General features: G+C 40.9%; 3 protein-coding genes across 11 annotated transcripts in view; 1 reads left to right on the top strand and 2 right to left on the bottom strand.

The window, feature by feature from the left end:
* LOC118470502 (uncharacterized) overlaps positions 1–7,780 on the bottom strand; it is a 9,281-nt gene extending 1,501 nt beyond the window's left edge. Inside the window, exons 1-2 of the mRNA XM_035949615.2 lie at positions 7,705–7,780; positions 2,790–5,320 (exon numbers count right to left, since the gene is read on the bottom strand). Coding sequence (XP_035805508.2) covers positions 2,790–5,271 — 2,482 coding nt within the window. The 5' untranslated portion in view covers positions 5,272–5,320; positions 7,705–7,780. The remainder of the gene's footprint in view (positions 1–2,789; positions 5,321–7,704) is intronic.
* A 1,872-nt stretch (positions 7,781–9,652) lies between these two features.
* On the bottom strand, positions 9,653–30,362 carry LOC111570610 (paralemmin-2-like). 7 transcript variants are annotated; one of them, XM_055005477.1, is made up of 6 exons: positions 30,207–30,362; positions 19,417–19,518; positions 14,433–14,511; positions 13,270–13,294; positions 12,058–12,138; positions 9,653–11,344 (listed from the first exon to the last, which is right to left on the bottom strand). In XM_055005477.1, the coding sequence occupies exons 5-6, from the start codon at positions 12,101–12,103 to the stop codon at positions 10,485–10,487; spliced, it is 906 nt and encodes a 301-aa protein (XP_054861452.1). In that variant the 5' UTR covers positions 12,104–12,138; positions 13,270–13,294; positions 14,433–14,511; positions 19,417–19,518; positions 30,207–30,362; the 3' UTR covers positions 9,653–10,484. The 7 variants fall into 7 exon arrangements, with proteins under 7 accessions (XP_054861452.1, XP_035805503.2, XP_054861453.1 ...); XM_035949610.2 differs by having other exon boundaries at positions 19,440–19,518; XM_055005478.1 differs by lacking the exon at positions 30,207–30,362 and adding an exon at positions 30,036–30,192.
* Positions 30,363–51,820: 21,458 nt separating this feature from the next.
* Positions 51,821–114,753, top strand: plppr2a (phospholipid phosphatase related 2a). Of its 3 annotated transcripts, none has more exons than XM_023296069.3 (8): positions 51,821–52,264; positions 60,442–60,569; positions 80,439–80,627; positions 102,540–102,660; positions 103,203–103,453; positions 103,893–104,069; positions 109,057–109,184; positions 110,191–114,753. In XM_023296069.3, the coding sequence occupies exons 2-8, from the start codon at positions 60,501–60,503 to the stop codon at positions 110,297–110,299; spliced, it is 1,044 nt and encodes a 347-aa protein (XP_023151837.1). In that variant the 5' UTR covers positions 51,821–52,264; positions 60,442–60,500; the 3' UTR covers positions 110,300–114,753. The 3 variants fall into 3 exon arrangements, with proteins under 3 accessions (XP_023151837.1, XP_023151838.1, XP_023151840.1); XM_023296070.3 differs by having other exon boundaries at positions 109,057–109,200; positions 109,914–114,753; XM_023296072.3 differs by having other exon boundaries at positions 51,822–52,264; positions 109,057–109,200.
* The last annotated feature ends 29,426 nt before the right edge of the window (positions 114,754–144,179 follow it).

The raw sequence follows: 144,179 nt of genomic DNA, 5'->3' as shown, positions 1-144,179 counted from the left end.
TTATGCTTGAATGTAAGCTGCAAACACATAGCCACACAACTAACTTTAGTTATTTTGTCAGGCTACAGGATAAGTTTATAAAAGCCCAATTTATGTTTATCTCACAGTCACACCCAAACTCATTAACTGGAACTGTATATATTTCTATTTGATTATAATGATCAAGCAAATTTGAAGCAAGCTTGTAAAATTTTGCAAGAAATTTAAAAAAGATAATTAGGCTTGTTTCCATTAACTGTTTTGTAGGAAACTAACTGGGCTGTGTTGTGTTGTGAGAAGGTGCTGGTACATGCTTGGCTATAATAAACGCAGCAGAAGAAGCTGGAGACAAAACCAGTTTGCCAGCCGCTAAAAAACCTTGAAATAAAACAAGAAAACTTGTCTTGAGGAATTGTTTTCATTAGGTAAAGCTGTACTTTTTCTTTCATGTTAGCTGGTGTTGACGTTCATGTGTCATGCTCTCCGAATGCAAAGATAATGAAAGAAGCACAAACAGCTAATAAATCATGCTTTCCTAAAAGTGCACTAGCTCCTTTTCAAAAAAGTGAAAAAAACACGTCAAATGAGTGTAAAATGTTGCAAAAGTTTTATTTTTTTTATTAAGTTTGCCATTTTCATTGACTTCTCTGATGTGATTCTAGAAAATGTGAATAAATGTGCATCATGAAAACACGGCTTAAGATAGATTACTTTTACCATCCTTTACAATAGTTGGCTTTCCACTATACTAACAACCCCCTAATCTGTTGTTTCAGCCTGTCTGTTTCTATGGATTTGTAGGATCTGACAGCTTTGCCAATGACATTAACTCCAAGTGAACCAAAACAGCTCTGGTGGAGGTCATTTTTAATCCCATGAAAACAGCCCTTAAAGAGGCTCTACAGGGCCAAATTCTACAGGTTCAAGCCAATTCAAAGTTATTGCAGTAAAAATCAGCTACATGTTAGAATGGTAGTAACAGTATGATCTTACATTTACAAGGTTGTATGACTTGACTGCATTCCATTACTTTTAATGGATCATCAACTATTAAGAATGCTGATGTTTAGATAGGGACATGTGACTTTCATGTCCGTATTTTCTGTATCTGTACGTAGCCACCATGTTACTCACTTTATAATGAGACAGCTTGAAACTTTGAAGCTAACATTAGTTTAATTAGCAAGCTGATAAATTCTTCTAACAACAGTTTTCTTCTTAGTGAACTATGTTAGTGCACTGAATTGTCAATTGTCACTTTAAATTAATGAAATGTAGTATGTCTACATCTAGTATATTAAGAGGGGTTTGATTTGATATGAGTTAAAATCTCTCCTCTATCTGTTTCTGAATGTTTACCGAATATATGACACTCATGTTTAGATAGTCTGTGTCAAAATTGTGCGAACATGTCCTCTTCAAAGACATCACAGTGTATCTTGGTTGTATTTTCTCCTAAATTCTCATGTCACAGCTGGTTAGGATAACACACTACAGCTTATGTGACCTTCAGAATGAGTCACTTCTTTCACTTTGGACACATTATATTACTGTCACTTGTAGCTTCAACAGCTTCACCTTAAATCAACCCACTCATCATCATCCAGCCACTGAGACTAAAAAATACTAACATGGTGCTACTAAGCAAGTCACTCACTGGCTCACTGCACTGATTTGTTGGTTCTCCAGGGTTTCATGCATGGGCCTTGAAGCAACATCAGCAGACGTAAAAAAAAAAAAAAAAAAAAACCTGCACACAAGCTGCTCATTATATTCTTTTCAATGAGACATATCAACCGTCTGAAGTCATTTGCGTTTACGCAACTCTGTGACCAAACCAGAAGTGCCCCTGGCTCTGGCTGGACTGCAGATAGAAGCCTTCATGTTGTCACTCAGCCCACTGGCATCTGCTGACTCAGATCAGGCCGCCGCTACAATGATGCGCCCTTAACCGTCGGTGACAGGGATGACACTAAGTTGTCGATAAGACTCCTCGGATAACACTATGTGATGCTAATGTAGAGAGGCATTCATTAGAGCGCTCAGACGGAGTGTCAGAAGGCTGGGATGTGGAATGAATAAAGATCTAAGTGACTCTTATTTACACCTTCACTTTGAGAGGCTTTTAGTCAAGCTAATATTTACACTATGTGTCATGGCAGCCTTTTATAAATGCCTGAGAAACCTTTTAGTGTTTTCTACCTGCTTTTTCATAACATTTCCAGCAATGTTTAGCTGAATGATCAATTTAGGTTTCACTGAAATGTTCTGACTTTGGAAATTATTTAACTGAAGTACACGTAAACCTTAATGTTTAATGTTTAGCTGCACATAGAATACACACTAGTGGTGGAAGACGCACTCAGATCTTCTACTGAAGTAAAAGTACCGGTTCAACAATAAATAATACTCCATTGCAAGTGCAAGCTATGCATTCATCACATATTTAGGTGTTTAAGGGAGCAAATGTGCTTCTAAATGTGATGCAACAACATAAAAAGTAAAACTTGCCATGTAAAATGTGGCCCCGGTGAGGACAGCTAGTATGTGCAAAATATATCTGTTGCACAGACACAATACTGAGTTGTTTAGAGCTGTTTAATCTTTTACAATGCAAAATAACTGGCAGCTATAGCTCAATAGTAGTGCAGCCACATTTATATTTGCCTCTACAATAATAATAACAATATATTTTATTTCCATAGCACCTTTGAAAACTGAAATGTAGTAGAGTGGAAGTAAGAAGGTGCATATTATAGAATTTCTTAATTAAAGTACTACTAATGCTCACTGTATCCGTGCAGACTAACCTGGTACGTCTGTTTGAGTGCGACGTGACTTGTCCTCATCTTCACTATTCCGTCTGTTCTCTCCATACAAAGTGCATCTCTGTCTGCGCAGCTCCTCCTCTCTTTGTTTGGCCTCTCGGATGTCCTTCTCCACCTCTGGCTGCAGAGCCAGGGCTGGGCGCAACTTGAAGAAAGGGTTTTGTCTGAGGATTGGGGATTCTGGCCCTGCGTTCCCCTTCCTTGGTATGCCCCTGGTCTCCACTGCTAACGTGGAGCCATCAGTTCTTATAGAGTCCATGCTTCTGTGCAGACGCAGGTGTTTGTCCTGTTTTGAATAAGGGGATAAGCGTGTTTTATCTCGAGAACCTCCAGTTGGGCTCTTTGACCTGAAGTTTTCGGGACTTTTTTCTCTCTCAGGGGTTGTAGATTTGCACAGCCTGAGGGAATGTGCTCTGGAAACGGGGCAACTTTTCAGGGAGAACATCTCGAGGCTACGTGTGCGCTCCAGCACTGAAGGATAAACGGGACCTTGAATCACTGTGTTAGGGGGCTTCCGGAGCCTTGTTGGACCCTCCATGTTGTCTTGCTGGAAAGTTTCAAACAGCAGTTTAGTCTCCTTTAAGTGGCGGACTTCCCCTTTGCTGTACCCCCCTGGAATCTTTCCCTGGTTGACCAGCACCAGTTCTCTCTGAACCTCCTGACTTATCTCCTTCTGCATCTTCTGCTCAGAGAATTGCCAATCACTGCGATGGCTGGCCTCAGCTTTGGGAAGAAGTGACTCAAGAGAGATATTTGTTTTGAAGGGAATCTCCAGCACATCAGGATTATCTGTAAGATTGAAAACCCCCCCTGCTCTCTGCAAGTTCTTCTTCTCCTGGGCTGCCTCGTGGAGCTGCTTCTCCATAGAGGTCTCGGCAGCTGAGAATCGGTGTCCAGTGGACAAAAATGGAATTTCAGTAGATGTTTCATGGGAGATGATAGAAGGCAAATCTGCAGGTACACATCTGTCACTCTGTTCATCACCAGAATCTCCAGAATCTATTGCAGCAATCCTATTGTGCTCAGACTCTTCTGGCATATCAGATGAAGACATCCTTGCTTTTGTTTGAATGTCTTTACTCTCAGTCTTTTCCTTCTCCATCAGGGTTGTCTTTGATTCCATTACAGTGTGAAATCGACTTTCTTCCTTCATTTCTTCATCTGTCAGTTTCCTTTCTCTCAATTCAGTCCCAGATGCACCCTTTTCCTCACCTCTCATATCTTTGAAAGGCTTCTGAGAGGTTTGAGGATTCTCTGACATATGTACATCGTGTCGCAGCTGAACCATTTGCAGACGCTGAAGCAGTTGCTCACCTTGTTGGATATCAGTGGCTATTCTCTTGCCTCCATCTTCATGCTCTCTGCTAGTCACCGTTTCTGCAGAATCTTTGGAGATAGGAGGTTGGGGCATTTGCATTTCTGTGCCACTTTCTCTCCTCACCCAGTTATACTTCGTGAGGTTATAGTCCAAAGATCTGCTGTCAACATGCTCTTCATTATCACTGGTCTCGCCTGCTGGTAAAGGAGCTGCCTGAGGCTGACTGGTTGCTGCGTCCGTCTTGCTTCGGTTGTGTTTGTTGACCTCTGCTGCCTCGGAGCATTCAAAATCACAATCATTCACATTAGGATCAGACAGTGTTGGGGTATTTGGCTCATCACTTTCACTGTCCAGCTTCTCTCTTGACAGTTTTGAGTCTGTCTCATCAAGACCACAAATGTCCTCGTATTTTGTTTTGTCTCCGTCTTTGTCTGAGCAGGTCTCCTTTTCAGAGTTTTCCTCATGGCTTGAAGAAATTTCATTTGGATATTGGTCTTTCTCTGCATTGCTTTCTCCCCAGTTTTCCTGTCCTTCCCTCAAAATCACAATGTCCTCAGGCTCCTCATTTGATTCTTCATTGTCTGTGTCATCCTGATAGTGTCTTTTGGCGGCATCGTGGCATGTTTCCATCAGACAACCCCTGCTGTCCATGGATGTTTGGTCTTGATAGCTTGGTGGTGTGGAGTCCTTGTCATTGGACAGTAATACCTTTTCCATAGAAGCCTGCAGCACACTTGCTATCACTTCATCCACCTCGTTCTGTGCTGCCATTAAGTGCTTCTGCCCGTGATACCAGTCTAAGCTGCTGGGATTAGCCTCAGCCTCTGTGGCGTCAGCTGCCCCTGAGACGGACACACCAGAGTTATCGGCTGTTGCACCTGTGCCTCCATCTGCTGGTGGCAAAGGAGCCATGCAGGATGGAGGAGAAGGTGGGATGAAGACATCATCTGCACCTTCATCATCCATCACACTGTAGTACCTCGCTGTAGTACCAGGGATGGTTTCATCTTGGGGCGTCTCACCAGAGGCTACTGATGGACTCTCTGTTTGGTTGGAAACATGGTTACAGTCCATTTTCATCCACAGACCACCATCATCCTGGTTCGACAGACTTCCAGAGCTTGGTCTGGAATCTCTTGTTTCCATGGAGACCAGCCTTTGAAGCACTGGTTTCTTCTTTATTAACCTTTTATTCCTTTTAAATTTAATAAGAGACATATGAGAAAGTGTTACCGAGGTTGATATTAAACTTCATTATCAATGTCTTTGCTAGTTTTATTATTAGAATCTTCTAAAAACTGTAAAAAAAAAATTAAAAAAAATAGACTGAAAAATGAAGGTAATGAAGTGGTACGTGATAGTTTTGAAATTACCAAAACAGGACTAGGTTTTTCAAACAAAGATTACAGTGTGCTTGTTTTTTTTTCCCTCTCACAATCTTTAGATCAGTATCAACAGGACAAAAACAAGCTCATGAACTTTTAACAACCCCTGTGTTCATCCCACTTTCTGTACATTGTGTACTACTTTTCGATGCTAGAATAGTATCTGGCTCTAGGTTTGCTCTATGGTGGAGATCTGTCCATATTTCGACAGACATTCTGTTCATTTATATTTTGACAGAAACCCTGTCATAGTACATCTTGAAGTTATCGTTCTTGACCACTTGTAGTGTAATGAAGCAATTGTTACACTTTCCTGCCAAAGTTTCACAAAATTCCACTGACAAGCAGCAAAAAAGGAAACTGCAGGTTAATATGGTTGTAAACGATGCAGGCATCAAAAAGAAAAATTGGTTTTGCAAGTAATTAACTGGAAGGAAATGCTGTTTTGAAGCCTCAATTTTGGAATTTGGCCTTCACCATCTTCTTTTAAAAATGGACATGATAAGGGAGGGGTGGATCTGATTGAGAGCTCAATTACTCGATGCACAGTAGCAAACGATCAATGAAAACGTAGCCAAAACATACATTTGTTCATCCTCCATTTTACTGTAAATTAGATCCAAAATTAACACCTTGTGGTGTTAAAGGAGACTTGTGACTGAGACCATTAACCTATTCGGAAAACGTTCAGTGACATAGCAAGTTAAATGAGAAACAGGGTTATTTTCTCATACACTTCTACACAGTCTGACTTCTTTTTGCAACCAGAGGAGTCGCCCCCTGCTGGTCACCAGAAAGAATGCAGGTTTTAGTCACTCCTGCATTGGCTTCACTTTCCGAACCCAAGAGATTATGTTCATCTTTTATACCCAATCTATGCCTGTTCCTAATGAATTCTTGGTTAAATTTGCACAAACCAGCCGACATACAGTAAAACTAGAGCATTCAGGTGACTGGAATTCTGCAACCCTGGGACAGACTTTTGCTAATCCAGCCTAATTACAGAGCTGTCATCAGGATATAAAGTATGCACAACTTCCTGTTGTCTTTGATGTTTGGCAATTCATTTCTATTAAGATTTGTTAAGATCTTAAAGCCCTCTGCCTGCAGTGAGCACTATAAAAAATAACTAAGATGTATGTTATAAAAGCACCAAACCAAGCGGGAGCTACATCATTTTTTATTTATTATTTTAGCAAGGCATACAGCCACTGTGTTGTTTTGTTGACTTTTCTCTCCCACTGTGACCTAGCGCAGTCAGTTCTGCTGACAAAGGGAAAGAGTAATCGGCTTTCCTCTGTCTGTTTTGGTACATGCAGTGTGTACATTATCTGCCACCACAGCCGGCCACAGAGACTCTCCACGTAGCCAGTTTGCAGTTTGCCTGTTGAGAATTATGTATTTCCATCATTCTGTCTCGCATAAAAGCCTTAACTCATCACGGTAATGTGTATCCATGAGCTACAGTGACTTGTACTGCAAGAGGTCTGTAATGAACACTGTCAGAACATTTCCACTTTAACTGAACTTGGATTGCGCGATTACACTGGTGCATTATAAAGCATAATACACCGTGCTTTTTCACGAAATATGTTTTCAAGATATGTTCTCCGTAATGGAAATACTGTCCTGGTGCAATCTGCTTCCCTGAACTGCAGGTTTAAATCTATGAGTCTATATTTACACCTGCATTCAGGGGCTTAATGCCAGCCTCACTGCAGCAAAGGATTATCAACAGCAGCAGCTCCACACTGTATATAAAGCTCAAGCAACAGGACATATAAACGTGCCCTAATGAGCTTAACTTGTTTATTCCACCCTCCTTCCAAGGAACATTTTACTCTGGGTTATTATGAAAAAAATATTTTTAAAGTACTAAAATCTTACAGACTTAAACTCAATGCACAATATACAGATACTTTACTTAACTGAAAATCTGTTTTGTGATTCTATTATCCAGAATGTGGAAATATTAATGATTGTACCACCAGTACTGTACACACACTATATCAGTCTGACTAACATTTAGGATACAGGGTATGCTCTAATGAGTATGACTGTCTCAAGGCCTTTTTCCTGCTATTATCAGACAAAGCTCTGCTATTAAAACTTTGCACCAAATTGGAGAAATAAAAGCTTCAGAAAAGTACAACAGCTGATGCATCATTTAGAAGTTTTGAAGGAATAGACCCACCTGATTGTAGCGCTGCAGTCATCATCTGTGCGTGACAGCACTAACCTCGATGGAAATATGAACGATCCAGCTGATCCACTTATCACCTGTCCCTTCTTGTCCTCTGTGTCACGTGAGCAAACAAAATCCTCTTCTTTGAGCAGCACTTCAAATGCCCCACAGAGTTGAGTGGCAGAGTGACGATGTGGAATGTGGTAAAAAGCTGAATATCAATCTCAGATTGCAACACGTGGAAAGTAAATTTTTGCGTGACTTGGGTTTGTGAAATTGTAATTCCACTTCAAATTTAATTGTGTGATCTTGGAGACATTAGAAACAATAACCACAATGATTATAATTAATCCCATAACTTTGTATATATTTCTGTTACCACTCATTGAAATTAATCAATTTTTACCCAAACTGCATTGACAGTCAGAAATAAAATCTCCACCAACCTATTTATTGTTATTGTGCCGCATTCCTTGGTGGAGTTATGTGACGATTGGCATTGGTTGGTCTGTCTGTCTGTCTGTCAGCAACATTACTCAGAAATGAACTAACTGATTTGGATGAAATTTTCAGGAGAAGTCAGAAATGACACAAGGACCAATTGATTAGATTTTGTCAGTGATGCGACGTATAGTCTGGATCCACAGATTTGTTAAAGATTTCTGTATATTGCGAGATAGCGGCACGGTGTCACTGTAACCGTGACAACAAGTGAACACTACGTCAGCTGCCTGCTGACGATCACATGATTGTGATCCTGCTACAAATCGACCGCTTCAGACTTATCGGGACTTATCTGTAATGATACAAGGAACAATTAATTACATCGTGAGGGTGTTTCTGACTCCCATCAATTCCCGCCGCCCGCTACAAATTTAGGTCACGCGATTCGGTATCCGTACATAACGTACACATGCATAACACACACCTGTGCTCAGCGTACGGTCATGTTGTTTGTGGGTACATCTATATTAAATGGCCACATTCTATGGTGCCGTGATTTCTGATCATCAATAACTAATAAACAAATGCTGCATTTCTGACAATGCCATATGGGGGAATGAACAGCCTTGGCAGAGTACTGTGCTCTCTGAGTACTTTTCTAGTTTTAAACATGTTTTTGTTAATGTATGATCTATATATAAACCTGTAACTACAAAACATTGTGTTTTCCTTCACTTAGAATGAGGCCTTGATGTCTACAGTGCTTTCTAATTAATACAGTAGCCCAGAATAGACAAATTAACTCTCGCTCTAGTGAGGAGCTTTCTAGTTTTTACATCTAAGTGACAGTCACAATGGGTTTTCCTATACATCTAGAAAGGGAGGCATATTCACCTTATTGCAATCTGTAACTCACCACTAGATGTCACTAAATTCTACACCTAGGCCCTTTAATGGGTTTTTGAACTGTTTCCCACAATGCAACAAGTGTTATTTTCATGTACAGTATGTATCTAAAGCGGTCAAGAGTATTGTTTGACAAGGAGGACTGTTATTCACTATCTTGCCACACATTACATGATACAATCAATGCAGCCTCCTTATCTACATGTGAAGTATTAAGCTCACACCAGCAGACAGTTAACACAAAAAGTGTAAACAGGGTGAAACAGCTAGCCTGCCTCTGTCAGGAGGTTTAAAAAAAAAAGCATCTGCCAGCTGGTGTGTGCAACATCTTGTTTATTTAATCAGTACAAAAACCAAGGGATGAAATTTTTATGTTGTAGTGTCACAAGAGATTTATGTACCAAGCTAAGTCCAACCTAGCCAGCTGCTGGCTGTAGCTTCATGTTAAGTGCTCAGATATTTGAGTGGTATCAACACAGGCCTATAAGATCAGACAATAAAATATACCAGTGATAAACACTTCATATATGACAATAATTAATTTCAGTATTGTATCTGATAGTTTCTCTTCAATGCATTGGAATAAACCGCCATGAAAGCACATAAAAACAGCTTTTTCTCATCTTTATTAAAAATAGCCCATTAAATTTCTCAATAATTCTCAATATTTGACAGAAATAAAACATTTTATATGTATTGTTTTTAGCTATGTTGCCCAGCCTTATATCAATGTTGTTATGTAACTCTGAAGAAAACAAATACAAGAAAGCAAATAAGGGTATTTCCAAAAATGTCTATTAGTTTAAGAATTTTGACACTATAATATAACTAAGCCAGGGTTAAGAAACTCGACAGGAAAAGTTTAGGTTAAATTGTAGACAGACTCCTCCTCAGTAAATTAAGACCCCGCTGCTCTTTAAAACATTGTTGTCCTCAATTGTAAGTGCAGCAAGTGTAAACTTTCAAATGAACATAAAGATGAATCCCATCATAACTGTTAAATTATTTGTGCTGAAAGCTGACATGTAAGCTGTTTTTTTTTTTTTTTTTTTGTTGCTATTTGTCTTTTTGCTTTTGCGTTCCCACTGCTAAACTTGCAGTCTCAAGGCAGAAAACCAGAGGAGTCATTTGAGATGCCTGCAGAGGTGTGTGTTGAAATTCTCCTCTTCGTCCACCAGGGGGAAGTAGTGGCTTTTCATAGTCTGTCAGAGCTGCTGTCAGTTCCAGCTGCTGTGAAAGACCCACAACAGAGGAAATGTCTGTTTCTTTGGTTGAGTGAAGTGGTGGGAGCTCATCCCCACTGTAAGACCTCAGCAGGTGGCAGTAGTATGCTCTAAAACACTCATAAAGGCAGCAATATAATCTAATAGAAGACACTGGTGTACAAATATAACAAGTGCTGCAATTAAAGCTGCGAGTGTCTTTCTTTTGTTACTTCCTTACATGACAGAACAACACTGACAGGTCTTGCGTTTGGGTGTATCGTCTCCCTCTGTCTTACTAGGAGAAGGTGAAATATCCAGCTTGGCATCACCCTCCTCTGCCTGGACTTTAACTCCAGCTCCATTTTCATCGAGTGGAATGTCTTGAAGCACTTCATCTTCCTTCCCGGCATCTTGCTCTTCTACCTGGTCTAATGGTGATTGAAGTGGAGCAGACGTTTCAGGTCCAATGACATGTTCCTCTCCGTCCTCAGTGATGATTACTCGTTCCACAGTGATCTCGCCTTCCTGGTCCTCTTGGCCAGTTGTAGCATCGGTGTATCCCAGGAACATGAGTGTGACCGGGCCTTTCTCCAGCCTTTCATCTTCTATGTGATCTACTCTTTCTGCATTGGTTTGAACCACCATCAAGGTTTCCTCATCTGTGTTTCCCTCCTCTAGGGTGCACTTCTCTATCGTCAGCTCAGCTTCCTCGTGGTCGCTTATGGAGCTGTCTGACTGCTCGTTATCCCCGTCGTCCTCCTCTGACATGTCAGCGAAAGACGGGGCTTTTTCCTCTGCATCGCTGTTGTCTTCTACAGCGTCTGACCTGATCTCTTCTGCGTTTGGCACGACCGTGACCTCCTCTAGTAGCACTTTCATTCCAACGCCATCGATGACGTTCAAGATCTGACCGAGCTCTTCGGGCGAGGGTTGACCTGCCGGCCCGCCGATAGCGTGGATGCTTTTCCTGCCGTCATCGAAGACGGTAATGGCCTTTGGAACGCCAGCCGGTGCAGACACAGGGGACACTGACCTGACGACAGTGGCACCTGTCTTGGGGTCTCGCTCTACCTGCACTGCCAACATTCCCAGAACTGCAAGAGACAAAGAAAGTTGAGTTTAAGTTAATAAGATAAAATGCTAGAGGCGATACATCTCTCAGGGCCACATTAAAGATATGTATAATTAAATTCTCCACAATTTAAGCCATTTCTGGCCAGATGAGGTTCTTATTTTTGTCTAATGAAACTTGCCCTTAAATGTGTCATGGGCCTGGAGGTAATTAGGAGGTGAGAGGTACAAAGGTTAAGGCCAGGTCAGAAAGAGATCCTTATGTAACTAATATGAGCCGACACAACAGAAATTATAGGGGCACAGTGAAAAATGCAAAAAATGCAGCACACTTTTTTTTTCTCCACACAGCCCTCCAGTGGGCATAAAAAATTAACAAACAGAAATAACAAGTGGGCTAAATATAACATTGTTCTCAGGCCATTCACTGCATTCCCATCGTTAAATTGTACCCTCTGGGCTGAACTTGGACAGAGCAGCATTAAAATAAAGGGGGCATCATTTGCAGCAGAAGAGCAGACAGACTAAAACAAATAACTGAGGGTAGACTCTTGCATAAATTTCTGTTTTATCAACATGTAGAATTCTCATTTTCAGCTGTAAACATTTTGATCCAAGTGAGACCAAGGGGACCGAATGTTTCAGTACATGCTACAGACGAAACACACAAAACGCTAAATTCTGACCTTCTGCAAATTTATGACTGACCACAACAAAGTCCATGCTTGTGCCTCACCTGATCGGCCATCTTCCCCACTTTCATGAAACATCCTTTGTGCCATTTATAACGAGTGGTGATCCACAGTTTCTTTGTTCACTAAAGAGAAATGAGAATATAAGGATTAGTTGTTTTTTTCTCAGTGTGAACTACAATTAGTAAACTAAAATGCAAGTTCTTTTATTTTGACATATGTGTGGGCCTGCTAGTGTTGAGTCTGTCACATTACTAATTGAAGTTCTATTTGATCAGCAGCAGTTAACAGGCTGGGGGAGGAGTGTCTTGCAAAGCTGTTTGTTAGAGTTCTGTTGATGGGTGGTCTGCTAATTATAGCAATGGCAGCAGTTTTTACAAGAACTGCCCCCTAATTGACCATTTTTTTTTATGATTTGGAATGTGCACAGTTGTTCTGGTTGTCCTTAAAATAGCCCTGCAGTGGAAAATGACCCATTTACCTCACTGACAATGTGGTTGAAGATATGTTTACAAAATCATCACACTGCTCTGACTGCTAATAGCCTCTAGGTGTCTCTGTAGACAAAGAGCTTGTACAGGGTGCTTGGTGGGAAATCGAATCAAAGAAGTAGTTGTTTGAGTTTTATGTTTTTTCCATTCACGAATCAAAAGCAAACCCACTCTTCTGATGCTTTGAATGTGATATGAATGAATGAGTGGTTGGGAATGTAGCTCAAGGTGAAAGAACAGTTCAAAACCTTGCCATTCTTAGAACTGAATCTACAGTAAAGAAAATCTGGAGTTAGCTCCTCTCTATTTCCTGGAATATCCCACGATGATGCACTGCACACACTGAAGTTAGCAATCTATCAGATGTCTACTGTCTTATATTAGAGCTGGCTGTCTGCTTAGACTCTCACACCCTTTTCGCTCTTATTTCCATCCCAACATTTCTGTAACTTTATCCGCAAAGTGAAGATCGGCTAAAAGGAGTTGGGATAAATCTTTGTGATAATGGTGTTGTTGGACAGCAGAACGTGTCACATGCAGGAGGAACGTAAGTAATGTTGTTACAGAGTAGATCTGCTTCTCAGCCATGACTCCATTCTGTCACACTGATTTAAATTCTTCTTCTTCAGGCAAAGACTGAGTTATGGTAAATTATCATCTGCCAAGAAAGAATAGATTCAAGGCAGGGATAGTGATGAGAGTGACAAAGTGGAGATGGGAGCTGATGGTGAGCTAATGACGGCTACAGTGCAGCTGACTCCTTACCTTGTACGTCCTTGTCAGTGGCAGCCTGTGGGTAAAGAAAAGAGACAATTTAAAGTGCTCTCCATGGTCAGACACTTAAAGCAGACACTGAGTCTGCAAATTTAAACTCATGCCTCCCCCCTCCTTTCCCTGAGCCCTCCGCAGTTCGTGCCCTGCCATAAATATTTCACAGACATCATCAGAGAAGTGTTGAACCAAGCTTAGTCTCATCATCTTAAGAGACGCTGAGATTATTTTGCCCAGCAACCACTTCAGGCCTGCTGCCGGTTGCCGGCGTGAGACGGAGCTAAATGTGGGCTGTGCAACAATGTGGAACATTTGGTGGAGGTTAGAGTTCACATAGTGTAATGCTTTTGCTTATTATAAGAAGAAAATGTGTTTATACATACCTGATATATAGGCTAATGTAAATACATTAAATGATGAATACAAGTTGACTGTAAAGTACACTTTCTAAGTGTATAATAATCATCAAAATAAGCATCATGTTATCATTTTTCACTGAATTTGGCCTAAAGATCTTGTTGGATTTAAATTTGTGTGATTTAATTACTCCGCCAAGGAACGCGGCAGAGTTATGTGACAATCCGCGTACGTTTGTTTGTCTGGATCCATGGATTTGTTAAAATTTCGGTGCCATTGTGAGATAGCGGCACGGTGTCACTGTAACTGTTTATTTTATTTACCTTTATTGAACCAGGAAGTACCATTGAGATTAGATATCTCTTTTACAAGGGAGACCTGGCGAAGGTAGCAACCATACAAAATTTAAAAAGGTATATAAAATAGATACATGATCTGCGAATAAACAATAAACAGTAAATCAGTAAAACAGATTGACAGCTATTTAAGGACACTAACCTCTCAAGAAAAATTATGACAACAAGTGAACACTGTCAGCTGCCTGCTAGTGATCCATGATTGTGATCCTACTACTGGCTGAATGACAGTAGATTATTAAAAATTATGTTATGAATATGGTTTGTTGATCTAAACTTGCGAAAAATTGGGCATTACCAACTTGATAAAAGACGAATTCATTCACAAGTTGCTATATGTTCAAGGTTGTTCTTTTTTTCATTTTCGTTCATACTGTACTCTAGAAACATCTGCCTGTCTGTGTGTTCTGGCTGTAGCGGTACAATTGATGGAGGCTGTGTTACCTTCTTGAAAGACCTCTTTTCTGGCGACAGCTGTCTCCTCTGTTTCGTCCTTTGGCGTCTTTTGACTTTTGGTTTGTTCCTGACACACACACACACACACCCATGCACACGTTGCAACAGACATCATATGCATCAACACAAAAAAAGAAGCACATTAGAGCTCATAACATAAATGATTCAGAGCAGTGGACCAGGAAAAAAAAGAGACGTGAGCTGTGTGTGTTCATGTCCTAGACCTAGGCTATAATCCATTACATCAGCTGTCACATGGCTGCCTTCTGTTTGACCTCATCATGGTTAATAGAAGTGTATCTATGACAAAAATACTGTATCTCAGCTTCAGGGAGATTATTCACATCTTTAGAAATGGATGTGTTTTTCCGTGCATATTTGTTGGTTTCTATGCCAGCAGACTATAGATTAAATTGCTGCCATTCTGGATCTTTCTGAGGATGAGTAAGGCCAGCAGGCTGCTGCTATTGTCTGAGAGTGACAGTGAAAAGGTGTCACAGCTCAGCGCCACAGCCCTGAGACCCAGACAGCTTGCTCGATACGATCTGTCACCCGTGCCAAGCTATGGCCTGAAACCTGACAACACCTATTTTGAAACACTTTCAGCCTAAAACGAGCTCTTCTAGCTTTAACACCAGAGTAGCTCCTCTCTATTTGTCGAAGGTTACTTTAGCAGTTTGACATTTGGGGAAATTCCTGCTCTTTTGCCAAGAGTTAGATATGAACTTTGATACAATTTTCATGCCTCTGAAGCAAATATTAAGCTACCACTAGCAGCTGGCTTGTTTAGCTTAATGTGGGTATGTTGTAGTCCAGCATTAAATGACACATGAAAGATGGGCATAGCCTCTGGGTCTGAAAAGTGAAGCCAACCTGGAAAACTTATATTCTTTATACAGCCTGCATGGGGCAAGTATGTGAAGAACAGGAGGTCCTCGGTTTACAACGTCCTCGACTTATGTCGTTTTGCCATTACATCAGAACCAATTACGGGCCAGTCCTCGGTTTAACGTATGCCGTTTCGTCGTTATGTTGGAACTAGTTCAGTGGAATGAGTTGGGGCAGATGAATATTGTACAGTGGCACTAAAAGACGACTTTGTTTATATTTGCCGCCACATTGGATTATGCTACATTCGCTAACTTCATTATGGCTCCTAAGCCTAAGTCAGACTTACAGTTTACATTTTCGCCAGTATTTTCCTACCGAGTTGTGTTTCAGTGTGAGCTGTTTTAGTTACTGTAGTTGTACAAATATGTAAACTGATTAATATCGTGATGCAGTAACGGCTTTGTTTACATTTTCACCGGAGTTCCGACTTGCGGCGAAAATCAACTTTCGTCACACCATAGGAACGGAACCCTGACGTATGTTGAGGACCCCCTGTATATGAGAAAATGAGCCTAATTTTTACCTCATTTGTTACCTCAGATTTTGTTCATGAGTTTATGGTCTGAATTGCTAGTTTCAAGTCAGTTTCAATACAAAATGATATTCATTTAGTAAATTATGGTGTCATTTAGAAGAAAATAAGTTTGTTTTCGACTACAGGAGCTTTTGGGGCATTTTAGGGCAGTCAACTCTGAGTGCGTTCCGACCACAAGGGTTAGGAGACAAAAAAGCGAACCCTCAGGGGTAGGTACTTCTGACTGGCCCTGAATCACCACTGTGCCGGTTCGGTTGGCTACATCCAACTTTTATTCATAGCCAATGGGTCCAAAACACAACACTGCAAAAAAAAAAAACCTGTGTACTCATACACTTTAGAGATGCTGGTAGGTAGAATTCAATCGCTTTTTGCTGCTGACTGTATGATTTTAAACTGACTGCACAGACATGAGAGTAGTGTTGATCTTCCCAACATCACACAAAGATTAACAAAGCTGAATTATGAACAAACAACACGTCTAAGCAGAATCTGTCAGTGTTGCCTTCTTTGTAGGACAGATTGGTTTAACTCTCCATGGAGAGAGTCGAAACACTGCGCCAAGTGTGTCTGGTGGGTGAGTCCAGGAAAAAACTAATGTGTAGTTAAATCAGACAATACCGTGGTCTCATTTGGTTGAAAATAGGAAAAAACAGACAAATTCTGCCTCACATGTAGCTGCCAAAAAGATGAAGGGAGGCGTTGTTGTATCTTGAGGCTAAAGTCATTTAGCTGCAGTGGAGATGCTGTGCCCCTGCCGCTAGCAGTGCACACGCCTGAGGCGGCGGGTGGTTGGAGAATGCAGAGATGTGTTGCACGCTGTTTGTGTGGGAGGCTGTTACAGTGTCAGTGATGCAGCACGGGGCTACTGGCGGCATGGATAATGCAGGTTTTTATGTGTTGTTTGTATTCAAAAGCGCATATCCTGCAGGGAACAGTGAAGTAGTTAATGGTATGCATGGTGACTCAGTGAACAGAATCCCCATCCACTACTAACATAATGTCCTGTTTCGACTTCAACACTCCCCCTCCTGCATCTTCCCTCGGTTAACATTGCTTTATTATTTTCAGAGCAACCATTAAATTAATTTCCTCCTGCAGGTCAGGTTGACATAGTAACAAGGAATCTCTTTTCTGCACATCAAATATAACATGTAACTGAAAACACCTTGCCTGTGTGTTGCTGGGAGTAAATCAGAGCCACAGTAAACACTAAAAACCAAGTGACCCCACCCAGAACTTTTGAACTCGATGTCATCTAGAAAGCAGCTCAGCTTGGCAGGCACAAGGGATGACATGACGTGAGGGTGGGACACACCAGTGGTCAATTTCTAACATGAAGCAGCTGGAAAAAGGGAAAAATGAGGAAAAGAATAGCTGTGGATCCCTGCTTCAATTTGCACTGCATTTACAAAAAAAACTTCAGTACTAAAGGAATAAGTCCACATTTTGGGAAATATGCCTTTTTGCAAAGAGTGAGATGAGAAGATAGATGTCTTTCTCATGTCTTTATGGAAGCTACGGATCTCTTTAATCATTAAATAAATAAATAGTATGCCAACAAGTAGTAGTAAAAAATCTATTGTACTGTCAGCTAGTTAGATAAATTATCATTACTATCTAAAGGGACAATTCACCCAGATCACAACTAAAGTAACACTTCTCTCACTAACCACTAGAGGTAGCTGTCATCGACTGTATGTAAAGATGAACAAACCCTCTGTCACGCCACGAGTATATTTCCTGAAGAGCAGTTTTGAAGCTCAGTCGGCAGTCACTGCTGTCTTGACAAGTGCCTGACTCCCCCTAACTCTCAGCTAATGTAAAAACGAGAGGTGAGCAGAGGTGGCCCATGCAGATGTCTCTGGGCGATGAAATGTTCTGTGACGGCAGCAACCTGTCAATCAGAGCAGCCATTCCCTTAATTATACATAACTTCAAGTCTTAGTACTGCTTAAAGGGGTGAGTTATACAAAAAATCATTCCTGTACAGTTGAATTTATATAGCTATAAAGACGAAGAAAATTTCTGTAGCAGGCTGTAAAGCTGAACATTTTGATGTATTTATCTATCCATGCAGATATAGTGGTTTTGACCAGGTTTTGCAGTTGTAGAAAAATGCACATTTCCCAAAGCTGTTCTTTATCCAGATACTTTCAGTTAGATATCACATGTAAATTAGCTTCAACTGGTTTGCTGTTGCAGTGCATTTTGTTAGCATCTAGGGCTGCCACAATAATGATTTTCACTACACAATTATCATGGGCAACAGAACTTTTAGATATTATTGGGATGTCTGTTAAAAAAACTGGAGAATAAAGCAATTATACGATAAGTCAAGAGTATCTTTCATTTTGTTTATTGCATGCTTTGTGTTTTGCTCATTTAAAGACATATCATGTTTCAGGTTGACTTTGAGATGCTTTCCAAATGATTTCCTGTTTAAAAATTTAAAAAAAAAAAAAAAAAAAAAAAAAAAAAAAAAAAAATATATATATATATATATATATATATATATATATATATATATATATATATATATATATATATATATATATATATATATATATATATATATATATATATATATATATATATATACACACACACACACTACTGTTCAAAGGTTTGGGGTCACCCAGACAAGTTCATGAAAACTCACACTTTTATTCATGTGCTAACATAACTGCACGAGGGTTTTCTAATCATCAGTTAGCCTTTCAACACCATTAGCTAACACAATGTAGCATTAGAACACAGGAAATGTTCCTCTGTATGCCTAAGTAGATATTCCATTAAAAATCAGGTGTTTCCAGCTAGAATACTCATTTACCACATTAACAATGTCTGGACTGGATTTCTGATCAGTTTAATGTTATCTTCTTGAAAAAGCTGCTTCTCTTTCAAAAATAAGGACATTTCTAAATTACCCCAAACTTTTGAACGGTAGTGTATATATAAAAGATATTCATAGCTATTATCACATTACCCATTATATTATCGACTACCACTTTAAAACCTCGAGTTTAGAATTTAGTCGTTGCTCTCTTGGCCTTTTGAAACACAACCTAATAAGCAAGTGGTGGATCTGAGTGAGAGTTTTAGGACATTACAGTGCAGTAGAGACCTGTAAATCCCACAGTCGCCACAATAATAATACAGATGTGTTATACTTTATTATCTTTTCTACTCTAAATGGGACCATAATTTACTAAATTTACATCTTGATGCATTAAAGGAAACTTGAAACTAGTGTTTTTGTTGGGAAATGTTCACTGAAGTAACAAGAAAAGTAAGAGGAAGGGTAATTTTCTCATAGACTTCTCTACAATCAGACTCTTTTTTTCCAATTAGAAGAGTCACCCCCTGCTGGGTGTTTGAAAGAATGCAAGTTTTACTCAATTCTGCATTGGCTTCACTTTTCAGACTCAGAAGATATGTTGATCTTTCATATAAAGTCTGTTTCCTGTACATAGCCCTTTTCAGCAAAACCTGTGGCAGACAGGCAGATGAAGACTCTTGTATTATTATCTGATCCTCTCTAACCTGTAGGTGAGATAGATGCAGACCTGTTTCTGGGCTGTCTTCCTCCCTTCCTCCACACTCTCTCCTCAGCTTCTCCTCGCCTTACTGCTGCCGATGCCTCTCCTGGTGACAAGAGGAACAGTTAAGTCTTTCAAAGAGAAAAGTTTGAAAGCAAACTTTTAGAGCTTCTCTGTCTTCCCATCATGGGAAGAGAAGGCTAATAGTAATGCAGCTGATGCGTAATCAGTGGGAAAACTCTGAAATCAGATTAGAGAGCTAGGATTTGAAACAGATGATACAGCAAGATGTAAAACTTCTGTGTTTCCTAGTGTTTCAGATGCTTTGGTAAGCTTCAGGGCTTTTGGTTCAGCAGAGAATTTGTACTCAGTCCCAACTTCCTGCTGTAGCTGTAACAGAAAATGTAAATAAAGCAGTAGATTTTCTGCTCCAACTATACAAACATGTTGCTATAAAGTGAGGATTGATGACTTACCCCTCACATAGTCTTCTTGTTAGTTACTTCTTAACAGCAAAATGCCTTGAAACTTGAATAAATCCAAAAAAAGCAGGCTTCTGTGAACTGAAGCAACACCAGCTGCTGTTATTTCTTCTACTAACACTGGAGAGAACTTGATCCGAGAACACTGTACATATGGCCTCTGGTTACACCCGCTTTTTAATATCATTCTTTGGTAACACCCCTTTGCTGTCATGATCCCCAAAGACAAGGACTTCTTCTGTGTGAAAATAGGACTGCTGAGAAAGCCAGAGAGAGAGAGAGCGAGGGCAGATATTTTTAGGAGACGTGACCGACAGATTAAAGTGTGGCGATACAGCTGAGCAGAATGCAGGGATGCCGAAAGAAATAGTTCAGTGACACAGCACGCAGAATGCATGTGGACGCTGTATCCAAACTTAATGTAAGCTCTGAACCTGCTTAGGTCCACTCCCAGCTTTCTCTGTCTCCGGTGAAGTGGGTCACTTGTGTTTGGGCTGATTTTACGTTGGAGGGAGGTCAAGCACTCAGGCCCTCAAACCCTTCATTTCACAGACCACTGATTATTGGCCAGAAAGTTAACTGGGGAATGTTCTTTGCACGCTCACTTCAGGCAGTGCAGATCAAGTGAGACCATTCCACTGAAGTGACATAAGACAGTGTTGGTGCGGCAAGATTGTTTTGACGTGAGTTGAAAGTTCAGTTGGTTTAAGGCAGACCGAAGTGGACAGTAAAAGGGTAAAAGTAAAGAGCGAAAGAAAAACTCTCACCATATTGGCTTGGAGCCTTACTTCTCTGCCTCATGCATGCTTTGAATTAAACTGAAAGTTAGGTAAACATGTTCCTTTAAAGATAATTTTTTTGGCATTTGCCTTTATGACATTCAGTCGGGTTCTGACCAGCCAGGAATCAAACCAGGATTCGCTTCTGCAGTTACGCCAAATGTAGTATGGACCCTAAGCAGTTAGCTATCGGGTTGCCTCAAGGAGACAGTTTAAAGAAAACATATGGAAGAAATGCAACTACAGGGGGTCCTCAGTTTACGACCTACGACGTTTTGTTGTTACGTCGGAGCTGGTTACAAGAAGCTAGTTGGGGAGCCCACCGTATGCCGGAATACCAATAAACACCCCGCTATAGCAAACTTCAAAGGACTAAAAGTGAAACTTCTCAAAGTGAATCACTGGGTCTCTCCATAACATATTGTACTATCAAAGTCCCCTGAGATGATTTATGTTGGGAATTGACACTATATAAGTAAAATTGAACTCAAAGCAATTCTTCTTGCTGTATCTCACAGATGCATCTAACATTAAGATAAATGGAACACTACATATCGCACCTGCAAGACATAATACACCTTGAATGTCTTTGTCACGTCTACAATGCTACACAAGCAGCTGCATTTATACAGCATAAAACAAATAACCTTCAGTAGCATTTCAAGCATTTTGTTGACATCTGAGAAGCTTGTTTGCTGTACTGTAATGTCCCTATGAACTGTCCTGTGCATGAGAACTGAACACTTTGGGGAAAATTTGTAAATGCAATTTGATTTGCGTTACCGTTTTTAAAGTCCTGTCTCAGTTCAATATTCACTGTGTGACAGATGTAATCATGTGATGGAATATTACCACGAGACTCCGTCAAAAGCGTGACTGTCACACAGGGAGGATGCCGTGAGTTCGTTAGACCGTTGACACAACAGTTTAAACCCTGGTCCAGAGGCACTGCTTAACAAATCTTGAAAATTGTAGCCTTGTAATTTGCAAATTGTATTGTTTCAAGTCACAATTTTGATTTGAAATCAGTTAATTTGTCAGCTTTATAGTACATTGTTGGTCATTTTCTCATTCAGCAGTCAAAAAGTGTGCAGGGGTGTTTTTTAATCACTTTATTCATTTGTACTTTTTGACAATAAGAAATGATGGAGCTTTTCTTGCTATTACGACATTTAATTGTATTTCTACTGCACCTATCTGGAACATGTCTGCATACTCACACCACATTTTGCCGTATGTATACATCTGTAGATGTATGATTGAGGCTTTATTCTTACTGTCTAGAAATCTGTTGAAAAGACCATTGAGTTATTTTGTCTCACAATATAGCATTTTCTGATTTCTATATGGAGCTATTAAGCCCAAGCACAATTTCTCCATGGTGTTAAGATAACAAAATGTAAAGTAAATGTTTAAAATGGGCCAGAAAGTACAGTTTACTGATTATAAAATAAGCTCAATCATTTCCTACAAGCAGCAGCACACACAGTTCGGTAACTATAGTGCTGTTTTTAGTTGTAGATTCATACACGCTTAGTAGCAGGACATGAATGAGAGCTAGAAAGGAAATTAAAGAACCCATATGATGCTTTTTGGGGGTTTGCTTTCACTTAGTTTATTCTATAGCTGCTTTTTTTTTTTTTTTAACATTTAAAAGGTCTTCAAACTTGCAAAACCCAAAGCTCACGCCAAAGCGAGTCATCGTCTCCCACAGAAAACCTCTTACCTGTGTGGAACGCCTTGTTTGAAGTCCAGAGTCTAACTATAGCAAAGTATATATCCCTATACTCCTTTGCTATGTAGACCTGGGGTTAGGGCACGCAATCACCTTTGCCTTGCCAGCGGACCAATCAGAGCAGACTGTACTTTTCTGATGGGGATTTTTAAAGAGACAAGAACTAAAACTAAGACAGAAGGAATGTATGAGGAAAAATAACATGTTTTGGAAGATTAAAGCATGTAAACATATTCTTGTAGACTCTTAAAATAATCTATAATGCAACAGTGTGCATGTAAATAGTGGACTACAATTAAGGTCTTGGGAAAATGAATGACTTTCATCAGGCCATACTTTGCATCAGTTCTTTACTGGTTGGTTGGTTGACAATAAGACTGATATAGATTATGAGCAGCTTTATCATTTTAAGTGCATCATTTAATCATTTAACCACACAGACAGTCTGTTCACTGCAGCCGGTTTCATCATAAGGCCTTTCAGAGTTCACTGGAAGAAAAAGGTGACAAGGGCAACAATCTTTGCCGGTGTTCCTCATCTCAGAGATGGCCTTTCCATATTAATGAGGAGGCAAATTCTTAAATTTATCGACTGCTGGAGGAGCAGACTCACTCAGTGAAATAGAGAGGAGGAGAAGTGATAAACAGACCGTGCTATACTACATAGATATTGATTAGCTCACACCCCGACTCACAGATCAAATATTTAAGCCCTTGCCAAGACCAGGTTCAGCGAGTCTTGGCTCAGACAGACGGAGTGGGAGGAGGTGTGAAGCTGGAGACAGATATAGCTTGCATTCCTCTCACATTTAACTTGCACTCTGAACCTTTTTAAAGCAGTGTGGGCAGTAAAGTGCACTTTAGATCCACCTGCTGGAAGCATGTTTCTTTGCCTGCAGAACCTTACCTTTAAGATGTGGGAAAAAAAGAACAAAAAATATCTTTCCAACTAAGGCTGATGAGAGCATTAAAATATAGATGTCTGCATCGATATGAAGACATAGGCAGCGTTGCATAAAACAGTCCTCCTCAGTTCACAATGCTTTAACAGACTTCCTATTTTTCTCACACATTACATCAAAGCTTCTCACTGCAAAATACCGTCTCTTTGAAGTTATCAGACTTCTACCCCTTTGAGATGTATCATAATCTACCATTAATGACTGTTTGTTAGTTCATCAGAGATAAGGAAGTATCTGCTTCAGGCCCCAGAGGGCTTCCTGATGAGTCAGAGCACCGCCCATCTGGAGAGAAATCACTTCACATCTCCATTTTAATCTGAAAATGGAGTTTTTTCCTGTGTAGTGAAACTCCCTGTGTGCTCTTTTTTGACCCCACATGACAACTTTAGACATGAGGAGGGGATAATATGGATTAGACATGGCGCTGACCTCTGAGCTTCTGAGACCCCAGTGGAAGGAATATGACATTATCAGCATTACACAGGGGATGGTTGTAACAACAGGAATGCCAGTGCAATGCCATAGTTGTAGCAGGAAATGATTTGATTCTTTGCTACCCTATTAATCATCTCAGGAAATTTTATTTGTTCATTTTTGTTCATGCTGTACTAAAACTACCAATTCCATTCATACAGTTGATCGCTGTTGATATTCGATGTCATTCGATGACCTTAAACATCAAATAAAAGTTGCTTGTGAGTAGAATACTTGTGACTTGGCCGGAGTTTTCTATTGCTTTTCCTTATTAAAATATTGCGTAATGAAATCGGTAAATTTTTTTTGAAAAACCCTGTACAATATCAACTTGGTTGAGAAATCGTTTGGAAAACTTTCCCAGAAGAGTAAAGCAGCAGGTTAATGCCCATTGCTTTAGAATCAGTGCATGTATTTGGAATTAAAGTCACAATTAACAAGTCAAAGTGGAGCTGAACGCAACATGAGCCGGAGTAACAGAAGTTGCGACACGAGGTTGAGCTTTAGCAGGAGTTACTGTCGTACAGTTGCGTTATTTCATACAGCTGACAGAACTTTGTCACTGAAAGTCAAGTGATTTGATTCGAACAACAAAGCACATCAGAGATCACAGGAAACGCAAAGATCAAGTCTAATAAGGGCTTTGACATGTAACAATATCCGGCGAGACCACAGGTGGGAAGTGTACCTCGTCTTTGCGACATGTGAAGGAGGAGTAATGAGGGCTTGTGTTTGTTCATGAAAGGGGAGCGCTGCTGGGAGATTATTTGAATATGAGAAAGAAGCTCAGTGAGAAGCACAAGGTCACTGACAGCCCCGGGGATCTGCTATCTCCTCATGACGGCAGCCGAAACACACAGAAACACACTGCCTCAGAGTGAGCAAACATGAATATGATACCTTATGTTTGATGCCTGGAGGTTAATGAGATGAGAAATGGGTGACAAGGGGCGGCTGATGCTTTCACTGGCAGAGCAGCCCATGTTTCACAGACACATTATTCTCATGGTAGCCCCGTGGAAAGAGGCTTACATGATGGATGTTAATCATTTGAGACCATACGTATCACTTCCTCTGGACACACAGAGACAGTGAGACGACCCGATATCTGAAGAGCCGCTGACAGAGAGGACGGACACTAAACAGTACAAGGGTGAAGAGGCTTTGAGCATAAAAATGAAGAAAGGAAAACAGATGTGGATTCAATTCCATGGAGGTTTATAGCCCAGGAGAAATCCCCACGGTCAGAAGAACAGAACGGAAAGTCTTTTTGAATCATGTTCAGTGGGCTGACGCAATATTTCTGTGACAAAATATGACTTGATGAGCAATACAGGAGACCGACCCAATTAATGGCAGCCTGCTCTGAGGAATTATTGGGTGTTTTTTAACGAAACAAGATTAAAGTTGGAAAAGGAAGAAACATTGACTATTGCCAAGAAATCAGCTTATATCTGTTGTGTTTGTTTTAACAGGTGGTCTGTTCTTGGACAAAGACATCACTTCAGTGAGGACAACTGCAAAGTTAAAAATCAGGTACGCCATTTAATTTTGATAAGCACAGAATCAGAACTTCTCGATTGTACGTTGTACAGCTAAAACAAAAAAAGTCCCGCTTCTTGAGGATAAGAAGTAGGAGGATTATTTTGTTTTGACTATTCGACTGGGACAATACAAGGTACGATCAACAAGTTCCAAGACACTCCCTCGAAATTCTATTCTGTAAATCCATCTGCATTGTGCACTGGATCTCCTCCACTGTGTCAAAACACAAACCCTGAAGTTTGAGTTGCATTCAGCAGCAGAAGCAGATCTGGTTGTAGAGCAAGTGGAGAGCAACCACTTTGTTAGTGCAGGCAAAAGAAAACTTTGTGTTTTCAGTGCACTTTGAGCAGGGGAGGACAACAGTTCAGGTCCTTTTCACCGAATGTTCTCCCTCAGAGGCCTCAGGATGTCCATGGAACTGACTCTGGGGGATGAATTCATGGTGCATAACCCTGTGAATGCCAAACAAAATGACAGACATGCTGTTGGTCGCTGCTGACCTGATGTGCCTTTGACAGTGTTGGAGACTGCAGCTCTGAAAGCTGCTCTTTGGTCTCTGGGTCGTAGCTGTAGACCCACCTTTCATCACCTCTCATGATCCTCCACATGAAGGTTGGATCAGCTTGACACAGAATTAGAATTTTGCTCTCTGTGCAAGTTTAAGGTCCATGGTGAAATCGCACCTGCAGTGGAAATGGAAATTCCAGAGAGTGCTTCAAATGTGTCACTGCAAAAGGAAAATATTTTTGAAAGGAAAAACAGCCAAATTTAACCCCTTGACGCCTATTGACGCGAATTTGCAACATGCCACTTTCATTCAGACTGCAGCTGAGACAGCGTATCCATCCCCCAATGCCGGTTTGTGCATATTCAATACGTACCTCGGAACCTTTTACAAGCACTGGTTTCTGGTAGGACCTGTCAGAGTGGAACCTAATTATTATATATCTGTTATTTTATTATGTATCTGTTCTATGTGTAATAGATAAATTAACAATCTCCACTTATTTTAGCATCAGCTAGAAAGCAAAAAGCCACAAAAAAAGTTCTATTTAATTTTAAAGAAATTCAGGCATCAAGAGGTTAATCAAGTACAGTTTTGGCTTTTCATTGACCGGGCCTCTAAACTTCTTGATCTGTCTGCTGGAGCATTATTTATAGATTCCATAGTATATCATTTCAGTTCCAGCATCCACATAGAAAGTAATACAAGATTAGGTAGTTACTGGGGTACTTTTCATTTCCAGCAACAAAAAGGATGGCCGAATTCCAATGAATCATCTGCTTTTCTCGTCTGAGTAGCATGATTGAGACTGACAGGACGCTCATCCAGAGATGCAATGACCGATAAGTGATGAGTGCGAAATCCAAATGTCATTCCAGTTTATTGCCAATAAGCTGAAATTCTTCCCCATTCCAATTATTACTCTGCCATTGCTCTATGATAGAAGGAATATTTACACCGTTATTATAGTCTGACATACACTTATTCGACATCTATACATTTTGATTTGTGTGAGTATTTTAACTGATAAAACAAAAGGCCAAAGACAGATATGGGAGACATACAAGCAGCTCACCAGCTACAGATCAGCACTAGATTAAGCATTGCTGTCTGTGATTAAAAAACTCACAATTATGTTGATTTTACAGGGTTAATTGTTACAGTCTGGACATTTATCAACACAAAGCACATTCTGTGAAGTAAACAAAGCTGATCACTTTACGCAGGCATTTTCTTTTTCCAGTGGTTTTGATCTTTCTGTTTATGAAAAGACTGTATACAGACATCTGGAAGTTTCTTGTTGGCAGAAATGTTTACTGAAGCTTCTGATGCTGAAAGTGCAAATGAAGCAAAACGAAAACACAAAGCGCTGTGGCACACAGATAGGTAGGAAATTGGTCTCAAGCTCAGTGCTTTTGCTCCGGAGGCTTTTGATGTTAACATTAAGAATGGAAATCAAGAGAAATGATTGTTTACTATGCTGACTTAAGAGTCTCTCCTAGCGCTTAATGCTTCACGGTTATTCAAAACTGCAAGACAAGTAGAATGAATGGTGGATATTTTGGAATTCACAATGTCTCTCTGGCTATTTTACTGCCCAGTCATGACTCATCTGACTCCTGTCTAGTTGGGTAGGAGAGGCTTTTTCAGCAGAGGCAGAGAAAGAAAGAGAGAAGGAAAGGCAGACACATGGATTTCAAAGGCTGTATCACTTACAGAAGGGGAGGCATCTTATCTTCCCCAGCCTTATCTTCTCCTCGGGGGTTCAAAATGGCCTTTTACTGCTGTCACTTCTTTTTAACGCGCAGCTCACTGTTCAGGTCTGGTGAGAAGTGACAGCAAGATTCTGAGTGCCGGCAAAGAGTGGGTGTGAACAGTTTGCGCATCATTGGTACACAAGAGATGAGGCACTGCATGCTTCTGGTTTTCAAAGTAAAATTGTAACAGTTGTCATTTTTTATCTCAACTGTCAGAGCCGCACAAGCACAAAGAAACAGTTTAGGAAGCAGATAGAAGTTTTGTTCACAGAAAAGCCAAAGCGGACTTTTGTTCTGCAACACTTCTGCTGACGTATGGGACAAAGTGTGCATGGATTTGTTTCCAGCTGAGCCAGGTCAGTTTAAAGAGGAGTGGAAAAGCCAAGAGGAAAATGTGTGAGTGTCAGTGAGGACTACAGCTCCTTAATGTGCTGGACCCAGTGCTCCTCAGGCTGGAATCCCAAATATGCAAACCTGATACAAATCAGCCTTGCAGCGGCTAAAATTGATATTTCTGTAACAATCAAATGACTATGCATAATGTGAGACCAGATTCATGTTATGATAAACCCACAGAGGACTGTCACCCTGCTCTGGAGTTCCCCTCGTCTCTACCGAACACTAGCACCTTGTTTTCTCTATGGTGGCAGACGTTTTTTTGAATGACTTAAAAACATTTCACAGTTGCATTTTGGTAAAGTCGCCCTTTACCCTGTGTGCTAGACTCCACATTAATTACTCCAGTGGGCAGTCAGCGGGGACCATTGATGTATTGGCCACTCGAGTGCAGTGGAACAAGCTATAAGCGCAAAATAGCAAATTAAGTTGTCAGCACTCGCAATTAAACATGTAATACTTTCAATGTTGCATGGCAGCAGAAAGAAACAGATGTGTTTCAGCACGAGGTTATCTTAAGCATTTCTTGGACATTTGTGGGTATGATCCTCAACAACACCCTGTCTCTGATTAACGACACATCATCCAATCAGAACCCAGATATTAGCAGGAAATGGTAAGAAAAATGTACATCATAAGAAGACCTCTATCATGTTCTGGTTCAGTAAAAGTAAGTGTTTGCCCGCGGGCCAAAACTGGCCCTCCAGAGGGTCCAATCTGGCCCACGAGACGACTTTGTAATGCATAAAAATTACAAAGAAGACATTAACTGCTAACTGTAAATTTGTAAAACTATAAATTTAAAATAATTTCTAGACCATGACAAGTTGTTTTGATCCTAAAGTAAAATACTAGATTGCTCATTGTTCTTTTGTCATTTTGTAATATTTTGTCTTGTTGTTTTTTCTCTTTTTTTGTGGCCGACCATTTCAGATATATTGTTAGCCTTCAGCGACCCTTCAGCTGGCCCAAGTGGTGCTGCTAAATGAACCAAGCGTGGAGATGTTAAAACTTGCAGTTCCTGGGATGGCCACTAGAGGCTGGCTCCCAGTCCCCATAGACCCCCATGTTAAAATGTTCAAATTTACAGGAGAAATATACATGTTTACAGTCTGGTAGAAAAAGCATTTTTAATATTTTTGTAGAATTCACCCATTTCAATTGTAAAAAAATATGCATAAATAATGGCATGACCACTTTGAGTGACAGGTGGATGTTTTCAAGGCCCACAGAGGTTTGCAATGCCCACCTCAACTCCACTCCCGCTCCACCTCTTTGCACATTTTTTGGATTAGTTGGGAGTTAAAATGAGCGAGGCACTGCCAAAACGTCCATGACTTGAGCCACCACAATGAACTTCAAAACCGCTGTTCAGGGAAACCTTACGCTGATGTTACAGACAGTTTGTCCATCTTTATGAACAACAAAATGCCCAAAATAAATGAAAAATCCAGAGATTACCTCAGAAAAGTGTCAAACAGGCAACAGATCTTCTAGGTTGACCGTAAGGCAGAGAGCGCTGTGTTTGGCACAAAAACCAACACGACAGTTGCTGTGGAGCAAGTACTGAATCTGTGTTTACCAGGAATGGCAGAGTTTTATCATCATGTCCACAGTGGATGTAATTTGTCAGACGTAGGGGGGAAACTGGGTGGCAGCCAAGACTGTCAGCCGCCTCTCAGCTGATACCCGAGAGCCCTGAGGGAGGAGGGCTGACTCAGATCAATATGTTCTGAGTTGGAGGCTTGCCTGTGGCAGACACCCCCACACACATACTGTATGTACACACATGCATAACACGTACTCGCATGCACTCATTCATTAAGTCAGGCATAACTGCACTTCTAGCAAAGTCCTCTCCTCATCGCCTTACATTTTTACAGCCTGATGACTGTTTCCACTCCTGCAGGTGTGAGCATCCATACGTTTATCTGCACGTATACATCATATCTCATTACTTCACATTCTCATGCAGGTACGACCACTTACTGTCTCGTCTCATGTGCATATTCTGTTTATATCTCAGCCTTTGAGGTCCTCCTCTACTGTCAGATGGGTTTATTTCTGTGCGGTTGTCATCTTGCGGCACAGATTGTGAGCCATCGTGTGTGTCTGCTCCCTTCAAAGGCCTGCATGCAGCCTGATGTCAGTGTGACTTACTTCATCATTGGCTCAAATCAGCATCAAAGCCCCAGCAGACGAGGCTGTTGCAGATGGTTGCTGTGTGCTCCGTTGGCTTGTTTGTCTGAGCGGCTCTGTCAAGTACTTGTTAATTAGGGAGAAGGGAGGCCCGTGCTTCCCAGCAGACTGAATGCTGCCCCGTGCAGCCTCCAGTATTTAACCCCTCCCTTCTCCTCAAGTAACAGATCAGTGAAATATGATGTTGCTCACTGTTGCACGCTATGTGCTGAGTACATTTCTGCCTCTCTGTTTTCCCCTTGCTCCCCTGTGCACACTCAGACTTTCTCAAAGCACTCCTCGGAGTACATGCTTCCATGCTCTGATGCACTCTCCCTGTTGCTAGAAAGAAAAATGAAGTACTGTCTAGAATCGTCTCAAATCCTCCTGCAGTCTTTGCTGAGCTGAGGAGCTGCTGTGGGACAGGTGAAGAAAGAGATAAGTCTTTGTAAAGGCCAGATTTATATGAGATGTGTATGCACAAAAGCTATAATATTACTTATTTAGGTTGAACTAAATTAAATATTTAGTGCACAGGGATATATAACATGCAGATATAGGCATACGCATTGAGGATCAACTTTCTTTTGTTTGACGGTAAATTTATAATAGTTTGAAATTTTGGGGAATTTGCTTTTTTGCTTTTATACCAAGGGTTCCATGACAGAATCGACACCACAAGGAAAGTAAAAAGCAGAATTCACCTAAGTTTTGTTGAAATGTTTTCTTGGAAATCATTGTTTAAACAGGACTGGTTTCTTAGTTTACATAGACGTGTATGTGGTTCAACCCTCTGAACCCCACAGCCTGCTTGGAAAGCATGTTGTCTTTTTAAAAAAATGCTAAAATCACACCATTTATCAGAGCAAGAAATTGTAAACACAGAACGAACAAGAAAAGCACTCAGAGAGCGCAGTATTCCATTAAGGCTGTTCGTTCCCCCTTATGGCATTGTCAGAAATGCAGCATATTTAGTAGAAATGCAGCATTTTTTCCCTTGACTTAAATATGTAGCGGGTGACAGGAATTGATGGGACTCGGAAACACCCCCACAATTTAATCAATTGTTCCTTGTATCATTTCCGATGGATAAGTTCTGATAAGTCCACTATGGTGGATTTATAGGGGGATCACAATCATGTGATCGTCAGCAGGCAGCTGATGTAGCGTTCATTCTCTGTGAATTCGTCATTGTCGTGCTATAAGTACACCTTTCATACATTTCTCTATAGTATCTTGTTTAATATGTTATTTTTGAAGGAGAGCTTACTTTGACCAAGAGAATGGAGCACAAATCGTCTCAACCAAGCGGTGCCAGTATTGCACCAATGCTTTGCACATTTGTTGCAACAAAATCAACCTCATCTCCTTCTTTCTCTGCCATTTGGTAAATTTATTCACATACCAGATTTGTCTTTGCTTGTGCATTCTAAAAACCAGACTTAATCTGCTTTTCAACTTTATTTGTTGACTTCATCCTTCGGGTTAGAGCTAAATCCTAGGATCAGAGTTTATTTTTGACCACCAACTCCCACAGGCAGAGGTATTAAATCGCCTGCTCCTCCAAGATTTACGTTCCCATTACAGTCCTCTACTTCATCTGTATCAGTCAAAGATTCCTGATTTGACTCAAGTCAAGCATTTGTTTATCCACGTGACGACATACGCTGCAGTCTCATCATCTGATGAGAGAAGTTGAAACCTGAAGTGGAATGATACTCTTGTTACCAGCCAAGCATTTCCTTTCTGGATGACTTGTGTTTGACGGAGCTCCACTGTTGTGGAAAGAGAGTGACTCGGTCGGTAAAAGCCAATGTGCAGTGCTTGCTGAAAGGGGTGATTAAGTTACTGTAGTCAGCCATAAAGATAAGTTTCAGTGAAACACTTATCCAGATGTTGTGTACTGTCTTAGGAAGCCCAGTTCATTGAACATTGCAACAGTTTCTCTGACTGCCTCTCCACCACTGCAGAATTTATCCTACCTATTTGCTTAGTTAAATCCAGGTGGAGACTTTTTTTTGGTCAGGCAGTCTATATTGTAATCTGAACAACAGCTGAGTGAATAGATGTAACTGAGCAACTGGTCCACTCGTTCAGGGCAGCAGCCTTCATTATGTTCACTGCATCGTCTATTGTTTTACTGACATGACGTCTCATCGTGGCCCCAAGCAGCCGTCGCTTCCCTCTTCCCCTGTGTGATGTTCTTGCTTGTATGATCATCTGGGAAAATTCTGTTTGCAAACACTGACTTTTCAGTTGGCAGTCTTCATTAATAAAGTGCACGGTAAGATGCATGTAGGACTCCGTTATCCTGCTGCTGTGTAATATTCCACGTCTGACAGCTTTGTTTTAACTTGTGCTTTGCATTTTTCATACAGCTCTGGGTAGCAGCTTTAGAAAGATAGGGATGTGATAGTATTACATTCTGCTACTAGCAACCGGATTGTGGTTTTTAAAACCTTAATGGGTCTCTGTGAGGTGAAAAGTTCTCGCATCAGTGCTTCTGTTTGTAGTGTGCAACCTTTTTCATATAGCGTAACACTGGGAAAGGCACCAGAAATAGGTTTTTGCTTTGGACAGCATTCAGATCTGGATTTGCGCTCGTCATATAAAGCTTTGTGGTGCTGGTTTAAATGGTTAAACTAATTATGTTTGCCTCATTACTCAACATCATCCTTTCAGATGAATTATTTCTATATATCTAATGTTAAATTTCTTTTTGTGCCCGAACCTTTTCTTCCTTCTCAGTGTTTCTCTCCTGTTCTTCACTCATTGGAGGCTGCATATTAACAAAACTCTCTAAATTATGTTCTACCACACAGACTTCTCTTGTAGATTAGTCATAGAAAATGAAAACCCTGCAAATTTGCGTTTCTATCAAGCAGCAAAAAAGTTGTACAGTGATGTGTTTGAGCTAGTTTGCCTTCCTTCACATCACAATGTCAGTGTTGAAAAGATATACTGGGCAGCCCTACATAAAGATACGATTATTAGTCAGTCAGCAGACAATACTATGAACGTCTTTTAACCCTGCTTTAGCTATTTGTTTAGTCATTTACATGTTGTTTAAAGGGAAATAAAAGAATAGGCGAAAAGATCTTGATATAGACAGAAATATATGTCATTAGTCCAAAAACATTCACGTTGGGGAAAAAAACACCACTATGGAAGGCCTGATTTGACTGTCAACATTCAGATTTGGGGATCCTGATTTGCTGTACAAACAGGGCATCAATCTTATCCTCAGCCTCCCGGCAAGTAATAGCAAATATGTGTAATTCATGGAATGTTAATGCACTGACGTCGTGATAATGCCATCGCTGTAAATAGCCACCGCTGTGAGTAATGGGTTCATGTGAGGACGGCTAGTCTGGGTCTGATGGAGAAACCAGTGGAGCAGGCTGATATTACACTCCTTTGTCTTTCATTTCATTCTTGCTGCAATATAGTTTAAAGAGACAAGTACATCTATTCATGGCTAACTATAGGGAATATTCAGACGCTTATTGAAGTGCAGGAGAAATATGAACGTCTGTGTCGATGCCTCCACAGATTTTTTTTACCATTTTTCTGAAGAAATGTTCTAAATTCTTGACTGGACATAAGTTGATGTTTCAGCTTTAACGATGACACAGTGGATTCATCACGTTTGTGTGTGTATTGCTGTGGCAGTGGGTAAAGTGATGGTGTCATAGCAGATGCAGGAATCGCCACTTCCACTGTGCATGTCACCTCAGGCGGCTCATTATTTAAATGTTGCCATTGTTGCATTTCCTACTCAGGCCTCGCCTGCTGTGACAGAGCAGCCACATCGAATTGAACCTAGTCCCATAAGTAAACCACCAAAAAGAAAATGAGCATGTGTAGTGGGTCGAACTCGCTAACTGTGAAGAAAAAGAAGCACTTCCTGGAAATGCTGCCACCCACAGTCACAGTAGCAGCCACAGAGCATTCATAGGCTGTACATCCGCAGGGTTTTTATTTCCATATATGTGCTTTCAGGGCCTTCCTCAGGAAAACTCTGCAGCAAAAAATACACAGTAACACTACAAAAGGAAGAAACAAAATAAAATATATATGAGCAGATTAATCCAGCAGACTATTTTCTATCAGAGGTAACCCTGAAGTTGCCCCCTTTTAGCACACATACCTGTGAAGGCGGAGGAATCAAACATTCATAGGGTTTCTCTCTGTGCATGCTCTCAGCTACTGTGTAACATCATCACATTATTGTCACCAAATTTTACACCCTAACAAACACGGTCTCAACAGTTCACATGAGTGTGGAGAGCATGTTTCTCCTCTCATTAGCAGGTTCACACGTCAAAGAAAACATCAAAGTGACTGCGTTGAAGCAAAAATGTTCCTACACCAACAGTGCATGTATATTAAGGTGAAACGATAAAAGTGCAGCTAGAAAATTGACCAAAAACTGCACACATCTTTCCTGAGGCTCCAGGAGTCATAGGAGTCTGAGTAGTATTTTGTTGTATGAAGGGGGCTTTACAGGCTTTTACCTTTTTCACCTGAGCAGTGCAACAAAATCTTAATGTCACCACATATGAGCTGAGAAATAATCAATCCATTCACTGAATCTTCAGTGACATTTGATCCAAAAGGTCTAATCCAGTTTTAAAATGGCTTCTCTGGTTGTTGATCTACCCTCTAAAATTCATCTCTGTGTTACATAGAAGTTTTTTTTAAATAAAAAATAATCCCTTACTTATGGCTAAAATGTTGCTTTAAACCATTTCTTCCTCTAAAATGTGCAGATCTACGTAGTCCCTGCCTCTTTCTCCATCCTCCTCTCACCTCAAGCACACCAGCTCACCTATGACTCTAGTCAAACACTGTACGACTAGTCACTGCTACACAATGGCATGTTGTAATACTAGAGTATTTCAGCCAAACAGATATTTCAAAAGTTTACTTCGAATTTGCTTGACAATCGTATCAAAACTTGGCAATGGTTTGCACAGTTCTGGGTGAGCTGGTGTGCTTAACTGCAGGTGCACTTTCTCAAAAAATATACAAAGAATGTTACATCTAAAACCTTTTAAAGCATGAGGGAATTATTTTAATGGAAAAATAAATATGTAACTGAGTTTTTAGGGGTTTAATAAATGACTGGAGGGTGGCAGAAGTACAACAATATTTGTTTTTCCACATTAATGAATATTTTAGTGCATAATATTCTAGTAACTAATATTGATGTATTTTTAATAATGTATAATTAAACATTCTCTGACCAGCAGAGGGTGATAATACCTGCATAAGAGAGGACTGAGGTTGGACCCTCTCAAAATGGTCGTGTACTCTCTCCTCTTGAAAACAAAAGAACAGAATTTCCCTGTTTAGAAAGGTGTTAAACTGAACATAAAACTCAGAACAGCAATGAGCACAATTTTAAATGAACATTCTGACAACATGTAAACGGCATTTAAAGAACTTAAGAAGCATAATAGCAGAAGTACTAACCTTTGATGTAAACCTCTGTGATTCCACCTACACATGATTCTACAGGTGTACAATGTCATAATTTAGCACATCAATGTCACACTATCACACATTTATTTAGAGAATTATAACAGTGTTATGCAATGATCTTATGAAGCTCATCAAACTAGCTGACTTTATCAAAGGAAGCGCTGCACAGGGAGGAGCAGAAATGTCCCATTTACCACTAAGTAGACTACAAGATTATGAGACCTAAATATCAACCAAAGTGATTTGTCCTACTTTGAATGTCAGAATACTTTTCTAGCATTTGCTCTTTTACTTAAACTGTGCATTCTGTAGATGTGCCTCCACTTTGTCAGAATTTACATCTTTTTAAGATGCGGGTGCCGGCTTTGTCTTCTTCTTAGACTCTTAAAATAACCATGGTTTTGCTTTGATCAGAGCAGAGTGACCTGTGCATTATCTCATAGACTGGTGGAGTCCTTAAAATCCTCACAAACTTTTACCCTCACTGCTTCTTCTCTTTTTTGGATTCATTAGGTGGAGACTCTGCTGTCACAACATTACATGACAAAACTGCCTGTTAACTTTATTTGAATTGACAATCAATACAGAAAATGAATGCATATGGGTCTCTATTAATATACCACACTGCCTTCTAGTCAAGCTAAAACAACAAGAATATTCATGGGTTCAGAGTAATTGCCATATGGATGGTGACATAAAACCTGTGGTGTGATTTACTATATTTATTCAAGTACAAACACCACAGCAGTGAAAGTAGCGAACATTTATTTACCAGCTCATTAGAGCTGCAGCGTGTCTTTCCTGAGTGAGTCGGTGATCTGAGAAACGTTGCGAATGTAGTTCAGCAGATCAACAGTTCATTGTCACTTTTCTGTAAGACCCTCTCACACAGCTGTTCTCCACACTTTAATCGACTCAATTAAGTTTCAAGTGCGTAAAATATGCAAAATTAACAAAATCCGATTAAAGGAAATGTAATCAGACATCTGCTGCATTTTTGAGCAAACGTGTGTGACAAATACCCTGTCACTCAGTGAGAACCTTTGTCAAGCTGTTTTGGCCCTTTGCTGGCGTCTGCCCTGAACTCTGACCTTCTTTTGTAAAGGTGTTGAACTGCAGCAGACTTTACCATTAGGCAGCACACAAGCTGCAACTATACTGTGGTAAGGTACAAAACATAAAAGTGTTCTTGTTCTGATATACATTTATATGATCACCAAAACTTAAAATATGGCCTCAAAGCACTTCTGTATTACCATTAATAGTCAGCCTCACACATTCCAAATAAAAGAAGTCTACAAATATGCACTACTGCACACAGAAACTGAAACACTGAGCCATTGTTCTTCCATTGTAGCCATAATCCCCTCTTTCATAGGTCTAACGATTAATTCCAATACCTTCTCTGTTTGAAGAACACCAAGAAACTCAACACAAACCCCACTGGTGTAATTGCAGGGCGACACCGACACATTGCACGAGTATAACAGTTGCATCAGCTAGGCTAGGTGGCTCACTGACCATTGGAAGACTGAGGAGGCATGTGTGAGTTGCAGGCTGGAGCTTGGTTGTGGCAGCAGGCTGGCAAGGAGAAGACTGGAAATAACTGGACCCTCAGACACAAAGAAGTTGGAGTGGGAATAGAAGCAAAACACACTGGGAAGCAAACTACGAGCAGAAGTTGGCCAGCAGTACTATCACAAGGCCTGGCAGAACAATCTGGCAAGGAGTGGAGTAACAAGGTGTAATTAATTAACATCTTCACCTGTATTCACAGTGCTCAAGTCTGGAGAGGCAGGTGGTAAAGACGACTGTAAAACCCCTTCATCTTTGAGACAACAGGCTGAGTGTATCTGTTCCTGCAGTTGGCACGACTGACAACATGCAATATGGCTGCATCTACACATACAATCATGGAAAATCATTTTTTCCATGACTGTATGTGACTTCCTAAAGAAAAACGATTCTTTTAGTCAAAAAAGGGTTGTGATAAGCAATGAAGAACGCTTTTGCCCAGAGACCTTCAAACATCTCCATCCACCCCTGCAGAGAACACAGGAAGCTTGTTATAAAACAACATTGTATACAGAATAATCTGTCTTCGCACGTCAAGATATCTTTATTTGGAAGGAACTACAGCTTTGAAAGTCATCTCAGCTTTAATCATCTGTCTTCCATTTGCTTGCGACTGAGTAAAGCTAAGCTTTGTGCTAAGACGCTATAAGCCTACAGTGACTCTCCATGGGATATTGCCCTCTTGTTGAAGGAAATCAAAGAGCTGCTACAGCCTACGCGTTATGATTACATGTGCAGAATCACCCACATTCTCCAAAGGAAACATATGATTTCACCAAATGTGCACACATTGATCCGCCCACAAAGTAGCCAGAAGGACATGGCATGCTGGTGCTTTAACCAGCTCGCAGCAACAATATGCAACATGCGCTGAAGTTTATAGACATGACACAGATAAGGAGCAATTATGCAGCATTGTCTCTTTGTACTCCCACTCTAACTGCAGGTTGAACTCTGTCTTACGCTATCTGGAAGTAATGCTTAATTCCTATTTATTCAACATGAGACATGAAGTGCTGGAGGCGCACACACATATATACAAACATAGAAATCTGATCTGTGAAAGACTGTGGTTGTATGTGTTACTGATGACGCCTGGGCTATAATCACATGCAGCAGCACAGCTTCAGGTAGAGAGACCAACAGAGGACATGCTTAAGCTAAATAGCTTCTGTTTTATATTTACTTCATACCCATGTTCATCACTGCCCTTCCTCTATCCCTTTGCCCTTCATACAGTATCCCATCCTCCCCTTAGAGTATAGGAGAAGAGGGGAGTCAGGAGGCAGAGATGTTTGATATAATGGGTTCACAATGCATCAGGAAGGATTACCATTTACTGAAGGTCAATATATGGTAGAAAGTGTAGCTTAAAGCGGATTAACCATCCTGTTCTGTGTGTTTCATGTTAATTAACTGTATGTTCCCACTTCAAAATGGCAACCTCAAAGAGCTGTTCATATTTTTTTTTTTTTTTTTTAGAATAATCCACACATTATCACCTAATGTTGTGTCAGATCTTGTTATCATCTCAGGCTTTTGTGAACTATTCAACTTTTAACTTCAGTTTGCTGATTATGGTCCTCATTGATTAGAGCTTATACAGCATAATGAATGGATTACTTAGACTACAATAAATACTCACGTGTAACATATTGTTCTATTTATAACAGACTCCATTGTGTCAGCATTTTACATTTGTTTTGAAACCATTTCAAATTTCAAAGCATGTATTGGTCATAAAGAACTGGTGTGAGTTCATTAGTAAATATAGGACATAAGTCAAAACTTCACATGGAAACTTAACCACATTCATGAAGACCAACAGTAACAAAACCAGTGTTACTAACAAAACAGGTTCGCAATCTGTCAGTCAATGGTGTTTACGTTTCCTGCGTTCTTCCACACAGTTGTTGCTTGTGACTTGCAAATGTATGCACTGCGTTAACTGTGGCACATAATGCCCATTTTGACATCTTCACTGAGCACAGTTTGCACCTCCTCAGCCCGTTCTCATTCTCAGGGCATAAACTGGTGCTGTTTTGTCAAAGCCACTGGTGTATCAAGACAAAGAAAACAATAACACACAGGTAGTGGAAGGAGGAATGTAACTACCGACTCAAATAATCTGCCCAATGTTAGTTTTCCCTGTCATTGTCCTTGTCGCCTTTCTGTCTCCCTGTTTGTCTCTGTGCTGGTTCCATACCACTTTTTCTTGCTAACTCCTGTTTTATTTTGGTATTTCCTTACCTTGTATTTCTCTAGTGACTGTACTTCCTCCCTTTGTGCATTTTCCTTCTTTGTAAAGTCTGTTTTGCCCTTATTAGTTCCACCTGTCTCTTGTTATCTGATCGGTTCTCTGTATATTTATCGTCCATCTCTTCTTCCTGTCTGCTGTCATGTCCTCTGTGTTGCTTGCCTTCGTTCTTCCCTGTGTTCTTCATGACATGCCCTCCGGTATTCTCGGTTTGTGCTTGCTTTGTTTGGTTTTTTGGATATTTTTCTTGTGCTTCGAGTTCTCCCTCGGCCTGTTCCCAGAGCCTCAGTTCTCCTTCTGTGTGGATTCTTGTATTCCTTTACCAGCTTAGTATTAAAGCTCGCTTTTCTGCTTTTGCAACATGCCTGCTGTGTTCGACGTTCGGGTCTCCTTTTGAACCAGCAACTACTGCACTGAAAAAGACTTTTTTGGAATATAAAATATACAAAAAATATAATTTGACTACATGATTCTAGGGCCTGTACAGTTACATACATTTCCTTGTCAGAGATTTGCTGCTTCCTAACATTACAACTCACAAAATCTATGTTTTCTTTCCTTCATGGATTGCCAGAAATACTGATTCTTATTCTATCTGGCATCAGCTGGCCAGAAAAGTTTTCAAATGGGAAAGAGTGAGAACTATTTTTGGCTCTTGCAGAGATATTTCTGGCCTCTGCTGATGTGCTTTCTTTAAATAGTCCTCAGTGTCTGTGTTTCTCAGATCTTTTCATATTTCTGCTTCTTTATATTTCTGCCTTGCTTCCTTTTTAAAATGTGAAGCTGAAATAATCTTTCTTGTTGACGCTGAAATCAATAAAACAAATACAAATAGCTACAACATGCCTGTGACCCATTTCAGATTCACTCTCGATTTAAAAACTGATGTAGAAAGACACTGGATGGTGGAGAGGACCATCCACCTTGAGCTTTAGATAGAAAGAAGAAGTAAAAGTCTATGATATTTCACCATCTATCATAATTACATATTTTTCTCTTTAAGTGGACAACATTAACCCATGCTAGTATTGTATGTAGTGCTATAAACAGATTGTCTTTTGTCAAACAGTGTCATTCTTTTATCATTAAATAAGCGGAATATCTGACATTTAATCAGTTAATTGATACTTCAGTCAGGATTTTGTTTCATCCACGGAACTAAAACAGCTCTTGTCAATGTAATCAAATATTTATGAGTAAAAAATTACAAAGATGATGCTCCGATTGTAGCTTTAACATATTTGAGAACATCTTCTGACACAATTGATCCCAGCATCTATCTGAAAGGACATTGATTTGTTGTGTGTCGTGGGAATTTTAAAGCTGACATTACATCTGGCAGAGCTGTTTATTTCTTTTGTTTGTTTTTGAAGGTAGTACTGGTGCTGTAAAAAAATTGTACTTTTTTGCTTCATTGCATTTTTCTGACAGCTTTAGTGACTTTATAAATTAGGATTTTCAGTGCTATAATTCTGTGGTTCTCATTTAGCTTCTCACCCCACTAATACCACAAAAACATCCCTTTTTTCATCTTAAGCCTTCTGGTGTCATCTAGGTTAATTTATTGGCTCTTACCCATAATTAGTACAAAGTATCCTGGTATGAATATTTTATCTCACAATATCTAGTAATAGCACAGAGAGTATGGCTGCAGTTTGGTACTACAGCAGCTTTATCAGGGAGCTGGAGTGGGCTCTGATCACTCATTCAGCATCTGAAAGAGTGGACAGTGTTTCTATAAATGTTGATTTATGAGCCCCACCTTGACCGTATCGGTGGTGCAGGCTTCCCCCTCATAATTGGGTCACCTGATGAGAGACGAATGGGTCTGTGGGACAGAGGGCCTCATAAATTATGCAGAGGAAAAGATAGAGGTAGACGTATGGTTTTGACAAGGAGCTCGGAATGGGGGGGGGGGATAATAAGCGTCTGAGACGGTGAACCACATGCTTAAGTGGTCTGAAATGAGTCTAAAAGGGATGACTCGGTTATCTGGAAACAGCAAAATCAGAGCGGAGGTTTTGTGTCTCTGGTGCCCATCCATCATGTTCACAAAGCTCATTCATGTTCTGGAACTGACAGCTCATTGTGTGCTGCAGGCTTCTGCAATACCGGAGCTCCTTTTTCAGCTTGTCAGCCTGCATCTCCATAAAGTGCTTTAAGCCACATGATGGACATCCACAGACTCTGAGTTTAAGCTGGGACAGAGCAGAAATGGGTGAGAGAGGGCGTTTCAGGTTTGATGCAAAGTTGTGCGATTCATCGTTGTCATTGTGTGAGAAACCGTCAGCTTCCTCAACCCAGGAAATAACACATCAGAGCCGAGAAGGGTGGAGCAGAGAGGTGATAATTGAGTTGATATCTAAGTATCACCCTCACAGAGAGCAACCCAGTCCCACATGTTCAAATTAAATTAACACTGCTCCTAAAGGTTCAGAGTAAAGGCACACATTTAGAGTGAACCGATCTAGGAACTCTATGAACAACAACAACAACAACAAGAGCACAGATTTCCCAAATTAAATAAGCTCAGTTTGAATGTACCATCAGACCTAATTGGCTCTAATAAATTCACGATATATTTCAAACTGAGGCACACGAATGTGTGGTGACTCATTAATGCAGATGCCTGGGTGTCACCCTGTTTCAGTTATCCAGAGAACAACTTACACATGTTTAACATTCATTAATTATACATTGTAAAATAATTATGAAAGAAAAACTTTCATACACCAAGCATAAGTCAGACTCTTCTGATGGCAGTGCTGATATTGTATTCATATTATGTTCTGTTATGTTCTTGTAAAATGACTCATACACGCATGAAAGTTGTTGGTATTCATGACTTTCCTGAAGAACTGATTGATATTGTGATGCATGTAACGACTTTGTTTAAATTTTCGCCAGAGTTCTGACTTATGGCGAAAATTGACTTACTTAGGGCCATAAGAACAGAACTCTGATGTAAGTCGAGGACCCCCTGTATGTTGTTTTTGTTCATCATCGCAGTGCATGCTTTCCTGAGTATTTTCCATGTTATTTTCTGTAGAATTTCATGGTATTTGCCTGTGTTGGCCTGATATGGTACGGAAGTTTAGACATAATTCAGACAGTCATGAGCTACATACTCATGCCTATAATGCCTGTAGCAGAGTTCTAGGGATTTGCACATTCTTTGCCAAGAAAGACTGAATCCCGTGATGGCCCAATAAAACCTCTAGTATTCTTGCCTTATATTCACACATATATGTGTGCATCATGGCACAGTCATGGTCATGCATGTTCTTTGGAATGAATGCTATAAAGTCTGAAAAATGCATTTGAGCACATGACCGATGGGGTCAGTATATCATGGCATGAGGTCAGGTCAGGACCTCAATAACAGCAGAACTTTTGAGGGGAAATATCTGCAACACTGGTCTGCCAAAAGTTCAACATTTACAATAGTAACCTTCACATGTTTAAGTCTAAGTCCTCAAGGTAGATTTCCTGGTTTGGTCAGGGATGTTTCGACCCTAACCTGCCTCTTTGTGGATGTATTTGCTAATTCACCGGAGATGCATGAAGTATGCAGGTAATGTGAATAATGTCACGTGTGTCTCAGCTGCTTGGCTGCAAAAAAGAGCAAGTACTGTATGTAATGAGCCTCACTAAGATGCTGAATGCATTTTTTCCTTCTTTTTTTTTTTTTTTTTTTTTAGAAAAATGCATTCAACATCCTCATTTGTCACCCATCTGTTACACAGCTATGGTAGATCCTATCACTGCAGTAAAGTTTCCTCCGAGGCTGACCTCCGATATTGAAAAATATCAGTTATTAGTCACTCAGAGTGGCATGGAAGATTCACGGACAAGACATGAGTTGTTCAGTCTGAAATCCACTCAAATGTATGCATAAATCAGTGTGCTAATAGTAGCTAGCCAACCCAGCTCCTATTAGCACCTCCTTACCACTCTGTCACTCACTCTGCTGGACGTTTTAGCCTCACAACCCCTCAGTGCACTTGAGCATTTCTGGCCAGCTATGACTAATCGTCATTACACATTAAAGAGCTGTGGGCAGTTCGTGTCTGATGGTTCAGATCCTGCTTCATTATCAGTACAACGCACATTGAGAGGATTTCACAGTGTTGTACAGCCCTCCACCCGTCCTCTGTGTCACCAACACTTTGAACTACCAGTGCAAAGTCCCAACACTGCAGGAGCGCTTTTAAAGATTCTATCCAGATGGAGCGTGAAGAACTATTCCCTTCATCTCTCTCCTTCTCCCACCCATCCTCTCTTGGTCGTCCGCCCCCACCGTTGCGTGTCCTACCTAATGAGGCGCTCTGCTTCGGCATGTGGGTGTCTCATAGCGAGTCTCAGCAGCCTTTGGCAGCAATCTGGATCATTGTAACACCGTCAGTCTCGCTCTGCGGTAAGATGGAGAAACATAGCAAAGAATACAGCCAAATGCATCTGCGCATTCCACATTGTCCATGTATAGCCTTTTAGAAATACATGTTTGGTTCCTCTAACGATTAAACATTGACACTACCACACTTACATTATGAGACTAAGTGACAGACAAATTGACCGGCTTTACAATAGTCTATCCAGCAGCAGCTACTGTATGTTGGTTCAAAGTCTAAATGTATTTTTACAATTAAGGCTCTAAAATTTTTTTGAACCTGTTCTTTTCCAGTGGTCTGTGTTCAGGTCACATGATGGCCACTTTGCACATAAAAAAAGCAACCAAATCTACACAGGTGTAAATAATTAATAATGACCAATTGTGCTGTCAAACTGTCATGGGCTTACTGGGAGTCTTCAGTTATTACCTCACATAAAAAGCCACATGCGCTATATTGCACGTCTGCTAGTGTAGTATGGTGACATATTGGCCTACAGTATTCATACTGAGAAAAACAATTTAACTTTCAAAAGTGACCCTGTCTCAAACATCTCCACTTCTTCTTTCCTAAAAATCCCACCCATGACAGGTGGATTATTATCACATATTGGAGCCAAGAGATGGTCACGGCCACTACAGAGTAAAGTCTTGTCATCCCACTCAACCAATAGTGAAGCCCAAAACAGGGCTGTGCACATAAAGCTGGAGTTAACTCCAGTAACTGCTGTTTTTCAACCATTTCTATGTATTTTAACAGCACAACGGCCTCCCATTTAAACAGATACAACCAAGTAGATCTGACCAACCAGAGTGTATTATATAAGTGTCTTACATATATCGTGGTGGAAAAAAATTTTTGGACACCCTTAAAATTTTACACGATCTTAAATATTATCTTGAAATATTTGTGATTTTTTTTGTGTGTGTATTCCAAAAGGTGTGGCTGCATAGACAGACACAAACAAATACTAATGATGTTTTTTTGTGTTTATTGTTTGCAAGAAAAACTAGGAAAACTAAATTCTCCCAAAATTACCTAATACTCAAAATTTCTTATTTTTATGGAACCAATCTATTTTAAGTGTTTAGTATCATGGCTGTGATTGTACTAAAAGAAACTGCACTTAAAGACCTAAGAGTGATTCTTAATGCAATACTTCAAAATGTATGAGGTGTCTGAAAACTTTTTTCCATGACTGTACATTTCTTGTGCAGTTTAAAATGTATTTATCTTTTGAACTTCAATCTCAAATAAAAAAAAACATGTCTTAAGCAACTATTCCTAGATTAAACTCATATAGGGTTACATAGAAAAGGTTACCGTACATTATATAAATATGTAAAATTGTTTGTATATTTCTACTATTTATACATGGAGATCTTGCCTGAATAAGCAAATCATGCAAAGAATGAGTAGCAAAACAATGACTATTTGGCAAACAGTAAATTGGCTGAGCAGACAAGACATCGTGTCCCTCCAGTGTGAGTCATGGTCTCGACCTGGCCAACGCTGGAAAACCTGTCTGGCTGGTTTTCATCCTGGACCTCAGCCATCACATTTAACAAAGGCAACCTGACAGAGAGGGACTGTCCCACAGCTATTTGTCTCCTTAACTCTTTGGTTGCATTAACTCTGTCTGAACTGAGGTCTTTGTTGTTAGCGAGGTGTCCAGTAGTGGTGTGGATCCACTGTAATCCATCCACAAATGACTGGTTGTTTACTGTGTGGTCTGGACTGCATATCCTCCCGAGACCAAGCCCATGCATTTATGTCCCCTGTATTGGACATTTGTTTTTGCTCTATATATTTCCTTATACCTTCCTAAATCCTAATGTGTTCATCAGAGGACATCCTGGCCTTTCCAATGAATGGGTGGCAAAATGGGAATTTTGTTTTCATACTGAGATAAAATGGAGACTGCAGCAAAACTTGCCTGCCAGGAAAAGAAAAAAGTTAAGTCAGATATTGTTAAGATATCGTTTTACTTATGGTAATCATATATTGTTTATGAACATGTCAGGAATTCTAAATTTGGGTCAGAGTTCAGTTAAACTTTTGGTCAGAAAAAAATACTAACACTTTTATGAATGTCAGCTGTTATGGACATGAGAGTGATTCAATATATTTTCTATGTAAAGTAATTAATGTAATAAATAAGTAGTTGTTTATAACTATGTTTCATTCAGACTCTTAAATTTTACACTATTGTTATTTAATTTAGTCTCTTCAAGTTTCATTACAAAATGAATCGGCATGTTTGCTTGTCAGCCTATTTTTCATTATAAACTAGAAATGCACTCACAGACTACAGTCCTCTGCAACAGCAATTCCCAAATTCGCAGTTATGAAGAATCATTGGAGCGAGTGTCATTATAATACGACTGATTTGATGTGGTTTAATGTTGGTTGGTCCCAGTTTAAGAGGAGTTCTGTGTTAAACCTGATTTGACAAATGCGACTTATTTCCATGCAGGTTTCCTACCTGTCACTTACATTGCTTTGCACTGTCATCCATTAAAATTTGCCCGTCACCGTCCTCGGCTCGGAGTCGCCTCCATTTACATCTCATTATGGACAGATTGCTCTACCTCCATGTTCCCAGCTTCAGGACCCCATCTGGTGTGTTCACAATAACATGCATCATTTCCCTCTGTGCCTTAGGGGTTTATAGCAAACCAACATGATCAAGGGACCACTCCAGTGGATCCAGTGTGAAGGGGTTGGGGGTTATAATAGCCAACTGCAGCTCTGGAAATCAAATCACATGAGATGGAATTTATTTTCCAATCATTGTAAAAGAGGGGAACACCTGCTGTAGACTCCCCCCTCTTGATATTTGCAGAACCGTGCCCACATGCTGTTATGTTGATGATCTGTCAGTAATGGCATTTTCCCAGGTAGTGGGACGTTCCTTTTGACTAGTTTGAAGCAGCACAGCAGCATGATAAGCCCTGAGACAGGAGACTGTTATAAGATACACTCCTTAAGGAAGATATGCGCCATGAATTAAATAATGCTCTTGAGGAAGCCGATCAAGGTCTCCTGTGTGTCGACACTTAAGCTGCTGAAAAAAGTTGCATAGCTTATGAACGATAGCGTTTAATTCCATAATTCGCTTTTAGACGGTTTTACAAATGAGCTAACAGCTGATAAGTATATTGCTATTACAGTCTGAGTTCTTTTTAAACACTCTGCACTTGCGTGAAGATCATAAATGGTCACGATGTCATATTTATTTGTTGTTTATTTCAAATATTCACATATGGATTTGTATTTTCAGACTGAGGAAGTCCAGAATACACAACATTAAATATCATTACAGATGACAAGATGTAACTGGGTCAAGTCTGAGCATCAGAACCAACAAAATGAGTGTGTTTATGTGTTTAACGAGGAGGATTAGCATAGGATCAAATAGGAGGTACAGACAAAGGACAGAGGATAGTGCAGGAATGTGGTCCTTTGTTGTGAGGCTGATTAATGAATTTCCCCTGTAGGCCACAGCTGGAGCTCCTGGCATAATGATACAGGGGGGATATGTGTGTGTCTGTGCTGGTGTGTTGGTGTTTGGGGAGCTGTGCAGGAGGAGAATGTTTGTTATAATAATTGCAATATCTGTGCAAGGTGTGTTTATAGGATGTGCTTCAAATTGAACGTTAAGGTTGTGTACTGATGTGTCCCATTTTGTCTCCTGCAGTGTTGACCGTTCATGCATGAAATGTTTCCTGTGGCTGTGTGGTTGAAAGAAGGATTTTTTTTTGGTTATTACCCGAAATAGTAGTGTGATGGTTTGAAAAAAATGCTTATTTTCTTGCTTAGATAAGGAGATCGATGCTGCTATCATGTGAAAAGAATAAATATGAAGATGGAGCCAGCAGTTGGTTAGCTTAGCTTAGCATAAAGACCAGAAACAGGAGGAAATATCTAACCTGGCACCCGTTATCTGTTCATTTAATGGCCATTATCATAATGGATAATTCCCCTACATACTGTCCTGAGCCAATAGGGACGTCCTTCACCTTCTAATAGGCTCAGTCGGCCTTTGTCACATCCTTTCATGGCAGTGGAGCCTCATTTTGCCCTTTCAAAGAGGAACAGAAGTCTGAATTTAGAGGTTGGAGGAGCTGTTGGTGGTGTAAGTCATTGGACATTCACCATGTACCATCTCACCAAACCCCAGATTTTTCTAAAGCCTGACAAAGAAGCCAAAAGGAGGAGTAGAAGTTCAGTTTACTCTCAGGCCATTTCCAATACAATATGCGAAAGAGTTAGAATGGAATTTTTGCCCTATGATGCCAAAAAATACTACCAATTTTAATGGATAAGTAGCTAAAATAATAGCAATAATACAATATTTCAATAGCTGAATGTATTTTTTGAGTCGTTAAAATACTTAGAGTTAAAAATATTTAACAGCTGACATCCAATAGATATCTAAAAATGTTCCTATGTTGAAATTGTTTGCAAAGGTTAACAAAGAATAAATGGTTGAACTTTCTTCTCCTAATGCAAATGATGGTAGTAAAAATGCAAATTGAACAAATCCACCTAACGATTATCTCAGTTCTGTGAAAACTTCATCACTTTGCGCAATTAATCGTTTTAAATAACATCCAGTTTAAAGTCACTGAAAATGTAGACGTTTTGAACATTGTGGTGTTGATGAAGTGATACTGTTATTGCTATTTGTTCACTGATTTCAAGCATTTTAGCCTCAATCTACTCTATTTCTGCTTCTGGCTTTCATCCTGTCAGCAGACTCACACACTGGCTGAACTTCTTGCATGGATGCCCATCTGTTTAACTGACCCTGAATTGATCATGTGAATTATTTAAGCGAGGCATGTACAAGTGCCTCTGTGCAGTAAAGGTAAGGGAAGGCATCCAGCTCCAGCAAGGATGCTTTGGATGCTCATTCTTATGCATGCATGCATGCAGCACAAACGTACAGTATACAAGCATTACTATATTCTGGTTATGCAATGTGCATGAGTGAGTAAATGTGTTAATATATACAGTGTATAAAACTTACGATTCACTGACTAAATATGTTTTTCTGTGCATCGTTCTATGTGCAAAGGCAAGGTTTCCGTAGAAACAACAAATTCACAGAGCAGGAACAGCTCAGCAAAAAATCCTTGAGGTCTGAACCTCTTTCCTTTTTGCCCTTTCCTTTTATTTATTTGGCTTGGCTATATCCTTCATCCTCCGTCAGTGGTGCTCAGATTCCTCTTCAGAGTTTGGGGGGTTTCCGTTGTCAGCTTGAGGATGGTGCAGGAAGCCAGAGAGGGGGATGGACGGAGAGATGGAGCAGGGTATATGGCCCGGAGGAGAGGAGACCCATGGGAGAGGCATCCAATGTGCTGTAAACCATAACGGCCCCATAACAGGCAGATTTCTCATTTCCACGATGCTCAGGCCATATCTCATCTAGCACTGTGACAATCCCACTGAGACCCATACGGGGCAGGACCGCTCACTCAGCACTGGAGGAGGGGTAGAGGGACCTAGTGAGGTGGTAATTTGGAGGGACTGACTGAGACTAGAGATGAATTTCTACTGACAGATTATTTAAGGAAAGATTAGATTTGATTCCACCCTTCCTCCTTGTAGATAAGAGATTGTGAAACAGGGATTGTTGTTGAATTCCTCTTTTAGCATTTATGCTTTTTTAACACATCAACAAACAGAATCACCAGCGGTCACTCGTGTTGTTTGCCTCTTTCTTGATGTATTGTCATTTCTAAAATAGGTCAGGATCTGTGTGCGTAAAATAAGTCCAGTGGCTACTAATGCCTCTGAGGTAATGCTATATTAATGAAGAGTGGGCAGCAGCAGCTTGACTAGCAGAAACACCCAACATCAACCTCTTGATTCATTTAGCACCTCTGGGTCCCTCTGAGCTGCAGAGGTCCACCTGTCCTCCTGTTTCTGTCTACACTATGAAAATGGATAGTATAGTGCAGTGGGTTTTTTCTGACCTGATTTCTGACTAAAGCTTCTTGCATCAGAATCGACGCTTTGTTTTAAATTAGGCTTTGATGTTGGTTTGATTTTTCATTTCACTAGCTCATCCAGTGACTTAAGGTTACGTGAGAAAGGAAAATCAATGTGATCGTGGGTGAAAAGTTCAGCTTTTTAGATCAGAGTTAGTGAAATGGCAGCCTCTGGATGACTTTTTGTCAAATAAGCGAATGAAAAAACACAAGGGGAGAATTTCCCTTTTGTGAGCTCTTTCTGGATAAACTACAGCCCATGCAGCATAACATTCTTATAAAATTTGTACAGTTTTTCAAAGTTGTGTAGATTTAAACACACAGATCTGGTATAAAGCATGTCTAAAATTTTTCTTTGAGATTAAAAGAATTGTTCATAATCTTGGGAACTATACCAGATAGCTTCCTTGACAAGAGAAGATCAATACCACCACTTATGTTTTTACAGTAAATATGACACTAGAGTCAGAAACCAATCGGGAATCGCGGAAACACCCAGACTGGCTGTATCCAAAGTTAAGTCAGTCTGCAGCTGTACTTAGGAAGTTAAATTCAAGCTTCAGCATGCTAACATTATCACAGTGTCTGTAATCACTAACTTGCTCACTCATTCACTACATAATAAACACTCAGTGTTGTGCTACAGTGACCAATATTTTGTAATTTGTGATTTCAGACATGACCAAGAAGAAGGCTAGCATTTTCATGGTGTAAGACCGTATATAAAAGATGGACAAGTCAGCGTAGAAGTGACTTAGACCTGCATTCTTTCTACCAGCCAGTAGGGGGCAACTCATCTGGTTGAGATTGTATAAAAGTCTATGAGAAAGTGACTCTATTTCTCACTTGATTTGTTACCTCAGTAAACATTTTCCTCATGGGTTTAGGTTCCTAATCTCTAGTTTTAAATCTCTTTCTTACAGCATGACTTTCATTTTATAAATTATGATCTCATTTATAATAAAATACATGATAAAACAGATGTGCTTTAGGGCAGGGCTCGTGATTGACAGGCGTGCTCTCGAGTTCTCGGTTCGATTCACCGATCCCTTATGCCTACATCCATCTTTTTTTACAGTCTGTTCTTTCCCTGAGGATTATAAATATCTAGGTACAAGTTTTGTGCCAATCCATGTAGTAGATGTTGAAACACTGACCCAGAGTTGTGCAAATTCATGGCAAATTCCCTCATTTTTTGTCACTGCTGCTGTACTGTAGGCAGCACTCGCCTCTCTGCAGCTGTCAGGATGGCATTGCCTCAACCCTCTACAGGGAAGGAGTGCATCAGATCTGGCATAGTTTTTAATAGCAGGATGTGCCCTTAGCAGTTTCACAGTGCAAGTTTTGATGTATTGTTTTAATAGCTACTTCTGTCTGCTCTATATTTAATTCTGACAGGATCACCAGAGATGTTTTGGCAGGCTCTTCAATCACACCTCTGCGTTTTTTTCCCCTGCTTAACTACAACCTTTCATTTACCTTTAACACAGCTACACATAGCGTCCATCCAGTCTGGCAATCTGCTACCAGCTCTGACCTGTGATGTTACACCTACTCCAAGAACGCTAGATCACTACCCATGTGTCATTAACCCACATCCAGAGCGTGCTGCCGAGAATCCTTACAAACACACACATGTGCAGCCTTCTTTTTCACTTCGTTCCCGTCTTCCTCTGCAGAATTCCTTCATCCCTCTTTCCTCTAATGTACAGGTCAGGTTCGTGTCCTTTGCGTCCGTTCACCAAGAGGACGAAAGGAGAGAAGAAAGGGAGGAAAAGAGAGGATGGAGGGAGGTTAAGGGAGAGATGGACGGACGGAGGGAGAGAGAGAAGGGGAGGGATGGAGAGGCAAAACAAGCTTTGAATACAAATGAGCTGACACACATAATGCATGCCCTCCCTTCCTCTCTCTCTCGATCACTGTCTCTCACACACATGTTCTTGCACTCTCTCCTCTGTGTCTCCTCAGCGGACCAGCGGAGCACAGGAGGTGATTTCAGCCACTTGATTTATTAGTCGTTGCTGGTTGTTGGAACAAGCTAATTAAAAGGAGGGTGAGTGTGATTGTGTGCATGTGTGGAAGGTTTGGAGAGAGAGACGCTGCCGCCGCCGCCGCCGCCGTCTCTTCGTCTGCTCTCTCACGCTTCACAGTGGACCAGGAGGCAGCAGGGGAGAGGAGAGGCAAGAGAAGAAGAAGAGGAGGAAGAGGAAGAGACAGGCAGCTGGGTGGAAGGAGATTTTCGCACCACTTTGCCATCATTTCTTCTGGCATGGCCACCGCATAGGAATCTGGTGCCGTGGCAACCGTCAGCTTGGCAACGAGGTATCCAAGGTAAGAAGGGAGGGAGTGATGAATGAATGGACGGATGGCAGGTTTTCCTCTCCTCTCTCCCATGCCGGGATGATTTGAACAGCCTGCCTGCCCGGGGTGCTGTAACCAAACAGTTGCTCTGTGGAAGTCACTGTTTTGCATTTTCTGTGCTTTAGCCGGTAAAGGATCTGCTCTTACGTGCTTCTTCTCGGGGTCTCTGAGTGAGCCTGTTGGTGGGGGGAGTGTCTCTCTGTGGTATTCTGTGTTGTGCTGTGGTATTCCCCAAGCAGAAGCCCTAACTATCCAGCACTGGGTAAATCCTATTATGATTTTACTCTCATCCTCTACTTTGTTCTTTTAATAGTAGGAAGGGATTGCCACATAGTCCGAGGAGGGGGATCTTTGCTGCCTGTTTGCAACTCAGCTCAGGTGTCAGGACAAGTGTATTGTTCACATTTGTAGCCTCTGTACGTGCAAGAAGTGCAGCCAGCATGACTCCACATGCTGAGTATGACATTGCTGGGATCTGGTTTGAAAGAGATTGGTATGACAAATGCTGCACAAACATCCAAAACAAATAAGCAAAAAGCAGGATGAGAGCTGAGGGATTTGACAGTTTGCTCTAGTAACACAGGGCTGCAGATAAATGGTCCGTACTCCATACTGAAAAATATTCTGCTGACCTGTCCTGGATATTTAGGTTACAGCAGAGTTGTGTCTCTCTGCATGTATCACACAGAAATAGAAGAATGGCTGACTGACAGTTGGTAGTTTAATGCTGCATCACTGCTGCACCTTCTTTTATGTTGCTGCCGCACAAAATGTGGATTTATGCATTATGATTTGCAAGAGCATTGTTTGGCAAAGCAGCACCGAGCACGATCCAGATTGCTGTGCCCAATTAGCATTTTTTGTTCGTGTGTGTGTGTGTGTGTGTGTGTGTGTGTGTGTGTGTGTGTGTGTGTGTGTGTGTGTGTGTGTGCATACATGCACGGGACGTGTACTGTATGTCCTGGGGCAGGGTGGTGGACTGCAGAGGCAGAAGAGAGGACATATGGCTGCCTGGGTCTCTAGCCTTTGACTGGAGTCCTCAGAGCAGCAGGGAATTCAAATGTGTGTGTGTGTGTGTGTGTGTGTGTGTGTGTGTGTGTGTGTGTGTGTGTGTGTGTGTGTGTGTGTGTGTGTGTGTGTGTGTGAGTGTGTGTGTGTGTGTGTGTGTGTGTGTGTGTGTGTGTGTGAGACAGTGTTAATTCAACTTTCCACTCTGTAGCTCGCTTTGCTTCTCTCATCTCCACCATTTTGATTTCAGTCTTTTTTATTCTGATGGGTATATTGATGATGTGTGTCGCCATGTAATAGAGTCTGTTTGGCTACAGTCTGGGTTTTTTTTTTTTGACCCCCCCATCTCTCTATCTCTCTCTCTCTGTCTCTCTGCTGACAGGGTGGCTTTATTCTCTCTGATTGATAGATGGACTCTCAGATTAGGCCCCTTTTCACCTGGCCCCCTCTAATCAGATCAAAGCCAGATGGACTGTGTCTTTCTTCTCATGTCGACCAATCGGCCACAACATTAAAACCCCCTAAACAGCTCTGACCCATCAGGCTGGGGACATGGGACCTCTAGGGCTGTCCTATGGTGTCTGGCACCGTGTTGTTGGCAGCAGGTCCTTTCTTATCCGTGAATCAGGCTTGTTGCTGTGTAGATTTTGATTAAGTTGAGATGTGGGGAGTCTGGAGGTCGGGTCATCACCTTGAACTCTTGGTCGTGTTCCTCAAGCCATGCCTGAGCAGTTTTTTGCAGTGTGGCGGGGTAGTTTGTCCTGCTGGGGGAGGCCACTGGCACTCATGAGTACAGCAGAAATCACAGCACTATAGAATGTTGCCATTTAATATAGATGTACCCACAAACAAAATGACCTTGCGCTGAGCACAGGTGTGTGGTATGTATGTGTACGTTATGTACGGATACCAAATCGTATGACCTAAATATGTAGTGGTCGGCGGGAATTGATGGGACTCAGAAACACCCGACAATTTAATCAATTGTTCCTTGTATCATTTCCGACGGATAAGTCCTGATAAGTCCACTATGGTGGATTTGTAGTAGGATCACAATCACATGATCATCAGCAGGCAGCTGATGTAACAGTCACTTGTTGTCAGCGTTAGTGACGCCGTGCCACTATCTCGCAATGATGCAGAAATTTTTAACAAACCCTATAAGTCACATCACTGCCAAAATCTAATCACTTGGTCCTTGTGCCATTTCTGACCTTCCCTGAAAATTTCATCCAAATCCGTTAGTCCGTTTTTGAGCAATGTCGCGAACAGACAGACAAACGTACACCGATCATCACATAACTCCACTGTTCCTTGGTGGAATATTTAAGCAATTACTGTACATTACATTTACTAGTCTTATTCGAATTATAGCTCCATTGCTTTGATAATTTAAGAGTCTGCTTTTTTCAACTAAAAGTGGAGTAACAGAAGGTCTAGTCACATCAAAGTAGTTGTCGTTACAGTCAGCAGTTCCATCCATCCATCCATCCATCCATCCATCCATCCATCCATCTGCTACACCCACCTCATCCTGTAAAGGGTTGTAGCGGGGAGCTCGATTCCAGCTGACCCTGGACAAGAGATGGAGCACATCTGCCTTTCTATCACAGGGCTAACACAAAGACACAAGTTAAGCATAAATACACTCATGGCCAATTTAGAACCACCAGTTAGCCTACTATGCATGTCTTTGGACTATAGGAAGAAGTCTGGGAGCCTGGAGAAAACCACAGGGAGAACATGCAAACTGCACACAGAAAGGCACCAGCCAACCAGCAGGTTCACATCCAGAACCTTCTTGCCTTGAAGCAACAGTGCTATTCAAGGATCAGCGCTTTATTTATTTATTTTTTTGCCTGTTTTTCCACGAGTTAGATGTATGGTTGGTATCAGTTTGTTCTCTCTGCATTCAGTTGACAGACAGGACTGGATGGACTGGACATGTTAGCTCAGCACAGGTATTACAGTTGTGTGGAGGCATTTCACCTCTTATGCAGAAATGGGTTCCAGGAACTCCAAAATTGTCCTTATTGCAGTGTTGTTTTGTGTCTGTTTAGCTGGCTGGCTAACATCAGCCATTGGTATACCTAAATTTAGTCCCAGATGTTTTGTTCATAGTAGGAACCCCGGAGTTTCACTGTGAGGACAGGACTTGTGGAGTTGTGTGTGCAGTCATCGGCATTAACATCAAATATGTTTGAGTTCTGTTTATAATCTCTACCAACTCCTGAGGGAAATATCTGCCTGCTTAGCTGTTAAATGCTTTCGGGCCGTAGTCAACCAAAGATAATCTAAACTGTACTTAGTCTCCAACCAATCCACTGGCTGCAGGGGGAAAAAATGAAAAATACATCTAAATAAACATTATCAGCTTGTTTTTGTAGCATATTACAGAATTTTTACTGGTTATTTTATACTAAAAAGAAAAGAACAGACTCCATACTCTATACAAAACTACATCAACTCACAAACACAGCACCAGAACTTTTGAGAAATATAATGATGACAAATTAGCCCAGCCTGTTTAGATGATATGGCATGTTGTTTTATGCTATGCTATGTGCTATGTTGTCCTTAGCTTTGATAAGCAAACTGCTGTTTTTAAGTCATCCGTTTGAACAGATCTGTGGCTGTAGCTGCACCGACGACTGCTTTGACACGGTGTCATGCAGTTTGGAGCCAGCTCTGTCAATGTTAAAATTAGACCTAGCAGTCTCCGTTAGATTGGACGAATTCCAAGTCAAGGAAATGCACGGGTGTTCACAGGTATTCCTCTTTCTCCCACAAGAAAAACATAATGGATTAAACCTTGAAGGTCATTGATGTAGTGCTTTTTCCTCTAATGGAAGTATCACCAGTGTGCTGAATTTTTGGTTGAATGAGAGCATACCAACCAGTCAACCAACCAACCAGCCTGGTTACTGCAGCTCTACTACTTTGTTCCCCCTGAATTTGTGTGCCCTCCTTCCATTCAGTGCCGAGCAGATAATGTTCAGTGGGTTTTTAGGACTTTTCACATGAAAGCAGCTCTAACTCGCTATAAAACTCTGTGAAGCTGAACTGAATTACTGAGTCAGGTGATCATATTCTGTGGGTTCATCACCGTGAGTGACCCCTTTTAAAACTCTTCTCACATTCTCATTTGATACTGTGGAACAGTGGTAATAGAAAAAACTTCAATTATAGAGCTCCTAAAAACTGAAGATGATACGAGTTTGCTGTGCTGATTGGCAAACCACGTAAGAAGTAGTAGAACCAGTTATTTTTGTGTGGAAAATATGCAAAGCAATGTAACTTGTACCTGATTTTTTTTTTTTACGTAACTTACCCAAAGCTGATTTATCCTCTTAACCAGAAACAAAGACAGGAAGATTGAGAAGATCTGCATCAGCCTCTAGTTCACTTTCCACCCAACAGTGGACAGATTTTCCCATATTAATTAAGCTGCAAACTTGTCACCCAAACCAGCGCTTAGCAATCGCTTCTGAGACAAATTCTCTTGCACTAAATGGGACAGCTAAGCAGCCTGCGTACGGCTCGGGGGAATAAAACTTAAGCTTTATTATTCCCATTCTAATGGTGTAATCATCCGTGGCTCGGTGTCCCACTTATCAGATATTCATCATTAAAAGCTTCCGCGCCTGATCTACGGCCACCTGAGTAGTTTCTCCCACAACGCAGTCACATCTTGAGGAAATCTGCCACCACCAACTCACAACTTGTGCGTGTACTTTCTCAGCCGGTGGCCCAAACTGTGGGATAGAGTCTCTTTGTGCTGCCTCCCACTGAGGAAATGAAACACAAAGCAACACTTCCCATCAGCCTCAAGAGGAGAAGAAACAGGAACGATACTTCCCTCTGTCTCTCCGGTTCTCTTTTTCTCACTGCTGGTTTCCATTACCTGGGGCTTCAGCTTGTTCACCCTGACAGCTACTTTTTTTTTTTTTTTGTATCACGTACACACAGCTGTACACACACACACACACACACACACACACACACACACACAGCAGTCCAACCAAGCCTCTCTAAAAGCAGTCTAGGTTGGCACATCGCGTTGTTCCGAGGGCTGCTAAGAGCTTGGCTTCATGCCTTATTCATCCCTCAGGCCTATTCTTTCCACCAGTGTAGAAGGAATTAGGAGAAAGAAAGCTCTCCAGCACATAACACACCACTCACCAGCAGAATACAGGTCAACCTGACAAATTCTGGGAAACAAAAATATCCTTTTTGTTCCCTTCTTTTCTCTCATCTACCTCCCCTATATATTTAATGCATGTTTAAAATCTGTCCAAACTGACAAGAGGTGATTCAGCTTTCATATTAAGCTTTTGAATTTTTTAAGCTCATCACTGTCACGGATAAAAACCACTAGGACTGAAATCCTGAAACATTAAATGGAGCTGAGCACTCCTACTCAGTTTTGACGCTGTTTGTATGACAACAGTGATCACACTGTGCACGCTGCTGGCAGCTCACTGACAAATGAATTCAGCTGTGGGGTCATTTTTTGATAGCTTTGTTAATTCAACTACTTCTAAGAAGTTTGCCAGCAAACATGTCGATCTCTTCAGATCCCAGACCCAATGGACAAATCAGTGAAATCAAGAACATGTGTATCAATGTATGAAACTATAATTGACAGCAATAAGAATTAGATATTGTTAATTTTGTTTTTAAAAAAATCAACAAAAAGTGGCATTAAACTGTGTCAAAAAGCAAAGAACACAAGCACACTGCACAGTCTGTGTAGGACATCCAGAAGGCAGCGTCCGGTGTGTGTGATGCAAAGGAACATTTTAAATGGAAGCTGCACCGGAGGAGCATAAATCAGCCACAGATGAGGATGTTTGCGCATCGACAAATGTAGTCCGAAGGCCTGAAGTTATGCTTTGCAATGACATAACACAACATGATCTGCCGATGGCTGCAGCAAACCACCTGACTGAGCTGAACTGCACATATGGTGATGTGGATTTATTTAGATTTTATGCAGATGCAATTTAAATGGCCTTAAATCTTTTTAATGTACTGACATTTCTTATAAGCTGACATGTATGATTCAGTGATGATGATGATTAAATGGACTGTCCCAGACCAGAGAAAGGTTCAGTGGTGAACATTTAAGTACATCTACTGCGATTTTATTGGTTTAAATATCAGATAATCAGATATAGGTGATGTTACATGTCATTTTCAATTGGTTGGATTATGTTTAATCACACCCACCTTGATGTCAGCTTTGGCCCCAGTATCTTGGTGTGGGCAGGTACCTTTACACTACTGGCATACTGGTATGAATTTGTTAATGATGTTCATCTTCCATCAAGTTTCAGTCATTTTTACAGCTTTGGATTTTATCTAAAAGTAGTTTAGATACTGCAGTGGTGCAATGTAATTGAAGTATCTTTACTTAAAAACTGTACTTGAGTCAAATTTGAAGTTCTTGTCTTCATGTATCTCCATATTTGAATGTTTGTGATCAACTGAAGGATTTACTGTTCCATTACTAAGTAAGAAAATTCTCCTGCTAATAAAATAAAATACATTTCTGTAGATTAAATTTCCAAACTGTATGTAACGTAGTTAAAATAAATTAATCCTTAAACATCTACAACAGTCAAAGGCAACATACACATTAATGCTAATGCGGCAATAATATTAAAAATAGCATAAATAACAGCAAAACACTGACAGGTATAATTGTTCTTGCAGAATGAGTGAATTATTTTTTTGATTTTTAAAATAAGTGTTGGATATAACTCTTAAATACTTTTCTTTTTTTAAACTTTGCTTCATCTACGCACATTTTGTTCGCCATATACCTGCTCTCATTGTGACACGCAACGCTCACAACAAGCATCCAATCAGAATCGATGTTTAATCCCACATTCAACCAGGAATTTAGCCCCATTCTGCAGGTTGCAGGCCTCCCTGGTTTGGATGCTGCCAGTCATCAACATGTGTTATATCCTCCTGAGAACCAGACCGTTCATTTATGTCCTCTGTACTGGACATGTGTTTTTGATCGATATCTGTTGACTCATTTGAGCTTCTCCACTAAATCCCAATGAGCTCAACAGAGGACATCCTGGCCTTTTGAAATGATATCTCATGTGATTGGGTGGAATGGGGGGAACTTTGTTTTCATGCTGAGACAAGATGGAGACTGCAGCAAAGCACGTCCTCCTGACTGTTGAGAGTTTATTTATGTTCATGTTCAGTGTGATTTAGTTTCTTAAAGTTTCATTGGAAAATGCATTGCTATTCCTGTTTTCTTGTCAGCCTATTTTGATTTCGAAGTATCACTGTTTATTTGTGGGGGTTTTTTTTGTTAAAATTCTAAAATTGTGAATTGTTGTTTTATCCCCAAAAAGGTAGAAAATCACAAAAACAAGTTAAATTGAAAGATACTGTTCCCCTCGGTTCTTAGGAGGATATAACTGCCATCTTTGGGGTAATGGAATTCTCCCAAAGATTTGTATTTTAAGGTGGCGAGTCTCTCCTTTATAATGTCTCTGCAAACAGTTGTATGTTAGCATACTAGCTGCTCAACCTCATCATCTATGTAGCTCCATAAATCATGTGAATGAATCCACACTATTTTCATCCATAAAACATAAACTGCAGTATAATATAATGATGTACATGTACAAGCCTAAACCTGTCTGATCATGTGTTTGCAGTTGTTCTGAATAAATGAATTTCACAGCACAGGGAGGCAGATTGTGACAAAGTTTGCAGAATTTATTGACATGTTGTTGTTGTTGTTGTTGTTGTTGTTATTATTCCCGGGGGCACTTTGATACACAACGCTCCCAAATTTAACAAAAGAAAAGTAATTTTAGCGACTGCAATAGCAAACTGTGGAGTATATCCCAGAGTGCTTGGAAATGGGTTCATCTTTGGTGCACATACTGAATATGCATTGATGCTGCGTATAAATAAACAGTAGAAATGTGTCACAGGAACAATATGCTGAATGAATTAAAAGCAGCAGAGAGAGTAATTAGGCATCAAGGAAAGCCTTTGATACACACAAAGCTCATTTGTCCTGAATGGATTCCTCTTAATCCCACCCTCTGACCTCAGATTGACTAGTAGAATGACCTGACTCCCTCTGTTTTCTCTCCCAGGATAAGGATACAGAAAGCTGGGCCGGTTCAAAGGGACGCTTGAAGAAACGGAGAGAGGGATGGCATCGGAGGAGAAGCCGGGCATGAAGAGCAGCAGCTCCATCGTCCCCTGCTTCCTGTTTGTGGAGGTGAGCAGCGTGAACATGACAAACATATTGGTCACAGCGGAAAGAGAGTTTTTCAAATAACAGGGTTGATAAGATCTCAACACAAAAGCCTCGCCTCACTTTGCAGACCTTGCAAAAGGCTTGATTGTATCTCTGCTGGTCACTTTTTGTTTCTCCGCGCTTTCATGCCGACTCCTGGTTTATCTCTGCGACTGCCTGTCCTGTCAGTGAGGAGATCTGACTCTCCATAACCCCCTCCCGAGCTTGATGTACTCTCCGCTTCTCACTTCCCTGCAATCTCAGACTCGGTGGTAAATATTTCAGGCTGAGCAGCGGAGTTTGGGACGGCTCCACAAACATGCTCGCTGTCGCTGACATTCTCACTCTGTCACGCCGTGTTCCAGCACCAGGGGCAGCTGAAGCTTCAGAAAGTGGCTACAGTTGTTCTGCGGCGTGTAGAGTATTTTCTAGCATATTTGAGAACTGCATGATTCATTGAGGTGGTTGCAGATGTCACAGCAAAGACAGAGAGAGTGGGATTTTCTTTTTTAGCTGCTGTGCTTTGGGATTTACAGTCGCGTTGTAGAGATCACGCCAAAGGTCATTGTCTGTGGTAGACTGAGATTGCTCAGACAAACACACTAATGCGCTGCAGACACACACACACACACATACATGTACTGCTTCATCCCTTGTGGAAAGCGTGCTCTACATTGTACGAGCAGCCAGACATGACTCAGAGGGCAGTGGAAGTCCCAGAGCTTTCGCCAAATTGTAACTGAGGTGGAGAAAGGCATGAACTGGTGAGGTAATCAGACGGTCTGTAATCTAATTAGACACACCAAGCGGTCCAGAAGCTCATCGGCTTCAACTAAGCCAACTGTCGGTGTTTCAGCTGGAGGACCCCGTGCATTCAGAGCGATGTTCTGTAACAGATAAGAGGAGCCGTGTGCATCGTTGCATTGCAGGTGCAGATGCAGATGTTGCATCATGTTGGATTTACATGTTTGGATTCACTTTTTAGCTCTGAATGTATGCGTACAATAGTCTGCATTTCACTGTGTCTTTCTCTACATTGTGATGCCATAGCGTGAATTTATGTTCAGGTCTAACGTGATTATAACTAAAGTGCATACACATGAACAGATTGGGATGCTGGTGTATTTAATGATAATAATAATAATAATAATAATAATAATAATAATAATAATAATAATAATAACAATAACAATAACAATAACAATAACAATAATAATAATAATAATAATAATAATGCATTTTATTTGTATTGCACTTTTTATTTAGGCAAAATCTCAAAGTGCCACATTGAGGATATAAAACAGATAAAAACAAAACAATCATGTAATAAAAGCAAAACAATCCGATAAAATAACAATAAAAAACAGAAACTTCATGGGCACGTCTAATTAAAAGCTCTGTTAAAAAGAAAGGTCTTCAGGCCTTTTTTAAAAACATCCACTGTCTGTGGAGCTCTCAGGTGCTCAGGGAGGAAGTTCCAGATGTGGAGGCAGCTGAGGTGAGTTTGGTTCTGGGCAGATGGAGGAGGTGGCAGTTATTAGTGCGGAGGTTTCTGTTTGATGATTGATGACAGATGAGTTCTTTAAGGTATTCCGGAGCATTACCGTGAATGCACTGATAAGTGAGAAGAGCGATTTTGTATTGAGTTCTGGAGGCTATGGGGAGCTAGTGGAGTGAACAGAGGATGGGTGTGATATGGTGTTGCTTCTGCACTCTCATCAGCCTGGAGGAGACAAAGGCGTGGATGAGTTTTACCTGCCCTTTACCTGAACGTCTCAGCAAACCTTCCCTGTCCACCGACTGCAGCTGCACCTCTGTGTCTGCTGGCCCTAAAGGAGGGACCATGATACAATAGTTACACTAACCCACTCCACCTGTGTGGGCTTGTCTGTGAAACACCGGTCCCTTTGGTTATAATACGCTGTAAAAAGCTCTCCATTAGGCCACTCCGCCATATGCCTCCCACACATCAGCTCTCAGCCCTCAGGTCTCAGTCAATTCCCTCGCTAACTCTCCGTCTATGTGTGTCGGTCTGTGTATGATTGAGAGAGAGAGACAGAGTATTTCTGTCTATTTGTGCTGCAATGGCGAACCCTGGCAAGCAATCAGGGCCAAAGAAAGAGGCCAACAGCTGTTACCTGCAACAGAGGGCAGTGAAACAGGGTTTTCTTCTGCTTTTAGAGATAACAGCATGAATGTGTGCACGACAGCCGGAGAAAAGGCAGGTATAGCCGACAGTTCAGTGCCCCTGCATACGTTATATTAATCACATTTAAAAGTAGCTACAACTGAATGATCTAAACCCTGCGTGATACAGTCAAAAAAGCTAATTCCAACACTGGAGGAGCACCAACTTTGATGCCAGGAGAATCTGTGTACTATTTGTGCTTTTCATATTCGACTGAGAATCCAAAGTGGAGCCATTATTCTGTTGATCATTTGTAAATCCAACACATGCAGACTAATTATGTCTCGTTTTTCCTGCTTTTCATTTTATGCCCAAGTCAAAAATAAGCAATAAAAACAGACGGAATGAGGTTTTGATATTTAATATGTTTGAGTTCAGTGACCAGGAGGTTCCTGATTTATTTGTGTGTTAACATTTGATGAGCAAATATTTTTTTCAAAAGCTTCACTCCACATTCTTACTTTTTTTACATCACTAATGCAGATATCCAACTGTCCATCCACACGGAAACCGAAGCTGAAGGACTTGTTCACAGCTTCACTGGCAATTCAGAGAATCCAGATCATCTGCATAATGTTCCCTTCATGTTTCCATGCATCCCTGTAGCTTCTCGCTGTGAGCCGACTGTGTTAACCACCGAGCCACTCTACATAAACATGATTACATTATTGACTGTGAAGTGCTTCTGAGGTTAGCGCTGACAACATTACAGCAAGAGAGATTCACGTTTGACTCCTGAGTCCTTCTGTATGTTCTAAGCAGCTGCTTTTCTGGATCCTGCAAACCATCCAGAACCATGACTAAGAGTTCAGTATGGATCTGTGATGGATGAACTATTGCATACCTCAACTCAGTTCATTGCTAAATAATCTAAATAATCTCTTCCAGGAACACAAAACTAAACAAGAAAAGCACTGAAATCTTGAAAAAATGTGTGGTCCGCAGCGGTCGATTTGTAGTAGGATCGCAATCATGTGATCATCAGCAGGCAGCTCACTTGTTGTCATAGTTACAGTGATGCCGTGCCGCTATCCGGCAGTGATACAGAAATTTTTAACAAATCCGTGGATCCAGACTATAAACCCTATCACTGACAAAATCTAATCACTTGGTCCTTGTGTCATTTCTGACCTTCCCTGAAAATTTCATCCAAATCCTTTTGTTCATTTTTAAGTAATGTTGCTAACAGACAGACAGACAGACAAATCATTGCCGATCGTCACTTAACTCCGCTGTGTTCCTATCTGGAGTAATATAAAGCAAATAAATTGTTGACTTAAAAAATGATGATAATTTGAGGAGGTGGGAAGTATGTTTTTGGCTAAAATTCAGCAATCATTCAGAACGTTGAATTTAGGTGCTACGCGAGGAAACGTGACTTCTGAACTTCCTCTTTTTAAATGATTTAGGCTGGAATAAGAGACTTTGGTCAATCGGGTGAGACATAAACTGCTACATAGTAGGATGTGGTGTCGGAATAAGTTAAACAGCTGATTAAAGTACTAAATAAATGTTGACTATTTGATTATTTTTGTCTGTGAAGTACTCCTCTGGTGGGACAGAGAGGAAGAGCTGCAGGAGGAGGCCTGTATTTTTCAAATTCACATCAATCTGATTTTTGCCTTCTGCATCTGTAACAGTCCACAATCTGCTGAGTTAGCACAGCCTGATCTGTTTAGTGAACCATCCAGAGTAATGCCAGTGAAGTATTAATGAGTTAGTATTAGAGAAATGGGCTTTTGGCCAAAAGGTACACTGGAGCAGACTGGAGGATGAATGAGGAAAGCTGGAGAGTAGAAACTTTCTATCCAGTAACAGAGGGTGGTGAGGCTGACACGCTGTGGTCTTTATAAAACAGCCAGATTTCAGCGAAACCCTGATACATTTTTCCTGCTACATTTTTCAGCCTTACAAAGACTAACTTTAATTTGAACTTTTAAAGGCGTGCGGGTGTCTTTTTCTTCATATTTTTGGAACATAGTAGTTTTGAGCTGCTGTCACTCAATATTTCTTTCCATTTTTCTCATCAAACTAAATCAAGTCCATAGAAAACAGCTAACATTGTCTAGAAAACTCTTTCAGCACCTCTAATGGACAAATGTGATAGTGGTATAAACCTCCTTGGCATGAAAACAAACATGCACATCATCATTAAGTTATGTAAATGAGGAGGGGAGCTGAGTGATCATTGACCTGCGTTGAGGAAGGATGTGGCGCTGCCTGTCAGACATGTCCGTGTGTGTGTGCGTGTGTGTGTGTGTGTGTGTGTGTGTGTGTGTGTGTCTGTGTGTGTGTGTGTGTGTGTGTGTCTGTGTGTCTGTGTGTGTGTGTGTGTGACAGTGATCCATACCAAGCCAGAAGGACCTGCTCTTTTATTTAGCCCCACACACCTCATCAGCAGTTACCATGGAAACCAATCAGCCAGACTCATTCCCCATCTCTGCTCTCTTTCTTCTGACTCCTTTCATCCTCCCTGCCCTAATCACAAGTCACAACCTTTTCTATCAGTGCTAGCCACTCAGCCATCTTGTTCTGCGTGTGTCTCCTATCCCCTCCATTTTGCTCCGTCATTTCCCATTTTCCAGAGTGATTCCCTCCCTGCTGGTATTTATCTTTGCTCTCCGAATTCAGCGAGACTTCTCCTGGCCATTCACGGATATCGCATGGATCTAAACATCACCTTTTTGTCTCCCTTCGGTGGAAACGTGCTTTTAAACAAACCCAAATATTTTTCCTACAATCCCCTAGAATACATTTGTGATGTTAGTGTTTTAAAGCTTTGCTGTAAAATGCTCAAATTACAGCATAGATGAGCCACGGTGAATTGTCCATGTCGTAGATCACGCACTTTCAGATGTGTTAATGCGGGTGCACACATTTCCTTTGCTCCCACTAAATGAAGCCACACAGGAGCCACAAACATGTTAATCCTCCCTTCCTTGAAAACATAAGTGGTGATGTATTTTTTTTTAGAAAGACCCAAAATAGTGCACATAAAAATAAAAATGAAAACACAGCTTGCTCCTTGGGTCATAGCATTAGTTCTAAATTAGTCACCTTAATCTTCATAAATATTAATACTGGAGGGTCTTAGCCTTTTTTAAAAATCTATTATAGTCAGGTAAAGTAGTATTATATATAAATTTCTGGAGGATTTTAATCCCTAATATTTACATTACTGCGGTAAATGCAGACTGTAAATGACACAGTAGCATCCTAATTAGGGATGTCCGATATTGGCTTTTTTGCCAACAACTGATATGCCGATATTGTCCAACTGTCAATTCCCGATTCCGATATCAACCGATATCGATAAATGTGGACTATTTAACTAATTTTAGAAAACATCGCATATCTCCTGGAGTGGAATCAACACATCATGCCTAATAGTATCCCAAGTCCTAACCTCAATTTTTAAATGTATGTTAATTCATAGTGTCAATCCTATTTTTAAATTTTTTTTAAACTGGTAAACGTCTTGCCACAACAGCTCCTGCTTTAAATGTGCCATTTAAATAACATATAAACAAGTGAGATATATATATATATATATATATATATATATAAAAAAACATATATATATAAACATATAAAGAAGTGATTTAACCTGACTGTTGTATGTCTTGCGCTTTAATCTGACGGACTCTGCAGTAATTTTGTAATTTTTTAGTGCTTTCAAGCTGTGGACACTTACTCTGTATTCTTGTGTTGCATTTCAAAAGTCCTCTATCATTGTTTCATACAAGTAAACATGCATATTTATACTCCTTTGATGCTTCCCTCTGTCTGATATATAGTTTAGAAAAGCACAAATATGAAGAAATGTTGCTGCAGTTTCTCCACCAGAGGGCACCGCTGCAACACAGCTGAAGCTCCCAACAAACCACAGCAGTAAGTTTGCAGTCAGTTCTGAGCTTTTAAGTGTTTCACATACTATAGTTTCACCTCTGATCTATCAGCTCGAGGGGTTTTGACATACCCATCACAGAGTTTTCTTTCACTGCTTAGCTTTCTCATTTAATTCACTCTGACAACAACAACAGCAAAAATCTCTCATGAGCGTGTCACGTTTGCACGCACACATCGGTCTCAGAAGCCTCATTAACACCTGAGCGGTGTACAGATCAGACAGAGAACACTCCAGCATCACATCGGTGTCTTGGGCCGCCTCCTCCGCCTCTATAAATAGGCCGCTGTGTTTCATGGTGGGTAGCAGTCGGATGGCTTCACACCTGTCACATGGAGTCTCCCTTGTCTCAGCAACGACAAGCCCAGCTCCCTAAACAATCAAACAGTGGAGCATGCAGGAGGCTGAACGTACAGCAGTGGAGCAAGGAAACACTGGACTAAATGCAGCTCAAGCAGCTCCAAACACAATCTTATGCAGTGACTGAGGTGTGATCAAGCAAAGCATATTAGATGTGACAGAAGCAGATTGTTCTTTGGTTTCCATCTTGCGAACTTTAAAATGTGATAAATAACAAGTCTGGGAGATAAAACAATAATATCTAGAGTAGGCTTTATTTATTAGATTCTCCCAAATTTGTTGCACATATTTTGTCGCCTTGTGAATCTTTTCCTACTCTTACATAATTATGTTGTCAGCTAATAATCTTAGTAACTCATTTTGAGTGTTTGGTGGTGTTATCATTATGTAGATCTTTACAGTACAGTACGTGGAGAGTAGCCACTGGGGTTATGGAATCTTTTTAAAGTCTCTCTCTGGTTGTTGATTAAACCCCTCGAAAGCGTGTCTCTGTGTATCGGAAGTTACATATTTAAAAGTTTTTCCCATTAAAATAATGCCCTCCTGCTTTAAAATGGCTGAGATTGTACTCTTTAGCCACACATGTTCAAACTGGAAACTAAATCTGAAGAAGAATAATGATAGAGAAAGCTCCACACTTCTAGAATTGCCAAGAACAGTTAGGTTTGTTACACATGACCCACATGACATGACATGGCCCTGGAATGGAAGCCTAAACCCATTTTATGAGACTGTCATCAGTACAGTGCAGTTTGAAGGAGGAGAAATTGAACATGACATTAACATGTAATCAAAGTGGTCAAGTTAAAAACCAAGGCAGTTTGCTTCAAAGTTTGAACCGTCGATCTAGGATTGTCGCTGCTTCCATGACATTCCCTCATTTTCCAAAATCTTGTTTTGAGACTTACGTTATGGTCGAGGAGTTTTTTTTTCTCAGGAAGGTTCCTACCTGAGTGAAATGACCCAGAAATATCCATTTATCAGCCATGATGAGAGCTGTTTAGATTCTCTAGTCTCCCCTCTTGTCTCCAACGTAGGAAATACTGGACCATCCTTTCTCAAAGGAAAGGAGATTATGCTATTTTTGCAATACCTTACACCAACAAAATTCAAGGCTACACACCATCATGTCAAGAAATCTGCTGATTACATAATTTAGCGTAAGTGCAGTCAGATCCTCTTAACATCAGCTGTCTTTTCAGATGTCCTCATGAATTCTCCTGATCCTTCCTTGAACCCATGAAGTATTTCATCGAGATCAAGGAAAAGCGTTAAAGAAAAGAAATAGGATGATTTTTTAAACTATTTGATTAAAGTCAAAAGAGATTAGTTGCAGTTGTGTGAAAGTATAAAAGACTAAATTAGATGCTGCTGTTTTGACAGTTTTGTGGAAGTCATAAACACACTGTAAAAAAAAGTGACCCCACTGTTGTAAAACTCTTTGCTATGAGGAGGTCTATAATGGATAGGCCTTCCACAATATCAACCAGAGGACAAATTTAATGTTTTATCTATCTTATATTTTTCCTACTATCAACATGTAAGGCCAAAAACAAATGGGATTGTTCCTACTGAAGATGGGAATCTTTCATTGCACTAATTATTTTTTCTTTATATGAACAATGAATCAATTAACAACTATAAAATGTGTAAATGAAGGAGTCTCTGTGTGTGTGTGTCTGTTCTTTGCTTTTCCCAGCAACCGTTCATCCGATCTTCTTCACACTTGCTGGGTATATCGCTGGAGATGCGAGGAAGTGCCGTGTCAAGTGAGAAGTCATTTGGATGAGCGGCTCTGAGAAAACCAAAGAGAAATGGCAGTCGGTTAGAGCTGGGGGCGAATCATTAACATAATGATGTCACTGAATATGGCAACATACAACAGCATGGATTCTCTGGGAAAATAAGCTGCAGCTGAAAAAGGATGACCGTCGAAAGTGCGGGAATATTTTAGACGAACTGGTGCTCTGTAAAAACGTCAACTGGAAATGGCTGATTGCACTTGAAAAGAAAAGCATCCCAGAGTGCTTTGTCACGGCTACACTGTCCCGTGTCCAGGCAGGATTATTTTAACATCTGGGCACTGCACTAGTCATCAACAAAGAGCCAAACCCTACTATTTTAACTACTGTTCTGTACTCTGACTACTTCCCTGGCATTACTTATTCATGAAGAGTGAGGCGTACACAGATTGCACACAGTGTGACTTGGCAGGCGCAGAGTTTAGAGCTCGGAGCAGGTAGTGGGCCAGTCATAGCTGTTTTGCTGCAGTGTAATCTCTGTAATGTGCATACACAGGGTTTCCCTGTGGAGATATGAGCACTGCAGAGGTGTGTATCTGACCACAACAAAGACATGCAGAGACGTGGATCTTCAACGGTTGTATTATCTTCCCGTATAATATGTTAAAACACTGTTATAAGGCGCTTTACACAACAGGCTCTTTACACTTCATGTGATTTTCATTACAAAAAATCTGATAAAGAGGACGATTAAAGCAATGCGCCTCTCATCTCTTTTCCCTTTGTCCCATCGGACTCTCCTTTCCCTTCAGCCCTTTCTTTTTCATATAAATACAGAACAAACGCTCCCACTCTCTTGCTCTCTCCACATCTGTTCTCACTCCACCTGCCTGTAAAAAAACCCCCACACTCTCCCAGAGAAACGTAGGCCAAAACTCTCCAAGCCAACCCCCTTGATCGCCAGCAGCTCATCTCTTCCTCCTTCTGTTTCATTCACATGCCCCATCTCAACCGTCCTCCCACCTGGAGCACCTCTTCTTCTCCCTCGTCTTTCTTTCCTTTCCCCCTGCAGGGACTCCCAGCAGCTCTCTGAATGCACCATTGGTTCTGCCTGCTTTCTTTTTCCAACTCCCATTGCTCCATATTTTTCACTCTTAAGTACTCCGTATAAACTTTCAGAGTGTATAGTCTCTAATTCTCATTCATTTGCAAACTACGAGCAAACCTTTTAAGGTCATTTTGATGTGGGAGCCATTTATTCTGATTTCAAAGCCTATTTATCATGGTCTCGTCTGTCAGAATATTTGTATAGAGTGGGTGCACAAGCCAGCTCCAAACATTTTAGTTTTAATTTAGCTATTTATCCTCATTTGAGCAACATATCAATAGAGAGAGGGATGGTGCATGTTAAAGACTTTTGGAGAAGGGATGTGTAAACAGACAAGAAATGCAATTTTTGAAGTTTCAATGCCTTTACAGATTTGATATATAAAACTCGATTAGAAATAAATGACTACTACATGCTAGGATGTCTAGCAACATATAATAAAAATGATCTCTATTAAGGATGATAAAAAGGTTTATTATGCCCTAAGTCAGACATACAGTACAGAAGATCATAAACACACTGCATTGACTTAAATCTGACTCTGAAACTTCTGTGGAGCCGCACTGACCAGATCACATTTAGACAGAATCGATAATGAGAAGATCTCAGTGTCTACAGATCGATAGAAGCTGCTGAATCATTAGGTGTCTGAGGTGAGGTGACTCTCTTCCACTGTACTACCGACACAGCTACCAAGTCTGAAACACCGATTTGACAAATGTTGACAATACAGCTACAGGGGATATGCGCTTTTAGTAGTTTGACTTGCATCTGGATATAAAGCTGCACCAGACTGCACAGTCATAGACATTAATGGGATGCAGGTTACTTTGTTCTTTAAACCCTGTACTTGAAAATTGCACTGTCCAACATTTTCACAAACCAAATTTTAAGACTTTAATTGACTGATCGAGGGTAGTGGCACTTGCTGTCAACACAACATTAACATATTATCACTGTCTGGAGTTGTTATAGTGATATGTGTTGACATACAGTTGCACATCTGGCAGCAGTGTAGCAGGTTGAGCAGATATGAGGGAGGGATAGTGAATACCCAATACGAGAACATGGTACAGTCTCTGGAAGGGTTGTTTCAGCACCCTGATCTTACCTAGAGTACAGGGGTCCTCATTTTACGCCGTTATCAACCTATGGCGTTTCATTGTTACGTCGGAACTGGTTACGTGGAACTAGTTGACGAGCAGAAAGGACGAATACGTCGTCACGTGGTGCTATAAGACAGCTTTGTTTACATTCTCTGGTTGTACGCCACCTTGCATTGTGCTACATTCACTAACTTTTTGCTCTTTATTATGGCTCCCACCGTAAGTCAGACTCTTCTGATGCTTCAAAGAACAGGAAAGCCGTCTCCATGGAAGTGAAATTAGATATGATAAAATGCTCAGAACAGGGTGAAACACCGACCAACATGGGTCAAGTTGTAAAAACAGTTCAACATATTGTAGCGACCCTCTGTGATGAATGAGTGAGACTTTATCTGCTTCTCTGGTCGTTTATTGGGACTTAAGCCACAGCCAGTCCTCCAACCTCCCGGTTACTCTTTAAAGCTAGAAAAAAAAAAAAAACGCAATACATCCATTGGCATAGAATATTGACACAGTTAACATTGGCATAGAAGGACACTTTGTCCGTACCTGACATGCCACCAACTTTGTTTTTGTTTTTAACCCTACACTCTGGGAGTGGGAACAGGTCGGTCAGATAGTCCTAAAGGTCTTTCTTGATCCTGTTCCTCACCAGCTGATAGCAGTACCACAGGTTTACTGTTTGCCAATTGAAAGAAGAGAAAGAAAAATCGGTTTGATGTTGATTCAGATTGAAACCACACTGAGGGCAATACATCACAGGGATTGCTACGACTGTGTTTGCTTCAAAAATAGGATTTTTGAAGGTTTTTTTTCTCTCCCATTCCCTTCAGTCCCAATCTCAGCAGGAAGCCTCTCTTGTATTTAGAACAACAGATTAGAGATCAGTACAGACCAATGAGCTATTTCATCTCCTGCTGCGAAGCTGTAGTTAGCACTGACCGCATGTTAGCTTCCAGTTCACACTAAATAACCCGCATTAGGATGACAGAAATCTTCCTGTGTGTGGAATTGTGTCAGGGCATTTCTTTTGTTTAATAAACGAGAGTAGAAACCAAGAAATTGGAGTGGGAGCACAGTGTGTGGGTGGTGTCGGTGGTTGCACTGGTGCTGGCAAAGTGTTGGCTGGTAGGAGGTTTTTGGCTTTAAACCTAGTTAGGGAACCAGTCTCCAACTCACTGTAAAACAATACGAGGTCACTGTCTTCCAAGATCAAACGTGATTTTTTGGCAAGGAAACCATATCCACCAGTTGTTCAATAATTTATGGTGTTTTTGTGGTGTGCAGTTTGTCATGGTGTGTAGCATCTCTGCTTCAACACCGAAGAGCTTTATCGCTGAGGGCTGGAGTCGTGTTTTGTGGCGTTCGCTGCAGAACAGAACAAAGCGGAAACGCTGCGGTGGGCCTGACATGAACACAGACACATAGAGCTTACACATGTACGTTGCAGTAAGCGTTGCTTTATTTTCACATTTTCTACAAATCTTTGATGCTGACAGCCCTGTGGGTTTGGGACCACGAGACAAAAAAAAAAGCTGAAGCCTGAGTAGAAACACTTAACCCTCCTGTTGTCCTCATTTATGGGCACCAAAATACATTGTTTCCTTGTCTGAAAAAAATCCAGCAAAAAAATTCCTCAAATTTCTGAAAATTTGCAAAACCTTCAGGAAGAAAATTCCAGTAATTCCTTAAAAGTTTCCCTTAGAAATTTTATTTTTTAAAAATCCCCCAAATTTGGCAAGAAAATTCTTCTAAATATTTTCAAAAAATGAGGAAAAATCTTCCATAAAAATCCTAAAATTATCTAAGGTGATTACATATATATCAGTAAAACTTGTAATAATTTCTTTAAGAACATTCACATAAAAATCAACCAAAATTTTTTTGTGAATGTTCTTCAGAAACATTTTTACCTTTTCTTTTTTTCCACCAAAAAAAAGTTCAAAGATTTTCCAAAAATGTTGAAAATGTGGACATCAGAAGTTTCACTGTGAAAATATTTTTTCCCACATTTTCAAACTTTAAAACGGGTCAGTTTTGACCCGCAGGACAACATGAGGGTTAAACCAAAAAGAGATGAGATGACGGTAAAGTTCTTCTATCACCTGTTCCCAACCTTTTCTCTTTGTATTCTACCAATTCCCTTTATTGCCTGTTCCCCTTCTTCTTTCCTCCTGTCGTTTTTAACCCTCTTCCCCATCCTTCCTCTATTCTTTTCCAATCCTCCTGCCTCCACTCGTCCTCTGGGCCTCCTCCTCCTCTCCTCCTCCTCCAGGACTCCTGACATGCCGTCCAGGTGCAGTGTAGCATGTGTGGATGGCAGGCCTCTTAATGGACAGCATGTGTCTGAGGGTGGACCCCTGTGTCTCCCCGTCCTTCTGCTCGAAATCCTCCGTCTGTAAAAACACAAAACTGCTCTTTCAGGCAACACGGCTTTAACAGCATCCAGGGACACGAGTGAACCTCCGAAGAAAGAGAACAGCGCAGAAAGACAGGCAGAGATCGCGACCCTTGTTAGAGCTCCGTGGCGGTTACATGTCCTATGGAGATTTGCCTCTTAAAGGTGCAAAATGTGACTTTATGTGATAAATATATATCATGTTATTATATTTACTGTCTTAATTTTTAATGAACTGTGAGGGACGGAGCAGACTGGCAGCTGCAGTGTCACATTTTGTGCCACTGCTGTAGAATTTGTGTTAAATCTATTTGATTGATTTGCAGAAGTAAGCAGGAAGAGGGCAGTGTGCGTCCAGCAAAAAATAATTGTGGTGCAGGCTGATTTAAAAGGCACAGATCGATGTTGGGATGAGGAGTAGAGCCTGCTTTTGTGAGAAGAAAGAAATGGGTGGGAACTGTAGTTCTTAATTTCAAGACATCAGCATTATTCTGTCGCAAATGTACCAATGATCTCTGCATATTTCTGTTAATTATATTAATGCATCACTATTATTTGTTAAATGGGCTTTTCACCTGTTTTACACATGATTAAAATAGTTTCCTCATCACTCAAAGGTAGAGAAATACAGAAACTGGGGGTGTAGAGTTTCAAACAGAGGACTAACAAAAAGACACCATTTGTATTGGAGTCACTGGACTTGGATTATGGAAAGTGTGGGATCCAGTAAGTTGTTGCTTGACCCTAGTTGGGATGTGTTGGCTTCTACTTTATTGATTTTGACTATTTTTGTCTAATCTGTCTCTCAAATCTCCCAAGTAATGGACACAAAATCACAGAGTACCTTATAACTGCTTTCATTCACCTGTAGGCATCTGCATTTTAGTCATCAATATATAAATGCGGGACTTTTTATAACATAGTTGACAGGTATCATAGTTGACATTTTTGCTGTTTTCAGGTCTAAAATCAACATGACTACCTACAACCAAAGTATGTAAAGTTTCTTAAGGAGCTGTGAATGTATAAACAAACTTCTCAGCCTCTCTGCTGTAAAGGTTCTCTTAAAACACTCTCAAGGTAAGGACACAGCTCCATATTTCATCACAGAAATGTCCCCTCATATTGATAAAGTATTAATGTAGCTCATTAAGTATGGCTAACCATGTAAGTCTGTCTATTCCTGTTTGTGCAAAACACATGATTTGTGCATAAAAAAGACACGTATTTGTCACTGTGTTAAAGGAAGGAGGCAGTGATCGTATTTTAAGATCTGCACTGAGCTCTCTGTGGTGGGTCCTTCACATGCCGTTGGCTGTTGCTGTTCCCTGGACTTGTTCCCGTAATGCTTTCCATCTATCTGCGTCGTGTTTTCAGACGTCTTGATGTCACTGCTGTTGTAAACCCTTTGCTGCCTCTTGGCGTCACACTCACTAAAACTGGGCACAGTCTGCCAGTCCAGCAGCTGATGTTGAAATTCAGATGCGCAAATATGAAATATTCAGCAAACTCAAAAAAAAACAAAAAAAACAGAGTATGCTGGAGGAGAAGTGGAGGAAGTATTGGAAGGATGAGCAAGAAGTGAAGGGTATGGAAGGGCAGAGGAAGAGGGAAAGTCTGGGTCTTTGAGCGGTGTTTTTCTGAACAGAGCGCATGGATCAGTTGAAGGAAAAACACACAGTGACATTTCTATTGTCATACCCACAGATAGCAGGTAGAACAGGATATTCATCTGAGAAAGGGCAAGATCTCATCCTGTAGCGCCGTTGGGAATGTGACGGTGCTCAGAGGGTGAGTAGCTGCTGAATACTGTGGCCTTTCAGAGGAGGATAATGTGCAACTCAAGGTAAATTTTCTTCTGATGTGAGTTTTTAAGACTTGTGTGTCTCTGGTGCAAACAGGCTTTGACTTTTAAATGGTAATGGGACACATACTCAACAAGTTACAGTGTTGTCTGTACCACACCTGTCATTCAACAAATGCGTGATCTAACATCATCAGTAGTGGAGAAAACATCCAATTCTGTTCCTACACTGGAAAAAATGCTCCTCTCAAAACAAGAAAATAAAACTTATTTCAAGGAACTTTTCCCTTGAAATAAGTGAAAAAATCTGCCAACAGAACAAGTGAAAAATGGCTTGGTAAGATTTCTTGATATAAGATATGATATTTAGAATCTTGAGATCTCAAAATTAGCTTGGAAAATTTATTTTAAGCTATATTTTACCAGGATTGTCAAGTTTAAGTCTCTTAAAATAAGCCAGACATGCTAAAAAATAGTAGTTTTTCATTCAAAAATAAATTTTTGCCTCCTAATTTGAGATGTATTAAACTTATTTTGAATTTTATTGTAAAATTCAACTCAAAACAAGGTAATTTCAAGATTGTTTGACTAAACAAGATATTTAAAATGCACTGTCTTAAAACAAGTGTGAATTTAATTACAGTCCATTGTCTTGTCATTCATAATAGATCCGACATATAGAGCAGAGAAACCCTCTTCTTATCACTGATGAGCACTTCTCTGCCTGCCTCACAGGAATCAATGAGAAACTAATTTCCTGTTTGACTTGTTCAGGAACTGAAACTGGTTGAAAATACTCTGATCCCTGAAATAATCGAGTCAGTTTCATGTCGGTGCGTAATGAGACGTATAGTGCGCTAATGCCTGGATAATCTGACAGGCATGGAGTGTATCTTCAAAGCAGCGATGTGAACGAAGGCTCAGAGGGAGATGATGACATCAGTGGAAGCTCGAGAGTAGAAGAAGACACTCCTCAGTCTTCGCTCACTTTTCCCGCTTGTAACAGGCAGCATCATGTCTCCTAGTGACAGCTCCAAACTTGAACTGTCTTAATGTGACCTTTCATCTTGACAAGCCGCCGCTCTTTGTTGCTATTGATCCGCCCTTCCATCTCCACGCTAAAATAGGTCAGAGTAGGCTGGGTTCTTAACGCTGAAGCCTGTCCTTTTTTTTTTTTTTCCTGTCAATGGCTGCCTTTCTTTTTGGATGAGGTCAAGAAAGAAAATAGGAACAAGATGTGTTTGGCAGAGTGGGAGGAAAAAGTGTGAAGGAGTGCTACGAGGAGGGCGGGGTAGAGAGTCGCCAGGGTGTGAATAAGCTGCTGTCACCCACGTCAAAGGTGGCAACAAAGCAACACGCCAACAGCTGGCTAATCTGTGCAATCAGACATGAGTTAGAGGAAATATAATGATAACAGTCACTCTACACGACTCTTCATCTTTTTACCGCTGCAAAAATACACTTGGCACAGTTACGCTTCATTTCATGCTGTTTTTTGTTGCTTCCAAGTGCGATCTAGAACGAGGTGATAAAGCCGAAACTAGAAGAAGACTCTAAAAAAGCTGGATTTGCTCGTCAAAGTTAAACAAATGTCACTTGAATGAATTAGAGGCAAAAATCCCCACCAGAAGCACATTCTTCAATCTTTTGTCCTTTTATTGGGGTAATTAACCCTCATGTCGTCCTGCGAGTCAAAATTGACCCGTTTTAAAGTTTGAAAATGTGGGGAAAAAAAAAATATTTTCACAGTGAAACTTCTGATGTCCACATTTTCAACATTTTTGGGAAATCTTTGAAAATTTTTTGGTGGAAAAAAAAAGAAATGTTAAAAATGTTTCTTAAGAACATTCATAAAAAAAAAAATCAACCAAAATCCAGCGAATTTCGCTGGATTTTGTTTGATTTTTTTGTGAATGTTTTTAAAGAAAATATTAGAATTCTAACTGATATATATGTAATAACTTTAGATATTTTTAGAATTTTTGGGGGAAGATTTTTCCTAATTTTTTGAAAATATTTACAAGAATTTTCCTGCCAAATTTTGGGGATTTTTTTTAAATAAAACTTTTAAGAGAAACTTTTAAGAAATTATTGGAATTTTCTTCCTGAAGGATTTGCAAATTTTTAGAACTTTGGGGATTTTTTTTGCTGATTTTTTTGATTTTTTTCAGACAAGGAAACAATATTTTTGGTGCCCGTAAATGAAGACAACAGGGGGGTTAAGGATGCATGTTATGCTTTCCATACTCTACTACACATCCTGTAATTATGCTGATGATTTAAGGTCCCGTTGTGAGTTAGTGGTGTTCTTCTTGCTAAGCAATCACAAGTGTGAGTCAGAGCGCCTCACAATATGCTGGCTAAATGCAGGGGAGGAGCTATGAAACAGGAAAACAAGGGAAAGCTTTATGAGTCACACACATACACAACACCTCCTCTTGCTCAAAGCGAACCCACCAAAGAGCTCCCATCGGGTGTGTGCACAACCCCCACACACACCTGCACGGAAAATGCACACAGAGTTACAAGCGCACATTTGCTGTTTGGATTTCTCACCAGAAAAATGTGCAGCAAAACCAACACAACCTCTCCACAAAGACTGGCCTGTACAAGCACGTTTTTGATGCGGAAAGTGCTAAAAATGCAGAATATTACAAACCTGTGTTCCTCAGTGATTTCTTCACCATGACAACCACAGATAGCAAAGCACATCTCCCTCAAGGGAGGCACTCATGAAGGATGATTTGACATAAATAAAGAAACGAGGAATAAAGGGTTAGGAACACCCATTGTTTATGAACACACCAGCCCCTGTGTTTATGTGCACATGTGAGATGTGGAGCTCTTTTCAGTGCGTTGGTGGGTGTTTATCTACATACAGACAGAAAGTGTATTTTAGCGCATTACATGTGTCTGTATTTGTGTTGCTACCACAGGTGTGGAGGCAAATGTCTGGTCAGAGTGTAGCTTCATTCCATCCCATCGGATATAAGTCTTAAATTTCCCACAAGATAAATATGGTTTGTGAATGATGACTGGTTGTATCATAATTTCTAGACAGCCTCAGGTGATTGGAGGAGGAAATGCTGATGATGCTGGTGAGATAACGCACACTTGTTTTTTTCCCTGGAAACCAATTGATTGGTTTAAAAAGATTGACTACAGTGCTAACTAAGTGCCCAACACCATACAGCAGGCAGAGAAAGATACCAACTACTTCATTAAAACAGATAAGTAGCTAAAGAGCTGAACAGCCAGAAATAGGTAGATATAAAAACAGAACTACGAGGAAATGAATATTAACTTACATTCATTAGATGGTTAAAGATGCAATTTTAAATGGATGTTAATGTTTGCTGGATGTATAAAAAGGCAACTGTTTGCTAACAAGTTTGAAATTTGCAACTTTATCGGGGATAATATCTTATTTTGTGTTTCCAACTTACTGTGTTGCCTGTAAGGTCCAATAAAACAAACAAAAAATAACAATAAATACCTCTGGAACAGTTTAAATGGAGCAAATAGTTGCTCTTTCTACATATTTGACTTTCTTTACACCTCGTCACCACAGTCCAAAAATATAAACTCTGTGGTTTCAAGGGCTTTGCAAATGCCTATCAGTGTTATTTGTTTGTACATCTTTGCAAACATGAAGCCAGTGCTTTCTTGTGTGTGTACTATATTTATTCCGTTTTGTGCTCACTTTTACTCAGACCTGCCATAAGTGATTCCTTTTATTTGGTCGCTGTGGGGCAGTGAGCTGTGAAGCTGTGGTCCAGCAACCACCAATCAGAGCTCTTTTCACCGCTGTGTTTCTGGTTGACGCGCTGCTTGCACATCTCTATACGAAGGGGGTCACAAAGTTGAAAATCTGATTTAAAAATATATATCAGTCAAGATGTATAATCTTAGAATAAGGTACAGTTTTAAGTTTTTGGGTTTAGTTTTAATATGGATTTAGGTTTATTTCAAGATAAACCAATTTCTATCAAGCCACAGTGTAATCAGACTGCACTAGTACTGAGTAATCTTTGCTTAAATTAGTGTTTTTCTGGTTTTAAAACCTCGATTTGCTACAAATAAGAAAATAAAAAAGTTTAGAAAAAAGAATTATCTGCTTATATTCAGTATTTTTCACTTATTATTGGGCAATATCAAATTTGATTTCAAGTGTTTTGACCTGAAAATCAGCGTTTTCAGCTTATTTTAATCTTTGGATACTTACCTGGGACCTTATTTCTAGGTATAAAAATCTTATTTCAAGATTTCTTATCTAGTAAAATTTACTTGCTGCATGGACAGACAATTTCACTAGTTTTAAGTGATTTTCTTTTCAAATTTAGTGTTTATATCTTATATTTGGGCTACCCTTTTTTGCAGTAATAGCAACTTATATGGTATCTCACTGACAAATTAACAGTAAAATATATATATTTTACTGTTAATTCATCAGTTAGATACCAGATAAGTTGCTATTATTTGTATTTAGTAGAATTTTGTTGATACACTTCAGGCTCCATCATTTTATCCAGTGATAATATCTCCACATGCACAGACCACAGGAATACAAACGTGCGTGGAAGCTGGTAGAAGTATTTTTGGAACTTTTTAGCTTTAGACAACAGCTGATGGTTGGAACCACGTGTCTGCAGAAACACGCTACCGTGCACATGCTCTCGCCACACACATTCATGCGTTCCACACACACTCGCCCAGGATCTACAAATACACCCACAGCTCAACTGTAGTAGATTTCATGAGTGCCAGCAGCATAAAGGCTGCTCCCCCTTCCTCTCCCTCCCACCTCCCTTCTTCTCTCTCTTTCGCTCCATTGCTCTCAGCAATTCTTTGTTTTTGCTGCTTGACGTGCAGCAGAACCCTCTTTTATTCAGGTTTTTTTTTTTTTGCCCCCCTGCTTTCATCTCTTGAAGAGAGGAGCCTCCATCTACAGATTTCTTCTTCTGTTTCTTGTCTTGTTCTCCCTCCCTCTCTCCCTCTCCCTCTCTCTCTCTCTCTCTTTCTCGCTCTCTCACCTTCTATCTTGGCTCTAAACACTGAACCTCTCACTCTGTCTCTCTCTGGGTCCTTATTTCCTATGCATCTCCCCGTGACTGAGGGGAACAGGGACTTGACTCTCCCCTCTTCCTCTCCCGATCCTCCTCCTCCTCCGCCTCTACCTCCTCTGCTTCACCTCTCGTCCTCTCGGTTCCTAACGGAGGGATAATGTTCTATTTCCAGCTGGTGATCATGGCTGGGACGGTGCTGCTGGCTTACTACTTTGAGTACACGGACACCTTTCCCGTGCACATCCAGGGTTTCTTCTGCTACGACAAGACCTTCTCTAAGCCCTACCCCGGTCCGGACGACACCAGCAAGATCCCCCCGGTGCTCATCTACTCGCTCGTCACAGCCATCCCCACCCTCACGGTAAGAGTTGCATTTATTTATTTGCCAGAGTGGAAGTAAAACTCGAGATATAGATGGAGCGTGCAAGTGGGAGTGCAGGAAAAAGAAAAAGCGCTCTAATGGAAAGTCAGAATTTGTCAAAGTTGAGGTGGTTCTGTTCGATTTGTTCCCTGTGTCTGCTAGTGAAAGCGTACGAGAAGGCTTTGTACTTGTTAAGGTTGTGAGTTTTTGCAGGCGGTGTGTGCTGCACCACCGAAATAGTGAGCAGATTGATGAGCTGCATGGAGGTAACCCCCCTCCATCTTTGACGGGCAGGTGTGTGTGTGTGTGTGTGTGTTTGCACATATGTGTGTGTGGAGTAGAAACTGAGATAAGAATCAACTCAGACCATGCAGATGTAATGGGAACAGGCAGACAGGTCATTAGAGAAAGAAAGAGAGAAGCAGTTAAAGGGAGGAAGGGTCAGAGAAAGAAAGAAAGAAAGTGTAAAACTTGGAGTTGAACGATAATGGCAGGCAACAGATGCTGTCTGAATAGAAAAAACGGAAATGATAGGTGAGAAAAAGACACAATGAGCACATTTCATGGGGGGCATGTACTGTTTTTATTTTGATTTTTTTGTATGTATGTTTGGGTGTGTGTGCATGAGTGTGTGTGGTTTGCTTTTGAGCCTCAGTTGAGATGGACGGCAGCGAGCCTGAAATGTGTCCCACCTGGCACCGAGCATGAACACAAACCTGAACAGCTTACATCCTCAGCATTACCGCAAAAAACACTCCACCACAGACAGAACCAGCCAACATCCGCAATACAAAGGGACACAAATAACCTGACCGGATTACACGTACAGACAAAACCACAGCCGGCAGTTACTGCAAAGACAAGAATACCTTACAAATGGAGCACAAAGCAAACACAGATGATGCCGTGTGCAGATGCTGACGGCCAGGAGAAAGTCTGTGGGCTGTTATCATGTGGCACCACTGCATGCAGTTTGACTCACACCCTGGATTTTTCTAAATAACAGTTATCACTGAACTGTTTCCGCCCAGAGCAGATAAAGCAATATGCATGAGTAGCAATTTAAGAGATTCACATCAATGTTTGTAATAACTAGTAAGTGATAAAGTTGATATATTTAGGCCTGCATAATTGCAGTATTGATTTAGGAACAGTATTATGAGAAGCTGAGTCAGAAAATTGAAAGAGTCCATATTTCCTTTCTGTGTTTTGGGGGGGCGAAATAGACACATAAGAAGTTTGTTTGTGCACGTCATGCCAGCTTTTATTTGTTTCTTCCTCTGTAAATTTAAAGAATATTCAAAAATTCATGCTAATAGATTGTGTAAGATGGTCGTGTGGCTCTGAAAATGCGAGTGATTTAAATATGTGTTGTTTTCAATGGCCAGCAGGGGGTGACTTTTCTGGTTGTATATTTCATGCAAGTCTATGAGACACTTACCTTATTTCTCCCTCAATCTATTACCTCAGTATACATTTTCCTAATAACTTTATGGTCTCAATTACTAGTTTCAAGTGTCCTTCAATACAGTGTAATGTACATTTAGTAAATTATGGTCCCATTTAGAGTTAAATAGATGCTAAAGTAAGTAAGTAAATATAATGTATTTATATAGCACCTTTCACAGATATAAAGTCACAAGGTGCTTTACGACAAAAATAAAACAAGGTTAAAAACAAAAACAATAATACTAAAGGTAGTAAACTGTTAAACAGGGGAGCAGCAGCTAAAATAAAATGCATCAAAACAATAAATAAAAGACGACTGTTCATTTTCTGTTTCCAGCTGAGTCAGTCTTGTTTAGCTTTCTGTTGTTCCCAGAACTTAACAAAGTTATTATTGTAACCTTAGTGACACAGTTCCCTTTTGAAAATTACATTGCAATTTGGCACAAATCTACGTGTTTCTCCAAACCTGATCAGGTAGTTTTTATGCTGAAACTTAACCAGAATCATAGCATTGTCACATCAGAGAAGATATATCTTTCAATACTACCCATGTTTTCCTGCTGTATTTAATGCATGTTTTCAAGTATAACATTACTTTTGCAAAAAAGTTTCTACACTTCCTTGGAGGTGGTGTTAGACCTTTTTTGAAATATAGTTCATTGTACTTGAAAGCACCTCTTCTAATAAGTTCTGATGTAATGAACATTTAACTCCAAGGACTGATCAGACATCAAACAAAACTGAAAGAAACTAGCTTACTCAAACTCACTCTGATTTCTCTGATTATGAGGCACACGTGTTTCTCCTTTTACTAAAGATGTCCACAAAGAATGATTGCAGTGAGTTTTGTGTATTTTTGGCAGGGTTTGTTGTCTGGCTGAGCCATATCTCAATAATTCCATGTGGGATTAAGTTCTGCCTTTTTTAGCTGACATAAATTAATCCCGAAGACCTCTCTTCATGTTTCTGTCACAGATAACTAAGGTAACTGGTTTTGTTCTTTTTCTTTTCTTCTTCTTTTTTGATGGTTAGAAAACAACAGTTTTTTTTTTCCAATTTGTGACTTTTCCTTCTTCTGCCTTTTTTTTACAGCGATGCATAACGTAGTGTGTTACACATTGCTTCTGACAACACAACATGAAGTAGCTTATTTGCTTGCAAGCAGGCAAATAAAACAAACCTGACTCATGTTTCATTTGCTTCAAATTCACTTAACAACAACGTCACAGACAAATGACATCCTGCAAAAGAGGCATCAGATAAGACCACACTGAGTTTCTTAGAAGACAGTGCGTTGTTTTAGAGCTCACGGACAAGCAATGTATTCGGTAGACATGTTGGTTTATTTAGTGCTTCTATTTTTGTGTGTGTGTGTGGTGGTTAAAAATAAATTATTAACAATGCAGGTGAAGTCCTTACCTTTATAACACAATGAAATAAATATCACACCATTCCCTACAGCCCAATAATTTAGGCACCGTTTCCTTTAGTGAAATTTAAAAAGCTGCACCATCATTTTATAGCTATTCAACGTTGCAGATATACAGCAGTTTAACTTGACTGCGTTAAGCTACACTCACTAATCCAAAACAAGTGGACCTTTAATAAAGCTGCCTTATCAGAGGCTAAATTACTTTGGATGTTGAACTGGGTCAGAGAACATTACTTACATGAGCTAGTCTGTCCTAACCTGTGCTGACAGAGGTCTTGGTGTGTAACAAGCAGCCAAGTAAATCATAGCAGTAACTCCCTGCAATAGCACCAGTCTGGTGCAAATGTGCTTTGCCATTTGTTGCTGGTTCCAGAGGAGTTTTATCTCTTTTTGTCCACTGCAGCAGCAAATCTGAGCCTTGTGTTTGGCGATAAAGTGGCTGCACCATCTAAAAGCCAACCAGTGTTAAAAATAAAAGTCAAAGAGATGTCACCTTTTTTATGGTTGTAGATAAGAGCTTGGGATCTATTTCAGCATTATTATATTTACCGGTGTGTAGCACAGTTTGACCGTCTTTTGGTTTTAAGCACATCCTAATAGCACTGACTTTAAGGATAGAGATATATTATTATTGTTATTGCCAACCATAATTGCAGATTAGAGCATGGATGTGATTATTTGAGCTGACCATAAGACACCCTTTCTGGCAGAGTCACTGAAGGTAATCAGCCACCAGGGTGTTTGGGTCAGTGCCAGAGTCGTCCAAGCCCAACAGAGGGCAGTCTAGCCCTCCATCAGCTCCCAGTAGGGTCCCAACATTTAATTAAAATCATCAATCACTTTTTGAAAGTTTCAGCACTAAGAGCCGAACCTCTGCGTGGAGGTGGAAACATAAGAGAAGGGACTTGGTATATTCCCTCCTCCGTCACATATATACCATTATGGTATGTAGACATGTGTTTGTTTATAACTTTATAAGTTATACTGAAGTTGCCATTGATCTGAAATGTCGGGACGAGGGAAAAACTAAACATTATTATTTCTAGTTTGAGTTTGTTTTGAAAGACTCCAAAAGCAATGAGTGATGGGCAGGATCATTGTTTTAAGTGCATGTCCAAGATGTCCAAAACGTGTAATTGTCAAGTTTGTTAGGTGCACTTGGAAGCTCAGCAGTTGAACACAACAATATGTTCAGTGGTCCAATATATTATCCTATAGTGCTTCTAATATTTTCCCCATCTTGTTTATATCAAAAGGTAGTTTGTAACGATAACTGAAGATTTTAGACCTTCATGGCAGCAAACTCAAAAAGTCAAGTTAATGTAGTCCAAAATCAATGGTTTGCTTTACAGGGTTTTACAGTGATTTTAGAAGTATACTAAGTACCTAATAGATAACTTGTGGCTTTCCACTGCAGGATGTGAGGGTAGCCACGAGGCAACATCAAAGCCATTTTTGCCTTTTCTGTTTCTATTGCGGTGTAGAATCCAAAAGTTTAAACTGTGGCGTTAACCCCTGAATGTACCAGAACAATGACAAATAGTGGTTACTGACACTAAGTCCACATCTGAGAGCATGTAGAATAAAAAGATGTATGTAATAGAACTGGGCTTTGCCATGTTAGCCTATATGCTTCAACCAGGTCAAAACCTGCTCTAAACTAGCAACCCTGGAGTAGCCACTTTTTTGTCCCCAAAAAACAACCCCTAAATAGGTTCTACAAGGGCAGGTTGTGCAGTTAAAACCTGCACAGAGGTTTCACTTCCCCTAAATCGGCCTTAAAGTTCTTGCAGTGGCAAACATGCTAATGTCTCCAACAGACTTTTAAATGTTTTTAGCCTGTTTTTAATGAAACCCTTAGCAAAAGATTGTTTTGCAAGCTGAGTAGAGAAGCAGAAAAAAAGGTTAATTATGTGATTATTTCATGTCAGTGTTGAAGTCTGGAGAGCTTTTTTGGACCTGATTATTTGCAAAGAATTAACTAGTTCATGAAAGTTTTGCATGCAGAATGAATTTGTGCTGAATTGCATTGATTCATCTTGTAATCACAAAACTGCAGCATAAATTTCCCTGTTTGCAATCAAAAACTGTACGTCACAATCATAAATGTTTTAAAGAAGAAAACTATTCGCCTGCCTTTTTAAAAATTCTGGCAAAATGCTGTCAGATTGTATCTTAAAGCAACTGCTGTCTCTGCAGTAACACTGAAATTCCAAGCAAAAACACACACTTGAGTTTGGTTCATTTTAAGGGCATCTTGAAAGTTTGCCTAATGGAGCTTGTAAGCCTGTTAAGCCTAGGATGAATTAACTTATCTAGCAAAGATCCAGCCTGACAGTGTGCCCAAATGTGTGTTCACTCGCTGCAAATCCTTCCTTTGATCACTTTATTTTTTGTCTTTCCCCCTCTCTCTGTTTCATGTCCGTACTCCACAACCATCCACATTCCTCACTCCACTACATCTCATCCACACTGACCTTTTTGCCTTCATATTCTATTAATTCCTCTCTTCTCTTTGCAATTTAGGCTTTTCTGTGTTTGATCTCACTTTCTTTCTCTTTTCAACCACCCTCAATCTGATAGCACTTACTACATTTTACCTGTTTACTCCTTTTGCCATCCAAGATTATCTCCACTCTCATCAACACCTCTTCTTCCTTTTTAAGCTTTTTATTCATTGCCCTCTCTGACCTCGCCTCGCATCAATGTTTGTCTCATCTACCAATTAACACGTGTCATCTTGGAACCAGTGGGTCTTCTCACCTTGTTTTCTTTACGATCTGTGGCTACTTTGCTGATCATGTAGAGCCCTCAGAAAAATAGCAAAATGTTGTTTTTCTGTCCCACTTTCAGATGCAGAGGAGAAAAATCTTTTATGTAAGTGCAGTCATGCTGAGATAAAAGAATACTTAGCTAAATAAATAGGGGGTAAAAGTCACCTTTAAGTTAAGATTGTTGATGTTTAGCTTTCTTTTCTCTTCCTTTTTTTTCACCACTCGGCAATGTTTGCATTTTGTAAAGCAACCAAAAGTTATTTTCTATCATTAAGAAACTTATTAAGTACAACTTAAAATGATATGTTTACAAGCACAGCTTTTGTATGGATTAAAGCTGGGATAGGCAGTATTTTTTTGGGCCAGAAATTAGTAATTGTTCAGACCTTTCAGCATGCTGTAATTCAAGTCATCTTAGAGGAAACTAGATTTCTCCACCTCCTCTTGCCTTCATTTTCAGGCTTCTAAAGATCCAGCCTGTGATCCAGAGCAGGTGGTATCATGCAAAGAAGTCCACAGGGAGAGTAAGATGTGGTGATGCAATAGGTTAGATCCAGGACTTTAACTTGGGAAAGCGGGTGATGAATCCTGGCAGACACCACAGATGAATGTTAACTTTCAGTTTGACTATCTTTGTGTGTGTTCTTGTGTTATTGTGACGGCCTTCAAACACAGACAGGAGAGGGAAGAGCTGCAAGAGGAGGCTGTATATTTTATAATTTAGTGTTTTATTTTTTTTCCCTTTACAGATTTCAGCCTCCTGCAGCCTCACAGTTGCTTTAATTAGTGAGCTCCGCTGGTTTGATTTTGAACCTTTAGATACAGTAAGAGTAGCGGCTACCCCACTTCCAAGCTAAGCTAATAATCGATATCTTGCTCAGACTTGATATGGATCAGTAGACAATAATAATTACACTGTTAGTATTTAATTCCTACAATAACCTTGCAGTCAATATGAGGCTGTTTTCACTTGCAGGTACTTGTGGGCAACCTGAGCCTTTGTAAATGTTCCGACTGCAAAAACCAACCCTGTAGAACCTCTGTCATTTCATGATAATTCGAGACAAATTTAGCTATTGCAGAGCATTTCAAGGCATCCCTGAAAAAAAGCATTGCATTGATTGGTTAAACTCAGAGAAAACAACAAGTGCTATTTTCATTCATGTCGATGTCCTTGCTGAGTCTTTTCCTCTCTAACGTTGGCAGCAACAACATAAATATTCACTAATACTGGCTAACAGAACAGACCTCCATTAATCTTATCCCTATGTGCTCATAGAACACAACGTATTTAAAGTATCTACTGTTCATCGATATTGTTGAAAACGTCAGAACGTTCACCGCTGTGGAAACAAAAGACAGTGGCGATGTTTGCAACTTCTTGCCTGCCCTGAGTTCCTGCAGTGGAACGAAGAAACATATTGACACTCACATGCTTTAGCTGTTTGTAAGCACTTTGGATGGTCACTGTGTTGGAAATGTGCTATAGTTTAGTATATAAATGGAGTAATCTTGCTTTGCCAACCATCATCAGTGTTCATCATTTTGTTCCTCCAGTGTGAAGACAACACAAACATCATAAAGGTTCGGTCACGCACTATTAGGAAGTTTGTCTTCGCTTCTCTTCCGCTGCCTCTTGTAAGTCAGTGCCATATCCCATTTAGTCTTCCTTTCATCAGTCTTTTTGAAAAAGTGTGTTCCTGGGTTTTGCTTTAAGATAAATTACCATCCGCTGGTGCACTTCCGATTAAAAGCTGAAACCTTTGAAAGTTAAACCACGATTAATCACTCAATAAAGAGTGCCGGCTTGTTGGAGATTCATTCACCAGCAACTCCTACAAGCAGTCCTTTCACCAATCTCTTCTCTCTCTACTTTAATCAGATCTTACTGCAGGTTTTATAGTTTGTTCTGTGAATAATAACTAAAATCATGTCAAAAGTGAACGAAGGCAGTTCAGTAATTAGCCATGACCCCTTTTTATAAATGCTCAGACTGGGTTAAACATCTTCAGATATCCACAGGATTTGTATGTGAAAGGGTTTTTCCTGTACAAGGCCTGAGGCATATTATAAATGGCCTGTACATTGGACACATGTTTAACTGACATTTCTCAGAGGTGCTCTGCCAGCATCCTCTCCTCCTCGACCATAATGTCAGTGTGCTGACATTAAACTGCACTTTGGCTCAACCCTGACCTCACACCAGCCCCCAAAGAAAACGCTCACATTTGTACACAATTGTCCACACTGGATTTATGCATTTAAATTCTGTTTTTCTCTAAAGCTTTCTTGATCCTTTCTGATGTCCATCTTCTTCCTTTCCCTAATTTCATGCCACATCTCCTTTCTGTTTTCAACCGCAGACACACACAGTCTAGGTCTGATGCTGCTAACCCAGGTTAATGAGACAGATGGCAGGGTGGGCTCCATGGTGGGAGAGAGGGGGGCATCAATTGCTGTGATGCTGGCTGCCATGGGAGCATATGTGTCTGGGTGAAAGCTTTCTAGCTTCTGCCCCCTCGACTTCTGTTCCTCGGTTTTGCAATGGCAAGGGCAGGGCAATGAGAAAATGAGGAGAGCATGTAATAAGACGAGATGCGATGTTAACGCAGGGCAAAAGTTGTGATATTGAAGGAGATACAGATAAGGAGAGAAAATAAATGTAAAAATCCAGGCTTTCAGCCCATCATAGAAAAAATGAAAATGATGAGAATTCTGTTCATGGAAAGAAGAGGTTGTTTTGTTCACTGCACATTAAAGAGGCTCTATCTGTTCTGTATATCTGCAGCGCTGATATCCATACAGACGGATTCACCACAGTCTGATCAGTCCCCACTCGGCCTGGAACACAATAACGGCTCTCATCAAACTGCTCACGATGATAATCACCCTCCCCAAGCTAGCACGGGATTGCATCACCATTTTGATACTTCATCAACAATCTCCTTGCTCCTGCTATCACCTTCTCTTTCCTCTGTCGCCCTAACTACTTTCCCTCTTTCACTCCCTCTGTAGTTAAGTTTTGCTGCCTGCTCCACGGACCATTTTCCTTTTTGGCCCCAAGGCAGTTATTGCATCACCCTGATTGGCTATGCAGCAAACGGAGCGAGAGAGATAGAGTTTGCGCCTTCCTGTTTCCTATCTAGTGGTTACGGCAGAAGTCCCCCTTTCCTGTGAAATAAGATTAGACTGAACAGTGGTTGTCATTTCTGCTTCTTAGCTTTGATCCATTTTTCACTCAGGTGGAGGGAAGAGACACCTCAGGGGTCCTGCGTGGCTGGTGGACTGCCATGCTACACTCAGTGCCTCAGACATCTCTGACAAACACCGGTGCCCAATCTGCATTCACAACAGGGGTGCATCCCGGCTCGCCACCCTCTATTCTTACATCTTTCCATGCAACCACTGGACCAAATTTGTGCTTTCTGGTCGGAACTGCAAGCACTTGACTCGGACTCACTCAAGTTCTCTGCAGAAAATTATCAAGGAAAGATAAAAGGCAACACAACAGGAGGGGGCATGAGATCTGTAATGAATACAAGTGAGGAAAGAGAAGAATGAATTTGGAAGTGGAAGATGTGGGTAAAGGTGTACAGTGCTCACTTGTCACCATCTAGTCTCGTACTGAAGGTTTTCCCATGGGTTTGGAATGATTACCCCTCATCAGTGTATCCATAGTTTCTGCAACCTGGTGGTTTTTTTTTTTTTGTCATAAAAGAAGTTAAACATGGTGCTTAGTTGGTTCAAATCTTGTGCCTCCTAAGAACCAGTTTGCTTCTCCATTGGCAAGAAGCCAAGTTAGAGTTGTGTCACCGTAAAACATCAGAACATCACTGCATGTGTAGCTGTTCAACAGTGTTTGCGCATCGTGACTCTGAGTCCCAACTCTGACAAAGCAGTGGAAGTGACTGAGTGACTGTTTCAGAGCATTCTGACCTGAGGCTGTCACTGTCTGCAGTGACAGTGAAGTAAAATCCATTGCATACAGCCGTTTTGCTGTGTTGTTTTAGGTTGTTTTTGTACATTCAGTGGTAACCGTCGGGAGAATTTTAGAGTTCAGTTTGCTACTGCTTGTAATGTTTGAAAGTGGAGGCTTACATGTTTATTTACAGCAACCACTTTGACATTTTTGCAACAACCCTTTCTTGCAGAGAGTGAACTGAGATGATTGATACCACTGCCATGTCTGTAAGTCAATATGAAGCCAATTCCACTAGTTAGCTTAGGCTTAGCCTTAGCTGAGCTTCGCACAAAAGAGAAAGAGCTAATTTAGCTCTATCCAAAGGTAGCAGAATCCACTTACAGCACCTCTAAAGCTCACTAATTAACACTTTTAACACTCATTTGTGTAGCTGGTGTTTTAAAAAAAGCGTGAAAGCAGCACATGGTTTTATAAAGGGTTTATGTGCCAGGCTTTTTCTTTAATGAGTGAAACAGTTGAAATAACATACAATAATTCTGGATTACATAAGCATCATTTCCTGTGCATCTGTGTGAAGGCAATTTAACACCTTTGGGAGTAGCGGACTCTGCTACTAACAACATGAACCACAATATGGAGACGTAATTACATAATGTAAGGACAGAAAATGAAGTGACTATTGCTAAAAAATATAGACCATAAAATAGTACCAAGGATGAGGTTTAATTTCATGAATATCTAAAGAATTCCAATAATTTTAATGACATTTGGAGAAGGTGTCACCTATGTGGTAATCTTCAGTTTTACAGGTGACCTCTGTGATTCTGGAGAAATATTGTTAATAGTTAGAATATTTAGATAACAATCTACGAGATTAACCCTAAATCTCATTCCCCTCTTCTCCACAACACCAGATGTTTTTTCAGCACACATGTAGACCAAACTGCTAGTGGACCATGAGGAAATATTCACTGATTTTGACACAGAGTGCATTGGACTGACTTTACCTGAAGTGCCCTGGCTTACAGACATAACAGGTGAAAAGAAAAATATTATTAATGAGCCTGTTGTTAGTAGCATGAGGCCTACCTCAACAGTGTCCAAACAATCCCTGAATGACTCACTGTAAACAAACAGTGTACAAGGACATACAGTCATGGAAAAAATGATTAGACCACCCTTGTTTTCATAAATTTCTTGCTCATTTTAATGCCTGGTACAGCTAAAGGTGCATTTTTTAGGACAAATATAATGATAACAAAAATAGCTCATAAGAGTTTAATTTAAGAGCTGATATCAGACATTTTCCATGGTTTTCTTGATAATAATCAAACTTACTTAAGTTCTTACGTTACAGGAATGGATGAGTGATGGTAATCTGGTGGGTAGAAAGACGTTTCCTGACGCTACCAGCTAGCAGTTTGGTAGAACCATGTTGGGTTTGTTTTTTCTTGGTGCAATGAACTGCTGTCTTGGAGACTTTCAGTTTTTTCACTACCTGTCTCTCACTCATGCCAATTTCCAGCAGTGCCAAGATGGCTGCCTTTGTAGCTTCACATAATTCATTTGTTTTAGGCATTATATGGTAGCTGACGACTTCTGAGTTGTGCTATGACTTGAATGTCAACAGGAAACCACTCTCGACTTTGCATGTGCTGCTGATGACATGAAATGTCCTCTTATATACCCTGGAATACAATGAAGCTTCAGCATGTCAAATAGGACATAAAGTATTATGGAATCAGCTGCATTTTTTGTGGTGTTCATTGTATTCTTCAGGTAATATACCTTTATTTGTACCAGGCATTAAAATGAACAAGAAAATGAAGAAAACAAGGGTGGTCTAATCATTTTTTCCATGACTGTATGTTGAAGGAGAGGCAAAAAAAATAATAATAAAACTGAACGATAAATAAGAGTAAGACAGCTATAGGTTCTGGTGATGAATATTTCTGAGGAATGTATCAGAGCAGGGAGAAAAGAGGTAAAAATAGAAGGAGACAGATAAAGAATATATAACCTACTTTTCCTTCCAGTGTGAAACAAACAATGAAAGGTAAAACAGGAGGAGAAAGATTAAAGTGAAAGAGGTGATACTGCTCGACGATGATGAAGAAGTTGTGCTTCTTTAAGATGGAATATAGAAATATATGATACTACAAACAAGTGCTTGGGTGTCTGGACAGATGCTCAGCAGGCTAACAGTGGTTATGATGTGCAATCACACTCGGTGTGTGTGGACGTGGACGCAGGAGGGGATGTGTTGTTAAATAATGCTTCCCTTTGTGCAGATGCAGTTGGGTTTGTGTGAAGTGCCCTATGGCCTTGTGAATGCAATTGTGTTTGCACTTGTGCGTTGTGTCTCTTCATCCATGAATGAGATCATGTTCTTTCCTCAGCCATCCCTCTCCATTATGCCATTTCATTGTTTCTAAACTGTCTCATTAGATGCATCCCGTCTGTACTTTCAGCCACTCTCCTGTGCTATCAGTCTCCTGTTAGAACCCATTCCTCACAGTGAAATGCACATGTGAGTAAAGGTGCTGGTGATCCTGATGTATTCAGACAAGTGTAGTGTCTTTCACATCACCCATTAGTCCAAATCTCACATGTACACCGCAACAGCACAGACTGAGGCCGCTGTAGATGACGACAGATAATGGGATGTTAGTGACAGCCAGGCGTCTCCTCATACTTCACATACGAATACGTTTCTCAATCTTATCAGAAGCATTAGGTCTTATGGTTGCAGAGCTTCACTGAAGTGGGTCTGCAGTTGGTCCATGTGATACAAGAGCAGCAACACGCTTTCATTATTCACCAGAGAAGGACTCAATCTCTCATGACAGCTGAAAAAAATACTTAGGAGCATTTATGTAGCACTTACTTTTACAGTTTAGAAGTCAGTGCATAAGATTGTTGAGAAACTGAGTAATTTCAAACAGAAATTCTGAAAGTAGAAACGAAGAAATGCTTTTTCTTTATTTGGATATTACAATCATTTCACCTTGATGTAATTCTATTAGACAGATAAATCTATTTTTTAAATGTTAATAGAAAAGTTTTTGGGACAGTCCCTCTAGAAGCAGTCTGTGTGTGCTGTCTAAGACTGGATCCACCCCGTTAATAAAATAATCACAATATGTTCATAAAACATGTCACTTGTAGGAAAAGTCACTCTCATGTCTCAGTGCCAAATATGAAGCTGGCAACAGGTTAGCTTAGCTTAGCACAAAGACTGAAAATGGAGGGAAGCAGCCAGATCTGTCCAGATGTAATAAAATCCACCGTCTGACACCTTAATCACCACATTAGGCTATATGTTGATTGTTTTATTTATATGCATATCAAAGTAAATCTACTGGTTGCCTGGAAAACTCTGTGTTGAGAAAACTTTCCCACATGCAAGAAGATGTGTTCTGATTGTCCAATACCACTCAGTGTGTACTGCAGAGAGTATTCAGTCATGTCAAGTCAGATTTTAACTTCATATTTAGTGTATAGACATGAGAGAGAGCTTCAAAACCCTATATCTAAATCTTGTCAAAAAATCAAATGTCTGTACTTCCCAGAATGTCAGACTGCTCCTTTAAACACAGTGTCGAGGCTGAAGTTGTTCTAGATGACATACACAGACGTCTGTTGAGCTCTTTCAGATGTGATGAGGTATTTGCTAGCTTATGCAAGACTGACAAACCGAAAGGACTTTTTCATCCCCTCACTCTTCATGCCTGTTGTGCAGCATCAAATGATGTGGTTGAGCGATTGTCCATTAGTATCAGAAGTCCCTCCCTGCCAACAGATTTCTGACGTCAGAATTTTGAAGGTCTGCGTCTGACAGTTTTTGTGACTTTCTGGAACCAAGACTTTGTCCCTCTGACATTGTGCAGCGACAGACCACTGAGGTATAAAAGCCTGAAGGATTTCAACCTTTCTCTCAAGTTCTGTTGCTCACTTTTCCTGCATCAGTCCAACTGGAACACAACAGTATGAGTGCCTTCAAGGAGTGACTGCGTGAAAATATGTGCTGTTTACTTTATTTCCACGATTCATCCCAGCTCACCCCGACGACGGCAGGCTTGGCACCCTTAGCATCCTTAGCACCCTGTGGCTGTTGGCGGCAACTATTGCAACACTTTCACTTTCAGACGTGGTTGGCCCACACTCCATACCAAACAGTATGTTTTGGGAGAACTCCAAGACGAGAAAAACATGTTTCTAGGTCTGGTTCGTAGTGGTGGGGTTCTGTGTGAACACACTATTTTCCGTTACAATTCCTGATATTTTACAAAGATGTTTTTTGCGGTGCAGGTGACAGTTGGAAAAGATGACATTCTTCTCATCAGCAATCACATTTTGTGTGACAGTCGAATCAAAATCTAATGGCAGCTGCTGTCAGTCAAATCTGATCAAATCAAACCAGTCATGATAAAGAGGTTTCAGAGTTTTACAGTGTTGATTTACCTGAAGATATATAAAGTGGTCACACACTCAGCATGTATCCTGCAGTGAGTCTGCAGATTAAAAGGGCAAAAGACCACATCACAGGAAGGGTTTGAAATTTATTGTTATGCTACTTTCCTAGTCCCCAGGAGTCTGCACGGAAGACTCTGTTGGATTCATATGCAGTAGGTCACATCTACATATCCCATGCAGGCACACTACTGACCTTATAGTGTAGCTGGAGACACAGATTTCATACTGCACGCAAATGTGTGCACAGCGGTCCACACGGAGTTAGTGAGACGACAAAATGTACTTCATGCAGACCCACATGGACCATCATATACTAGCAGAGACAGAAAGTATACCACTGGCCTAATTATTCAATGAACAGAAAGTGGGGGATCAACATTCAGTTTCCTTCTTGCAGCAGAGGGTGAAAGACAACAGTCCAAGGCCAAAGTTCAGCTGCACTGTATTTTGGTGGCTTCTTCAGCTTTTAAACATCCTCATAAAATGATCTACAGGTGATCTACGGTCTCTGCTTAGGGTTCAACCTCCATTTAACATGAATTATTTATAAATCAGTTGAGCAGACCAGCTTCTGTCAAACTGATTAATACTCAGATACAGTAGAAAGAAATACAAGACAGTAACTTTCTCTTTTTGGTCTGTTGGGGCTGAAACACCTACACAGATGTTATTTAAGAGGAAGTTTTGATGTTACTAAGATAATTAAAATAGTCCAACACGAATATGCAAAAGACTAGAACTGTGCTTTATTGTATGCTGTTTATGATCTGTATGTATTTAGCCTCTCTGACTGATAAATCACACACCATGTATTCTGCTTGAAGAACAAGAAAATCACTCAGATAGCGCAGTACTCCGCCAAGGCTGCTCAGTCGTTGCATGATTTCCAACGGTTAAGTCCCGATAAGTCCACAGCAGAGGATTTGTAGTGGGATCGCAATCATGTGATCATCAGCAGACAGCTGACGTCGCGTTCACTTGTTGTCATGGTTACAGTGACACCGTGCTGCTAACTCGCAATGATACAAAAATCTTTTACAAATCCGTGGATCCAGACTATAAGCTGCATCACTGCCAAAATCTAATCACTTGGTCCTTGTGTCATTTCTGAGCTTCCCTGAAAATTGCATCCAAATCTGTTATTCTGTTTTTGAGTAACGTTGACAGAAGGACAGATTAACAGGCAGAAGGACAAACGTATGCCGATCGTCATATAACTCCACCGCGTTCTTTGGCGAAGTAATAAACCTTCAAAATTAGACTAATAAAAGCGAAGTCTTTCCAATTCAGATAAAACAAAAAGTTCCTGTCAAGCATCATATTGTTAGTCAACTTCTAAACCAATTGGCTGTTAGACTGGGTACAAGCCAGACGTTTCCCATCATGCCCTGAGGTCTGTGCAGTCGCTGGAAAGCAGCAGCAGCATCTGGCCCTGAAAACTACAGCCGCCTTGATGTTATCGTACGTCATTGAACTTCAGAACAAGTTTGAATCGAGTGCTACAGCGTACACTGTGTAGCTCTGGCTCGTCTTAACAACACTCAGATTTACCTGCACACACAGACAAACAGAAGAATAAGTGTCTGCAGTGTTTGCTACATGTGGAATAAATAGTCTGTGAAGTGGAGACTCACACAGATACACCTGTCTTCAATTAGCACCTGAATCACAGCCTCTGGCTCACTGACACACACACACACACACACACACACACACACACACACACACACACACACACACACACACACACACACACACACACACACACACGCGCGCGCACAGAGTGATGTACAGTGTGAATTTGATGATACAGGTCTTCTCTGTTCTAGGGATTTTTTTTTTTTGTTTTACTTTCCCCCAAGCTTTAGATTTGATTGCCTCTTGTTTAGTCATGAATATTTAATGTTTTCAATAAATGCTTAAAACTTTAAACCCTGTTTTTAGAGCTCTAAAACTTTCCATCGCACAAAGTCAAACACAAACTTTCAACTGTCAAACTTTTTACCAAGACAATAAAAAAATTACAGCGATAAAAACTCAATGCTTCTTAGAGAATTGGTCCATTTTCTGTAATTACTCAGAGTCTAACATAAAATATATTTCCATTTGTCTCTCTCTTCTGTATGTTTTGTTTTTGTTGCCACCTTGTTTTACCATTACAACCACAGTCAGAAACAGTTTGCAGAACAGAATACTAATATAAGCAATCTGTATCTGGCTGCTCGGCTGCAGAGGCTCATCTTCGCTGATTCCAAGATGCCTGATTTGTCCCTCGCAGCTTTATTGACATCCTTCCAGATGACGATAACACCACAGCATGTTTTTCTCCCGCATTTTGACGAACTCGCCGCTTCAAACAATCTCCCAATTAAATAAACTCCTGAAGCTGCTTTTTGCACAGTAATTAAATCGAACAGATTCACCACAACTTTAGAGGAAGCTTGTGGAAAACCTGCATGTATCCTGAATGTGCACATTCACTGCGAAATAGTTTATTCACAAAATAAAACAATGTACATAAATGTGAAATGCATTTATCTGGAATGTCATTTCCTCCTCCTCCTCCTCTTTAATAATGCTCCTCTAATCCTCCCTGCTCTCTTCGTTCCCTGACTCCCACTGCTCCTCTGTCATCTCCACAATCCTCCTCATTCATCTCATGGCTCTGAGTAAAACATCCCCGCTTATTGCCTCCTAATAGACACGTATTCATAAAAAGGGCCAGTCTGAATGCACACTCGCATTTGACTAATAATCACTGACACAAATCGAGATCTGATTACTTACACACACGGAGCAGAATCCTCCAGCTCCCTTGTGTAGACAGAAATGCAGTCATGACGCTGTTTGTGCACACGCAGAGTTAATCACGTCATGTCTGTATTAATGTTTCATTCCTTTACTCCTTTCTCTTGTTCTGCATCTAAATGATGCATGTGACTACGCATGTATGACATGTTTTTTTTCCCCAAAGTTGCAGCCGTGTGTCATGGCGAAGTCACATGTCCTGGAGTGACACGCTTCTTGACGCATCATTTTATTCAGTGTGCCGACTTGATGAGCAGTTTAATTTCAAGGAATTATAATCCCATTGTCTCTGAACTGCAGTGACAGCCACGTCATATTTCACTGTGAATCCTTGAAGGAGAAGTCGGGGCAGAGGCAGGCAGCCAGAGTGCATCCCACTGCAGTGGAGAGAGATAATTTAGAAATGTTGGTTGAAATAATGCGCTACATGATTCACATGGATGCCATCCCCGCATGAATAATTCATTCCTGCAGTACTACCCCTAACCCCATTACGTTTCTACCTTCAGCAGACTTTCCTTTCTTCTTCCCTTTCTCCTCAACTTGCTGCCACTCTTTCACCTCCTCTCTGCTGCTACTTTTAAGGACACAGATTTGGTTTCAAAAGTGAGATGGACAGTGGAGCTGTGAGTTTGTGTAGTTTTTGCAGAGGAGCGTCTGCAGGTGTTCACTCCCACCTAGCTGCTCAAATGAGTGGCTCAGGGAATTCTGTGAAACCAACAATTGAACTGGAATACATCAGGATTAGAAGAGATGATCAGCATTTTAAGAAAAAAATAACCCAAAATAGTCTCTTGCTTCAACACAGATGAGACAGGTCTGTAAATTTGGGATTATTTGTAAGCAGTGATTCAATATAAAGGGACAAAGTTCTATTAAGATGTGTTCTTTATGTTTGAAATTTGGGACACTTCACAGCATTTGTACTTTTTAACTGACTTTTTTGCACTATTAAACCTGTTAAATTGCTCTTTTAAAATTAATATTATTATCCATTTGAGTAGGTTTGGCAATTTCAAATCTATGTGTCTCATTCTGAGCAAGAAAAGCACTCGGAGAGCGCAGTACTCCTCCAAGGCTGTTCATTCCCCCATATGGCATTGTCAGAAATGCAGCATATTTTTGTAGAAATGCAGCATTTTTTATGTTATTGATGATCAGAAATCACGGCAACATAGAATGTGGCCATTTAATATAGATGTACCCACAAACAAAATGACCTTGCGCGAGCACAGGTGTGTCTTATACATGTGCACGTTATGTACAGATACCGAATTACATGATGAAAGTATGTAGCGGGTGGCGGGAATTGATGGGACTCAGAAACACCCCCAAAATTTAATCAGTTGTTCCTTTTATCATTTCCGATAAGTCTGCAGCGGTGGATTTATAGTAGGATCGCAATCATGTGATCATCAGCAGGCAGCTGACGTAGCGTTCACTTGTTGTCATGGTTACAGTGACACTATGCTGCTATCTCGCAATGACACAGAAATGTTTAACAATTCCATGGATCCAGACTTTAAGCCGCATGACTGACAAAATCTCATCACTTGTTCCTTGTGTCATTTCTGACCTTCTCTGAAAATTTCATCCAAATCCATGACTCCGTTTTTGAGTAATGTTGCTAACAGACAGACAGATGTACGCCGATCGTCACGTAACTCTGCCACGTACTTTGGCAGAGCAATGAAACTTGCAAATCAGGTTTGATTCAAAGATACCCAAACCAGTACCTCTAAAGATGACTCCCTAAAATGACACATTTTGTTTGTGTCCATACAAAGTTAAACTGTAATATTATGAAATTTGGACTGGAGCAGTTGCCAGGCATCAACAGGAGCCTCCAAATAATCAGTGCGCCTGTCCAAAAGAAACAGTTGGTCCCAAACCACCAGCTATACCCAAAAAACAGAAGGTACATTTTAAGCACATTATGGTGGATTATGAATTATGGCTGCTGGACAGTTGGAAGACTTTAGAGAGGGGCTGATAATGTTGATTTTGTGAAGTGTAGGTACTTTATTACTGACTCTGTATATCATTCTTTCACAGATGTGTAGATTTCCTATGAATAAGAGTTTTACATATAAAGGGCCTGTGGGGTCCTTCTACTGTATATTTGCAAAAAGACCTTCCTCCCACTCCTTTACAGCTTTGCTCAAGGTAAAGTGTTCAATAGCTCTTGGCCGTGAGTGACAGCACGCTCTTATCTCACATTTTGTGGTATAAACAGGCTCAAACGCTCCTCAAACCAGCAGTCCCCATGGAAACAGCCATTATGCTGGGTTTTAATTGCCCCCTGAATGCTTGTCCACAGTGTGACAGTACCCCTAATATCTCTGATTTGAAACTGCTGATTAATCCCCCTCAGCTTTGATTTCATGCTCGTATTGATGTTTCGTGGGTTGCCATGGAACACCCAGTGGGGTTGTGTTGCTCTAATGAAAGAAATCACTCGGCTGGGCATGCACATCACAGCACTGCTGCACTGGCTGCTTCCCTGCATGCTGCTAACTCTTTTGACTTGGCTGCACTGACATGCTGAAGTGTGAGACTTGGCTGAAGCTCGGTTATTCTCCTCGTCTCACATCTGTCCCTCTGCCTGTGTCGGTAGTTCTTTCATTAGCTCCTGCTGTCTCTCCTCAGACATCACTGCTTCAGACTTTACCACCATGGTGCATGAATGTGGAGTTATGTTAAGTATGGAAGGAGAAAAAATGAGGTTTATGGGTCTGTGGAACAGGTCAGCATTGAAGTGGGAACCACTACCGCCACGGCAAAGCATGCAGATCATCGGGACGGTTTAAGATGAAGCATGCCTCGTTGATATATACTTGTTCGTTGAGAGAGTCGGTTTTATGATGCACTTGCGTCTTTGAGTGTAGGCCCTCACACAGATGAGCCTCACAGTTGCAGCCCATTAAGAGATCATCAGTCTGGAGAGGCACCGCTGTTCAGAATCACAGGGAGTGAAGTGAACACAGTCACCTTACTAAAGTGCATTTCACAAGCCTAATGCTCTTCACAAAGACAGAAACAATGGCTGCTATTATTAGAGAAACTTCCACATAGTTCTGAGTACACATCTCTGTTTGACCACCACCACAGGGTCCACATCTACTTCAAATAATGATTAAGATATGTAATGTTTGTGTGTTTCTACTTGAAGATAAATTAACCCTGAGTTTATTGTCTTTCTCTAGTGAGTTAGTAGTTTATGATGTGCTAAATTGAAAGCATTGACTATATATAAAAGATTGATGCCATCTCCGGTTATGAAAATGGAAGCCAATGCAAAAATGCCTTAGGTCTGCAGCCTTTATTACAGCCAGCAGGGGCGATGCCTTTGGTTGTACAGAAGTCTATGGTAAAATGATCCTACCCCTTACATGATTTGTTACCTCAGTAAAATTTTCCTAATGAGTTTATGGTCCTAAATGCTAGTTTCACTTCTCGTTCAGTGCAGCATGCTGGTAATTCTGTAAACTATGGTCCAGTTTGAAGGAAAATAGGAGATAAATACATCTATACGTCTATTTTCAAAAGAGCAAATTCCAAACTGATCGTCAAAAGAAGTCCACAAATCACTGGGTGAAGTTACGGTTGCTTCATCTGTCTTTCATATACAGTCTGTGATTGTAATATATGATGGTTCCTGTCTGTGCCATATTACAGTAAGGCGTTGTATAAAGATCTGAGTGGCTTTAACAAGAGCCAAATCGTGACAACTGTACAACTGAGTCAGAAACTCTCCAAAACAAAAGATTTTGTGGGTGCTTCTGGTATGCAGTGGTTAGTACCGACCATAAGTCGTCCATGGAAGAACAACTGGTGTCCTTCCATGGACGACTGGCCCAGATGGTGTGATTCCACAAAATGAGTGTGCTGGAAAAACAAGTGTGATCCAAGGAGACCCCAGCTCACAAATTCCGAAAGTTTAAGGATTTACTGCTAATGTCATGACAGATCAGAGTATGTTTGCTTGTAATACAAAGTATTTGGTTCAATATATAATTGCGGTACTTTTTGTAACATAGTTGACATTTTTGCTGTTTTCAGGCCTAAAATCAACATGACCGCCTATAACCAAACACCACATGGTATTTTTACACAAAGATTCTTCTAAATATTAAATATACAATTGAATAAAATTGAAAGTTATTTCTAAAGATATTGTAGTAAACCTGTTGACATGCCATAAATCCACATTTGACTCACACACTACTTTATATGAAATAACTCAGAAAGCCTTGGAGTCTGGCGAGTCTTTTCTTCAGGAGGAAATGACATCATGTGGAGCAGGTCATGTGATCTGGAATTAACACACTTCCTGGAGAGGTGTTTTTGTAATGGGGAACTTCTCGGACACAGCTAGTTTGTTATTTTCCATATAAAATTTGATATATTGGCAACAAAGAAATATCTGTCATGATTATCTCAACTTAATAAAAAGAACACAATCCAAACTATTTCTGAATCAGCTCATTTTATTATTGTTTAGCTAATTAGAAGGTGATTGGTATTAAAGTTGGACATTATTTAGTTGATATTTTAGTGATATCCAGTCATTTTTTATAAATAAGTGATTGTTTCAATAATAAGTAATTATTGAATTTGTAAAGACACGATCATAATGAACATAAAAAACATTAGTTTTTTCACTTTTAATTGAAATGTATGCGAGATATATCCCATGGACTTCAAAAATCCCTCAATTATACATTGACCCAGTTGATGAATTGAAATATTGACCCAGTGGTGGTGCTAGAATAAACGCAAGAGATAACAAAAGTTTTCTGGTAGTTATTTCTGTCTTGGAGTGTCATTAATGAAACCACTGTATTTCTAACTCTCTCAGCAGTTGGTTTTGTGTCCAGCTGTGACCACTGACCTCTCTGTGTTTCAGTGTTGTTGCCGTCGTGTAGGTCGGCGTAACCTCCAAACAGCTGGTTTTATAACACAATCAATTCAGAGGGCTGACAAAAGAATGACACTAACGGTACACTGAACAAGTTTAACCAGCAGCTCTGTTATCTTTGTTTGCACAGATTCTTATTGGAGAGCTGTGTGCCTTCTTCACCAAGGCAGAGGGAACCCAGGAGAAGACCATAGTCACTGCAGACTGCTGCTACTTCAACCCCCTCCTGAGGCGCATAATTCGCTTCCTAGGTGAGCACTCTGTTTTGTAGTACACAGCCCCTCTGCTCCTCAGGCCATTTAAATAGCACTTTGGTGTCTGCACATGTGATTTTATCAGTAAAACTGAGCGACAAGAAGGAACAGAGCAAAACATCTTGAAAGAAAGGGTTGAATTGTAACAACGTGACCTGCTATATCTCAGTTTGTCAGCCAGATCTTGTACATGCAGCTGTTAATTGGATGATAAAATGAGGAATAATCTTTGAGGTAGAATATTCAGGATCCTGGCAGGAAGGCTCTCATGAATATTAAGCAGCTTACACATTTGCATCTTGAGCTGAATCAGATGAGGTGAAGGCTTCTGGTGTAATTTCACACTTCGACTGATAATAATGTGTTGGGGCTATTTTAAGGAGAATAAACTTATCACCCGTTTTTATCTCAAGGCGGAGCTTTGCGTTTTGATACGACTCTCAGTTATATATCTAATGTACTTTTCTGCTTTCTCTTTTCTGTAAAAACTAAAATATTCTTCTTTATCGCCTTTTTCACAATCCTCCTGTCCTATCTAGGGGTCTATGCCTTTGGCCTGTTCACCACCACCATTTTCGCCAACGCCGGTCAGGTGGTAACGGGAAACCAGACGCCTCACTTCCTGTCTGCCTGCCGACCAAACTACACAGCGTTAGGCTGCCAGTCCACCATGCAGTACATCACAGAGCGCCGCGCCTGCACAGGCAACCCGCTGATTGTCATGTCTGCACGTAAATCCTTTCCGTCTAAGGATGCAGCGCTCAGCATCTACTCGGCGGTGTACACAGTGGTAGGTCGGAGCATGCGGGAGGTGTTTCTGTAAAGATCGGAGTTTCTCTTTATCTTTTTTTGTAAAAACATTCTTAACCCTGAAAAACCCACTGTTGCAAAAATACATCAGCTTTATATTTATTTTTATTTATATATATATATATATATATATATATATATATATATATATATATATATATATATATATATATATATATATATATATACTTTTTATACTTTTATTTGATTTACTTTTGCTAAGTTTTTTTCAATATTTGGATCTTACAGGGTTAAAGATTACAAATTAAGGGTGCAACCCATTGACAATTTGAGCCCCACACGTGATCCTTCCTTACGCAATTTAATGTGAATTCAGATTTATAGGCTTGCATGATCGTTGTGGCTCCTGGTGTTTGTGGTACCCTACTGTGCACCTCCTCGTCTATGTCTTTTTGCAGATGTATGTGACGCTGGTGTTTAAGACCAAAGGCACGCGGCTCACCAAGCCCACCATCAGCCTCACCCTGCTCTGCCTGGCCATGCTGGTCGGTGTGGTCAGGGTGGCCGAGTACCGCAACCACTGGGCCGACGTTCTGGCAGGATTCTTCACTGGAGGAGCCATCGCTGTGTTTCTGGTGAGCAGAGAGCAGAATGATGGAGGGACATGAGATAATAACTTTATTTTTATTTGTATAGCACCTTTAAGAAGAACATTCAAAAAGCGCTTTTACAGGTAGAACATAACAAAAAAAATATACAAAAATGTAGAGAATGGATAGCTGATTAAAAGCTGGTTAAAAGTACAACATCACACAAGGGGGTTAAGAGAAGAGCTGGAGAGAAAATAAAAGATAGAAATAGATGAAGATCAGGAGGTTACAAAGAGGAACTACTAGCAGTGAAAATGTAAATGGGATAAAAAGGCAGAGAGTGATAGAAGAGAAATGAAAGAGAACTTTACTTGAAGGTGAGTCTATAAAAGTGGGTTTTAAGAAGAGATTTAAAAGAAGTTACTGATTGCAGTTTAATATGTACAAATATACATTAGCAGTATCCTTTTCCCCAGGCAAATGTATGTTTGATGCCTTGTTCAGCAAGCTAATGTTTAGAATAGGACTGTCAAAATGAACGCATGAATGCAGATTAGTCCATCATCATGATTAATCTGATAAAAAATTTTCACGCAATTAACCCGTCTTTAATGCAGAATGACTCAAAATCCCTGAAGCAAAATTTCTATAATAATAATTTTGTGGTGTCTTGATCTTAAATTTGTATTTTATGAAACATTTTAGGATCCTAACCTTAATATTTGAATTGGTCAGGTAAATTTGTATTCTATAAAACATTTTACGTCAGTCAGGTAAATTTATACGATGTAATTTATAGGGTATTATTCTCATTTGTTAATTTTGTCATATATATATATATATATATATATATATATATATATATATATATATATATATATATATATATATATATATATATATATATATATATATATATATATATATATAGTCGAGCCCGAAATTATTCATACCCCTAGCAAATTTTGACTTCAAGTTACTTTTATTCAACCAGCAAGTTTTTTTGTTTTTTTTACTGGAAATGACACAAAGATAATACGATGATGTACAAGAGACATCATTGTGGAAAAAATTATTTCTCAGATTTTATTTACATTTAAAAGTAACTTTAAGTTAAAATTTGCAGATATGTGTGTGTGTGTGTGTGTGTGTGTGTGTGTATGATTAAATGATTAAAAAATTCTAATTGTTTCACAGCATTAGTTTCTAAGATAGATACATATGGAAGCAAATCAGACTCATCAAATTCTGAATTATAAAAGCTACTGAATTTCTTACTTTGAATGTTTTTTGCATCAAAATTACATATGTGAATTTTTTTATGCCTGAATTTAGCTCATCAAAATTCTAAAAACCAGTTAAAAATTCAATGTCTTCAAAATTCGCCATCAAAAAAATTCAATGTCTTCAAAATTCGCTGTCAGAAAAATTCAATGTGTTCAAAATTCGCCATCAAAAAATTCAATGTTCAAAATTTGCCGTCAAAAAATTCAATGTTCAAAATTCGCTGTCAAAAAATTCGCTGTTCACATCCGGGGGACTCAGGCGTAAACAATCGATCCTGGCCAAAATCGAACCAACGCCCAGCCAATCACGTGACGCTTCTCCGGTCATGTGACGCGGACGGTTTACATCACAAGACCGGGGTCAACCACGGCTGGCAGTGTGAACGGCCGCGCTACAGTGAGTGTATTAATCCTTTTTTTCCTGTATGTGGTTTGTTTTTGTAAGTCAGTAAGCTGTAATGCATGCCGTTAGCCGCGCTAGCACAGCGTTAGCCGCGCTAATACAGCGCTAGCACAGCGTTAGCCGCGCTAATACAGCGCTAGCACAGCGTTAGCCGCGCTAATACAGCGCTAGCCGCGTTAGCCAATACAGCGCTAGCCGCGCTAGCAAGGTAATAAGGTCACACTGACAGCACGTTCTGCAGCTTGGTAACAATTTTATAAACGCACAAATGGGTGGAAGTGTGATTCGTGTGCCAGAAAATGCAGTTAAGTCACAGAGCAGTGTAAAGAAACTGGTAACCTAGCAACCTGAATTAGTCTAGGTAACACTTTGTTTATTATGTGTGTTTTCTGCTCAAGTTAATGTTCTGGTTTGATTCATTTTAAATTACTCCTGATCTTGAAAGGTTTTAAACTCTGCAGTCAAAGTAGTTACAACTGTGAGCGAATAGCTTGAAATGAACTGCTCTAGACTGCTCTGTTCATAGCCGACCATTCTTTCACAGCTATATCAAAAGTTATTGTGCAGTGATATCGATAAATGCGGCCCATTTTTTCAACGGTTTCCTGTTTAGTATGTGTACCCTCCTCTAATTTGTTCTAATAGATAGATAGATAGATAGATAGATAGACAGATAGATAGTGAAAAATTTGCTGTACAATACTATACAGTAAAAAAAAAAAAAAAAACGCTTCGAATTTTAAAATCTATAGAATACTAAATGTAAATAAAATTCAATATACAGTATTTACACATTTCAAGGCACGGTGATTTAAAGTGAATTTGTGTGATTTAAAGTGACTTTGACAGGAAGTTAGTTGGAAAGCAAAGAGGTTTTAGCATGACAGCTAACATCACGTTGTTCCGAGTGACTCTCGTTTCTGGCTCAGTGTGAACGTCTGCTCTCCTTATGTTACATTACTGCTGTATGTCAGATTTACATAGATGGAGATCAGAACAGTCATGAACTTCCCATCTGAAGGTCGACAGCAAATGCAGCTCACCTGGACCTTCCAGGTTATAAAAGCTGCTCCATATGTTCACTCTGGCCCCAGTCCACTCTATAGTGAATCAGCAACTTTATAGTGCTACTCTAGTTCTCTATTTCCTAAACTATACAGTTCAACTAAAAAAACATGCTTAGGCACACCAAAATGTAGATTACATCAGCCGACTGTCTCTGTCAGACGAAGAAAAGCCATCAGATAAGGAGCCGATAGAGCAAAGAGATATATATTTAATAGATAATGTGGGCACATCACTGCTACCACTGAATAAAATCATCTTGCTAAAACAACAGGTTAGGTACTAACATTAAGTGCTTGCTAATACCGTTTTCTTACCCTTTAAGAGTTCCCAATTATGCAGTGGCTCATCTCCTCCTCTTCCTGAGCAGCCAGATATTAAAAATGATTATTAAAACTCCTTCTGGAATCATGTTTGGGACTTTAGCTGCTCAGTCTAAACTGTAAATATGTTAGCAGTAGTTTTTAAGTAGCCGGGTTATGAAATATAACCAGAGGAAGAATAACATTAATTCACGATAAATATGTTGAAGATTTGAATATAATGTCATTGTTACAGCTGTACAGTCAACAGTGCAGCTAAAGTAAGTTAAAATAAAGTTATGTGTGCACAGATTTGACTTTTGTTTCAATGTTTTGGAGCAGTAAGATGTCTTATCTAAAAGTAGCACCCTTGTGGTGTCCATGACCTCAGCTGTGTTGCAGATATTCTGCTGTTTGTGAGTACAGATAATTAACAATGTCCATAATTATAGCAGCACCACATCCACTTAGTGTCCAAAATCAGAACAAATCAAACACAGCTTAGCCTTCATTTGTGTTTGCACATTCCACAGTGCCACAACTGAAATACAGAACATCACTTCACTGCTTGCATTGTTCATATTGTTGACTTGGACACTTATTTGTTGTTTCATTTTAGTGTAGCTGTAATGAATATCATCTGATTCAAATAAATCTCTTAAGTGATAAATTTCTCCTTTCTTTTTGATTCGGAGTGGATTTGTGTGCCGTAGCAGAGAGAAAAAAAGATACGATTTAATTTCAGTTGGACTTGTTTTGCTTTTAATCCAATGCTGCATCTCTGGATTGCCCCTTGAAACCTTTTAGCGGTGCCCTTCATCAGTAGAGGACACAGGAGGAGGATAATTGACCATTTTCAAAGCCACGCCCCTTTGGTTACTGTTGCTATGCTCGGTAAAATTTCCACTCTGGCATGGTACATATGCAGTTTACTCTGACTATTAACATTTGTAACGACTTGTGAAATCAGTCTGTTGTTGGTAGCTTTGGTTTGAGTCTCTGTCTCCAGTTGAGTTTTATTCATAGTTCTTATGCAAAGCTGCTTAGACATGAAACTAAGAGACCATCACGTGTTAATGGAAGATCAGCATTGTTTTGTGTTTTTGTACAATTCAGTGTTCAATTTCTGATTTAACGTTTGTATTATTAGACAGTGACTTTTGTTAGAGAAACGGCTTTGGAGACGAGGATCAGTTACTTCCTTCTCTGAACATACTGCTGGTAGTGTTCTAGTTATCCAAGCCTGCTAATGTTTGCAGATAAACGGCTATAATAACCTCCCGTCTCCCCACATTAATACCTGGAATCAACATGTGCAACAATTTTCCAGGCGCCCACAGGTTTTACCAATACCTATTTTTTCAGTCTCTGTAATTAGTTTCCACTCTGAGTAAACACTGCCTGCAGTTCAGCCGAGCAGTCACCGAATGTTTGGCAGAAGTTTGTTTGTGGACAGGATCTTGAGGAAATGGTGTATTTTTGTGCAATTTTTAATTGGAAACATCATTGCAGAATAAAATGATTTGGATGAAATATCATAATTTTAAGTGTAGATGTAGTTAAATTTCCTACAAAGCCACACATAACAAATGATCAGTCCAAGCACCATGGGAAAGTAGAAAATCTACATTTTTTTTTTTACAGTTTCTGTTTGATAAATGGTGTGATTTTGGCAATTTTTAAAATATGACATGCCTTTCAAATCCAATTTAGTTACTGAATAATGTAATTGACAGTTACAAATGGCCCTTAAATACATGTATAATTTTTTGGACAATTTTCAATCTTATTGATTAAACTGAGCTAATTTAATCAACAGGGGGAAGTAGCCATGAGGAACATCCCGCTAAGCTCTGAATGAACAGTTCCTGGTCAAGGGCAGAGTTTAACAAATGTCCTCCTCCTGTCTTTTTTTTCTTCTTTCTTTCTTCCTTTCTTCCTTCTCTCTGACTCTTTCTCCTGCTCTCTGTCTCCAGGTGACTTGTGTGATTAATAACTTCCAGCAGCTGCAGCCCAGTCCTCCCCCACCGCGACCCCAGCGCCCGGAGTCGGTGCTGGGCATGCCGATGGTGACACTGCCCTGCGTGGAGAGTCCACTCGAAAAGTTAAGTGGCCCTCAGGTAAGGGGCGGGGGTGGGTGTGAGGCACGACTGTGCTCACCAAAGGGCTCAGATACACACCCCTTGTCTCTTAACTGAATCCTCCTTTTTGTTCCCCGAAAAAGAGCAAATCTGCAAACACATGCATGCTCCAAGCCCCACCTGCACCCCCGGTCCCAACAAAACACGCCCAAAGTGAATCCTTTAAATCTCTGCGCATGCACGCCTTGTTGTAGGCCGATAAGAACGCAGGTGAGATTTGTTCTCGTGGTGTGAAACGATTATATTTCAGCCACAGGATGGAACAAATTCCAGCGAGTTGTTTGCTTTGGAAAGAGGCGCTAGCTTACTCCTAAGCCCTACAGTGTTACACGTTTTCTTGTTATCGGGGGTTTAGAGAGTCACTTATCTCCTCAAGGTGAGTCAGCAGTTTGGCCGACACACTCCAGGTGTAATTTACCATTCGGATATAATGCAAATCATCTGGCTGGAGGGAAGCTCGGCCGAGGCTAGAAGAAAGTAATCATAAAAGGTTGTAGCGGCTGCAGTGGTCCCGTCACGTTTTATCTCCACAAGTGCTGCATCTTCTAAAGCGACTCTCTCAGGGGTGAAGTGTTCAGGAAGATGTCTTGCGTCCTCTGTGGTCTGTCACCGTCACTAACCCTCACCTGACTGCCTCTTTTCCTCTGTCTCTCCTCCCACTCTGCTCCCCTTGTCCCTCACTCTACCTCCAGCATCCTGCACTCTCCTCCTCCTCCCCACCTTACAACACCTACGTCCAACCATTCTAACCGGCTTTGACTCTTTTTCCCTCCGCCATCTCCGCCATCCGTTGCCTTATTTCTGTTCGTACATCTGTTCTCTCTCCTCTCTCCCCCCCTCGTCCATCCTGTGCATTGCTCTTGATTATTCTTTTCTTCACTTTTCTCTCTCTCCTCCCTTCGCCTCCTCTCTGCCCCGTCCTCCTCCTCTTCTCTCTCTCTCTTTCTCACTCCTCTCTTTCCCCTGCAGACTCCGCGGGGATCTCCGTTCACCGAGATCACATGACCATCAGCCCTATCGGTTCCCCGCCACCCCCGATGTCCTCATACCGTCTCGCTCCATTTCCAGCGAAGTCTAGACCAGCCGGAGCAGCAGCAGCAGCAGCAGCATTCGCCGCACTGCGCCGCCCATCCGGCCGGGCGGTACGCAACGCTGCACCGCTCGTATTCCACGCAGGTCTAGACCTCCCACAATGCAGCGCGCACGCCACCCTGTTGAACCTCTCAAAACCCCGGGGAACCGATAGGCAAACAAGACTTTCTCTTTGCTGGACGCCCAGCGAAGTCAAACCGAACAGTCAGGTACATCTCCTTGTTTTTGTTCTTTCATTTTGAGTTTTTTCTATAAACTGAAGCTAATCTCCAGTGGTGTGCTCTCGCAAGGAAACCCTGTGACCACTGAGAATGTCCACTGCTTCTTCTTTTCCTTTTTTATGAATGAGTTTACACCCTGTGAACTGCTTTGACGTGAGCTGTCAGGATTCTGCCGTGTTGGACCAAAGAAGCCCGCTGAAGGAAATGTGGGCTGCTGAGATTTAAAAACATCCTTTTAGCAAGCCATACGCACACACGCAAACAAACACGTTCTTTCTCTGTCCTTATCTCATCCCGTGCACACACAATGTCACACACACACACACACACACACACACACACACACACACACACACTGCAGTCTGAGTAGCATGAGGTTTACCCAGATCAAAGGATCCATTTCATATCTCTCAGCAGAAGCACCAGACAAAAGCAAACAGGATGAAAGTACAGACATCTCCACTTGGCTATCGTCTTCGTGTCTTTTTTGTTTTTTTTTTGTCCTTCTCAGATGGTTGCGACTTCGCCAAAACCTGATGTGAAATACAAACGCATTGGATACGACAAAGCCAAGCTCTCGCTCCTGCAGGTGGCCCTGACAGCGAGCCAAATCAAAGTGCATCACATTCAGGAGCAAATACTCGTTTTTTGGTATTCTTTTGAGACAAAGAGCTTTCATACAAAACACTTTCCGTGATGCCAACCAACTTTTTTTTCTTGTTTTGTTTGGTTTCTTTTCTGGATCAGCCTGAAATGGAGCTCATTTTGCTACAGACTCGGCCACGTCGTGTAATTATTGTGGTTAATTTCTGAGATTTTAATAATAGATTTATTTATTGACATGTATATATGGTGCGGTTGCCATAAGCGCTATGTGTGGCAAGACAGTTTTGCTGATTTTGATTTGCACACTTTCGAGCTTGTCCTTTTCTTCCCCTACACGTTTTTTGGTTTTTTTACGACCTCGGTTTCTCTCTCCTCTGTGGCGTCGGTACCATCACTGTGCTGTGAAATGTTTCCCTCTGCTGGACGACACACACACAAACACAGACAGAAACACACAGACACAAGAATAAAGACCTGTTTTTACAGAGCACATGTATGTATGTTGAAAGCACACACATGCACAATCACACTTACCCCCCTCCTGTACATTCCTCCCCCCGAGTCCACTTTCTAACACTGAAACGTGTTTGTAAGATACTGTACAAAGCTCTTTTTTTGTATCGAGAGTGTGGTTTTTACAAAAGCATCACCAGTGCAGAGATTCGGGGGAAAATCTTGAGTTAGTTATGACGATGGAGAACATGTGTGGAAGTCGACTCGCTCTTAGTGTCGAACTACAGGATCTGCCCACTGGACGGGACAAAGCTGGAGTGTGTTCATGAGTTTATGAACTTGAGGCCTTTTCAGATTTGAATCCTCATATTAGCACAAAATACAAGAAGCGAATACAATGTACCTCTTTATGTTGTCTAATCTCTAGTTATCATGCTGGTGTAAGGCGAGCTAATAAAACACAACATGGATGTTAAAGCAGCTGATCAAACTCAACGACATACTATCATTGTCGTAAATGCAGAATAAAATGCACAGTTGGATGATAATTCTTTCATCGCTACCAGGGTGTGGTCACACTGGTAGTTTCATTCTGTTGGTCTGGATTAATGCAGAAATGATACATTTTAGTCCTGTTTTGTCCATTCTGGCATTTTCAACATCAACCTAAAAGATACCAAACAGCTTATGGATACGGTCACAGTTTTTGCATATGTGATGGTATTTTAACGTACTAAGAACTTCTAAAGCAGGGATGTCAAACTCATCTTAGTTCAGGGGCCACATTCAGCCCAGTTTGATCTCAAGTGACCAGTAAAATCACAGCATAATAACCTATAAATATCCATAACGCCACATGTTTCCTTTGTTTTAGTGCAAAAAAGTGCATTCTGAAAATATTCGCATTTAAGTGTCTACAAAGACACAAAATATTTAGTGATCTGAAACTGAGCGATACAGTAGTTTACGTTATGATTAAAATGACAAAAAACAAAAAGACAAAATATTACAAAAATTAGATGCAAAGCAACAAAAATGAGACAAATGACAAGAATCAAAACAAAAACAGACAAAACATTAGACAAAAAAGGTTACAAAATGACAAAAAAAATGGACAAATGACAAAAATGAGACAAAAAATTACAAAAAAGGCACAAAACGAAAAAGTAGACAAAAAAACAAACGAGACAAAAAGGAAACACAAAACAACACAAACGAGAAACAAAACAACAAATAAAGCAAAACACAAAGTGACAAAAATAAGACAAAAAACAAGCGAGACAAAAAGGAAACACAAAACGACAAAAATGAGAAAACAAAAACATGAGACAAACGACAAAAATCAGACAAAAAAACAACAAACAAGACAAAATATTACAAAAATGAGACCCGAAGTGACAAAAGAACAATGAGCAATCTAGTATTTTACTTTATGATCAAAACAACTTGTCATGATCTAGAACTACTTATGAATTTATAGTTTTACAAGTTTACAATCCACAGTTAATGTTGTTTCTGTAATTTTTACACTTTACAAATTCGTCCAAAACCGGCCCTCCAGAGGATTGATTCCGGCCCGCAGGCTGCATGTTTGTCACCCCTGTTCTAAAGTGTATGAATGAGTCAAAACAGTGGCAGGAATTCCTTCATTGCAACAACAAATGAAGACATTCTGTCAGAAAACATCCATTCTGGTGCTAGTGCTGACTGGAATGGGCACTATAACTTTTATTTCTAGAAAAAAACCAACATGCTTGAGTATTCTGTCCAGTTTTTGGTCCGTTTAGAGGTATTAGGGTAAACACCTCCTTCAGGTTCCAGTCGAACTGCACCAGAGTTGATTTAGAAACAAAGATCCATCTGTTCAGGGGGTTGGATGGCAGCATTCACACAAACACAGCGATCACATCAGAGTTCACTTTAATCAAACTGAAGTTGCCAAGTGTGAACACACCCTTAGTATCCACTGCTCATGTAAATACACCAATTAATGCAGTTTATGGACCAAAAAAATACGTGGTTTTGGAGTCCCAAAGATTTAAAAGATAATTTTTTTTAAGGCTTATGCTTACAAATTTTAAAAACAGATTTTTTTTTTTTTTTTTAAAGTGGATTTGAGTTAAATTTTCCGGCAGCAAATTGGTTAATAGGCAACAATTTGGGAAACTTGCTACAACTTAAGCCCCGGCAACCCTACAAAGTGTGTTAGTGACCAGAAAAAATCAAACAAAGCTGCTTTAATAACCATGTTGTGTGTTTCTTAGCTTTTTCATTGTGTTAGCTTCATTGACTCAGACAAAATAAGGCAAGTCTGTTGGCTAGATAGCAAAAAATCTGAGCATTTTGTTTTCACATTAAAAAAAAAATTTCTTTTGGAACTTCCTAAAAATCTATGAGCCAAGTTTATGTTTTTAACGCAACTTCTACCAAGCCAAGGCCCTGTCCATTATGATCATATGTGCTGAATCCACCCGTCTATATTCATCCAATGCTGTTAGACTCCATCATCGCACATTTTATGACTCGTGAGAAGATTGACTTCTCTGGTAGAGGAAACAACAATCATAAAAATGTCGACATTCTGATGTCTCAGGGCTTCAGGACTGCAAACGCCACAAAGTTGTGAAGTTGTCAGACGTGTGACCTTTGCTGCATGACGCCCCTTTGTTTCCTCATTAATGCCCCAATAAATCAGAAATGCCTTAATGAAAAAAATATAATAGAAGTACATTAAACAAAAATGACAGCCTGTAATGCTAATTGCGAGTGCGAGCTTCTCATTTGTGCAAAAACCTCAGTGTGTCTTCATGCAGTCAGGATGTGGCTCAGTGTGTGAGCGCTGCATCGGCACAAGAAGCAAAACACAGAAGGACTGAACACCAAAAGTAAAACCATCCTCCAGTGAAGAGGCAGATTCTCCTCTGGTTCAGCACCAACAGCTTTCCCTCTGCTGTAAAGTCTTTAGTAAGTCGTGTTTCGAATCAAAGAACAAACACAGCCGCGATTGACTGACGTGTGAATAAAAAGCACCGGTTTCCTTCAGATCTGCAACTCTGAGGGAGGACCACGTTTCCTTTGATCCTGTTGCAGCAAAAACCCCTCTGTTTTGTAAAGATTTGTGTGATGAGAACAATAAATGGATATTGCAATAAGAAAAAGCTGCCTGTGTCAGTCTGATCTGTTTGTTTTTGCTGCTTTATTCACAAAGCGGTTCGCTGTGATTGTGTGCGTTTCTGTGGGCTGGTGTGTTCGTCTGGTGCGTGCACAGACTGGTGTGTGGTACAATATGTGTGTGTTTGTATTTTTTTCCATTTATCACTTTACAGTCACTGATTATTGACTGTTTTGTCCAATCAGAGCACAGGTTGGTTCATCAGGCGTCACTCAGAGGTCCAGCATCAGAGTAGTTGTTGACAAAACCTCGTTAATTTCCTCATTTATTGAGCATTTTTGAGTACTTTTATAACTTAGTATGATGAAAAGATGCTGTGGTTGCATTGTTGGAGATCTAGGATTTAATATTTAAGGAGTTTGAGCCAAACAAGGGACTAGAAATCTGAATATTTCTACCTCTGCTGCACTGTTTCTGGCTTTCTTTACATATTGTAAATGCTTGAATAATAGAACAGTTCAAGGCATCATCTAATAGAACAATATGAGGATAAGTAGTATTTTTAGTGGCATAATCAGCATATTATACTTTATGTAAATTAGCATGAGTGAAAGCACTTCTGTGGGAAAACGTCCCATGTGACTGATGAATCATTATGTTAAAGAATCATTCCTAAGACAGTGCTTTATTCACTGATTTTAACTGTTTTATTCACAGCTGGATCGTTTCTACAGTCGCTGGGGTAAAATCAGAGGGGCTACCAGGTGGTAAATGGGGTTAAAAAAAGAGGAAAAACTAAAATCAGTTCCTTTTTTTCACACTTGTATGTAATGTCCCCTTTTTTGTGTGAAATTTGGGATGATTTTATATTTTGGGAATCAAATATTTATTAAAATAAACCGTCCTTGAAGACTGGACAAGAAATGTTTCATATACCTAAAATGTGAAAATGAAAAGTTTGGGACAAGTTTCGGTGTTTCAGTCACTTTGACAAATTTTGAGTCATTTTTAGACATTTTTTCAGTTATCTTGTAGAAATTTCAGCCATCTTCGACCAATTTTGAAGCCATTTTAGGCGACTTTCTCAATCATTTTAAACGAGTTTCCCGGTTTCCTTCATGTTTAACGATCTTTTTCTTGCACTATTTCTTGTATTTGCTGCTGTAACATGGAAAATTTCCCCGCTGCGGGATCAATACAGGTTTAATCTATCTGTCTTAACACATTTTCAGTCATTTTGGACAACTTTTTTCTTTTATTTTGACAATGTTAAGTCATTTTGGACATTTTTTTCAGTTATCTTGGAGAAATTTGAGTCATTTTACACCAATTTTCTCAATAATTTTTAACAACTTTCCAGGTTTCTGTCATTTTGAGCAAATTTTGAGTCATTTGGATGCTTTTTTCAATTGTTTTGACAAGTTTAAGTTACTTTGAGTTGGCTCTTATAAGTTTCTCATTTCTAACCCAAACCCTTTATTATTTATCTCAATGTGCACTCATTTGCATACATTTCCAGATCAAACATCTGATCTGAGCTGCAAAATCCTGGTTTACTTTTGTTGACATATTAGAGTCAGAGGTTTTTACAGAAGAGCTTTTGATATTTTTTTATGTCACTCTGTAAATCTGAAAGTACTGTCAACAACTATGGAGAGAAACATCCATTTTCACCATGTTTGGAGGAATAAAATGTTTTATAAATCAGGCTGTGAATGATGTATGAACAGATCCCGACCGTAAAAACCTACAGAATATAAATAAAGAGGAATAAAACTGGACAGTTTGGTGCTACTGAAGTATCTGACTCAGAGTTGGAGCAAAAATTCATGATTTTCAAGATACATTTTGGAAAATTCCATAGATTTTTACTAGAAACTATTATTTACGAGTAAAATTTTAACTAATATGTCCATGAAACTTTCTCAGCTCCAGTTATTTGTTTAATTATTACAAGTTTTGTAAAAAGGTTTAATTAGAATATGCAAATGAGGTATTATGTTGCTAAAATGGACTAGTTTGCATACATTTCTACCAGACAAAGTGCAAATAAAAACCCTAAAATCACCTAAATGTGTATTTTGGATTGATCAAACTGACCAGTGCATGAAAGTATTCCTGCCTATAGTGTCTCACCACTAAAGCATAACCCCAAAAATGTTTATTTTAAAATTATTATCTAAATACTTTCTCAGCACATGTGGCAGAATCTGTGGAGTCGTGCTGGATGCTCCGACAGGCTCAGCACTGCCATCATGTGGCTTAAAGGCCTCCTACTTACCACAAACCTTACGTATATCTGAATCTTAATAATGATGCATCATGTAAGAATATAAAAGGGGATTTTAATCATTTAACACGCTTCCATTCAGATGCTGGTAATGAATTTACAGCTTTCATTTCCTCATTCCTTAAAGACTTATAACAGGGACACACTGGTCACTTACATGAAGCTAAATCGCACCAGCTGTGAGAATAAAAGCCGCTCATGCTCGTTTTCTATGTGGTCACGAACACGTTGCTGCTGGAAACACTTGACTCTGGTCGCTCTTTGCATTTGCAGGTTAAATCCACAAGATGGCAATGTACATCACAGACGTGTACTTCTACAAGTGGAGGGGGGAGACAATCCTGATCCAGAATTCATCTTTATCGAGCATTTCTGCTCAAGCTGTGTCGTGAAATGAAAGGAACAATTAAACAGCCGCTAATGAGAAGATGTGCACCTGTGTTCACTAATGAGACATAATGAGATCCATTTTCTTAATGTCACAGATAATGGTAAGAATTACTTATACCTCAGTGTCTGCAGCCTTTACGGTACAGGCTTGATTTGCACACTGAGTGGCTTTTCGACTGATTTTTAGGGCCCATAAAACACAGAACACCATCCGTGAATAGCTGATCAAAGAAACCTTACAGTACAGCTGACACTAATTGCAGCCAGCTCAATTCTCCAGACTTTAGAGAGATGCACCTGCAATTCCTAAAAAACCTCGGCTTGACTGAATTTAAACGACCACCAAACATCCCAGTCAGAGAGGTTCAAAGGATGACGCTGTTTCCTTGGTGAAATCCCACCTGCAGCGTCTTTCTGCCTCCTTTTTTTTTTTTTTTTTTTGCCCATACAGGCCTCATTAGTGTGGGCAGCACAACTCCCCCTGTTAGTTTGCTGGGAATTTAAATTCCACCGTGTTCTCTGCATCCCAATCACATGGCTTGTTTTTTTTTTCCTGGTAATTTTAGGTAATTTTATTTTTAACCAGCAAGCTCTTTTTAGGTAAACGTGATCAGTGTGACCAAATGTTTTAATGCCGGCTCAGAGCTGAGGGGTGGATGAAACCACACATGTAGAGGGAAACAACAGACGGGAATAAGAACAGGGAATTTAAAGTAAGATATTTCTCAGAGTAATTATGTTTTGCTTTGTGTAAAAGGAGATCAGGACAGGAGCTGCTGCTGAGGACATAGAGATTACGTCTCGAGAATAATTTCTAGTGATTTTACCTTTTTCCCTTACACACTCTAATAGTGCAGTAAATGCCTTTAAATTCATCCATTTTGGAGATATATTGCATTATTGTGTCAATTTTCAGAGATAAATATGCTGGTATGTGTTATTATGCATGCCTTTGTGTGTGTGGACCAGCATGACTTTACATATCGAGGCTCCAGGGGCCTTAATGTACAAACACTATCTGATGTCTGTATCTCTGCCGCAGTTCATTTTAAATGGAGATACTTTTCTAGTGGAGAGTCAAGGGCAAAGTGGCAGCGAGTAAATTGGACCCGTGACCTCGGCAGCTGTGAAATTATGGGTCTGCAGATGATGTCAAATGGAGGAGAGTCAATAAATGTTAAGTAATTTATTCAATTAAACTGATCTTTCACTAAGACTCAAATGATCCGATGATATATTTTTTCCCTTTAACTGTAGCTAAGCACAGCAGACCTGTCGAGCTGTGGATTGAGCACAGAGAGAATAGTGTAGGTTGAATGTTTACAGTGTTTGCTAAAGAGTAATCTACTTGCTGATGAGATGCTGCTGTGATATTTTACCAGGTCTATGCATAGTTTAAACAGTTGAAAATGTCACACTTCTAAATATTCTAATGAAAGACCAACCTGTTCTCAAATTCTGCTGTTTTTCGCATCAGAGACATGCACAAGCCGTCCTTTACCAATGGTGCCACCAGCATTAATATTCGATGCCGCTAAATGCAGGAGTTTTGCCAGGTTATGAACATTCACCAAAAAAATCAACCAAAATCCAGCGAATTTCACTGGATTTTGGTCAATTTTTTTTTTTTTGGTGAATGTTCTTAAGAAACATTTTTAACTTTTCTTTTTTTCCACCCAAAAATGTTCAAAAATTTCCCAAAAATGTTGAAAATGTGGACATCAGAATGAAAATACTGTTTTTTTTCCACATTTTCAAACTTTAATACGGGTCAATTTGACCCACAGGACGACACGAGGGTTAAAATAACTGTAGAGAAATTCACTTCTAAAGCACTAAATCAACTAAAATGGCATAAGATGGATCCTGACTTGATCTTGCAGCACCTTTGATTAATCTGAGCGCTCTCCGATTATTGATTAAGCATGAGAAAATAACTCCATCTTGCCTCTAAATGGTTGAAATGTAACTTTAAATTGCTGCTTTCTCTAAAAATGTGCCGATCTATGAAGTCTCTGCCTGTCTTTGCACCAGCGACTCCTCTCTCTCTGCCTCGAGCACACCAGCTCAAACACTAAAGCTACTTTTCACTCCACAATGGCAAGCTGTAATATTGGAGTAATGCAGTCATACATGTTGAAACCAAAAACTGAAGAAGACTAGCGGTACGGAAAGCCCCACACTGAGGGCTGACAGGATCGGTTCTTTAGGTTTATTACCTATAAAATCCCTGAAAAGTCTAAATTCATGTTTTTGAGACTGTCAATGATATGCAGCAGTTTTACAAACAACATATGAACCAGTTATAGGATCTTCACTTTAATTAATAGCCTAAATTTGCCAGGAATACATTAGGAAATGATATTTAAAGAGCCTCATATGGAGGTTGGAGGCAGCGTCAACCACAGGACTTTAACCCATCAGATTGAGGCTTATGCCATTCTGTCATCACTTGGTTAAGTATAGGAAGAGATGATAGTTTGGGTTAAAATACACCGTTTCACAACATTAACCACCCTACAAGTCAAACTTACCGTCGCCTGGAAAGGAGCCGCATTGACAACACCATCAGATGACATCTATCTACAGATTGCTGGTGTCTCTTTCTAATGTTCACAGATTTTTATTGGTCTATGGAACTACACGTGACACCAAAGACAAAGTGTCAGTATTATATGAGTTGGGAGTGAGACTGGGTTTGAAAAGTTCCCAAAAACAGGTAATTACATTTTCAAGGTGAGAAGTTACCTTACAATTCTTATAAACTCAATTCTTATGACTTTTTGAGCAGCCTCAAGTGGACATGTGAGGAGCTACTTTTCGTACATCACTATTAGCTTTGTTTCTACTTCCTGGAGGTTGCTGCTTGGCTACAATGGAAAGCATGATGTCTTTTGTATAATAATTGTTTCAGTTGTTTTTGTTTTTTGCAGTTCATTTTAAATCTTAAATTGCAGTCCTCGATTTCTATTCTCAGCGTATCCTGCTTGTATATTTTACATCTGTGCAGGAAAGCGGGGAAAAAAAAGGCACCACGGAAAATCTATAAAGACCAGACAATTGGGCATTCCCACTCGGATCTCAAATTCCCTCCAACTCCTGCGTCGTCGTCGTTGTCTGCCGCGCTGGGATGTGTTTCTAAAAGCAGGCGCTGTGGGTTTGGGGCATCAGTTTCCCCTGACAGGTTGGAGGTGAGACGCAGTCAGCTGAGGAAGTTGTACATGTCATCATCGTGGTTAAGTGGAGGAGAGGAGGAAGAGACAAGCTGGATGAGTCATGATGGAACAGACAGAGACATGGAAGGGAGGGAAGGGTGTGTGTGTGTGTGTGTGTGTGTGTGTGTGTGTGTGTGTGTGTGTGTGTGTGTGTGTGTGTGTGTGTGTGTGTGTGTGTGTGTGTGTGTGTGTGTGTGTGTGTGTGTTTTGCCGGTATTGAATTTGTATAGCATATAAGCTACAGAGCAGGTGTAAAGAAACTTATTAAGTTTCCACTTCTCACTTCTCTGCCTCCTATTCTTCTTTTATACATGAAAAATAACGCACAGCTGCATACCCACTCATGTTTCCACACATGTATGCACACACACATGTACACGCACACACACACACAGACACCAGATGTCAGCTCAATATTAATTTAGTTAAATTATAATTGTTCAGGCAGAACTACAGGCTGACACAATGAAATTACACATAACCGTGAGGTATTGATTTTGTGTTATGTGCAGAGGGTGTGAAATAAATTGAAAGTATTACTACAGCATCGAGCAAAGTGTGCCGCGCCGACAAGAACATAATGTATACACTTAAATCCTCCCTCTAACATGACTAGCAATTACAGATACCCATTGAAAAGCAGGAAGATTCAATCAGGCAAAGTTGAGACTCATATCCAGCGGTGGAGTGGGGTTAATTAGTATACTTGGCTTTAACCAACCATGCAGGATGTTGAAGGGTTGAAGGATAATGTTTGTTTAGATACACGGGCGCGGTGTCCACAGATAATGTCTTCATTAACTATTGATGCGCTCACACGGCAGGCAGATAGCCCCGGTATCTCCTCCATCCAGTTTATATGCTGCATTCCCTCCACCTCTACACCTTCTCATTCTGTCTCCTCCGTCTCTTTATCTGAGCATCCGAGGAAATCTGTAAACCCCACCACCACCACCACCACCACCACCTCCACCAGCAGCCCCCATGGTTTTTCACGCCTCCTCCTCCTCATCTCTGTCTTCCTTCTCTCTTTCTTTTTTCTCCCTCCTTCTCTCTCCCTCTCTCTCTTTCTCTCTTTGACTTGAACATAAGCGCAAGGTACACACTACTACTACACCCCCCCCTTCCACACACACACACACACACACACACACACACACACACACACACACACACACACACACACACACACACACACACTCACAGCCCTTCACTCCTTGCATTATCTTTCCCGGAAATTGCATTTCCAGCACAGCCAGGGCCCCATTATGAAGAGGGAGCGACATGCTGTAACCTTTTTAAAAAGCCATTAGTGATGCACCTGCCCCTCCCCCTTCTCCCCCCCACACACATCTCCCCCTCCCTCCCTCCCTCCCTCCCTCACACCCTCCTCTCTAGACCCCCACCATCCCTTGCAATTCATACTTACCCCCTCACCACTGTCGCTCCTTCTCCCTTGTTTCACCCTCCCTGACCCCTCCCCACCCTTATGGCAGCTGTAATGTTATTAGGCCGTTCCTACAGCCATTACTCGGCCAGCTCCCCGCTTCCCCCGGCCGAACACGGAGCAGATGCAGAGGGAGCGGCGCGGGGCAACGGGCGCAGCGATAAGTGTGCACAGGGTCAGGTGTAAAGGAGGGTTTGCTGAGAGCGGATGAATGAATGGATGGACGGGAGGAGGGATAAAGATGAACACTCGCATCAGAAAAGACAGGAGCGAGAGGAGGGGAAGGGATCGATAAGGGTAAACAATGAACTGTCTATCTCTCCATCCCCCATCTCTGCTCCCTCTTTCGGCCTCCGTTATCTAAATACAAACAGCCACTGTAACACCGGACTCGAATATCACACTCGCAAATATGTAAACAGACACAGAATAATCTACACACACACACACACGCACACACACACACACGCACAGCGGCGGCAGCAGCAACTCAATACGCAGTCAGTAGAGATCCTGTTGGAGGAGCTCTATTGTTGTTGCACTGTCAAGTAGTGTTGTAGTTGTGGACCACACTGGAAGCATTATCGTCCTATTAGAATGCAGAGACGAGCCAAGGAGGGCAGTAAAGAGGGGAGTGGAGTGCCATGGAGCGGTGGAGAGACGGAGAGAGAGGGTTGAGACAAGCCAGGCACACAGACAGACACTAAATCCAATTGCATGGGCAGGTTCCAGGAAGCGGATAGTGAGAGATAGAGGAGGAAGAGGAGGAGGAGGAGGAGGAGGCATAGGGAATGAAGGAAAAAAGTCTTTTTCTCCCTTTCTGCTTCTTCTTGTGTACAGCGCACAGCAGAGTCTGCAAGCCCTAATGCAGCAGCCTTAGCTTAACTGTACAGTACAAGCCTACACAATACAGCTCAGCCCACTGACTGACTGTCAGTGTGATGGAGGTGCTGCACTACGCCGAGGCATCGCAGGGAAACCCAGAGGACACAAATCCATAAAAACAACCCACTGTATATTTCATGATTCTGCTCACTTCATAAAACCCCACCATCACACAGGAGGATGTTCATTAAAGTAATTACTGGCAGGATGACGGTGCCACGCCACCTCTTGTGCGAGGGGGACTGCAGCGAATGTATGTAATATCTCATAAGTCTATATATTCACACTGTTAATGTGATCCTAATGCTTGGCAACATATCGATCAAAACTGCATGAGATGTTGAAGTGGGTTTAAATGATGGCCGGGGCTGGCAGTAAGGTTTGTAATCCTCCTCCATACAAGTCCCTGGAGTGTACTGGATGGTAAGAGGGCTTGATTCACTTCACTGTAAGTCACTGAGGGCTTGCTTCTATCTATCTATCTATCTATCTATCTATCTATCTATCTATCTATCTATCTATCTATCTATCTATCTATCTATCTATCTATCTATCTATCTATCTATCTATCTATCTATCTATCTATCTATCTATCTATCTATGTTTTTCCAAACACCAAACTTAAATTTCAGCAGTTGGTGGATACAAAAACAGAGCTAAAAGGAGAGTACATTCAGCCGTGTGGATTCCCTATGATGATATGTCATTGCTGTTTATAGCCTATCTCGTGTAGCTATAAAGTACATTATGGCCTGTTAAATAAAAGCATGTACGTAAAACACGGCATATCCTCCAGGTCTGAAAAGTGCATTCTTTCTACCAGCCAGCAGGGGGCAACTCCTCTTGTTGCAAAATAAGTCTAATTGCACTGACGTTTATAAGTAATTGATTGATTGATGATTTGTGACCTCAGTAAGCATTTTTCTAAGAAGTTTTTGTTCTCAATCACTAGTTTTTAAGTCTCCTTTCATGCAGCATGATGTCAATTTTATAAGTTATGGTCACATGTGGAGTAAAATAGATGATGAAGCAAAGTATGCTACAGGACGGGGCTGCCTTTTGATTGAAAAGTTGCTACTGTGTGGGTGTGCACAGTGCCCTAAACTTCTTAGTCAGGTTTCTACTACGAGTAAAATACACCGATAGGTGGATTTAATCCCTTGTAGAGAGAGTAGACTACATGTTTCCACCTGTTCCATCTTCTCATAAACAAAATGTTGACCCTGCAATGTGTTATTAGCATTGACTGTGAAAGCACGGTGAGGTGGAGCTAATGTTTACTGTGTATGCTGCTGGTTATTTTACATCATCATCACCTTTCATGTAAAATCTTAACCAGAATCAACTACCATGTAACCGTACAGTCAAGGTATAGTACAATGACATCCTCAGGCCAATCCATACAGGCTTACTGTTCCACAAGAAGGGACAGAGACTTTATAGTCAGGGACCCCGAGGCTCTGGAGTGAACTGCCTCGGGACATCAGGTTAGCTGAGTCAGTATCATTTTTATATCTTTCTTTAAATCATACTTTTACCACATAAAGTTTTATTCAGTTTTCCTTGATTTGATCTATCTATCTATCTATCTATCTATCTATCTATCTATCTATCTATCTATCTATCTATCTATCTATCTATCTATCTATCTATCATCGTTCTATTGTTCTATCTATCTTTCGTTCTATCGCTCTATCGATCGTTCTATTAGTCTATCTATCTATTGTTCTATCTCTCGTTCTGTTGTTCTGTCATTCTGTCTATCATTCTATTGATCTATCATTCTATCTATCTATCTATCTATCTATCTATCTATCTATCTATCTATCTATCTATCTATCTATCTATCTATCTATCTATCTATCGTTCTATCATTGTTCTATCTATGAGTCTTTCTCTTTCCCTCTCTGCTCTTCCTCTGACACTGATCTCTCTTCATCTCACCCCATCAACCCCATCCTCTCCTCTCTTTCTGTCTCTCCAGACACTGACACCAAATCCCACAACAGATGCCCTGCTGATCGATACCATGACATCATCAGGCATGGACATCATCAGTGGGCTGTGGGCGAGGTGCTGACCTGAAACACACACACTGAAACGCACACACTCAAACACACACTCACACACACACACACACACACACACACACCCTCACACATACAGCAGGACCTGAGGGACTGAGCCAAGCTGAGCTTCCTCACATCCCTTCCCAGCCAGTATAACCTCTGCCTGCCTGCCAACGCTGCACTGCTGCTGCTGTAGTAAATCTGACTGATGACAGGTCCAAGACCTTTTTCACACACACGTAAACACATGGACACACAGCGAGCTAATAGACAATGAGGACATTCCCCTTGAGTGAGCTGTTGAGAGGAGGCCAGGCTGATGGGTGTAAGTATAGTCAAGACAAAGCGTTGCACTCTGAGGCTGCAGCTGTCACACTTGCACTATTTCACCCTACTTATCAGGATAAATGGAAAACAAGTGCATCATAAGCCTAATTGTGTCTGATCAAGCATTGAATGTCACCGTATCTCTCTTTCTCTCTTGTGAACATACAACTTTTCCACCCCAAGCCTGACTGACTGACTAAAAGAGTGATTGACTGACAGACACAGTTATTGTTCCACTCGGCCTGGACAATACACACAGTTTTATGTTGGTGCTTCTTGTCTAAAGCTGTCACTGGCTTTACAGGCGGCTGGGAGGCTCCAGTCTGAAGGTGGACAGGCGAGATCAGAGAGCAGAGGAGGAGTCAATATCCATAAAGCCGAAAACACCTCCCAGTCTGCTTAAGACAGCTGCAAATGGGAAAATCGGTCAGTGTTTATGGTTGCCGGCTCAGCAGTGCAGTTCAGCCTTTAGACAGACAGACAGATGAACTGACACCGACAGACAGGAAGGAGTGAGCGCAGGACAGAGATGGTGAGCTACGATTTGTAAATTCTTTTCTTGCAAAGAAACGTCTGTGAAATGTTGTACATATTGGTACATTTGTCTGTCACTACAAGTTGCCTCCGGATCTGTGAGTTGTTCGGAAGCTTGGCTTGTCATGCATCTGAAGGATGAGACTCCAGTCTTGGAACAATCTGGTCTGACATCCAAGACTCACATAAGAAATGTTGAGAAATTGGCATCACTTTAAATTACACTGAACAAATGACAGTGTTGATATTTTGTGCATACAGGGTACCAGTTAGATACTTGCTGGGTACCTACTGATGAGCATAAAGCAAGAAACTGAGGGAACAAGGAGGCAGCAAATTAACATTTAGGAAGGAAATAGAAATAAATTACACCAAAGTACTTTTCTAATTATTTGGCATCTATGGAATAATTACAGGGTACAACCAGGCCTTCACCAATCAGCCATGACATGAAAACCAGAGAGATGAAGTGAACCTTGTTACAATGCAATGTTCTGCTGGGAAACCTTGAGTCCTGGCACTCGTGAGGATGTCGTCTCGTGTAGCCAACCCATTCTGTAGAACATAATGGTCTGGCTGCACCTCAGTGTCATTTTGCTATAGTGAAAAAAAAACGCTCTGGCTTGTTTGTATTTCTTTAAATGAATCACAGTTGCTGTGGGTGAAGCTAAGCAAAGGCTGTTTCGGCTTCGGTGTCCACTCAAAATAGTGATGGGTGGAATTGCTGCGGTGGAAGGTTTGTGTATGGGAACACAAAAACTTTATCCTTGGCAAGAGTTAAGGTTGTGGATGTGGTACGTTGCTACCCAGAGGTTGTTGCTAGTGAAGTTGAACAAGGTAACAATTTTGAGCAAGTCCATGAATACCAGTACCTTGGAACCACGACAACAGAAGATGGGAAAGTGGATGCAGAAACTATTGAGCCATTTTGGCACACACATATCCCATTTCCCTAAAATATCACATTTTTCTCTGTTCCTGATGAATGTGCAAATTTTCATGCGTTTTTCAGTATTTTTAGGGCCTCAAAAATGCGTTTCAATAGGGTCTTCACACCCTTGGTGTTCAGACCGTAATAAATGCAGCAATGTCTAGAGATACTGTGGAGGACAACCTCATGCTGTCAGCACTAGAACTATGACTTGGGAGATGATTTGTTTTCCAACAAGACAATGACCCTAAGCATGCAGCCAAAGCTTTCTAGAAATGATTTTTCGAAAACAACAAGGTGAATGTTGTGGAATGACTGAGTCAGAGCCCAGACCTCAAACCAACTGAGAATTTGTGGCTGGACTTGAAAGGGGTTGTTGACTTCTGATCCCTGTGTAACCTGATGGAACATGACCAGTTTTGCAAAGAAGAACGGGGTAAAGCTGTAGTGTCCAGATGTCCAAGGCTTGTTTTTTAGTAAATTATTGTCAAAAAACCAAATTAAATTAACCACGACTTAGTGTTAAAAAGCAATGAAAGTGGGAAACTGAAGGAGGGTTAATACTTTTTATGTGCTTTTACAACAGCTATGTCATGGATAAGAGATTTGCAACACTTTTGCTTGAAAAATTTAAGGACTTTTACCTTTTAATATTTGAATAAGAATTAATAATTTCATAAACAAACAGTGCTGCTGTGCCCGCATGCAAATAAACAGAGGTAACTCTTCCCACATGTGCATCTGCATTCATACCTACAACCCCTGTGCCTGTCCACAGTATCTACATATACTGAAAACAATACATTCCATATTATTCCTATTTATATATTTTCATATGTGATGCAGTATATAAACATTTTGCAGCTACAGAGACACACATTCTCTTCCTTAACTTAATGTTTTGTTCCCCAGTTGCAACAACCATATTACTGAGACAAAACAATAAGAACTATAAATATTTAAAAACGTCTTATAATGTGATCTTCCAAGGAAATATGTTTCCATATATATCAGAAAGTAAAAATAAATTGCAATATCAGCCTCGTCCCGCTGTCCTGCCCAACTCGCCCTGCCCTGTTCTTCAGTATTAATATGACTGTGTTTTGTCAGCATTACAGTGTTCCAGTACAGTCATGTGAAAATACGTATAATTTATTCCTATGTCTGCTTTAAACAAAGCATCATACAGTGTTTGTAGGATCTCTTTAACAGGTAGGGAGGGGGAAAATTGCTTGATTTATTTAGCAGGTGATTCATTTTCAAAGCAATATTCAGAGAGCAAAATATAAAGTGTGGCTCAGCTCATTTGAAATTATATTCAAATATGTTTCTGCCGACCAGGAAATGTATTCATTACATGTCTGTGCCTGGCCTATTTTTCAAACCACATTTTCACTTGTCTGAGTGTGAGGTGCCACTCGGATGTAATGGACAATTCAAAAACGGTTATGTGATGATTGCTTTTTTTTTTTTTTTTTTTTTTGATTGGATAACTCTCCTTTTGAATCACGCCATCATTGGTCATGTTTGTTGATATTGTTTGGCTATGTCAGTACCCAACTGAGCAGACTGGACACCAACTGTCACTGTTTGCATTCAAAATATTTGCCGACCACATGGTCATAAACCTCAGACTTTGATCATAATGCAGTTGGGCACAATTTGAGCTGAAAATAGTGTTTACTACAACACCTAAAGGGAGATGCAAATTATATTATTATTTTATTTGCTCTTATAGCAGACACCAGAATCAAGGATCTTTCCCTTTGGGATTTGCTCGTTCTATAGCTCTATGATTAGATAGAGATTCTTCTTCTTGGTGATGTGATGCGACAGGCAAAGTGTCAATTCAAGTCTCATTTGATTTCACAGAGTGTCCCACTGATTCAGTTTGTTCCAGCTGATCAAATACATGTAGGTCAGACCAAGTGGAAACTCTACATGTGAATGTGGATGTGTGTTAAGGCTACTACACACTGCGATTTTCAGCCGTCCTAGACAAAAGCTAACAATTGTGAGAGAATTGTGGCGATATATTTAGGCCTCTACACACTGTGAGATTTTAACAATCTTCTAAGTTCACAGCTTGCTGTCTCACAGTGCGACGTAGAACCACCGATATAGAGCCAAGACCAAAGATATCGCCACAATTCTCTCACAATTGTTATCCTTCATCTGGGATGGCCGAAAATGGCACAGTGTGTCGAGGCCTTTAGATCTTGGCTCTAAATCGGTGGTCCTACGTCGCACTGAGACAGGTTCAACGACAGCTGTTGTCATGGTCTTGCGACCAAAGACAAGCTGCGATAAAATTCTGACTGTCAGCAATTTGAAGTTATCAGCTCACAGTGTGAATGCTGCTGCGACCTACAACAACTAACTAACCAACAGAAATGCAGCATGAAATGACGCTAAACCCAAATAGATGATTTGCGGCGACAACGGCAAAACACATCAAAACAAGTATGTGGGATTTAAACAAAGAAGACAGCCTAGTAGAGTTGGGCAGCAACGTAAAATGCTAGTAGATGCTAACATGTACTTTACTTAAAGCTCCCTTTGTAAAATTGGCATCCCAAATTGGCCTCTCTTTCCGAGTCCATGTTCTCCTCCTTCTACTATTTTTGGGATTTCTCTCCAAGCACATAAATGTCGCCAGGGCGAGGGCTCCACTCATGTTCCTCTAGTTTCCCTGTGATTGCAGGAGCTCCGTTTATGCTTCGGTTGTTTATTTCACATGGATGGACGGCGCACGCTTATGATGTTCTGTTCTTGCGCATTCACGCCGACTCACGTACATCGTAGGCTGAGATTCAGCTGTGTTTTCATTGTGCAATCTGCACAGAGCAAACTCCACGTTGTGCCCAAAGATTATTACATTCATGTCGTACAGTGTAGCAGGCTGTGAACTTATAGGATTGTTAAACTCTCACAGTGTGTCGAGGCCTTTAGCCCGGCTACAAACATGTGCAGGCTATTCGTTCTCATCACTGTTTTGTGTATTATACAGCAAGCAGCTGAATCTAATTTTTTGCATGTGAATGTGCGACAGGCGGCACAGTGATGCAGTCGTGCAGCACATTCGCCCCACAGCAAGAAGGTTCTGAGTTCAAACCAGCTGGTCTTCTGAGGCCTTACTGTGTGGACTCTACAAGGGTCTTTTTTTTTAACTGTGAAAAACATAAATATGAATTATGAGCTCATACAACCACTGAGTCTAGTGTGGAAAATGCAATTAGATCCATATGTATTCCATTACATTATGAATTGTCCCCCGGTGCCTGAATGTTGTGTCTTTCTTTACAAAAACAAAGACATTTCAACTATTGACGCAGAGAAGACACAAAATAGTGCATAAAATAATCATCCGAATGCATGAATTTAAGTGAACTTCCATTCCTTCCCCATTTAGTGTGGAATCTTTGTTTATACTGTCAGGTTCTGTCGGGGTCAGTACCACTTTTAGAGGCAGTTCCAGGTGACCTTTAGAGGAACTGCAGTTTTATCACTTCCATGTTGGTTTTATTTTACAGCCTCAGCCTTCGGGTCAACCGGTGATTCTAAATTGGTAGGTATGAGTGTGAGTGTGCATCAGTGTCTGTCTCTTTATGCTCTGTGATGGAATGGTGATCTGTCCAGGGTGTACCTGGGGTGTGACTCTCACCCAGCTGGGATAGGCTTCACCCCCAGAACCCTGGCACTCCCAGAGGGGTGTCAAACATGCGGCCCACAGGACAAAACTGGCCCTCCAGAGGGTCCAATCCGGCCCGCGGAACAACTTTGTAAAGTGTAAAAATTACAGAGAAGACATTAATGGAAAATTGTAAATTTGTAAAACTATAAATTTAAAATAATTTCTAGACCATGATAAGTTGTTTTGATCATAAAGTAAAATACTAGATTGTTCATTGTTCTTTTGTCATTTTGTGTCTCGTTTTTTAAATATTTTGTCTTGTTTTTGCTAAGTAGATTTCCACCTATAGTATTAACAAATCATGGCTGAGCTGTGTCCTCGTGGGCACTTCTGCAGCCCAAACTTTACTACACATGCACGGACTAGAATGGACTCCTCCCTGTGGATTTTAAGCCGACTAGAAAGTACTATAAAGCCTTGGATGTCCTCCCTTGATAATTTATATGCACATATGAACAACTGTAGACGCCACAGCTTCATGGTTGCTGCTGTAACTCTACTTCCCCACTGGAGTTTGCTTGGAATCCACTGGGAGGACTCTGTTCCGTACATGCGCAGCAGGCGGTTATTCACATATTCTGCTCATATATGCTGTCTGCTTAGCATAGCAGCGTAGTCAGGGCATGAACACAAATTTTAGGCTGCAACCAGACATTAACAGAGGGGTCAACCCAGATTTTCATGGACTTCTTGTGGATATAAATTACCAGCTACATGTCTGCATGCATGTCCACAAGGGAGTATCATCAAGACTAAGGAGCATTTCATAATTCATTATTACTCCACCAAGGAACGGCGGAGTTATGTGATGATCAGAGTACGTTTGTCTGTGAGTCTGTCTGTCTGTGTGAAACATTACTCAAAAACGGAATAACGGATTTGGATGAGATTTTCAGGGAAGGTCAGAAATGACACACGGACCAACTGATTAGATTTTGGCAGTGCTGCTGCTTATAGTCTGGATCTACAGCTTTGTTAAAGATTTCCCATTGCCAGATATAGCGGCCGGCACTGCGTCGCTGTAACCATGAAGTAAACACTGTGTCAGTTACCCACTGACGACTACATGATTGTGATCCTACTACAAAATGACCATCATTTATCAGTTGGAAATCATACAAGGAACAAATAATTAAACTGTGGGCTGTTTCTGAGTCCCATCAATTCCTGCCGCCGGCTACATATTTAGGTCACGTGATGTAGCAAACCCCAGCCAGACACCTTAAGTTCAGCCGTCAGCCTTATTTTGAACACAAATTCACCTTTCTGTCCCTCACTCCTTTCTTGTCTCCATTCCAGCTGCTTCTAGGTTTAGACACATCCTTTGCTAGACAGCAAAAGCGTGGAACTGTTTTCTTTCATTTTTATATGAATTTTCGAATTTTTTGGCAGCATCTTCGTTATGTCAAGAAACCGCTTCTTAGATAAACACTTCCTGTACCACTGTAATGGTGACAAAAGAAAAGCCTGCAACATTAAAAATATGTCTTCAAAATAAAGCATGGAGGGAACGGTTATTTTAACAGTAGCAAAACAAAGGCTTTCCAAAAGAGATGAACTGATCAACAGACTTTTATAAGAGTAATTTACACACAATTTGGTTTTCATACATAACATGCACATGCATAACACACAGCTGTGCTCAGCGCAAGGTCATTTTTTATTAAATATTTCATCCGCTGGAAATGATACGTCAACTAAGAAGCCTCAGCGGAGTACTGAACTCTCTGAGTGCTTTTCAAGTTTTGTTTTGTCATTATTTTGTTACACAACAGCAACAGTTTTAATGTTTTTCTTTTTAAAGCTTTGTTCCAAACTAATACATCACTGAGTGTTTCTCTGCTGTATGGCGAGATGCTGTCAGAGTGTAGGCTAGCAGCAGCATCTCTGTCCTGCTCTTTATTGAATTTAAGGAAGTTTACCCTCCAGCAACCTCAGCCTAACTTGTTTTCCACTAAGCTACATTTGCCAAGCGCACTGATTAGTCCTCATCGTAAAAGTCGAACATTCTGTTTGATGGAAAAGAACAAAGCGCGCAGTAAATCTGCAACATGTAGTCTGCTGTAGATGAACAGCGCTGCTCGTTTGTTTCCATGTCTTCTACATAGATCATCGACCGGTGAGGATGAGACGCAGCAGGTTTAGCCTCAGTCATTCAGCATGTAGAAGACGATCAGATGCGTATTTAAATGTTGCTTAGAAATGAGCCACTGAAAACATTAACTGTGGTAATTAACTAGTTAGATACAGCTGATAAAATCTGCTGGTGGCTGCGTTTCAGCTGGCAAAACTGGCAGTTGCTGGCTAGACATGAGAGGCTGATGCTTTTGTCTGACATCAAGGACTTACAGTATTGTTTTAAAATCATTTTTTACATATTTGCTGTTTTTAAAAAGGTAAATGTGCCACTATTACTGTATTTTCAGAGCAAGAATAGAAAGCTTGACTACCAAGGTAACAGTAGCTGAGCTTGCAGGGCCTAGAAACAGTGAGTGGAGGCCGGCCCTGCGTCGGTATGTGGAATATGTCGCGCTCAGAGCCTCTGGTCAGACTGGATCTCTCAGTAAAGCAGGGTGCCATTTCAGCCTGTCACCCTCAGCCCGCCGCCGGACCAGATGAGACCAGGCAGCGGAAGCGAGGGGAAAGCAGTGGGGTGTATCACACCTCTCCACCAGCTCAACTCCACGGGCTCCCCATGTGTCCTTACATGTACAGTAGCGTGTAATGTATGTGCCTTTCACTCTAATATCCTCTGTCACGTAAGCCCGGGGCAGACTTTGAGGACAGGGAGATTTCCATTCTCAATTCATCTCCTGTAACCGAGGCTCCTTTTCTATTGCCCTGTCCTGTCCCTCCCTCCTGCCATCCCATATTCTCGTCGTCCGGAGAGGAAGGTACGGGGGCGCGACCCGTTCCTTATTCCGCTGTCTTACTCCGACATTGCACATTCAGAGTGTGTGGTGCAGCAGAGTGAAGTGGGCCCATCGCGTCCAGGCGCTCCTTCCCGCATGAATGTGCGCGAATTGAGCTTGACTTTGAGTCCCCATGACCCACCCACCCCCACCACAGCCACCTCCTCCTCCCACACCGCCTCCTCCTCACCCACCCTCCCCTTCCATAGCAGGTGGCGCCACTGGCAGAGGGGCAGAGAGAGGGCTTTGATTCCTAAGCCAGTGGGCTCAGTGCATATTCAAACTAGGGCCTTTTGTTTGTGTTGCTGCGAGGCCCAAGTCAGACTTGCATGCAGAGAATACAAATCAGACCTTTGACAGGAGCAGTTAACCTGCCGCTAAATATAGCTGCCCTGGGTCTGAAAGAGATGGAGGGAGCACAGGGAGAGGGAGAGAGATGGAGGGAGCACACAGGGGCAGGAGCGATGAGGAGACAAGTGAATATGAAACATTTCTCTTTCTGTATCACATTTTTTTGCTGCACTAAAAGAGAATATGGTGGAAAAGTGTACACAGAAATGTCTGCTGAGCAATGCGTTGACGTATGCAAAGCCAGTGTGATGTGTGGAAGGTGGAGGATGGAGGGGGGCAAAAGAGAGAATAAATAAATTTAAAAAAACACAGAGGGAGACTGAGAGTGGGGAGCATGGTGGCAAATGAAAGATAGGGAGAGTCTGTTTAATAAAGCAGCAATCTTGAGGGAGCGAGGGTGAGGGAGAGAGAGAGGGAAGGAGAGGGAATGAGAAATGTGCTCATACCACAGGGATCTGAGCAGACTGCAAAAGAGGGGGGGAGAGAGGAAAAGACAGAGAGAAGAAATTAGAGAAGCAAAGAGCCAAAGCGGCGAGGAAACAGGACGACGGGCGCAGGACTTACAACTCAGCTGTCCTGTCTGAGCTCTTCACACACTCTCTGATTGCCTCCAACGCCACCGACCTCAGCGGCGGGGTCATCTCGGAAAAAAAACACCTCGGGGATGACAAAAAAAAATCATTTGTGGGAGCCACCTAAAGGAGCGGCGTCCTCCAAAAGTTTGCACATGTGATGAAAGATCGAAGCACTGAGTGACTGACAGGCAGCATGCAGCAGTATTATGTAATCCTAGAGCTGGATCAGCCGCAGAGTGATAGATGGTCAGATATGGTGTGTTTCTGTGTGTGTGTGTGTGTGTGTGTGTGTGTGTGTGTGTGTGTGTGTGTGTGTGTGTTTCTGCCCGGTCCTTCGAAGATATAAAGTAAATCTGCCGTCAGTGTCAGCCCTGTAAAACCCCGCATCCTGATACTGTTTGACAAATAATAAAACCATGATGAATGGTGGCGCAGTCCCACAATGTGCCCACCTCATCAGCTATACTGAGCTATTATGCAATGATGGAGCAACATCCACCACCACTACTACTACTACTACTACTACTATGACTACTACTGCTGCTGCTGCTCCTGGAGTATACTACCTCTACTTCCACTGCTGCCCAGGGAGCTGAGCTGTGTAATCCCTGGGTGGATAAGGCGAGGTTTGGGGAGATTTGGGAAGCAGAGATCCTGCTGAAGCTGCCAGTCCTCTTGCTGTGGAAATTCAACGGCTGGAAATCCCATGGGATTGGATTAGGATGGATATAGAGCCAGTCACTGAGAAGTTGCTGTCAGGGAGCTGCAATGCTCACAGTGGGCCACAGTGCACTCACAGATTGTGCTCTTGAATGAGCAGGCAGACTTCCTTTACTCGGCCAGTAATGCACTTTATCCATCAGTTCCTATTATGTGCCGCTTGCTGATGAAAAAGGCCGTTTTTAAAGGAATAATAATCAAAAATAATAAGCTAGAAGGGGCCCTAATTTTATGCACAATGATGCTTTTGCAGCGGGGGGAGGCGGGGCTCGGAATTAATAACAGAAAATGTCGATCATTCTGGCCAGAATTTAAATGCGGGACCATCTGTAATTTTGAAAAGTTAATTAGCCTAACGCGCAACGCGGTCATGTTCAGGGCAAACGGCTCCAAAGTAGAGCTCTCCAGGCAGGCTGCCACTGCCTAATGAGTGTCTCCCGGTGTGCAGGTTTATCATTTGAACACTTTGGTGAAGGTTACATTTGAATAATTTCCAAGCCTTAGTTAGAGACTATTGTTTAATGTGCTGATTACAGCCTAATGGAATTAAGACCAGTGAGACAAAGGAGAGGCAAGTCCAGTGCGTAAAAGAAGGAAGTTAACATTTTTTTTCCCTGCATTTACATTCAAATCTGGTTTGAAATGCATCTTTTTTTCATTCATGTTATTGTTGCTGCACAGAATAAGTCTAGTGTCTGGACTGTCAGTGCGTCCTGATCAGTGCGCATCACCGTGAATGTGTGAATCTGGTTGCTTCTCTGTGAATCCTGAATCGTTGAGTCGCCTCCGCCGCGCCCCTTTGACCACGCTTGATTCGCAACAATGGGAGGACAGGAGAGAGAGAGAGAGAGAGAGAGAGAGAGAGAGAGAGAGAGAGAGAGAGAGAGAGAGACAGAGAGAGAGAGAGCGAGAGAGAGAGAGAGAGAGAGAGAGACAGAGAGAGAGAGAGAGAGAGAGAGAGAGAGACAGAGAGAGAGAGAGCGAGAGAGAGAGAGAGAGAGATGAGGGCAAAAGCAGAGCCAGAGATTCCAGGATCTAAAGAGAGGATAAAGGGTGGAGGAGAGTGTCTGCTGCCTCTCGGATCTCTTCTTTTTTTTTCTTCTCTTGCTTGTTTGCTCCTCATTTACCTTCATTTTTTTTTTACAAGAGAGGAGGATTTTTTCCTGGAGGATGGAAGGAGGAAAAGAGAGAGTTAGAGAGGGGGGCGTTTCCCCCTCTTCTTCTTCTTCTTCTTCTTCTTCTTCTTCTTCTTCTTCTTCTTCTTCTTCTTCTTCTTCTTCAGTGTGATTTCCAGATATTGCCAAAAAGCCGCTGTCGTCGTCTTGAGGAGGAAATTGACAGACTTCCAACAATGGAGTGAGTATGGAATAAATCCTCTAGAGATGCTGCTGCTGCTGCCGCCGCTTCTGCTTGCTCGCCGTTCTTTTCTCTCTTTTTCCCCTCTCCTTCCATAATCCGTTTGACTTAAATGCTGTGTAATAGAATTAATGCATAGCGCGTAATACGCACAGAAACGGCCAATATGGCTCCAGTGCGCTGCGAGAAGCTGTCAGTTTTGTCAGGTGGGTTTATTCCAGGGTTTTGACCATCGTAAAGAAAACTGTCTCCATTATCTAAAAAAAAGAAAAAGAAAGGGTGGAGGAGGAAAAGAGCGCTCAGTGTAGGGCTATTAGAGTCGCATCACAAAGCCAACACTGCTGTCATGGCATATACATCATTCGTTTTCCCTCTTTTTTTCATTCCCTTCATTCATTCTTTTCCTCCCTCGTACTATTTTTCCCAACTTGCTCCGGAGCTTTTTCCTTTTTTTCTCTCTCTCTTCCTCCTCCTCCTCCTTCTTCTGCAAGATAGAAGAGTTGGACGTGACTTCGCTTGTTGCTTACATTCGCAATGACTTCAGTTCACTCCAATGCAGATGACTTTATTCTCCTCTCCAATAAAGCTTAGAAATTCTTTGTAAAGTAAAGAAGATTCAGCTTATCTCCCCCCCCCTCTTCTTTATCATGGGAGTTGTGTGTTCATGATGTGATGTTGCAACAGCAGTCTCATATATTTGTGGATGTATGTCTACTTGAGGCTCAGGCCTTCGTTTCACATTCTCTTTTATGTTTTCCAGCCCAAGTTTTTATGTTTTTTTTTTACGTCTATGTGGGATAAACACTGCACTTTAACTGCACATTTGTAAGACAGGAGCTGCTCTCACACAAGGGCTGGTATAATGTCATATCCTCTTCAGTTTCAGCTCACTTCAATGAAATATTCAGGCTTTTTTCTCCTCTACACACACACACACACACACAGATCTCGCCCTTCTGTGAGCTGTGTAATTCAATAATGAGTGAATTATTATTTCAATCAAAGCAAATTCTGCCTATAGCTTATAATCGATTGAATTTGCAGCTTGGTGCGTTTGGAAGAGCATGTGGCGGCGTGACGTGTGTGTGCCATAGAGAAAGAACATCAATTTGAATGAGTGTGCATGTGTGTGTGTGTGTGTGTGTGTGTGTGTGTGTGTGTGTGTGTGTGTGTGTGTGTGTGTGTGTGTGTGTGTGTGTGCCTCTCAGCGTGCACGTGGCTCAGCCCCTCAGGCACGTTGGCAAGCATGAACTCCCTGAACTCAATCCTTGTCCATTAAATTCCTATTGATCAAGCAGCAGAGAGAGACATAAAGTTCCATCTCCTCGGTTTCATGTGGGCTCGACTCGGAGCTAACTCTCCATCTTTTAGGCTCTCTGGCCCCTGTAAAGGGGAGGATGGGGAGAGGCAAGGAGGAAGAAGAAGAAGAGGAAGAAGAAGAAGGGAGGAGGAGGAAATACAGAAAAGATTGGCTGAAGCCTTGGGAATCCATTAGGGGGAGATGGATGAAGAGTGGAAATAGGAAGGAGCTAATAGTTGATTACTAAATTGTTGCTAGAGCCTGGACGAGGATCCTGTGTGTGTGTGTGTGTGTGTGTGTGTTGTGTGATTGTAGCCATTTCCTTCTGTGTAGTCACTCACACAAACATGACAATTTGTGTATCTGGGTGTGTGTTCGTGTGTGTGTGTTTAGCAGAGGAGACTTCCATTTAGTAGCGCAGCAAAGCGGCACATATCTCTCCACTGGGAGCTGTCCTTGGTTCTGATCCGTGGCCCTACACTCCTCCTCCTCCTCCTCCCCGTCCTCCCCCCAACACACACATGTATACACACACACACACACACACCCTCCCCAATCATTCCCTTCCTGCCCTCCTCCCCCCCTTCCTCCCCCCTCACACACACCCTGTTGATTGACATCCACATGCTCTCTCCATTTGGCTCGCTAAAGGCTCACCAGTAGTGTGTGTAGATTTGTGTTAGTGTTGCTTGCAGATGGGTGTGTTTTTCGGGCGGTGCGGGGGAGGGACTGGGCCATCCTCAGAGGGCCTTGAGCAGAGAGGATGCTGGGTAGAAAAAATAATGAAAAAAAAAGAGAAAGAGAAAAAAGCAAGGAGTGAGAGAGAGAGGAGGAAAACAAAACATCTGTGTGGTAATTGGGCTCCCCTTAGTATTGTAACGCATACATTGACATCTGTTTGATAATTGGCTACCCTGGCTCCTCGGCGTGTGTCATGCTAAATGCTGGTTTGGTGAGAGAAAGAAAGAAATGAGGAGGGGTGTTTGTGAGTGTGTGTGTGTGTGTGAGTGTGTGTGTGTGTGTGTGTGTGTGTGTGTGTGTGTGTGTGTGTGTGTGTGTGTGTGTGTGTGTGTGCGCGTGTTTGTGTGCATCTATACCAATGGGGGAAGGGATGCTTAGATTTGTTGGTATTGTAAAAGCTCCACAGGTCTCTTGTGCACACATTTACTGCCAGTGTCTCTCTCTCGTTAAAAAAAAAAAAAGATACCTCGAGCATGCACGGCTCCGAGCGGAGGTGTGCATGAGTTCACAGCCTGCATTTAGCCCGACAGATCAAAAAATATAAGTGCTAAGTGTCAAGTGATTGTTTACAGCCTCTTGTGCTCAGCCTCTGGGGTTTTGCTGGCGCGGTGATTTGAGCCACAGACCCAGAAGCGATATTAGCTGCTTCCGCAATTTGTTCAGAGCTTTGGTGGGGAGAGGCCGTCAAATTGCATAGATAAATATGTTGAATAATTGATGCGGCGCATAGTGGGGAGCTGTTTGGGAGCACACCAGAGATTGCCGGTGATGCCCGTGTAGCCTCGCAGACAGTCTGTCTGTTTGAGACCAGCCTTGGCGTGTGTGTTCCGACCCTCGCAGGCTCGAAACGTTACAACACTCGCTCTTATCCTGACGTGCGCTCAGATCTGCTCAATCAATCCTCGATGTGTGGGTCCTGGCTTTTTAAAAAGGGGGAGGTTTGTGATCTGAATCTTTACATCATCCTCTAAGTCTCATTGCCACGAGGAGCCACTCGTATCAATAGAATTAATGTTTAAAACTCCTTTCGCCGGACAGATGTGAAGGTTTAAGCTGCTGCTTAAGAAAAAAAAACTAATTCCTGGTAATACCTTATAATACCTACCTGTTTTATAATCCTGCAGATCTATACAGGAGTGTCAGAGCTTATAGTAATGGGTGAAGGATTAATTTGGGGATTTCTCTTAGATGACACATGGGAAGTGGTCGGCTGAGTCAGTGGGGGGGAGCGGCGGCTGGACAGGCCACCGGGACAGTTAAGAGCTGATGTTAAGTCCTGCAGGAACTGAGACGTAAGGGAGTTGCTCTTCCTCGCTCCATCTCCCTCCCTAATGCTGTCTAATGTGAGAGCTTATGGTGAGCAGAAGAGGAAGAAAGAGTTGTAAAGACACAGGGATTTGAGATCTCAGGGCCTCGGAACCACGAGGGTACTATCAGGCTACAACCTCCTATGACGAATCCTAACATTTTCACCAAAAAAAAAAAAAGCAGTCTTTCCTGCCTTTTCATCCTTTTTCTCTCCCCCTCCACTCCCCACCCAACCACCCACCCCTTTGAAAAAAGTGTGGTATTTCACATGCAGAGGTGTTTAGAATAATAGCAGGAATCACTCCTTTCATGTAGTCTCTTTTCAGTGCAGAGGAGCGCACGGCGGTGTTCTCCACCGTTTGATTCCGGGGCCTTGAAGATGCGAGGGCAGAGGGATGTGAAGACTGCTTATCTCTTCCTGACACAGCCAATCATGTTGTAGAATGACAGTCCAAACCCAGCTGATATCCGCCCTCTCTCTCTCTCTCTCTCATTCTGCCTCTTTTTCCTTCACAAACACCCCCCCTCCGTTCTCTATCCATTTCTTCTCTCTCATCTCTCTTGAAATTACACACACTCGTCCTTTTTTTTTTTTTTGTTCCCTGACATTTTCCTCATTTCTGTCTCCCCTCGCTTTCTTTCTTTCTCGCACTCAGATGCTGTCACGTCGCCTTCTTCGGTCCGTTTTCCACCTCTCGTGCACATGCAGGCACTCTCCTTAAAGCTTCCTCCTTTTCTGTATCTTTTTTCTCTGTGCTTTCTCCTTCCCTTTCTCCTGATTTGTCTCATGTGTGCAGCATGGGGGCTGGAGCTGGCAGCACTGCGGGGGCAGCCCTCACTCCCTCAGATGTATGGCTGCAACTGTGGCGCTCGCTGATAAACACAGGGACAGGGATGGCAAAAGCCCACATCTCCCACTTTCCTCACCCGCACTCAGTCAGGGGTTCCAAAGCACTGGAGTAAAAAAAAAAAAAAAAAAAGAGGAAAAACTTTATTGCACCCCAGTGTGCGGTGACAAAATGACTATTCATGTAAGCGCAGCAGTCCATCACATTCCCTCTCTTCTTTCTCTCATTGCTTGCCTGCTGCTGACTGCAGATACAGTTGGTGTTGCAGGAGAAATAGTGAGTAGAGAGTATTTACGAGACTGGAAACAACAGTGGTCTCGTTGTCGCACTGTAGCCACCGCTATTAAAACACAAGAGATATTTATACCAATTAATGAGGCATTCTGCACAATACAGAACGGGCGTGTTGAACAAAGCACTCACCCTCCATTTAGACGGATAAAACCGGCAAATCATTTCCTCCACGTTTTTTTTTTTCCTTTTTTTAATTAATTGCTTAGTATTCACTGGCAATTTTCCTCTGTTAAAGCAAATGTAATTTTAATATATCCATCTGCAGATGAAGCTTAGTGATGTTTCCCCAGCGAGGACATGGAGGAGCTTGTCTTGAAGTTGAAACGATTAATCAATTAGTCCACAATTTTAATGAGTTTGCAACGTATTTGTGAGGAAGAAAGACCGTCTCGTTCTAGTCTCTCAAATGTGAGGATTTTCTGCTTTTTCTTTGTCGTATATCACCATTGGCTGTTTATTTTCTGGGTGTGTTGATCAAATTTATACATTCTAAGACGCCTGCTGGAGAGATGGCTCAGCGAAGTTGCAGTTTTTGTTTTTTTTAATGCACTAATCGATGAATGAAATGAGATAATCTGCACGTTATGAGGAAACCTGTTCGTTTCAGCTCTAATTGTTTGATGAATCAGTCCCATAAGAATTGTGTTCTCTCTCTTTTTCATTGCAGAACCTGGACAGTTTCAGCAGCTTATGAAATCCCCACCCTTCCCTCCAGCTCTCTCCTGCTGTATAGCATCGAACACAGAAAAAAAAGGGGGGGGATGGGAGGCGAGAGCGAGCGAGAGGAGAGAAGGTGGAGGGGAGTGTAGTGGCGTGACCGTTTGCTCCCGTCTCGACCACGGGTATTCTTGGGTTGATAATACAGATGTCGATGTTATTGCTTGAGAATACGCGTAGCTGAGCGGAAGCCATCATCGTCGGCAAGCAAAGAAACGTTCCTCCTCCTGATGTGAAGAGCATCTGTGGTGATGGTAGCCCTCTCCCAAAGTCCAGCTCAGACTCGCCCCCGTTCCTCCGCCCAGCGTCCTCTCAGCCTCTGCAGGAAGTAAGATCCTTCCAAGCGTGCATCACACACCTTTTTAGCTCTGATTGTTCATCCGCTTGACAGATGCCCTTATCAGAGTGCGTGGTGAAGAGGGGAATCCAATAAGTGCACATGACGGAGGGGTGGGGGTGCGTTGAGGCTCTGCTAGGGAGGGCGGCCGGGCCCCCGACGGCAGGAAGACACGACTCTGCACGACAGGACAGAAGGTCCAGCAGTCGCACTAGCTCCTGTGGCTCGCCATGTATAAGGTCACAGTCAAAGAGCAAATCCAATATCCAGACAGGCTGGCGGGCAGACGGGCGGGCAAACAGGCTGGCGGGCAGGTAGGGGCAGGAACGCATTTAGAAAGTCAGAGATAAATCTCAGTCTACTCTCAGCTGTTCTCCAAGCTGCCTGGAGGAGGGGCGGGAAGGCAGGCAGACTGGAGAACAAAAATACAATATCTGTGAGGTGAAAGCAACATTTACAACTACGTTTACTCAAGTCCTGCTCTTAAATACAGCTTTCAGGTACTTGAGTATTATATTCTACGACTTCACCACACAATAATACTGCATGTAACTGTTGTACTGTGTAAATACTGCTTGATCTGATGAGTTAGATGCATACAAATGCTTAAAAAACGTGACATGCTTCTAAAACAAGATGCAACGTGCGGTGAGTCTTTTCTATTGATTCTAGTCTGCAAGTTTTATTTTTGTTTTTAAAAATGCCAGTACACGGACATTTTCAGTTTTATCTAATTTGAAGTTGGATCATTTCAAAAGACAATCGAGGTTTTCTCATGTTCAAAAGCCTTTTTGTACAATCTTATCCTAGCAACTTGCATTTTATATTAGTTGTAATATATTAATATTCCAAGATTTAGAAACATTACCTGTACTATCATTGCTAGATTAAAACACACATGCCCTAAGAGTGCAAAATACTGTTGGAAAATATCTATAAAAAAATCAACAATTGTGATTGTTGTGATTGTGATGTCAAATCACAAATACCAAATAATCTTTTGTGTGAAATTCTTTTCTAAAACTACGTATTTATTCAACATATATAGGAGGTAATAATAATAATAAAAAATGACAGACAGGTTCAAGTTGGGCAGAACAATTAAAATCGATTTCAAATCAAAATCCCTGAGTAAAAAAGCACAGTTAGCGATTCAAAAGTGCTGCAGTTCAGAATTTATTCGAGGTGCAGTTATTAAAATAATGAGACTAGTGCTGTAAATTCAGTGTTGTTTAATTCCAGCAACATTCAGCGGTTGTTTATGCTGCCCATAGATCAGCGTAGACGACGTGGTTCAGGCTCCACTCACACCAGGGTAAACTCTCAGCAACAGTTCGAGAAGTTCATGCCGTTTTCCTTGCATTTCTGATTTTATCTCATCCGTTAATGCTCCATCACATGTTTTAAATCTATTACAGCGAACACTGAGCTGCAGCAATCAAATAAAAATGTATCTGAATAGTCTGATATTTACCCAAATCGCTCAGCTTGATTCAAACAAGCAGCAGCATCTGTATTAAAGACGTCTTATATGTTGCATTGATATTTATTGCTGTTCGTGTGACCAGCAGTCCTATAGCTTCGGGGAGCCGGTTAAATTAGCTCCTGTTTCCAATTAGCACACCTTACCCTGCTTATCACACACTGTAGTGACGTTACGTTTACTGTCTGATTTATGGAGCAAATCAACTCGATTCCTGTATTTTCTGAAATTAAAGCTTCTCATTCTAATGCTGCAACCTTCTTGATCAGTTAGTGAAGACGTTCTTTCCAGTTAATTGAGATTAAAAGCAGGCTGATGTCTTCTCACACCACATCAACATATAGCAGTCATATTAAATCTGTGCTGTTTTATTATTATATTTACATCTTACTCCGAGAGGCTGCAGAGACTTTAAGTCCATTTAGCAGAAAACACTAAGTAAAATCAACCTTTTCTGACAAAAGTGACATTCCCATATAACTGAACTGCATTCTCATTCATGTCATGAAAGGAACGTATTTTTCATTTTGTAGCAAACACACCTTTTCCCCCCCGAAAGGTAAGACTGTGATGTAGAAGAAAGTCCACATAAAGAGGATGGAGGCACAAGGATTTTCACCCAAAGGACTTTCCAATTTTTACTCGCTGTTTGGTTAGATTTAAGTAAAAATCACGGTGTGGTTTCAAATATGAGCCTTTCACTGCATGTTTGAAGCTTTTTCTTTGTTTTCTGTGTTTCCAAGGCAACAA

This window comes from Amphiprion ocellaris, chromosome 19 (assembly GCF_022539595.1).
Source record: "Amphiprion ocellaris isolate individual 3 ecotype Okinawa chromosome 19, ASM2253959v1, whole genome shotgun sequence".
Classification (NCBI taxonomy): Eukaryota; Metazoa; Chordata; class Actinopteri; family Pomacentridae; genus Amphiprion; species Amphiprion ocellaris.
This window is presented reverse-complemented; position numbering and strand designations above follow the sequence as displayed.

Bases quoted from the DNA above. Each gene is read 5' to 3' on its own strand.
- LOC111570610 (XM_055005477.1), bottom strand. From the start codon at position 12,103: ATGGCACAAAGGATGTTTCATGAAAGTGGGGAAGATGGCCGATCAG. The intron at 11,345-12,057 runs GTGAGGCACAAG...TGTCTCTTGCAG, and splicing joins TGGGGAAGATGGCCGATCAG to TTCTGGGAATGTTGGCAGTG.
- plppr2a (XM_023296069.3), top strand. From the start codon at position 60,501: ATGGCATCGGAGGAGAAGCCGGGCATGAAGAGCAGCAGCTCCATCGTC. The intron at 103,454-103,892 runs GTAGGTCGGAGC...GTCTTTTTGCAG, and splicing joins ACTCGGCGGTGTACACAGTG to ATGTATGTGACGCTGGTGTT. The intron at 104,070-109,056 runs GTGAGCAGAGAG...CTCTGTCTCCAG, and splicing joins GAGCCATCGCTGTGTTTCTG to GTGACTTGTGTGATTAATAA.